Source organism: Eublepharis macularius, chromosome 5, assembly GCF_028583425.1.
Source record: "Eublepharis macularius isolate TG4126 chromosome 5, MPM_Emac_v1.0, whole genome shotgun sequence".
In the NCBI taxonomy this organism is placed as follows: Eukaryota; Metazoa; Chordata; class Lepidosauria; order Squamata; family Eublepharidae; genus Eublepharis; species Eublepharis macularius.
Genome location: NC_072794.1, coordinates 101,754,639 through 101,889,384, shown reverse-complemented (window position 1 = coordinate 101,889,384; position 134,746 = coordinate 101,754,639). Strand labels below are relative to the sequence as shown.

Here is a 134,746-nt window from a genome sequence, read left to right as displayed (position 1 = left end):
TTAACAATTCTGTTCCACCTTTTTATAGTATTCAGGGATAAAACGATTAGTCAATTAATTCAGTGGTTTGCTTTATTAATTGTAGATTTGAAATGTGGAATTTGTAATTGGATTTTAATCAGTGCTGCTTCATAAAAGTATTCAGTGCTGTTAATGCTGTAAAATATGGGTACTGATAATTGGATTGCCAGTGTTATTTAGATAGAATGTTGAATGTTGAATACAGCATCCCGAAAATATTACATGTAATGAGAAAGTATATTTATTTTAAACTGTTAACAAACCAGATGAAAGTGACTGAATTCAGTTAGAAGCAGCAACATGATCCTGTAGTTCTGCTTCATTGTCTGAGGGCCAACATCGGCATAACAAAGACACAGTTCTGTGTTTAACCAAGACAACACCACAATCAGAGCTGTGGAAACAAAAAGGCAACCAAGAAGAACTACCAGACATGCCCAGAGCATGTACCTTGATGCCACCCACCAGTTATGAGGTTGCTCACTGATGATACAGCCACATATTCCATGTGCAGAAGGTTCCAATTAGTTACTGATCCTGATGATGTCATTAAGTGTTGAACATACATGTCTCCCCCCACCACAACTGTGGCTGGAGCAAATATATGTATGCATGAAGTTCCCCAGCACATACAGAGAGAGAGAGGGCGTGCAAACAGTTCCTTTTCCATTTCCCCTTCCCAGATGCATCAGAGATCACCTGGGACAATCTGGGCTCAGGAATCCTGGTTCCTGGAGATCACCAGAATATAGTAGCCAATGATTTTATGCGTTTAAATTACTCACATTGGAAAGATTCATTATTTTAATCCCAGGATGTAAAAACATGTTGATCTGCAACCAATGAGATCCTCCCAGTCTAGCTGTCTCCATCACGCCAGTTTATTTCCATAAACGTCAGTCCTTCCTAAGATGAAAGTTTTCTCTGCTCCCATCCACTACAAGGACTGACTACAATACCTTTCTAACAAAACCATCTGACTGACAAAGTGATGGGGGGAGACTAAAATGCTTGTTTTACTTAGGCCAAAAAGCAGTGTACTCAGATGTCAACCAAAAAGATTGACTCTAGAACATATCCAGCCCCTTGCAATTTCCAAGACTTGTACAACCAATTCAGAAAGGATGAGGCTGGAAAAAAACTTAGAACTTCTGCAATTTATTTGGAATAATGTTATCAGTCATTTTTTTTTGGAAGCTAAAGCCAGACAATGAGGGTCATGCAAGAAACTCTGACCCCAGATTATTGTACTTTCACCAGACCTTGTTGCCTAATTATTAGCATCTTGCATGAGGCTTGCTGTGCTGCTTCCCACTATCATTTCTTCAGTGTGTAACAGTTAAGAGTCAGTTCTATCCTTAACTGAACTCTGTAGATTGGACTGGAACACACAAGGTTGCTTATTTATTGCATGTAAGTCTGCTTTCTTCATAAGGTGAGATAAGGTGAAAGAAGAATTCCTTATGAAAGACAGGCACAGCCCTCATTTTATTAGTTTCTCCTCCTGCAAATCCTATTCATCCTGTCTGCAAATATCTGATTTTATCTGACGGTATGTGAGGAAAATAATTAACCAAACACATTTATTTTCACTCTAACTTTGAAAGGCTGCCTTGTTTCAAATATTCACATATATTGTGAATTCATTACATGCAATGTAAATTGAGATATGAAGCAATTGATTTATTCATAAGGACTGGCAACCTGAGCCTTTATTTAGCATTATTTTAGCATTATCCTTTATCTAGCATTATTTAGTTTTATTTTATTTTATTTTAATGATGCAAAGTTCTGTGTGATTGTCTAGAGAAGAGAAGCCAATTCCTGTTAAATCCATCCAATCTTAGTTAGGTCTGAATCTTTGTAGGCTTCTCCACTCTAACCAGGTTTCTGTCTGTGAAGGTGCCCTTAAAATGGCACAAAGCATGAAGGCAAAAAGAACCTTTGGCAGATGCTTTACCCCTGCCAAAGGCCAACGTGTTGTAATCGTTCATCTGCTCTTTCTCCCTATTATGTCCTTAATTTGGCATCAGCTTGGTGCTATAACAATAACCTGTGGTAGACGTATTACTTTTTAACATAGAGAAAGGACAATTTAGATTAAGAAATAATAGCATGATTCAAGATCAGATATAATATGTACTTGCCTATCATTAGAGAACAAAAGAGTGAATTCACACAACTCTTCTTATGACAAGCTTGCTTAGAGTTGCAGAATCACTCAATGAATCGTTCCAGTCTCCCAGGCCCAAAGCGGAACGTCCTACAAGCATCTACAACAGGCACCTTTCCAGCCTTTTCTTAGTGATCCAAGGCTTTTACAGACTGTACAGAACAGCTTTTTGGTTAGGAAGTTCTTAAATGTTTATATCTACCTCCCTGTTGCTCAATATTTCTCAACCTTTTGAGACTTTGGCCTTTGCTTCTAAATTTACAGTTATGATGCACTTCCACCTTGGGACCAATCTTCTTTTTGGCTGGTATGCTGTCAGTATCAGGGACTGAAGTGATACTAAAGTTCTTCTTAGCGGGGTGGGTGGGTGGGTAATGCGGTTCCCCATACTTTCCCCTCATCATTTCTGGCCCCATACTGCTTCAACTTATACTGATTTCCACTCACTTTTTGCCTTTAATTTTTACTTTGGGTTTTTTAGTTTTTTCCCTGTTTTTTTTTTCCTGGTTCTTTTGAGGCCATGTTTACACTAATCTTTTTCTGGAAGCCATTTTTAGTCTATTTTTTCCTCATGTGTAATGTTTCTTTCAGTTTGTCCCACTCACTCCCACCCACCTCAAACCCACTTTTCAATGATTTAATGTTCATCATAATTGAGCCACCATCTTCCCCCCACCCCGGTTTTGGTTTCTTTTTTTTTTCCCCAATCATCATTTCATAGTGTTATATTGATCTACTTGTAGTAACAATACATGCAACAGATTCTCTGAATTCCCAGTAAGTCTCTGCAAGGGAAGGAGCTAGAGACACTTACCTTTTTAAAATGAAACTTGGGAATTCAGAGGATCTGCTGCATGTGTTGTTACTATGGTAGGTCAATATAATGCTATGAAAATGACTTTTTAAAAAAAATTGCAAAAGCCCTAGCGGCCCCAAGGGAGGGGAGGTGGCCACTTCTGGTGCCAGAAAAAGCAGCATGAAAAGCACATAGCTACTGGTAATGGGAACTCAAGCGTGTGGGGCCCCAGTTTAGAACCACAATAAGCAGGGAGGAGGGGCTCTCTCCCTTGGCTTTCTGCCTCCAAAGGGCTACAGGTTGTTCTATTTGCCCACTAAGTGTCTACACATGTAGCCCATCAGTATTTGGGCAGCTCCCCAGTGGGGCAAAAAGAACACTCTGGGGCCATTTTGGGTTTGAAAAATTGCATGGAGGGAAGCGGAAGCCCCTTCTCCCTGCACACTGTGTTTTCAAATCGGGCCCCATGTGCTGGGGAATTGAATTCCCAGTAGGAAACTCATAGCTGACATGTGACTAAAAGTCAGGTCAGGGAGCCGAGACAACCCATGGAAAACTATAATGTATAGTTTGGTCCTTAGAATACAGCTTTAGAAGGAGCAAGAGAATGATGCTGGCTAGACCCTGCACTAATGCTAAAGGAACAATTGGCATTGTGCTTTTGTCTGAAGGGCCAGGTAAGTGGGAGGAGAAGCCTCCCTGAGCAGAGTAGATTATTTTATTAAGATGGAAAAGATAAGAAGGAGGTTATGGGTATAGCTCCTATGAGTATTAACTAAAACTGAGCATCTCCCTTCTCCATCAGCCTCTTGCTCAGATCCCACTACAGCGCCTCTTGGGGGATAAAGGTGGATAGAGAAATATAGAAACCAAAAATTCCTAGAGTGGAGCAAACCAAGCTGATGGATCTCTTCTAGCAGTGGTGCCTTTGGAGTTCTCCCAGGGACCCAGCATTCTCATCCTTCCAAGCAGCTGTCCCAATCTAGGCTGTGGCCTAAAACAACTGTGTTCTTTTTGTCCTTCTCTTTGATTTTCTCAAAGCTTTAGCCTTCTCCTTTGCCTGTGTCCACATTTGTCATATTCAGTTCTTTATTTTAACAGAACACACATGCATGTCGGTGCCATATTTTGAGAATGATAACCAAAACCATTTATCTTCAGCCAACCTGTCCATCAGATCTTATTCTTCAATTGCTTCATCATCAGAAGTATCCATCTTTTGTTGTCTCTTTTTTCTACTGACCCTGATTTTCCTGGCTTGAAGGCTGGAAGAGAGGTTGGTTTTGTTTTTGGGTTTTTTGCACAGCTATCAATGGAGAGACATCATGAATAAATGAGTATAGAAATGTTAAGATCTATTTGCAAATGAATGTACCATAAGGAGAAGATCAGTAACTCTCAAGCTTTTAAATTGAGGATAACACCTCCTTGGAGTACTTGTGTCCTACATATTTCTAAAACAGCAGGAGGGTGTCATGTGACAACCTATAAACCTGTTCTTGTTCTGTATGCCTTGCAGCAAATCAGGAAATGTCAAAGGAGTTACTTGCAGAGAACTGCTGTTCAAAACAAAGAGGGCCACATCCCAAGCTGATATCTATTTGTGTCACGTCAGTGAAATCAGCTGACTGATGCTGATTCACACCAGCTGAAGAAATAATTCAGAAGATTCCCCTCCATGTTAGGGAAGAGAAAAGAATTCCACTCATACCCAGATGAAACGACTGTGCTGGGAACTCCTTTATCTTTTTGGCACAATCTCCTTTTCTTGTTGTCACTTCACAATCTTCAGATGAGACAGAGAGTATGACTCCAGATGGGCACCAAACCCGACTGCTGTGTCTGAAAAGATTCATATCACTTTTTGCATTTAACTGGTTCAGAATTTCTATCACTTGTCTTTAGCATTACCTTCTAGTTCTATAAGACAATTCAAAATGAAAAAAGATATAGTGCTGGAAGACAGGACCCCCAGGTCGGATGGCACTCAATTGGCTACTGGGGAAGAGCCGAGGACAAGTATGAATAGCACTATTCTTAATGATGAGACTGGATTAAAGCTGAAAGGACATCCAGTTGTGGACATGAATAGATGCAAAAGGAACGCCCAAAGCAGTGCAACACACACAATAGGAACATGGAACGTGAGAAGTATGAAGCCAGGTAAGCTAGAAATCGTAAAACAAGAAATGGAATGTTTAAACATTGCAGTCCTGGGTGTGAGTGAACTAATGTGGAGGGACTCAGGGCTTTTTCCAGTCAGAAAACTACACAGTGTTTTGCTGTGGAAATTAACTCAAAAGAAACGGTGTTGCTCTAATAGTGAGGCAACTGCGAGATGTAGCACAGTCAAGAGGTACAACACAAAATCTGACCAAGTAATCTCAATCAGACTTCAGGGAGAGCCTGTTAACATAACCATCATGCAAGTTTATGCTCCAACTACAGATATTGAGGCGGAAGAAATCGGAAAGTTGTACACAAATGTCCAAGAAGAAATTGATCATACACCTAAACAATATATGCTGATAATCATAGGTAATTGGAATACAAAAGTAGGAGATAAAGCAGAATCAAACACAGTTGGAAAATTTGGACTTGGATCACAAAATGAAGCAGGAGAGCAGCTCATAGAATTTTCTGAAGCCAACAACCAGTTCATTGCCACCCCATTCAGAAAAGAGACGGACACCAGGTTGGATCTAAGGGCCACTTTATTAATTTAATACAAACAACACAGGCAAAACAGCGGCAAGGACCTAAAGCGGTACAGGTCAAGCCACGGCGTCCCATCCTGGACCACCGCCTTGACCTGTCTGGGCGAGCTCCCGAAGCCCCAGGTGGGACCCATCCAATGGATGGGGCGGACCCAGCCGGCCAGGCAACTTTGGTCACCCCCCTTTAAGCTCCTGACACCTCAGCCGTATAGCAGTGAGGGAAAGGACTCTGAGGCAGGGTTTCCCGAAGGCAGCCGGCCTGTGGGCCTGGCAGCCGTCACAGCAGTACCAGCCCTTTAGGCAGGCCCCTCTTCCCACATAGGGAAGCGCCAAGGGAGCTCACCGTCCCGCACCCTACTCCTACAAACCAGCCAACGCCCGGGCCAAGCCTCTGCTTAGGGCCTGGCGCCCCACTGGTGGCCTAAGGCCAACTGAAGTCCTTGCCGCAGATCCTCTATAAAAATCATGTTACCTGTCTGAGACAAGTGCACCCCATCACCCCTGTAGAGGTCGGGGAATTCGGCCCTGATCCTGGGGTGAGGCAAATAAACGCCTAACCCCTCCCCCAAACCCTTCTGGATGGCCCTATTGGCCTTCATCCTGGCCCGCTCAATGGCCTGGCGATCCTCAGCCTCCCTCTAAACCCGCCGAGGGATCATAGCTGACCACATGATCAGCACCCCCGGCCAACGCGCCGCAATAAGGCGCATATCCAAGAGCGCCTGATAAGATAATGCCTTACCCTGCAGCAGTCCCAAATCGTTTCCCCCTAGATGTATAACCAGGATGTTGGGTGGCGTGTCGCACCCAACTCCAAACAACAATGGCAACAGGCCCGGCCACCGAAGGCCCCGACGGCCCCGCCATTCCACCGTAGCCCGGTCGCTAAGCCCCAGCTGAGACCCGACCGGCGTCCTGCGTGCTTGATGGGCAGCCCAGAATACAAAACTGTGCCCGCATATCAAGATGCGCTGACGTCCAACCCGCGACGCAGGACCTAAGAAAAAACAACAATTAGTAACGTTTAAACATGCTGTAAAGGACGCACATAGGAGCGGTAAGCCGCAGACCGCCACCTACCAACCTTTTGGATAACCTGACCCGAATACCCCATGGCAGCGGCCGTCGAAGCCGCTCCAATCCGAAAGGAATGAGTCCCAAAACTCACGCCTTGCAGACCCAGCGCCGCCAGAGCTCGCTTAGTCACCGCCCAAAACTGGTAGCGAGTTAAGGGGAAGCCATCCTGGTGCCGGAAAAGGCATCCTTGCCCCCGACCCCGCACTTGCCAATACCTTCTCAATGCACGGACTGGGCACAGCTCCACCTCAGAGCAAGAGCCCAGCCGAACACAAGTCCCCTTGCGCATCTGGTCCGTCTTGGACCAGCGGATTGTCAGAGCAACTGTATCCCCTTCAAAAACCAGGTCACTGGCGGGGGACTTCCTGTTTGGGATCCATGGAGGTCTAACGCAGCTCCACTTGCGGAGCTGACCGGACTGCCGTTTTAACCGGCCGGCGGGGTGAAAATAGCCCGCGGCCGACTGCTCTCAGGCGGGGAGCAGGCAAAGAACGCTCAAGACCCTAGGGTGAGCTAGATCTCGGACGAGGGGGGGCTCTACACAGCGAGTCTCCCCCCGATCCTTGAGGTCCCACCTTGCGACGGGTCGGCTATAATCTCTGCGGCAGTTTTGGGGCCAATTCGGCTGGCATAAGACCTACATACCCAAGCATCGATTGGGGGAAGAAGCTGAGAGGAGAACTTAAAATCGAAACAGCGATTACAACCCGAGAAAAGTGAAGAGAAGGTAAAGATCATTATCTTCTGAGACGGGACAGATTGATAAAAACAGAGAGGAAAAAAAGTAGATTTTTAAACTGCAACAGACTAGTGAAAAGGAGGGGAAGACTCGGCAGGAATCGAATTTAAAAAGAGACTAAGTTTAAAGAAGTTATTAAAGAAATGGGACTATTGTTTTGAATACCTGTGGCTTTGGAGCTGTGAGAAAAAGACACCATCGCGAGATCTGCTGTGGGAAGACGGGAGACAGGAAGTGCGTAATAACAATAGAGTGGCTGGAGAGAAGCGGCCCTTGCTGGAGGGCAGGAAGTAGGGAATCGCCATTTTTGAAAGGGGAAGGGTCGCGGCTTCAGCAGAAGAGGAAGTAGGCCATCTTGGATTACAAAATCATAGAGAAACCATAGAGAAAAGACGCCCGACATTTTGGACTCTTTAAAACTTAATTTCTATAAGAAGACCGGGACATTTAAAATAGAAAAACGTTAAATTTTACGCCACGGAGTTAAGGAAGAGAGCGGATTCGTGGGAGCGAGCTAAAGCAAGCCCCACGATGTCAAAAAAAGAGTGGCAATCGGCAATAGAAAACCTGGATAAAAACCTGGACAAAAAACTTTTAGATATGATTAAAGAACTTAAGGACACGAAATTGGAGCTGATAAAAGAGGTTAAAGAGGTTACACAGACAGTAAAATCGGAGCTGTCAGAAGTGAAAAAAGGTATGGAAACAATACGAAGTGAATTACAAGGAACGCAGCAGAGAGTTAAAACAGTAGAAGACGCGATGGAGAATTTAGCAGACACGCAACAAACAGAGATGAGATTGGTGAAGGGGAGAATGTCAGTTGCAGAAACTAAACATGGAGAAGCAGCTACGTTTTCGTGGCTTGCCAGAAGTGGAAGGAAAGTCAGCGCAAGAACAGATGACTGAGGTGTTGGCTGAGTACCTGGGGAAGGAGGAGGAGGAAGTTGTGGCTATCCTAGATGTGGCATACCGTGTGAATTCGAGAATAGCAACCCAGAGGAAACTACCAAGAGATGTGATTGTGCAGTTTACAACACGAAATATGAAAGAGAGGATTGTGACAAAACAGTTTCAAGATCCATTGGAGATTGATGGCAAGACGATTATTATAATGAAGGAACTGCCCAGATCAGTGTTACTGGACCGGAAAAAATATAAAGTGCTAATTCAGATTTTGAAGGACATGAAAATCAGGTACAGATGGGAGTTACCGGAAGGAGTGTCCTTTGAGTTTGGAGGGGCCAAAAAACGCATCAGATCTGAGCGAGAGATGGAGCGATTTATTAAGGACAATGAAAAAGACTTACCAACAAGATCATGAGTATGGAGTGTAAAGTATTATCTTGGAATGTAAATGGACTAAACTCACCGAATAAGAGGAAAAATACTTTTCACTGGCTACTAAAACAAAAATGTGACATTGTTTGTTTGCAAGAGACCCATATCAGAAAGCAGGATGTAAAATATTTAAAATCTGGAAAATTGGGCAAAGAATATGTAGCGGCCTCCAACAAGAAAAAAAGAGGAGTGGTGTTGTACATAAAAGAGGAGCTACAGCCAAAATTTGTTATGAGAGATGTGGAAGCTAGATTTGTAGCAGTGGAATGTATTTGGAATTTAAAGAGAGTGTTGGTAGTCGGACTTTATGCACCTAACGGTGCAAAAGAAAGCTTCTTTGAGGACTTAAGGAAGCATTTAGACGATCTTGCATACGACCAGATAATTCTTGCTGGAGACTTCAATGGAGTGACAGACTTGGAACTAGACAAAAAGACTACAACGGCACAAAAGAAAAGAGGACTATTACCAAAGCTTTTTTTTGAGTTGATTCAACAAGAGACTCTTGAAGATGTATGGAGGAGAGAATATCCTAAAAGCAGACAGTTTACTTTTTATTCTGCAAGGCATTCTACATTATCAAGAATTGATATGATCTGGGCCTCAAAAGACTTAGCATTATGGACTAAGGAGGTAGAAATAATGCCTATGGTAGGCTCAGATCACAACCCAATTATGTGGAAATTTGGAAAAAAGAGAAAAAGGAAAGCATGGAGAATAAATGAGGACTTGTTACAGGAAAGAGAGAATATGGAAATACTGAGAAGAGAGACAAAGTTTTTTATACAATACAACGTGAATAAAGAAGTACCAACCAATAAAGTTTGGGATGCTTACAAGGCGGTTGTAAGGGGCATACTAATGGACTTAAATGGTAGAGCAAGAAAGAAGAAAGAGGAGAAAAGACAAGAGATTGAGGAGAAAATAAAAGCCAAAGAAACACAGCTAAAAAAGAGACCAGGGAAAAAGAAGGTATACCAGGAAATTAAAATACTTCAAGAACAGCTAACAGCAATGAGCAATAAAGAATTGGAGTGGAATCTCAAAAGACTGAATCAAAAAGCGTTTGAGGGTGCTAATAAACCTGGGAAGTACCTGGCATGGCAATTGAAGAAGAAAAGGGAAAAGAAGATAATAAATAAAATTTGCGAAGATAACAAAACGTATTTGGAGCAGGCTACCATTAGTAGAGCCTTTTATAAATTTTACGCTAAGCTGTATAATAAAAAAGAAGTAAACAAAGAATCAATAGCGTCATATTTGGAGAAAACCAAACTTCCAGAAATCTCGGAAGCTTGGAGAAATAAGTTGAATAGTGAAGTAACTGACGAGGAAATAAGTAAGGCAATACAATCTGCAAATCTAGGAAAGGCGCCAGGGCCAGATGGACTTACGGCTAAATTCTATAAGACAATGGCTAATGAACTGGCACCATTCCTAAAAGAGGTGATGAATGGGGTTTTAAGGGATCAAAGGATTCCAGAAACTTGGAGTGAAGCGAATATATCATTGATCCCAAAAGAGGGCCAAGACCTGACTAATGTGAAAAATTATAGACCTATATCGCTACTCAACAATGACTACAAAATTTTTGCGAAGATATTGGCGGAGAGATTGAAGGGGTGGCTCTCGGAAGTCATAGAGGAGGAACAAGCAGGCTTTTTGCCAGACAGACAAATAAGAGACAACTTAAGGACAGTGATCAATGCTATTGAATATTATGACAAGCGTTGTGACAAAGAGGTTGGTTTCTTCTTTGTTGACGCTGAAAAAGCGTTTGACAATTTAAACTGGGACTTTATGTTTGCCACTATGGAAAAGCTACAATTGGGAGAAAGATTCATCAGAGCAATTAAGGAAATTTATAGAGACCAGACTGCAGCAATTGTGGTGAATGATGAATTGACCAAGAAATTGACGATAAGTAAAGGAACAAGACAAGGTTGCCCGTTATCTCCATTGTTGTTCATTTTAGTATTGGAGATTCTGATGATACAAATACGTCAAGATGATGAAATTCGTGGAATAAAAATAAAGGACTATTCATACAAGGTCAGAGCATTTGCGGATGACATAATGTTAATTGTAGAGGACCCATTGGAGAACATGCCAAGAGTGATAGATAAGATCAAGGAGTTTGGAGACTTGGCAGGTTTCTTCATTAACAAAAAGAAGTCAAAGATATTATGCAAAAATATGACTAAGCAGAAACAACAATTGTTAATGGAAACAACGGATTGTGAAGTAACAAGTAAAGTGAAATATTTGGGAGTCGAATTAACTGCAAAGAACATAGATCTATTCAAAAACAATTATGAAAAACTATGGACTCAGATAGAGAGAGACTTGATTAAATGGAATAGATTGAATTTGTCGTGGTTGGGTAGGATTGCAGCAGTTGAGATGAATGTGTTACCAAGAGTAATGTTTTTGCTACAGACAATACCAATCATCAGAGACTCCAAACAATTTGAAAAATGGCAGAGGAAAATATCAGATTTTGTTTGGGCAGGCAAGAAGCCTCGAGTGAAAGTGAAAGTTTTACAAGATGCAAAGGAAAGAGGCGGAATGCAACTGCCCAATCTGAGACTTTATCATGATGCAATCTGCCTAGTTTGGTTGAAAGAATGGATGACATTAAAGAACAAGAAACTATTAGCCCTAGAGGGATATAAAAAAATATTTGGATGGCACGCATATTTATGGCATGACAAAGTAAAGGTCAACTCGATGTTCCTGCATCACTTTGTTCGGAGAAGTCTATACATAATCTGGAAGAAGTACAGAATTTATCTACAAGAAGGAACCCCTTTGTGGGTGGTTCCATATGAGGTGATAGACCCGAGAGCTGTTGATAATGAACAACAATGTTTAACGTATAAAGAAATAACTAAAACTGAAGCATCCAAACTTAGAATAAAGACACAAGAGGAACTATCACCTAACTACGATTGGTTCCAGTATAGACAGATCAGAGACTTATTTAATTCGGACTCTGTAAAGGGAGGTATACGAATAGAGAATTCGGAACTAGAGCAGACCCTTCTTAAAGAAGATAAGAAAAGAATATCCAAGGTATACCAAGTACTGTTGAAGTGGTATACCGAGGATGAGATAGTTAAAACACAAATGGTGAAATGGGCTATAAACTTTAATAAAGAAATAACAATGGAGGCATGGGAATACTTGTGGAAAACTACAATGAAGACAACGACATGTATTAATATCAAAGAGAACATTCATAAAATGATCTATCGTTGGTACATGACACCAAAGAAGATTGCGCTAGGGAATTTGAATACTTCTAATAAATGCTGGAAATGTAAGAAGCATGAGGGCTCCCTCTATCATATGTGGTGGTCGTGTGAGGTAGCCAGGCAGTACTGGGGGGAAATAATAAGAGAAATGAGTGAAATTTTACAATTTCAAATTAATAAGAACCCAGAACTCCTGCTACTGAACTTGGGAATGGAGGGAATTCCAGCCCAACACAGGACGTTGATATTTTATATGACAGCAGCAGCTAGACTTTTGTATGCGCAAAAATGGAAAGTACAAGAAGTGCCAACTATGGAAGATTGGACTTACAAATTGCTGTATATGGCTGAAATGGACAAGATGACAAGAAAATTGAGAGATCTGGACTCAGGGCAGTTCAACACAGACTGGGAGAAGCTGAAACAATACCTGGAGAAGAAATGGGAGGTGGGAGGAAAACTGTGGCAGTTTGAGAACTACTGAAGTATTGAAGTAGAGGGGGGAGACTTTACCAGGGGGAGAAGAGATAAATGTGAATTAATAAGCAGTCAGATTAATAGATTGACATATATATAGATATATGTAGGTTAACAAACAGAACATAGAGAAAATAATTAATTATAAGGACTAAATATAAGGAGCGATTAACTAACAATATTTTCTTTTTTTTCTGACAAGTTTTGTACCAAACTGAATGTCTGAAGATATAGATGGGTCAAATTGATTGACTACGTGAGGAGAGATATATAGAACTATTATAAAAAGATAGAATGAGTAATATATATAGAGAATAAGTCAAATTGTTTGATATAAACGAATGTATGATCTATATGGTTTATGATATATAGAAATATCTGAAATTGAAAAATTGGGATAAATTGTTTATCTAAGATAGAAACAAAGGCTTACAGTTTGGGCATATAATGTTAAAAATAGTTAAGGATGTACTGCTTAGAATAATGGAGAATATATATTTGTTTTAGATAGAGGAAGCTAATAAAAGTAAGGGAAAGGGGACAAAGGGTTGGAAAGCTGTTGGAAGTCAACAAAAAGGGGGGGAAAGGGAGGGGGTTAGAGATGAAAAAATTGGGGAAAATTGAATGTAAATGTGGAAATAATGGATTCTAACCCAATAAAAATTTTTCAAAAAAAAAAAAAAAACCAGGTCACTGGCCATAAGAGCACGGCCCGAGGCATCCTTGCCGGACGAGACCACCAGCTCACCAACCCGGAGGGCCCCAAAAAAGGCCGTCAATGCGGCCGCATGAAAGAGCCTCGCCTCGTATCCCGACGCACAAACCGTTTTCCATACCGCACCCAGGCCCTTAAGTACAGACGGGGAAATGGGTTGTCGCGGATCCCTGTGGACCGCGCATTCCCTGGCCCAACCCTCTAGCACTTTCCTCACCCGGAAATCCCCCGTGGCCTCAGGAAATCCCCGGGCTTTGCTAACAAAGGCGAGGGCGGCCAGCTGCCCCTTAATGGACTTCACTGCCAGCCCCCGCCCCTTCTGGTGTACACAGAACTGAAGGATGTGTTCTACCGGAATGGGCCAGGCGCTCCCAATGCCAGCTTCCCGTCTGAACCCTTCTAACTGGCCTACCGCTCTCCAATACGCCCTCCTCGTACTGGGTGCGATGGCTAGCTGGATGGCGCGGCACGCCTCGACCTCCCAAGCAGCCAAAGCTCTGGAGGCATCACTGCCGGACGAGGATCCGCCTCCGGGGCAAGCTGCCAGAAACGCTCCATCTGTTGGCGAGACAAAGCGTCCGCCACACCGTTGCATACGCCTGGAACGTGCCTAGCCTTGAACAGTATATTGCGCTGCAGGCACAATAATGTAAACGCCCTTACTAATCGCATAACCCGCGTGGACTTAGAGGTCAAGGAGTTGACGACATGCACCACAGCCAAATTGTCACACCAAAAGTGGACAGTGTGGTTCGCCAGCTCCGCCCCCCATAATTGAACTGCCACCAGAATGGGAAAAAACTCTAAAAAAGTTAAGTCCTTAACCACGTCTGAAGCCAGCCAATCAGCCGGCCACTGCTCAGCGCACCAGTGCCTCCGGAAATAAACTCCAAAGCCAGTGGAGCCAGAAGCGTCAGACGTAACCTGCAACTCCGCCTCAAGTAGCAAGTCGTCCCGCCAAAAGGTAATGCCATTAAAATCCCTCAAAAATTCCATCCACACCTCTAAGTCGGCGCGCATACCTCCTGAAAGTCGCAACCTGTGATGGGGTGCACGCAGGTGGGCCATAGCGTCGCAAAAGCGACGCAAAAATGGCCTCCCAGGGGCTACAGCTTTGCACGCAAAATTAAGGTGCCCCACAAGCTGTTGCAGCTCTACTAAGGAAGCCTTGCGCTTGCCCCTAAACTCCTGCAGACGGGCCCTGAGCTCTTTGACTTTATCAAAAGGCAATCGCAAGGATTGCTGTACCGTGTCCAACTCAATACCCAAGAAAGTGAGTACCGTAGATGGACCCTCCGTCTTCTCGTGAGCCAATGGAACCCCCAGCTCACCTGCCAGCTCCATAAAAGTGGCCAAGAGCCTGGCACATTGAGACGACTGTGCCCGCCCAACGAATAAAAAATCATCTAAATAGTGGGCGGAGTCACAGCAAGCGGCACGCCTCCTGAATTCCCACTCCAGGAATGAGCTGAATCGCTCAAAGGCTGCACAAGAAACAGAGCAGCCCATTGGTAAGGCCCGGTCCATGTAAAACTTGCCCTCAAAGGCAAACCCCAGAAGCTCAAAATCTAGCGGGTGAACTGGGAGAAGGCGAAATGCAGACTTAATATCGCATTTCGCCAGCTCCGCGCCCACCCCGCATCTGCGCACTACTTGCACAGCCTGGTCGAAAGAGGTGTACCGAACCGAGCACAAATGGCCAGGGATGGCGTCATTAACAGACCCCCCTTTAGGATAGGAAAGGTGGTGAATGAGGCGATACTCGCCCGCCACCTTCTTTGGTACCACCCCCAAAGGAGATACCCGAAAATTAGGGGTTGGAGGGGTCACAAATGGTCCCAAAACTCTGCCCTCAGCACATTCTTTTTGTATCTTAAGCCTAACTATATCCTCCCTGCCCTGAACAGAACGCAAATTCTCGGCCATAAACGGGGCCCTGGAACCCTGAACAGGGATTCTAAAACCATCCCGAAAACCTTCAAACAAGTAAACCGCATCCTCCTTAAGAGGATAAGAACGCAACAAGCGCTCAAGGACCCTCAGCCTTACCGGGCTGGGGCCCTTTTCCAGGGGGCTGCTGGCCACCGGAACTGCCACCCCCCTGCTTTCTGCCACCCCACCCTTGTCGGGCTTTCCCACAGGCATTGTAGGGATGCTGGCCCGCACACGATGGGCATTCATGCCGGAATCGGCAAGGCTTTCTAGGGCAGGTTCCCTTATAAGCATACTCCCAGCAGAGCAGCCGGGGTTGAACCTGCTGCCCCGCTCCACCGCGGGTATTGGTCGCCTGGGCATTACGTGAAACCACATGTCCGCTGTCCGAACGATCCCCTAAGTTGGGCTTAGCCGGGGACATCACCGACAACCACAGCTGCTGGTGAATGCGGTCCCACGGTAAGCTGGGGTTCATAGCCGCCCGCATACGGAACTCCTCATCGTACTGCATCCATGCAGCACCTGTGAAGCCCGTATAACCTTTCAATATAATGTCAAGGTATTGAAACAGAGACGCGGCCCGACTGGGTTGCGCCCTGGCAATCACCCCGGCATAAATCAAGAAGCCCGGCAGCCAATTGTTCCAAGTCCTGTCGACTCGCCTCCTTTTTAACCGCTCCTTGTCCCTATCATCCATCTCATCTTTGTCCTTCTTCTCCAACTCACGGTAGAGAAGGGCAAAGACGTCAACGTACTCCCCTCGAAGGATTTTATCCCTCGTGGCCTGCGCCAAGTGGTCACCCAATGGCAGAGCCGTGTCACCAAACGGCAGAGCATGGAAAGGGACCTGGCCATAGTTCAATGGCTGATAGGGATAATAGCCCCAAGGGCCGGCTGACAAGCCTGGCCAGCCAAAGGGGGGACACCCCCAAGCCTGAAAGGGAACCGCATGCTGCTGCTGAGCGCCAACTGGGATGCCCTGGTTAAAGCCGGGCTGCACCGCACCTGCAAGAGTAGCCGCCGTGTTGGAGGGGGCATCCTGCATACCACTCACCGGCCCACTGGCTGAGCCCTGCACCCACGGGCCCCAAGGCCACGGACAAGTGTAATGTGGTGCATTGTCCTTACCAGCCGGCTCCACTGGATCCACAGCTACTGCAACAGGCGGCAACTCCTCAGGCAAGTCAACCACTTCAGCTGCCGGTTCCTGGGCATCCGCCACCATCACTGCACGACCGCTGCTGGTTCCAGCCGCCGAAGATCCAGAAGCGCCTTCCAAGACAGCTAAACGACGCAAAATGTCCCGATTAGTTGCGTCCCTAGTTGCGCGCCGCACAGGCCGTGTTGCTCGCGGCCCCTGTTGTGCAGAGCCCGTATCCCCTCTTGCCCGTTCAAGTGCCTCCAGGCGCTTTAAGATATCCTGCTGGTCCCCCAAGGAGTCATCCTCATCAGAGGACGAAATAGCCGGAGGAGGGGCCCTCTTAGGCGGCGCCCTCCGAGCAGGCTGCTTCCCCTTGGAAACTCCCGTACCTTTCTTGGGAGCCATGCCGTGCTCCGAGCCCGGCTCACAAACCCAACAGGCTAACCCTGCTTAGCTTCCAAGATCCGATGATGTGGGCAAGTCACCAAAAGCAACTGGGGATTATTTATTTCTCCCTCCTTGTTTTTTTTTTTTTTATTTTTATTTTTATAAAAACCAAATCGCACTAAGCACTAGGCAACACAGCCTTGGCTGCACTTTATTCTAAAAGGGGGGGAAGGGCCCCCGCAAAAAGGAGCCCAGACCCCTTCAAGCCTCACACGGCAGGCTCAACCAACGTGCAGCACAGGCCCTACCCACTAGGGCACAGTGCCCTCTGCCCAACAGAAGTGGCCAGAAAAGAAAAAGAAAAAAAGGGGGGGCGACTCCAAAGGGGCCTGCACAAAATGGCCGCCGGCCCCTTAAACAAAATGGCGGCCGGACCTAAAGCTGCGTGCTAACGACGCCACTCAGGCTCCTCACAGAAAAAAGGGGGGGCCGGGCCCGCTTCCAACCCACGCCCCAACACCCCCTCGGTTAGCCTGCCTCCCCGTGCCCTATTGCAGTTAGGGAAAAGGCGCCCAGCCGCGCCACGCCGCCGCCAGCCGGCTCGCCCACGGGCCTCTGGACAAGGCCCACCAAACCCAGCAAGTCCCCGCCGGCTTGATGCCGCCGACGGAGAATTCGGAGGCCGCGCAGCCGCGCCGCGCCTCAACCGCCTGTCGCACTCCCGGGCCTCGGGACGCCGACGGCGACGACGCCGACGCCTCCCGACGCTGCCCCAGCTCCTCCGCTGCCGACCCAGCCCAGAGCCAGGCAAGAACGCCTGCATTCTAGGCCCTCAGTCGCTCTCTGGAAACGTCTGTCCCCTCCGAGCGACTGAGCAGCACTGAGCTGGGAGGGCAAAGCTGCGTCGCAACGCTCGCTCCGCCCTCCCAGCCACTCCTTATAAGGAGCAGAGGGGTGGTGCCGTCCATCCCTCAGGAGTGGCAATGGACGGCCCCTGGCTGAGCAGCAAAGCTGCTTGCCAGGAAGGGGCCGAATTGCTAATACATGCTTCAGGCAACCAAAAAGACGATTGTATATGTGGAAATCACCGGGTGACCAATACAGGAACCAAATAGATTACATAATTGGAAGCAGAAGATGGAGAAGTTCTGTTCTCTCTGCTAAAACAAGATCAGGAGCTGATTGCAATACAAAGGAATCATAGTGCCAAAATACAATATAAATAATTTTCCTGAAGAATTTAAAGACCAGGTAAGGAACAGATTTGCAATACTAAATTTAATTGATCATGAGCCAGAAGACTATTCCTGCAAAGACTATTCCTGTAGCCAAAAGAAAGGTGAAGCCTAAATGGATGACTGAGGACACTCTTAAAACTGCTAGATAGATAGATGAGAAGCAAAAGGTGACAGAAATAGGGTCAAAATTCTAAATGTAGCTTTTCAGCAACTTGCCCACAGAGACAAAGAAATCTATTATAATAACCAGTGCAAAGAAATAGAAGACAACAATAAAAAAGGAAGAACAAGAGATCTGTTCCAAAAGATCCAAGAAATCAAAGGGAAATTCAAGCCACAGCTTGGGATGCTGAAAGATCAACACGGAAATATAGTATCTGATCAGGACAAAATAAAGGAAATATTGAAACAATGCATTGAGGAACTATACAAAAGGATGACATACTTTTGATGAAGAATCTTTTGATAAAGAACCAGAAATCCTAGAAAGTGAAGTAAAAGCTGCACTCAAAGCAATTGGGAGAAACAAAGAACCTGGAGTAGGTGGAACACCACTATAGCTCCTTCAAGCTGCAGAAATGGAGTCCATCAGAATCTTAACAAAAATCTGTCGACAGATATGGAAAACAAAACAATGGCCCCAGACTGGAAATGCTCAGTCTATATTCCAATTCCAAAAAAACGGGAAGCCAAAAAGCACAGCAACTATCAGACTATCGCATTAATTTCCCATGCAAGCATAGTGATGCTCAAAATTCTACAGCAAAGACTCTTACCAGATATGGAATGAGAAATGCCAGATGTTCAAGCTGGATTCAGAAAAGGAAGAGGCACTAGAGATCACATTGCAAATTTACGATGGCTAATGGAATGCACCAGGGAATTTCAGAAGAAAATCAGCCTATCTTTTATTGATTACAGCAAAGCTTTTGACTGTGTGGATCATGAAAAGCTATGGATAGTGTCTCGAATCTTCTGTTTCTGGGCAAGGTGATTGAGTGGGTGGTGGAGAAACAGCTGCAGAGCTTCCTGAAGGAGATCTCAGCCCTTGATCCCTTCCAGTCCAGCCTCCACTCAGGCCATGGGGCCGAGACATTGCTGGTCACCCTCACAGATGATCTTTGCAGACACTTGGATCAAGGTGGATCAGCGCTGCTGATTTTACTAGATCTCTCAGCAGTGTTTGATATGGTCAGTTATGACCTTTTGACCCACCATCTTGCCGACACAGGAATACAGGGGACGGCACTACAGTGGCTTGTCTCCTTTCTCCATGGTCGGGGACAGAGGGTGTCACTTGGGGAGGAGTTGACATCCCACCACCCACTAGTATGTGGTGTACCACAGGGGGCAATACTCTCCCCGCTATTGTTCAACATCTATATGCACCCTCTTGCCCAGCTGGTGCGAGGTTCAGGCTTGGGTGTCATCAGTACACCAGTACATCAGTACACTGATGACATCTATATGCGCCCCCTCGCCAAGCTGGTGCGAAGTTTCAGCTATATCTGCTGATGGACAGCCAGCCTGGATCAGCCCCAGATACCTTGGAGCATGCTTTTGAAGCCGTTGCTGGATGGCTGTGGCAGTTGGCTGAAGATAAACCCATCGAAGATGGAGATCCTGTACTTGAGTCATGGGGATGTGGATTCGGGACTCTGGCTCCCTGCACTCGATGGGGAGGTGCTTACACCGGCCCCAAGAGTTAGGAGCCTGGGGGTGATTCTGGATGCCTCCTTGAAAATGAAGGCCCAGATCATGGCGGTTGCCAAGTCGTTGTTTTCCCATCTTCAACAGACCAGGTAATTCACCCCCTATCTCTTGACTCGCGACTTAACTACAGTGGTACAAACAATGGTCACCTCTAGGTTGGACTACTGTAACGTGTTCTATGCAGGGCTTCCCCTGAACCTGATCCAGTGGTTACAACTGGTCCAAAATGCAGCGGCGCAGGTCATCACCGGAGTGCCTTGCACTGCACATATAACACCGGTATTGCACCAGCTGCATTGGTTACCAGTGGAGTACCGGATCAGATTCAAGGTTTTGGTACTAACCTATGCCAACTGGGACCGGCGTATCTATGGGACCGTCTTTCCCCATGTGAGCCCTGATGAAGGTTAAAGGAGAAAGCACCAAAGCAGGATTACAGCTGAACTTCAAGAAGACAAAAGTAATGACTACTGAGGAATTACACAATTTTAAAGTTGCCAATAAGGAAATTGAAATTGTTCAAGATTTCCTATTCCTTGGCTCAATCATCAGCCAAAAGGGAGATTGCAATGAAGAAATCAGAAGAAAATTGAGACTTGGAAGAGCAGCTATGAGGGAGCAAGATAAGATCCTTAAAGATAAAGAAGTCTCTCTAGGAACCAAGATCAAAATAATCCAAACTATGGTATTCCCCATTACTACGTATGGATGTGAAAGCTGGACAGTGAAGAAAGCTGGAAGGAAGAAAATTGATTAATTTTAAATATGGTTCTGGAAGACAGTTTTGAGGATACCATGGACAGCCAAAAAGACAAACAAGTGGGTGCTAGATCAAATCAAGCCTGAATTCTCCCTAAAAGCTAAAATGACAAACTAAGGCTATTGTACTTCAGTGACATCATGAGAAGACAAGATTCTCTGGAAAAGTCAAATAGAAAAGAGTCCAGTAGCACCTTTAAGACTAACCAACTTTACTGTAGCATAAGCTTTCGAGAATCACAGTTCTCTTCGTCAGATGCATGGAGGGTAAGAAGAAACTGGTCAGATATATAGGTGGAAATAATGCTAGGAAGGCAATTGAAAAAGAGGAAGACCTAAAATGAGATGGCTTGACTCAATAAAAGAAGCCACATCCTCCAGATTGTAGGATCTGAGCAAGTCTGTTAATGATAGGATGTTTTGGAGGTCTTTCATTCATAGGGTGGCCATAGGTCGGAGGCGACTTGATGGCGCATAACACACACAAGCTCTTTGAAAGGAGTGTGGGATGAAAATTAAGTAGATAAAATTATTTACAAACAATGTTGTTTACAGAAGAATCTTTGAGAGTAAGATAGTTCCTGGAGAGTAGTCTCATTATGAGAAATATCCATCAGAGCTGTGAAAATAGCATTTGAGGAAGTTTATAGCTAAAGGAAAGGGGCCAGAAGCTGCTTAATGACAATGCCATAAGGACAGGACTGAAAATGCCTGATGAATGGGTTAAACATTGGTTTAAATTCCTTCACAGTCTGGAACACTTATGCCTCACAAAACATATCTCCCGCTACACTCCCATGTTCCAGTTATGCTCCTCAGATAGCCTTTTTCTGGAGGTACCCTCACCTACAATAGTCCATGCACCAGCAGTTAGATTACAGGCATTCTCTGTGGTAGGTCCTTTCCTCTGGAATGGTCAACCAGAGTGGAGGTGGTGGACATTTTCACTTGCTGCGCCCAGGAAGGAAGTCAGTTCTATTCCAAAGGGCATATGATGGAGGTCTTCACCTATTTTAATTGTATCAGGTTTTAAATGTATTTAACTGTGTTTAATTGTTTATTGGTTTTATCATGTCAGACACTTACGATGACTATGTCCTTCAGCTTTTACTGTTTTGTTAGCTACCTTGAGTTTGCAGAGATAAGGCAGGGAATAAATAAATATATATTTAAATAAATGAATAGATGAGAAAAACTAGTAGGGCTTGTTGCAATATTAATAACAACAACAACATTTGATTTATATACCGCCCTTCAGGACAACTTAATGCCGACTCAGAGCAGTTTACAAAGTATGCTATTATTATCCCCACAGCAAAACACCCTGTGAGGTGGGTGGGGCTGAGAGAGCTCCAGAGAACTGTGACTAGCCCAAGGTCACCCAGCTGGCTTCAAGTGGAGGAGTGGGGAATCAAACCCGGCTCTCCAGATTAGAGTCCCACGCTCTTAACCACTACACCAAACTGGCTCTCAAGCAATAAGCCAAATGTAATTGGGGTTTTTTTAATTGGACAAGAAGTTTGTTCCTGTGTAACTCCCTCTGAAACAGCAGGATGGATATCAGATAGCAAAAAAGTTCATTTTGTTTCAGAAAGCTTGGGAAGGTTCCTAAGTAACCATTGCTGAGTCCCAAAAAGCACTGAACAAAACATCACTTCAGCAAATATTCAAAGGGAAAGTGTGCGTTTTGTTTTTAAGGAAAGAGAAATGATGTTGCTATTGTTCGCTTCAGGCTTTTTGTTTAATGTGCTTTTAAATATGGATGATGTGAAAGTTAACAATCTTGTTCTAAGGAACTATTTACATTGTCAGTGAAATGCCTTTTAAACTTCAGAGAAGATGGAGTCTAAGCAAAGCTTTTGTGGCCTCCAGTGGCACTCCACGTCTTGAACAGAATTTGAGGTTCTTAGTATGTGTACACTCTCAAGGTACGTATTGGGGAGAGTTGCCAACTGACCTCCCCATAGTCTGCAGCCTGTTCTTGGACCTTTAACAGCTGTTTGATGAGTAGGTAAAACCTTTCTTAGCATGAAGACATATTATCGCCTGCTAATGTCAGCTGATCACTCTGCTATGAAAGTCATAGGAGCGGGGAGGGGCAGTAAAAAGTTGCAAATGGGATAGGAGGACAATGGGTCAGAGTGGCTGTTTTTAGCTTAGCAGGGAACAGAAAATGACATTCACCCTTTCTCACTCTTTCACTGTGTGGCAGAGCCAGTGTTTCACATCGTGATGAAGACACTTGACATTTTTTCACCTTAGCTGTTTGTACCTATCAAATGCATCAAAACCTCAATAGTAGAACAGCAGTTTAGGATTCTATACATGGCCTTCACCAAGGAAAGACAATTGAGAGACCCCTAACAACACAAATGAAACTGGTGCCATAGCATCCTGCTCCTTCCAAATGGGTTTGCATTTGATCCAAACAGAGTGGAATCTGTAAGCATGGGAAGATACACAACTAACATCCAATCCACTGCAAAAGGGTTCCCAAGGACAGAGAGGTGCCTTTCTTTTGTTGCCTGCTGTCTTATATTCATGATCCGGCATAAGCTAAGAAAGTGTGGTGACAGGCTAGTTAAACATAGAAATGCTGAATCTATTCCACCTGAGAGTAGACCACCACCTGCTGGATAAATAATGTCATATCTAGATAATTATATATATATGCCTTCTATCTCATTTTATTCTCCGGCTGCGCTTTATACTACCTCCATTTAGAAATCGTTAATATCCTTTGATGGCGAACTGGCAGCAACAAAGCACTTGTGTTGCTGCCTTATTTCCTGGCAGAGGCCTTATGCTATCGACAGCTCTGCTCTGGCACTTGGCAGCAGCCTAGAGAATGTAGTGGCCAAATTTTTATGACAGGGCTCTGAGACCTTTATTACCCAGCATGACAATGCAGTACCAGGAGCTGTCCCCAAGATAGCACCTGTTATTTTAAATACACTGAGATATGGAGAGGCTACAGCCATCTTCACCTCCACTTCAGTCTTCTCACCTAATGTCCTTCCTTGCTGGATGCAAGGGATCTAACTTTCCATGTGGTGGAAACAGTGGGTAAGAGGAGTACTGGAAAACCTAAGAGTAGGAGTAACAGCTGAACTGTTACTTACTTACAATAATACTTACTGGTACATTTCAGGCATCTGGCAAATCCTAGAAAAACTTCATTTGCTGAATATTCCTTGCTATGGAGCTATTAAAGGCACAAAAGCCCTTCCAGAAAAAAAAGTTAGCAACCTCCCTTCCTAAACTTTTTAAAAAGAAAGACATTCACTTGGAATTTTAGAATGAAGCTAGATGTATTGGTGACAATTCAGTTGCATAGAAAGGGGAGGGCAAGGAACAAATGGGGGAATGCGGGTGCTGATCCCTTCGTATGTTTGCCATTTACCTCCCAGCACCCACTCTTACTTTATTCTTTTCTCTCTGCTAAGATCTCTTCCAAATCAGAGCTCCAGCTACAAGAAGAGTCTCTGGGAGAAAGCTGGCAGGAGTCGGGGGCAATTACAGGAAAGACTCTGCATTCGCTTCCTTTTCTTGTTAAAATCAGAACCCTCACCTTTCTACCCTTCTGCATGCTGGAGATGGTTTCATGAATCATGATTAAACATATGGAACTTCTACCATGACACACCAAGTTTGATCCAGAGTTGTCAACATTTCCTGGTTGATGAAACATTCCCAATTCTAGAAAAAAATCACAGCTGTCAAAAACTCTGGAGCACTTCCTGTAAAAGCATCAGCAACCCTGCTTAGAGAATGCCAAGTAGAAGGTACTTTGACCCAGATCTGAGCAGGCAATTATCCATCACAGTAGGAGCTGAACAGCTGCTGGTCAGGGTAGAATTCTGAACAAAGATCACGTTAAGAAAAAACAGGGATAATAGTTCTGTTAGCTCTAACAGAATGTCTCGAAGATTTGGGTCAAACTAGATGAGATGTTATAGATTTGTGATCAGAGCTATCATTTTGTTAAACTCTTAACAGTTAAACTCTTCTGTACCTTCATTGACATAGAAGGCTGTAATTACACCCCTGGCGCGAGGACCCAGATATGGTTTGAGACCAGAAAGCTGTGGTGGGTGGTGTAACCTTTCCTCCTGTGCCCTTTTTTGTCATGTAAATCAGCCCCCTGATGAGAATCCTTATCCTGAAAGGAAAAACATATGGTACCAAGAATTTCTAAAAGTGGTGTTTCAACAATGGTTTCAAATGCTGGATATTTATTCAGCTCCTTTCAGAGCTCTCCACACCTTTGGCTGAGACAGAAATATATTCTTGCACCACCTGAAACCTTGTGAAAAATAGCATCACTGTCATAGGCATATAAATGGCCTAGCTTGCTGGTTAATTTCATGCTGTAAAGTATTTGTTTTCACATCTGGCATCACTTCAAGCAGAGAAAATGATGCCATGGCTTTGCACTCATGCTGTTAGTCTCTTTGTTAAGCTTTTTCCTTTCTTGATTAACTCATAAACCTATTCTTTTCTAAACTCACTGAGCATGATCCAGCTCCAGTTAAGCACTTTTTAAATTCAGGTGATAGAGATTTAAGCTTATGCCTAACTCTCCCATCAAAATGAATGAGACTTTAAAATGCTTGACCTGGATCCTGGATCCTGACCATCATATCTTACAGCCTATATGGATAAATAGCTAAATACAAATCAGTAGATATTTACTATTTGACTGTTGCTTGAGAACATCTTGGGCTGACCTCAGGGTGCATAACTGGCATGCATAATCTGAACACTGAGCCTGCTGCTGAAATGTTCTCACTGTGTTTTGTTTAGATGTATAATCTTCTCTCCCAGACCATGTTAATGGTTGGATCATTCTGGGCATTTACAACAAAAGTCAGATGTGCAGAAATCCTTTATATTACTAACATACAAACTATGAAGCTGACTCATACTGACTTAAGCAAGAATTGTCTGCTCAGACTGGCAGCAGCTATCCAAGGTCTCAAGATCCTTCTAACACCAAAGCCGAACGTGCTCTGCAAATGAAAAATGACCCTTCCCCACTGATACTCCTCTGTTTCTCAAAGCAATTTTAAAATGTTTTTGAAACTGATTGTGCTTTGTAAAAAAGATCTGCTGTAACACTTAACTGAAAAATGTGTCCGTTGTGCTTTCATTTTTTTTTAAAGGCAGCCCATCTGAAACAAGGATAGGGGATAGACACCCTGCTGAAACATTCAGTTCACTGGCCAGAGGCTCATCTATAAACTGTGATGGGAAGGCATGAGTAGCAGGGGCAGAGGAGCTGTTACAATAAGTCTGATTTGTATGTTCATGCCTTTTAGGATCAAACTATAAAAAGGGTTGCCAACTAGCCAGATACCTTTAACAGAGGCTTCGACAACATCAATTGGAGGTTTATGGTAGAACAACTAAAGGAGATGAAATGTGGAGCCAAATTTATAAACATGATTCAAATGATATATACAGAACAAAAAGCAAAAATAAGTGTGAATGGGGACTTAACAGAAAGCATAAAAATAGGAAAAGGAACAAGACAGGGATGCCCTCTATCGCCACTCATATTCATCTTGACACTGGAAGTGCTAAATAATGAAATTAGAAAGACGGAAGCAATAAAAGGAACAAAAATAAAAGGAGAAAAATACAAACTACAAGCATTTGCAGACAACTTGATATGTATTCTAGAAGAACCTATAGAAGCAATTGATCCTTTGATGGAGAAAATAAGAGGATTTGGTGAAATGGCAGGAATGAAAGTTAATTATCAAAAAACAAAGATAATCACCAAGAATATGACAAAAGTACAAATCAAGATGTTAATGGAGAAATCCGGCTTTCAATGGGAAAAAAAAGTGAAGTACTTAGGAATCCACATAACCAACAAGAGTTACATCCTCAATGGAAGACAATTACCAGAAACCACTAAAAGAAGGAAGACCTGGATAGATGGAAAGATATGCATATATATCTCTTGGGCCAAATAGCTACAATTAAAATGAACAAATTACCAAAATATGTGTTTCTATTTCAGATCATTCCAATTATAATAAACCAATTCTATTTTCAAGAATTAAATAAAATAATTTCAAAATTCATATGGCAAAGTAAAAGACCAAGAATAAGATTCAAAGTCCTACAGAACTTTAAAGAGAAAGCAGGCTGCGATTTACCTGATTGGGAGCTATACTATAAGGCCTGTACGTTGGTATGGATAAAGGAATGGATCCTACTGTGCAACTCAAGACTCCCATCTTAAGCTGGGATGGCATGCCTTCCTCTCGTACCAAAAAACAGATACACATAAATATTTTAAAGATCATATAATAAGAAAATCCCTGATGAATGTTTGGGAGAAAATAAAATCCCAAATATACACAAAAGCGCCAAGATGGATATCACCTGTGGAAGCATTTACCCAATCAAATGTATTAAAATGGGAGAATGTGCACACTTTTGCACAGCTACTAAGAGAGGATGGAAAGCTAAAGTCAACAGAAGAGCTAAAAGAGCAGAACATAGAGACAGGATAGTGGCTAAGAGTGCAAATAGAATCCAGATTTACCAAAGATAAAACTCAAAGATTCTACATGGAACAATGCCCTTTCGACAAGCTGCTGCTAGAAACAAATGAAAAACTAATTAGAAAACTATATACCTTCATAAAACAATTGAAGATAGAAGAGGAGGCACTAAAAATTATATGGCAAAGTGGGAACAAAACCTGGGGTATGAAATAGATTTGGAGCAATGGATACAGATATGGAGAATAAATATCAAAATAACAAAATCAGCCACCTTCAAAGAAAACCTATATAAAATGTTTTATAGGTGGTATGCGACACCAGAAAAATTAGCAAAGATGTATCCCGAAGTACCCAATAAATGTTGGAAGTGTAAAGAGAAAACAGGTACCTTTTTCCATATATGGTGGCTATGCAAAAAAGCGAAGAAATTTTGGAAAGGGTTACATGAATTGTTGCAAGAGGCGCTAGAAATGAATATACTTTTCAAACCGGAAATGCTCCTACTAAATATAATGCCGGATGAGATAAACAGGGAAAATAGATATTTGATAACTCACATAATAACAGCAGCAAGAATAGTATATGCCAGATACTGGAAAAATACAGCTATACTCACAAAAGAAGAATCGATAGAGACAATTTTAGAGACAGCAGAACTGGACACACTGACAGAATTAATAAAAGAAAAAAATAGACATAATGGGAAACAAAAATGGACCCCGCTCTATAGATGGATTGAATGAAAATATAAAGTAGGAACTTAGCTGCACGTTAGCAAAACACAATTAAATGCATGGAAAAAGAAAAGAAGTATTAGAACTAAAAGAAGGTAGACTTACAGTGATAATAGCTTAGTGAAAGGTAATATAACTATGATGGAATTGTAGAGATGAAATGAAGTGCATGGTATATAACAGGGGTGGGCAAATTGCGGCCCGCGGGCCACATGCGGCCCGCTACAGAGTTTTTTGTGGCCCACCAAGACAGTCACCTACTGGGCGCCTGGCACCGAAAGAGCAACGCTCTACCGTGCAGCGGAGGAAGAACAACGCAACCGAAGCGCCAGCTGTCTATTTTCTTCCCTTCCTTGGCCCGGCCCTGCAGCACATGCCGAGCCACAGCTCCTGCTCTTCCGCTTGCTACGGAGCTCTGGCCGCACAAACTTCTCGCCGTCCCCGGCTTGCTCCCGCGACGTTATCATGTGTGTGGAAACGCGGGCGGGAGCGAGGCAGACGAGGGCGCACGCACAAGCAAAAGCTGCCCAGTGGAAGCAAATGCACCGCCGCCTTTCGCTCGTTCAAGCCTTGCGCGCTGTTGTGCGTGAAGCGGAGTCGCTGCAGGCGGCCAGCGTGGGGCTGTGCCTGGCGGGCTGGGAGCAGCTGGCAGGCTTGGCAGCAGTAGAACAAGAAGGCTGTTCTTCCTTTCCAGCTCTCCATGCTGTCCTTGGGTGTCTTGGTGGGCCGAAGCTTGGGCAGGTATTTGGTTCCTTCCTCACCTCACCTCTATAAATTTCCAACTTTAGTGAAACCATGAACCCTCCGAAAAAACGTAAAATCGGTGATGAACTACCACTATTTTATTTAATTTATATTTATTGATTTTTATGATACAATTTATACCTTTTCTGAAATGCAAAGTTAACTAATGAATGCAATCATTTTAAAAGGTGCGGCCCTCTGCGAACCTCTGCTCCCATAAAGTGGCCCCCGAGCCAAAACAATTGCCCACCCCTGGTATATAACATGTAACAAAAAAAATGTAAGATCTCGATTAATTCTGTTATCAGAGTGAACTGGAACTAAAACCAATAAAATATATATACAGATTTTAAAAAGATACCTTTAACAGAGGCTTACTGTAATGTTAATTACCAAGCATCAACTACCTATTTACATGTATTAAGCCACTATTAAAGGGACAGGACTTTTTTCCCCCTCCAGATCAGATAGCAACTTATCTACAAGTTATGCAGGAGATCTGTGATCTGATTTCTCAGCATATATTTTAAAGTTAAGTAAGAGCTTGATCTGCAGATAAGACCTTGATTGGCAGATAAAATATCTCCCAGCATGGAGATAAGTATTATTCCCTGCTAATATCTGCAGATCATCATCAATGTATCTAATTCTCAATATGGCCAGATTTATGGATAGTTAAATCCAGAACAGACAAGACAGATCTTTCTACAAACTTGGAAAAAAACTCCCAGGTTAACCCCTCTCAAAATAATAGAAACAGTGCCTGAAGCTTTAAGAAATGAATGTCCTCAGTGGCCATTGCTAGGCAACAAGCTCTACTTTCTGTCAGTAAGTCAGCCAAGGAGCGGGGCAGGGTTCTTTCCAGGGCTATTTTGGCCTTTGAAAAAAGATTGATTAGGGCCAGGCCCACCAGCAACCACAAGGTGACTTGCTGCCTTCCAACCTGCACGACTCACCCATGCCTGGCTATCTGCTAATATACAAAAGCAATCACCCCATGAAAGCCAGTGTGGTGTAGTGGTTACATTCTGCCATGAAAACTCAGTGATGACCTTTGGCCAGTTACATATTCACATTAATTTCCATCACAAGGTTGTTGTGAGCATAAAATGGAGGAGAGGAGAACACTGTAAACTGCTTTAGTTCCCCATTGGGCAGAAAGGTGGGGTATAAATGAAGTAAATAAATATAGTTGAAGATGGGAGCAGATAAAAGTTATGTTGGTTGGTAGGAGAGAAGGAAGCAGGAGAAGCTGAGGATATGAGGGTTGTCAGGAGGAAGGAAAGAAGAAATAGTGTGGGGAAGGAAATACAGAGGAAAAAGGAAGTACCATATGTAAGTTCTTACAGGTCCCCCCCACACACACACACACAACTGGGCCTAGCTTGAAGGCTGACACCATGCAACTGGGCACAGCAGCAGCTAACAACCCTGGGAGCATTTAGGGGGTGGGGACTGATGTGCTGGTATAGAACCGTAGAGTTTTTGCAGATCATCCAACAATGTCAGTTATGGTGACATCAGCATACCAGGGCAATGACAGTGCATGCCTCCATTCCCTCAGGATGTTTCCCACTATTCCCACTAGTGGGAAACCTTGTAAACCTACAGTCCCCCACTAGGGGGAAGCCTTGTAAACCTACAGTCCAATGGCTGGCACCACAGAACCAGGTAGAGGCTGCTGGGGGAAGGAAGGAAAGCTACAGATGGGGGGGGGGCAGATTAGTTTGGCTGATGAATGGAAGGTGAGAAGAAAGCAGGAAAAGGGGAGTTGCTATGGGGGCTTTCAGGGAACTGAAAGAGAAAACAGAGGGGGAGGGGGAAAATAAGATTCCCCCCACAAATCCTTGTGGGTCCCCCACTTACACTGCTATAAAAGGCATAAGAGTCCCGATCCGATCCAAGCCACACAGTCGCGTCCGACCCTCGGCCACTCCGTAGATCGTCCCCCTCCAGGCCTTTCTGTCCTATAGCGCGTCGAGAGAGATCCGCAGAGTCTCGCAGTGAAGTTTTTACAGGGTAGTTCACCATTGCTTTCCCCAACCCAACACACTTAGCCGTACGACAGCCACGAACGGTAAGTCATACGTTTCCACCCCCTTGGCACTTTGAGCCGGTGTGGGATAAGGGGGGCATAAGAGTAGGGTCCAGTTAAAAACAAACAAACAAACTGGCAACTCTAGGAACTGAGTCTTGGTGAGTTATATAACCTGAAAATCCAGCTGTGAAATTATTGTTGAGTAATGAATACCTATGCTGTTAATTAGGGGCTCATCATCATACTAATACCAATGTTTAAAGAATCTGGTTCCAGTATGGACCCAGGTCCTGGTCAGGCAAACGATGCAAAACACCACAGCCTGACTTTCTGCCAGCAATGCACTCAGCTAACCTGCCTCTCTTCTTATCCCTGCTGACAAGATTAATATCAAGCATTTTGTCTGAAATGGAACCTCAATTCAGGCCCATTTATCCTCTTTCCCATTAGCAAGTCATCCTGTGAGTTCTTTATCAAAAGCTGGCAGATGAGTGCCACATTTATCAGGCCTGCTCAAGTCTCTGCTTTGGAGAGATAGCAAGGCCTGTCAGAAAGAGACATAACTTCAGGTGTGCTTAGAGCTAGTTCCTGGGCCAGTAAACAAACAAAAACAAAGCATCATGTGTACCAATTATAATTTGAGTCAATGAAGCACACTCCAAGGAGGACCCAAGCAACATTTCAATGGGCCTACTCTAACATACCCATTCCCAATCATGAAATCACATCCCATACTTAAAATCTCATGAGTCATGAAACAACAATAAAAAAATGTTAATTTCCATAACCACATACATATGACTATATAGTGAAAATGGACTTACAGCCTGCTAGGCTCTGCGGGACCCAGTAAAATGTGTCCATTCCTCTCCCCTCTCATGCCTAGGCCCTGATCCAAGCATCTGTGATTGCTGAGGAAAGGAAGGAGTGTACTTCCCAACATACATGCAATCCTAAGCAGAGTTATGCAGTTCTAAGTTCATTGAAGTCAATTGGTACATATAAGTTATAACTCTGTTTAGGACTGTACTGACACACTGGGATAAGTAATCCTACTAGTTTGGAGGATTTATCACTGTTGCGTTATTGTTCTATTTGTCGAGACTAGGGAGTTTTTATGTGGTGAACATTCCAACATTCAATTTAAAATTTAGCTTGTTTGTATGTATTTTCTATGACTTAATTCTGAGCCTGTTTTCATGTTATTAATAAAATATTGGGAAACAATAGTTTTACCTGGGAATCTTAGCTTTAACGAGTATTCTCAGTTACAGCTATTTATTTCAGGACACTAGAAGCCAGTCACACTTGTGCAACCAGAGTCAATATATCTAATTCTCAATACACCCCAAACTGTGGCTACTTAAATCCAGAGACTGGAGCCATGAAAAGAGAGAGGTATTTTTCTACAAACCTGAGAAACTCAGCTTCGCAGAAAAATCTGAAACACACAAATAAATAATGGAACCAGAGCCTGTACTTTTAAGAAATTAATGCCTTCAGTGGCCATTGCTAGGCAACTACAAAGGTAGGTCAAATCTAGGTTTTTGTCAGTAAAAGGTAGGGGGGAAAGGTAGGGTCCTTTCCCAGACAGTTTTGGGCTCTGGAGGAGGACTCATTGGGGCCAGGACTCCCAGCAACCATCAGGTGACTTGATACCACGTGACTTGCATGACTTAAGAACTGGCTGCTTCCTACAGCTCAACAGCACCCCTCCTGCAAAAACCAGTGTGGTGTAATGGCTAGTTTGAGACTAAGGTCTTGTTCAAATCCTACTCTGCCATAGAAGCTCACTGAGTGACCTTGGACCAGTCACACATTCTCAGTTTAATCTACCTCACAGAGTTGTTGTGAAGATAAAATGCAGCAGAATGATAAAATGCAGAAGAATGATGTAAGCTGCATTGTGGAGAAAGATGGGGTATAAATGAAGTAAATAAATAATTAATATAACTGAAAATGAGGGGGCAGATAAAATGTTCATTAGTGAATTGTTAGGAGGAAAGGAAGAAAGGAATGGTAAGGATGTAGGGATTTCCAGAAGGAAAAAGGGAAATATTGGGATACAGGGGGAAAGTTAGATGTCCCTCACAAGTCCTTGAGGGTTCCTCACTATGCAACTAGGCCTAGCTCCATGGCCAGCATTACACACTACTTCTCCCTCCCACAGAGGCATTCTGAGGCCATTTGGGCTCCCTTTTATTTTTTAACAGCCATTCCTCAAAGCAGTTGTGTGGCTCCTGGAAACCTGACTCTTTAAAAACCTGCATGTATAGCTTGACCCTATGTGGATGTAGCTTTTATCTACCAACTGAGGACACCCTTTAGGCATATGACAAAGTAAACTTTAATTTATGAAACCTTATGCCACAATAAATCTGCTAGTCTCTTAAGGGCCGAATCCACACGTCTCAAGTCTTCCGCTTTTTTCCTGCCCATTATTCGCTTCTCAGAGGGCTGTTCACATACTCTTACCTCAATCCCACCATTCTCTTGCGTCTTTCGCATTGCGCCTCAGACGAATTTGTCATGCGTTCAAACGCTTCTCTTACACAGTTCTCACTGTGGATGTGGACAAATAGAAGCATTTCACAAGGAGACCACCCCCTTCAAACCACCCCACTTCCGTGTTTGCAGCCTTTCCGGAACACCATCCCTCTTTGCTGTGCAATTATCAAGCTTTTCCACTCTCTCCGCAGCATGCCTGCCTGCCCAACCTTTCCCCCCCTTTTTTTTTTTAAAAAAAGGGGACTTTCCCAGCATTGTTGCACAATCGCGGCCATAAATCTGAATTGGGGTGCTCCAAAATCCCCGCAGAGACATCAAGGAGTGGCGTCATTTCCATTTCCATGGCTGTTAAAATTAATTTTTTTTAAACTGTTGAAATTACCGTTATAGCAGAAATCCGTCATTCTAACATTACATTCAAGTGTCAAATAATTAGTCTGCCCGTTTGGAGAGTTTGGATCACCCCCACCTTAAATATCAGTTCAAATTAGCCCGCCAGAATAATGGTCCAACGGATTTCAAAGAAGAAGGCATAGAATAACATTAACCAATCACAGGCATCATAGGAGTGTGGCCTCACCATAGCAATTTAGCAAAAAACCGCTATAGCAGAAATCTGATGAAAAAATGAAAGAAAAATGAACATGATGTCACATCGGCGATGTCGGATCTAAACCCACCCTGTATTGCGCGATTCTACCAGGGACGTGGACGAAGCATAGTCCAAGGCAGCGACAGTAAGAGAAGGGATGTGAACACAGACATTGAGGGATAGAATCTAGCACGATTAATGCACATGAAAAGCGGAAGGTAGGGAAGTTTGGATTCGGCCAAGGTGCCATATGACTCCTTTTTGTTGCAACAGGCTAACACAGCTTCCTCTCTGGAATTTACCTTTAAGGTGATTTTTCTTTACTAGTGACTGCTCCTGAATGAATATTTATATAGTTGAGTAGCAGTTGCATTTTTAGGATTAGGATGATGATGAAGATGATGGACAAGTATCTGCATCTCAGAGTTTGACTCCCCCCTCCCCCAGCTTTCCTTTTTGATTTGCTAATATGTTGAACAGCATGTATTTGGAATGGATTCGATCAACTAATCCTATACATGTGGTGGTACTTGGCTGCTGGAACCTTTGTAATACACAAGATTTTGAACCTTTTTGATTCCCAAGATTACAAGTTTGTACAATAAACTGAGCAGGGAAGCATATGTTTATTTTATATAGAAAATGTATTTATTCAGATAATTTATATGCCACATAAGATTATGTGTCTCTGGACCTGCTTCTCTTGACTAGATTATTTTTACATGATGATTCTATCAATAGATTATCATATTCCAGTATCAAAACTATAAACATTTCATTCTTGGCCAACAGCTGAAGTTATTGCAGGCAGTATCTGAATAAAGTATTACTACAGTGACTTCCAGCTGTGTCACATTTATCTTTGTCTCCTAGATCCAAAGAGGTAGCTACAAATGGATCTATGGACTAAATGTGTTTTACAAAATTAACTGCTTTGAATAATTACATGCAAGTGCAGTCCCTGGTGGGCTCACGTTAGTAAAACTCCCATACAGAGCCACATTTTAGTTGAGCAGATTTTATTTATTTAGATAGCCTAGCACACTTTTCTCCCTGTTGGGGACCTAAGAGACCTTTGGTCTGCAACTCTGGCTACACCCAGGTTTTATATACCAGGAAAGGAAATAAAAAGCTCAGCTAAGATGATATTCACCCAGCAGAGACATTTCTCTCAATCTTACCTCCCTGCTATGAAAATGTAAGAATGGGTGTAAACAGCATATGCGGGGATGGTGAAATTTAAGAAAAGGGGTATTAGAAATAAGAGACAGTATGAATTAGAAATGATAGTGTTGGGGAGAAGATAGCAAGGGGCTGGATAACATCTGGGTGATCTGAGGTTCCTTGCAAACACTGGGGAAACCAGTCAAACTGTTCAGTCCTTTGCTTTACAAATGGATTTCCTGTGTGACCCAGGGTAAGACACTTAGGTTGACATCTGTTTGATCAGATTGTGTTAATTAAGTAAATATATTTACATTTAAGTCAATTTAGTCTCAGAAGTTCTTCTGAATGTTTTATAATCTTTAAAAGTTTGCTTCCTTCAGGAACTTTATGGGTGCAGTAAGATATTAAAAATAACAAGAGAGGGAAATCCAGAGGTTCAAGCATGCTTAGTAGGTAACCTGATAGCCTTGAAGCCCCTAATCCTAGTTTTATGGAGTTTAGCTATAGGGGCTCAATGGCTAAACTGAACAAAACCACCACCACTCTGCACATGAACTCAACTTTCCCATTCAACTCTCTCACTTCCAGGGATTGTACAAGTACACCATGATATGGAATTTCCATAATATACTATGCATACTGAAAGACTGAAAAAAATATTTCATAGCTGAACTTTCATAATCTCTAACTAAAAGTAGATGTTAAATCCAGGCACCTCTATCTGAGTGTTAAGACATAAAACAGCGCCCAGTCTTAAAGTACACAAGCCATTTGGCTATTCTGTCAATTACTGGGACAGGAACTACAGACTGGTTTAAAGGATTAAGAAGTATTCGTAAGAAAGTACATATAAACTGCTAACTATTAACAAAACCAAGGTTGCTGTGTTTAGCAAGAGACTCACTTGATGTACATGGTTAATCAAACCATTAATTCCACAAAAAACAATTATAGTAGCTGTCCTGATTTTAAAAAAAGATTTGGATTTCCTGGCTCTTCATTTGTGGGGAAGGACGAAGCCCCTAATCATATATGAGGCTCAGAAAAACTGGATGATCTGGAGGTCATCCAGAATTTCTTAGCTCTCCCTTGAGTCTTCCCTAAGGTAGCCCAGCTGCTCTTTCACAGTGGCACAAGCACATAAGGTTATGCGTATGTATTCAAGCTTCATGAGATGCCAGTACACAGATGTCCTTTCTAAAAGTATGCATCAATAAACAATGTCCAATAAGTATAATATGTAGGGTGAACATTTCTCTATATTTATAGATAATTGGACAACTTTAGAGACTATACTACTAAGGAGGACAATTAGAAAATTTCTTCTATGGTTTTTTACAGTGATCCGCTGATTATTGAGAATTATCTCTTTTATCCATAAACTGATCTGCTAATTAGTCACAATGAGGATTTCAGCAATTTCCCCTGGGGCCCAGCTTGTAAAATAGGCTATTAATGAGTTTTAGCCTGTGTTTGTTTGACTTCAGCACACAGGTCATCCTCCCTTATTACTCCAGCCATTGTCTCCAAGGCTTCATCTCACCCATGCATACTGTATATTGTACTAACACTGGTACAATTTGTCAGATCCAACCAGTTTTTCCACTTCTTAAAAATTTTTATTATAGATTTTTTTTAATGCAAAAACAAAAACCAATAGCAGTCCTACACATTAGCTTCTATGAAATGTTTCCAAACTTTTAAAAGTAAGTCCATATGCAATTGTTGTCTATATGTCATACATTCAAATACTGATAAATTAGTAAGGTCCTCAATCCACTGAATTACAGAAGATGAGCTTTTGTCTCACCAGTGTTGTAGGGCATGGAGGATTCATTTTCACTGTCCATCAGTTAGTCTTCAAGAGACAGGCAAATAGTTTAAAAGTATATAAACTCAAAAAATCAATGAATACCAACTGATACGACGATTGACTTCCTTCAAAAAAGACTAAATGTAGGCATGCCCACAGCATAAGCTTAAAAGATGCATCCTGTAAGTTGCAATACCGGCAATTTGTCACTTTACTTAAATCTTTACTATAAAGGTGCTAAGGTGTCCAGTAATTTTTTTGCTGAATAAGTTGCAGCTTAAGATTCACAGAAACAATGGGTATAAAATTTAAGGCCATATCCCACTGCATTGGCAAAACTGGGCAATCTAACTTCTTATTCCATTAATTCCTAAGACTCTGCATATCATATTATTAGGCACCGAATCATTACTGACCCATGGGGGGTACATCGCATCACAACGTTTTCTTGGCAGACTTTTAATGGGGTGGTTTGCCATTGCCTTCCCCAGATCATATTATTAATTGACATCAAATATTTATAAACAAATATTGTAGGTTTTCTTTTATTCAATGAGAATTTCCAGGGTAAGGGAGACTCTGGGTCTCTCTAGAACTGCAGGTTTCTAAAGAGTTGGGTCTGGGTTCTGTTATGTTTGTACCATCTCCTACACCAAGAAAGGACAGCTTCATTCTATTACTTTCTATCACACAGTGGTGGGTGAGTGCATTCCTGCTGTCCTGAAAAACAGAAGAAACATGGGCATCTTGTGGATAGGCTAGTTGGAAGATTAGTAAAACAAAGACGTGTACCACTCTAATCCATCTATCATCTGGCCAGAACCAAGAACAGACTGAGGAGTTGGTATATTTAAGGAAAAGTGTGTAACAAGCCAAAATTAAACTCTATGGTCAAAGCTCTCTTTTTATTCTCCTGAGAACACATTTCCTTTCTCAGGCTTTAGATTCTCCTAATATCTTTCCGTCCTCCAGATGCCTTCCTTCATAGTGTATGTGATGTTTACCTGCCTAATCTTTCTATTTTCCCATTTTTGTATGAGAAGCAACATTTTATATTTCCTTAACTCTATCCCTTCTCCCAGGCTATTACATCTATGAAGAGTTCATGGATGTCCATGAAGTCCTACTGGTTTATCAGAGCAGCTCCTGTGAGGAGGTGTTAATTCACAGGTTCCTAGCAATCCTGCATGAGCATCTGAGTCAAGTGATTTCCCACTTCCATTGTCAACTCCTGCCTGAGGCAACCATCTGCTTTCTCACCTTTGAAGGACCTTCAGATAAGTTTGGCCTCCAGGTAGAACTAAAAGGTCAGAGCCACAAAATGCAGGATCTTTATGGAAGACAGTACAGGATATCAAAAAAATTTAGAATGTTTGATCCAATCACAGTGCTGGAAAGGTGAAGTTTAGAGCAGAGGAGTTCATGCAGAAAAGCAGGGTTTACCATCTAAAGTTAACAAAAGAAAACAAAGTGCTATCTAGAAATGTGTCTTTGAGCATGCAAGAATGTATATATTCTAGACAAAAGTCCATATCCATGGGATGGTTAGGAGTTTCTTCATCAACAAGAACTACACTGAAAATATACAATGGATCTGTTCTTCAGTACTATTCTGGAATGGTGCCAGGAACTTATCTGGGTATTCTAGTGGAAGAGCAGGGTTTAGTGATCAAGACACAGTGGAAGGACTGTAATAAAATTGTATTTGTTTTCTTTTGGGAAAAGCTGGGATGAGGTATATTACTCCCAGGCTGAGGTGTTCACTTCTCATTAGAATGTTATTGCTCAATTGTCCAGAAAAATCTACAGCAGGTGCGTCGCCAAAGGATGGTCTATGCTCAACCAGGAAATGGCTCACCAGGCTCTCGTTGCTACATATGTTCACACCAAATGCCTGCTGTGGTGCTACCTTTCAAAATACAAAGGGCAACTATGTCCTGTTTCCATTCAGTCCTACTGGAACAAGGATAACATATGCAGGTTGCTTCCTACAGAACGGCCATTTCTTCTGGCATAGAGGTTACATAACTTTTTCTGTTCTACCCCAGCATCTGCCTGTGCAAATGCATCTGGCATCTACAAACTGACACATGCAATGGTATCCTCATGGCTGCCATGGGGATGTTGGTGCCATTTTAAAGTGATTTAAAAATGCATGTGGGTCTGAGGCACTCTTGACCTCTCCCCACCCCCCTGCGCCCCAGCTTATCAAGTGCCTTTGTGGCCATTTTGGCACATGAAACGGTGCAAAAGTGGAGGACAAGAGCACTGTGGCTTGGGCCCTTGCAGCATTTTTAAATACCTTTTTCATGGTACACCTTGAAAATACCTTTTTCCTTTGAGGAGACCACAAGGATGCTATTGTGTCTAGTTTGGCCTTAGGATGGTAACACTACTGACTCTGGGATGGGAAACAAGAGCTCTGTGGCTCTGAAACAACTGTTATATATGGCCTCTCAGTCTTTTCCTTTTTTCTTCCCTGACCCTCTAACCCTATTTTCCCACAGGCCAAAGAAGCAATGATCCAATTAATAGTGAAAAACAAGACATTTCACTCTGACAGAGCCAGTTGCCTCCAGCACCACCTTTGCAGGCTTCCTGGAGGGTGGAATATGCCAGGAGGTTTATGGACAGACGCAGGAGCTACAGACACTCTGCCCCAACTGTTGTAGTGAATGGGTGGCTGGTGATCCATGTGCTGCTGTCCTGTCCCTCCTTGTACACTGTCTTTGGCCCCAGAGACTGCAGTGCCTGCTAACATCCCTAGGAAACCTCATGCCTGATCTATCCCAGGCTGTTATTCCCCTCCCTTTTCTTTCCTGCAGAGCTTTTCCTGGAACTTTTTAAGGCTTTTCTTGGAGATCTTCTGCAGATTCCTCTTAATCACACCCAGATCTCCTCTTGTGGATCTGCTGTTTAGCACCTCACACGATGCATGACTTCCCCAAATCAAGGACAGTCCTGCTACACCACTTAGAAGCCCAGTTCTTCATAAAAGATATGTTTTTGATATGGCCCACATTCTGTGTGGTCAAATTGGTATTTTCTCCCTGTGACAACCTAATGGAAGAAAGAGACTGTACCTTGTCTGAACCCCTGGTTCGGCTCCTCCATTTTCTTCCTCTCACCATCTTCTATTTTGCCTGACTGCCTCTGGATTGTATAGTGTGACTGTAAGTGGCAACTGTGTCCTCTGTCAGATTGGAGGCTACGGTTTACAATACAGGGCAATAATCTGCATTCTGTGCCAGCACAACTGACTGACCTCACATCTTGGTGCTAGCAGAACTGGAGACTGCAAGATGGATGGTGTGTGCTTAAATGGAGAGGGAGTGCAAGGCACTGTGAGAGGGAAGTCTGAGTCCCTTCAAGGCCTCTCTAAATTTCCTGGCTGGAATGTTTGAATTGGCAGATTCTGAGCCGATAATCTGGTTCTTTTAACGATGCAAACTGGAGGAAGGGGTGAGAAGTAGCATTTTGAGGTTTTCTGTGATATTTTATAGTAGATTAATCAGTAGTACTAAAAGACCAGGACTTCTGGATTTCAGTCTTGCATATGAACATATGGTGGATAATCATATGTGGACTTCATGCTTGCTCCCAGCAGTGTTGGTTATAGTTAAATCCTTGTCTTTGACTGGTCTTCCTTCTGTGATTCTTAAGCCACCCACCCATTTAGCTACATGTCCCTGAAATTAATAGCAGATGCTATTTCTGGATGGGTTGGCTTGACTCTGGATCCTGTGGCTTGTAACATGGAGAGTGGAAGGCTCCTGAATGACCCATGTTTCTTTTCATGCAGGTTCTCCAGCAAGCGAGTTTTCTGTTCTGTTTGTCACCTTTGCATTCCCTCTGCTTGGTTGCCTCTGTCTTGTCATGCTGAGAGTTTGCAGGAGGGAGATTTTTCCTTCTGTAAATGGTAGAAGTCCAAAGGGATGGGCAGTTAGGGAAGGCCATTAATTCAGTGAGTAGCCATGAAGGACCTTAAAAGTGACAGCAGCTATAGCTAGGGGAAATGTAATCCCAGGGAGAAGCTTCAGTATTGAATCTTGTATCTGCAACAATAATTTTCTTTTTCATCTCTTTTACATCCCAAACAAAAAATGTCTCCTTTTCTCATACTTTTACCACACTGACCTGTGTCCTTCCTAAACACTCCCCCCCCCTCAGGGTTTTTTCACTGTTTGACCTCCACTTTTTCGGTGATTTGGGGCACTGTGTAGGATGCTCAAGTTACACTGGCTAGCACAATCCTACAATGTTTCTTCACTCCATTTTAAAGAGCACATGCAATGGATACTCACACTGCTCAGTACCAGAATTCACTGGCAAGAGAATTCCCAGGTTTTGTGTTATTAGGATGAGCCCTTGCCTGTGTTTTGCTCAGGGAGTTCTAGGAATTCAGAACAGGGTGGGTGGCATAGCAACTGTGCTCCATGTGCCCGATTCAATAATTCTCTGTCATCCTTGTACAGCTTCTGGTATCGCTCCCACCATCAGTGGCAGAAACATACTCCTTCTACTACTATAAAGGCTGAACAGAAAAGGCAAGAAAATGACAACCTCTGATGGTGATCCTGTCCTTCTGGCCTTTCTTTTCTTAGAAATCTTACACAGTTCGTGCAGCCAAAAGTAGATGGTCTCTTCTGCTGACACCCTTCATTTGGGTGGGGAAACATCCATTGAGTCACTGATGCCTCCTTCCAATCTTGAAGATCACCCTGTTAACAGAGAGGTTACATTTCCACCCCTTGCCAACTTGGAGGAGCAGCCTAATGAACTTATGATCTCACCTCCTCTCAGGCCAGAAGAACAGCCGTATACTGAAGGTTCTGTGTTCCCATCTGGCTCAGATCCAAAAGGCTGGTGACTCAATAAATTATTTCAGTCTTAAGATTGTGAATTTGTTTTCATCTAGCATGGGTGCACTGCCAGGAAAAAAGGTAAATAACCTTAGACAAACACTATATTTATTAGGGCTTCAATGCTTAATAATCAGTCAAAATCTTTTGATTCATCAGTGCATTCTCAATTAATTGGGCAGCTAAATGAAATGCTAATTTCTAACCATTCAGGTGTTAAATTACTTTCAGTGTAATGTAATTCACAACTGGCAGGCAGCATCATAGAAGAGGCATTCCTCCTCTGTCATAGACAAGGGAATTGATCTTGTCTGATGAAAACATGCATCATGTACAAAAGATGCTCTCCCCAGTTTTCTTATGCACATGCAAATTCATTTGGATTACAAAGCAAATTCACCCTCCCCGTCACCCCAGTAAAGTAAGGAGAAAATTAGTAAGGAGGAACACACTGGAACGCTGTTCTGGTAGTTCCCCCAAGCCAGGTGGCCCCGCCCACCTGACTTGAAAACATTTTGGGCTGTTTAGGCCTCAATTGGGGCCAAAAAGGCCACAATCGGGGCCAAAACAGCCCAGATCGGGACGGTGCAGGGTGGAGGAAGAGTCCCCCACCCAGCACCAACCTGGTCATGGCCATTTCGGCTCTAATCCTGGCTGAAACGGGTCAAAAATGGCCATTTTTGGCCATTTTGCACCCTATTCGGCCCGTTTGGGGGCTGAAACAGCCAGGATCGGATCAGTGCCAGGCAAGGGGAGCCTCCCCCACCCGGCACTGATGTGGTCCCAGCCATTTCTGCCCCGATTTTGGCCAAAACAGGTCATAAATGGCCGTTTTGGGCCATTTTGGCATGGATTGGGCCCGTTTGGGCCTGGATTGGGGCCGAAATGGCCTGGATCAGGTTTGTGCCAGGTGAGGGAAGCTTCCCCTGCCCAGCATGGACACAGACCTGGCCATTTTGGCCCCAATCCTGGCCAAAATGGCTGTCCTGGTCCTGGCCTTTTAGGACCCATTTTGGGCTTAAATGTGCCCCAAATGGCCGGGTTTTGGCACTTTGAGGCCCTTTTGGGCCCGGATTTGGGCCAAAACAGCCTTCACTGGGTTGGTCCTGGGCAGGGGAGGCGTCCCCCGCTGGGCTCTGACCAGATTTGGTCCTTTTTGACCCCGATCCTGGCCCAAAAGGCCCAAAATGGCCACTTTCGGCCATTTGGGCCATTTTCTGCCTGGATCGGGGCCAGAATTGCCGAGATCTGATCAGTACCAGGTGGGGGAAACCTCCCCTGCCCAGCACTGATCTGGTCCAGGTTGTTTCGGTCTTGATCTGGGCCCAAACGGGGCACAAGTGGCCATTTTTGGCCATTTGGGGCCCTTTTCGGCCGGGACCAAAACCACCAGGACCAAAACCACCAGGATTGGATTGGTTCCTGGTGGGGGACCCCTGCCCTGCCCAGCACCAACCCAATCCGGGCCATTTTGGGCCTGATCCCATTAGCCCCACGCTGTTTTCCCAACCAGAAACAGCCCTGAGAAGCCACTATTTGCGCCCCTAGCAGAAAGTTATGCGTATTAATAAGCTACATGAGTCCTCATGGCCTGAGACTGCTGGATCATTTACCTTCCAGCTTTTGGTAGGCTCAGATTTACATGCACAAAACACCTCTTGCTGAATTGGAAGAACTGATTTTTCTGTTGGACAGTCATGCATATTTATAACCAAACTCATAACAAAATTGCCATATACAAAAATAAATGTGCCAGGTAAAAATCGAGGTAATCCCCAGGGGATAGCAACTGTGGGGCCACAGTAAACTTTATTGACTCTGGAGTTATATTAAATGATCTCTATGGTAGAGAACACCAAGTGAATGAACAAATTTATATCAAATCATATAGAAACATAAAACTGAACACACCAGTAACAATTCCACAGCTGTATACAACAAAAGAGGGAGGAGGGACAAATAGTTAAATAAAAATTCATATATTGTCGAAGGCTTTCACGCCCGGAGAACGGTGGTTGTTGTGGATTTTCTGGGCTGTATTGCCGTGGTCTTGGCATTGTAGTTCCTGACGTTTCGCCAGCAGCTGTGACTGGCATCTTCAGAGGTGTAGCACCAAAAGACAGAGATCTCTCAGTGTCACAGTGTGGAGAACATCTGCCAATAACTTCTCCACACTGTGACACTGAGAGATCTCTGTCTTTTGGTGCTACACCTCTGAAGATGCCAGTCACAGCTGCTGGCGAAATGTCAGGAACTACGCCAAGACCACGGCAATACAGCCCGGAAAATCCAGAACAACCATAAATAAAAATTGGTAACTTATCCAGAACACCATAGCATCTTACAAAAATACCCTCTCAAGAATAAGCCAGTTAGTACTAACTTTACTATGTCAGATGCTTAGACCAGCAATAAATCCTTAAATCTTTGGTGCTGAAGATTTTCATTTGAAGCCAAAAAATCCATTATTTGAGACTACGTTGAAATATATTTTACGTTTTATGTAATTCTATATTATATGTTTTATGTAATTTTTAAATTTTAATTAAAAAATCATATAGGAATATTTCACAGTGCAAAAATCCGAATTTCCCCTTTCAAAAAACTGTTTTTGGAAACATATGGGGTTGGATCCAGCCAGTTTTTTAAACTCCACTTAATTCCCCATTTGACTGCAGCCCGCATCACACACCTCTTTTGTCCATGCAAGTCCCTTAATCTTGCTATCCAGGTCCCCATGGGATGCAGTAAAAATCTTAGATCGCTACCTGACAGCCATAGTGAAATAGCTGAAAAATAACAAATTGAAATTGAACCCATACAAGACTGAAGTGATGCTTGTTGGGAAGACAGAGATCTTGAAAGACATTGTATTTCAATGGAGTTCATTTGACCCTTGCAGACTCGGTTAAGAACCTTGGGGTTATACTGGATCCAGAGCTACTACTAGAAAAAAAAAGTGAAGGTAGCCACAAAAAAATGTCTTCTACAATCTCACTCTAGCCTGGAAGATGGCTCGACATGGTCAACCTGACCACCTGAATCCATGCTATGGTAACATCAAAACTTGACTATTGTAATGCACTATACATTAGTCTCCCATCTAAGTTAACTAGGAGGCTCCAATTGGTGCAAAATGCTGCAGCTTGACTGTTAGCAGGAGTAAGCAGGAGCATGAACATCACTCCCAACCTACAGTCACTCCATTGGCTACCTATCAGTTACCATGCTCAATTCAAGGTATTGGTTATTACATACAAAGCTCTTCACAGCCTTGGCCTAGCATACCTATGGGATTGCCTCCCTCCCTATGTCCCTCCATGGCAGCTTTACTCATCTGAACAGGGTCTCCTGCAGGTGCCAGCCTGCACATGGGTAAAATCAACAGAAGCCCGTACATGGGCTTTCTCTGTAGTGGCCCCTACCCTGTGGAACAGCCTGCCTGAGGAGGTCAAGAGAGACCCCAGTCTCCTGACTTTCCACAAACAATGCAAAACCAAATTATTCAAAAAGGCCTTTTACTCAGATAGAAGGGCGGTATTGTAGGGAGGGGGTCTCAGATGTTTCGCTAATGAGTTAGGGACCACAGACTTCACCACTATGTTGCCTTACATATTATCTGTTGCTTTAAATATGTACTCCTATATACTACCTATGCTCCATATTGTCTAATGTCAGTCCTAGGATTATGCTTTGTTTCAGCAATTCTTCAACTCCGTATTGGATCCTTGCTAATGCTATGTCTTTGTAAACTTGTTTTTATTTATCCTATGACATTGTTTACAGAAATGTCCTTGATACTGATTGTACTAATCCCACACTATGTAATCTGTTTTGAGTCTCAGTGAGAAAGGTGGACTATAAATGACATAAATAGATAATTCCTAGTATAGACTAGGGGTATGCAGCTTGGTTTGGTATTCAGAATTAAAAACCAAATTTTAGCTGATTTGGTAAAATCTGGATATTCCAAATCAAAATAATGAATACTGGATCAGATTTGGCCTACCAAATTAGTTTTACCAAATTAATTCAGTAAAATTTGGTAATATAGGCTGGGCTGTTCTTTGATGCTTCCCTGCAAAGAAACAGCAGTTCCTGTCTTTTTTGCATGGGGGGGGGGCATTTTTCAACCAAAGTCCACCAAATTTGCTGAGAACCTACTTCTGATTGTTCTCTAAAGATCCCCCCTCCAAGTTTCATAAAGACTGGACCCCGGGGGCAATTCTATGGGCCCCCTAAAATGGTGCTCTCAGCAACTCTCTATTCCCTAAGGGGGAAAGTATCTGAAGATTGTCCAGGGGGCTGGGGTGGCATTTTTCAAGAAAACTCCACCAAATTTGTAAGGGACCTACTCCTCATTGTTCTCTAAAGACCCCCTCCCCAAAGGAAAGGATAGTGGACATTATGCTTGTACCATTCCATTAGTGGAAGATGGGGAAAATTCCCCCACTCCCATCGCAGACCCTCCCTTTGACACCCCAGAATAAAATTCCAGGGGGCTCCGAGGGCTGCAGCAGGAGGGAGAAGTGGAAAAGTTCTGCTCTGTAAAGTACGTGTATGGTTGGATATATGCCATGCAATCTAAGGGCAATTCTTCTAAAATCAGAATTACTTCAAGATAAATCTGTCTCTAACATCATTACAGCCCCATGTAGGAAATGGAACCTGTTGGCTTGCTGGTCTTAATCCCATCCTCTGCCCAGTATATGGACCCAGACAGTCTCATTCCCTGACTGTGGTGCCAATGCCTCTTGCTATAGTCTTGCCAGCACTTGATGGTTTGCTTTTGCAGATACCTCTAGTCAATTTCTTTAGTTTTATTGCCAATCTTTAAATGTAAGAAAATCTCTAATAGCTTGCTCCAGTCCTTACTTTTTAATATCAGGGATTCAAAAACCAGAGAAGACATGGGTCACTGACAGAATACGTTAATACGTATCAGTTTCACTCCCAAGACTGCCTGCCATTCAGAGCAGATTCTCAGCTCTCGTTCTTGATCTGCACTAGAAATACTCTCAATGAATATCAATGGATTGAACTCCCCTCAAAAAAGAAGAACTTTTACATATCTGAAAAAATTTAAAGCGGAGATTATATGCCTCCAAGAAACCCGTATTAGAGATAAAGAGGAAAGGCTCCTGAACTGTAAAAACCTGGGACACACATTCATTGCAGCAGACAAAGTTAGAAAGAGAGGTCTAGTAACTTACATACAGGGAAGACTGAACCCAAAATTGATCTATGCCTGTGACCAGGAAAGAATTCTAATGACTGAACTCCAGAAAGGTCAAAGGAAAATCTTGGTAGTGAATATTTATGCCCCAAGTGAGCAACAAGAAAAATTCTTTCAAAGACTTTCAGAGCAGATATCCAAATTGAAATACAATGATATATGCATTGTGGGAGACTACAATGCAGTAGTGGATAAAAAGTTGGATAGGAAACATGTGAAGAATGGGGGGGGGGGAAGGGGGGAAAGTGCTTCCTAAAAAAATATTTGAAATGGCTGAAGAAATGGCCCTTGTAGACTTATGGAGAACACGAAATCTGAACTCAACTAATTATACTTTCTACTCCGACAGACATAAATCTTGGTCACGAATAGATATGTGTAGGGCCTCAACATCGTTAGTGGTGGATATGGAAGAAATAGACATTTTGCCACAAGTGATTGGAGACCATAACCCTCTGTTAATAAAGATAAATGGGGGGGAAAGACAATTTTGGTGGAGACAAAATACAAGTTTATTAAAAAACAAAAAATTTAGAGAAATAATTGCCAAACAAATGGAATGGTATTTCAAACAAAATTTAAATAATGAAACTACTATAGATATAATATGGGATGCAAGTAAGGCTTTCTTCAGAGGACTGGCAATCAGATACGCGGCAAGTAAAAAGAAAGAGAGAAACAAAGAATATCAAAATTTGGAAATAAACCTAAAAAATCAGGAAGACAACTTAAAAAATGCTCCTGAAAATAGTACACCAAAAATGAAGATAAAGATACTTGAACATAAACTTAATTTAATGTTAACGGAGGAGATGGAGAAGAAAATTAAATATGCCAAATTAAATTATTTTGAAAATGCAAACAAGCCTACAAGATGGCTAGCTTACAAGCTAAGGAAAGAAAATACTAAAAGACAAATAATGTCACTGAATGATGAAAAAGGAGAGGAGAAAGTTCTCCAGGAAGAAATAAAGAAGGTGGTTGAATCCTACTACAAGAAGCTCTATAGGAAAATGACTGTCCAACCAGAACAACAAGATGACTATTTGAAAAAAATGAGATTAAAGAAATTCAGTGAGGAACAGAGGAAAATTTTAAATGACCCAATCACTATGAATGAAATAACACAGGCCTTTAAAAACCAAAACAAGGGGAAATCTCCAGGCCCAATCTCCCTGCTGAATGTAGATTATAAAATCTTTGCAACTATATTATCAAGGAGAATGAGGAAACTAATGGACCAGATGATCCACCAAGACCAGGCCGGCTTTCTAACAGGACGACAGACTAGCCACAATATAAGAAAAATATTAAATATTTTGGAGTACTACGAAGCCCATCCAGAAAAACAAATGGCTCTGATGTTTCTTGATGCAGAGAAGGCGTTTGACAATCTCAATTGGCAATTTATATTTAAACAACTAGATGAGATGCAGTGTGGGGAAAATTTTCTTAGAATAATTCAAGGAATTTATGACAAACAAAGGACTAGAATTTCAATTAATGGCCAACTAACAGAACAAATAGAAATTGAAAAGGAACAAGACAAGGCTGTCCATTATCTCCTATTTATACTGACACTGGAACCATTTATGGACAAGATCCGGAACTCAGATGAGATCAGAAGAGCCAAAATTAGGAAGCAAGACTACAAAGTACAAGCATTCGCAGATGACTTAGTTTTTATTTTAGAAGATCCTTTAACGTCAATACAGAAGCTCTTACAGGAAAGAATATGGAGCTATGGCAGGATTAAAAATAAATACTCAAAAGACAAAAGTTTACTAAAAACATCCAAAAACGACAGATGGAAGAATTAACTCAGAAATCGCAACTAATAATTGAAGATAAAATATCTAGGAATTTGGATAACCAACAGCTCCTTGTATGAAGACAATTATGGGATACTGATAAAAACAATCAAAAAAGACCTGGAAAGATGGAAAGATCTTCAGATATCATTGACGGGAAGAATACCAGCGATAAAAATGAATGTTCTCCCAAGAGTTCTGTTTCTGTTTCAAAATATTCCATTAGGATTACCTCAAGTATTCTTTAAAGACCTTAGCCAGGCTGTACAATCTTTTATTTGGCAGAACAAAAAACCACTGAAAGCCCTACAAGATATTAAAGAAAAAGCAGGCTTTGCCCTACCAGATTGGACCCTATACTATAGGGCTTGTGTGCTGACCTGGTTGAAAGAGTGGATTACTTTAGAAAATGAAAGGCTTTTAAACTTGGAAGGACATGACCTATTGATGGGCTGGCACGCGTTTCTCTGGTATAAAAAATGGGAAAACCATAAATATTTCAAAAATCACTGGATAAGGAAAGCACTAGTACTGGTCTGGGAAAGAATGAGATCTACTTTTTATGAGAAAATCCCTTTGTGGGTTTCCCCAGTTGAAGCCTTTACACATCCTTCGTTGAAAAAAAGAGGGAAAAACTCCCACCTAGAAGATCTTACTGAAACCAGCTGGGCTACTAAAAAATCCAAAAGAAATGGCAAAGTTAGATATTGAGTTGGGATGGTGGGGCCAGGCACAATTGGAATCTAGATACAAAAAAGATAAAATAATAGGCTTTTACGAAAAGGATGAAAACATTGATGTGATACTATGTGGTACCAATGTTAAAATGATATAGAAAATACATGCTATACTTATAGAGGCAAAATTACAGGGGGAGGAGGTCAAAGATACTATGATAAAATGGGCTGAGAATGTGGGACACATAATAGATTTAGAGCAATGGTCACAAATGTGGAAAAGTAATTTAAAGATGACAAAATCGGCCTCGTTGAAGGAAAATGTATATAAAATGTTTTATAGGTGGCACCTAACCCCAGTTAGGCTAGGTAAATCTCGCCTAATTATGTCAAATAATTGCTGGAAGTGTGTGAAGATACTGGGATCTTATTACCATACGTGGTGGACATGCAAAAGAGCAGTGGAGTTCTGGAAGACGGTGCATACAATGTTACAACAGATACTCATGACTCCACTACCCTTGAAACCAGAACTTTTTAAATTAAACCACATATCAGTCCCAGTCAATAAAGAGCAAAAGCTCCTATAGTGTCCTTTATGGACACTACAGAAGACAAATGGAAAAATTTGCAAATAGAGAGCTGATTAGCAGAATACTAAGACATGTATTAAAGTGAATGGTGCAATGTAATAGACATGTAACTTTTTGTTTTTGTTCTCTCTTTCCCTTCTACCCCCCCTCTACTTCTTATTCCCTATTTTCTGTCTAAAAAAAATAAAAATGTTATTTAAAAAATGTGGATTGTGAAGAATGAGGCATCACATAACCTACTGAACTCCTCAGATATGCTGTCAGACAACTGGTTTCTTGTCAGCTTCTCTAAGAAGTTCAACAGAGGTATTAGCATATTTACAAGTAATTATTTCACACATCATCAGGCCATATCATCAGGTCTGATGCTCCTTAAGATGAAAGGATCCAGGAAAATGATCTGAACACTGACTTGCATCTTAACAATCGTGACGGGGAGTTATAGCTGCATAAAGGGCACAAATAATATCTTGCTTGCAGTTGGCATGCTGCCACCCACAGAAGCACTGGAAAACAATTTCTGGAGCCCTAAAATTCAAAGCTCCACATGCAAAAACCTGCTAACTACACCTCTGCATCTAAAGGGACAGTGGCAGCTTCCCTCCCACCTTGCTTTACATATTTGCACCTTGTCATCCACAAAGAGAGCTACAGCCCTGAGCAGCAAGACCTGACCTCTATTCTCTAGGCTCCAGTTGTAGGTGAGAGTCATATCAAGCACAAAATCTATCCATAGAGGCTTGCAGAGTAATCTCCTTGATCCCAATATGAACAAAGATGGAGCCTGTAAGAATAGGCAATCTACATGAGCCGAGAATAGCATAAGTTATTTGCAATTGATCAGACATGAGAAGACAGGGCACAATACAAACATCCACAGAACAGGGGGTAGTCTTATTATTCTTGGTTACAATGCTTAGAGAGGCTGACAATGCCACCCTAAGCAAAGCTGCACCCCTCTAAGTCCTGTCTAGGACAGTACTCTGAGAGTCTCAAGCAATCCTGGTCAATTAGTGGAAGGTTTCGTGAAGTTTCCCTTTTGCTCCACATTACCAGGCTGCTGTATCCCCTCTCAAGTGAGCTGAACTCTGTGAGACTACCTGTTTCTTTTGGAATGCCCCCAAATCCAAAAGAGCAAGCAAGAGCTCTGTAGGATCTTAGAATCATCATGATAATATTCAGTAATCCTCATAAGGACTTTCTTTTTCCAAATCACAAGCAGTAAAAGTGTACTCCTCCACATTTTCTAGAGTTCTACAAGGAAAATAAAACAAGCATAACTACTATAAGATACAGACATCTCATAGAGCATATGGAATAGAATGAGACAAGGGAGCAGGGACCAAACTGTGGATCCAATATAAGATTTTTTCCCATCCATTGTTATGGATTTAACTCTCCCCACCACGCCCTCTACATGGGTGGCAGAAGTTTCGTCTGCTGATTTTTTGCCTGCTAGAAGGCAGGCACAGAAACACACTCATTGCTATTGTGGGAATATGCTTCACATCCCCGTCAAGTCTGATATGGTACCGAAGTTTGTAATGGTGGGTAAATCTCCTCTCCTTCCCAGAGCCACGGCCCCGAACTAAAGCGGAACCACCCGTCACGGCGTTTATTCGGTCCTCAAAGCAAGGGGAACAAAACAAGAACCTGACTCCTTGCTTGCTTGAGCCCCTCCTCATACCGAGCCCTTGACAAAGAGGACAAAGATCCCTGAAGCGGCTCTTTCCACCTATCCAGCCGTTCGAGCACAACGCCTCCCACTCGACAAAACTGGAGGCAGCACAGCTCTATCACTATAGCAACAGGGACCTTGGGATTCCCTACGGGGCAGCCCTCTCCCCCCACCTCGGTGTCTGCAGAACCCCTGGCAAGACGGCAGCTGCCGTCCTGTTGTCACGACAACAAGAGTTCTTGGGTGACGTCACCAACAACATGACCCTCCGTTCCCCGCCATTTGTCCGAAGGGCGGGGGTTCGGAAGCGCTCCTCCGCTGAGTTCTGGTCTTCTTCGGCCCCCGTTTTGCGTCATTAGTACGCGACACCTTTGTGGAAAACTATTGGGCGTGCAAAGGCGGTCGTCGTTCAAGGTGTGGCTGCGGGACGGGGAAGTAGGGACGGTCTGTCGCCATGGCAGCGAAGAGTGGGATGGCTGGAGCAGAGACGGGAGGCGACTAAACACCGCAGCACCGAATTAGGCATGGCCAGTGGGCGATAGAGAGCAGAGGCTTTCCGCGTTTTCTCGTTATGAAGCCGCCATCGAGGCAGCGTTCGGCCCCTGCTCGCTATGATCTGGGTCCCGTTGCCCACGTTTGGACAGATCAAGAAAAGAGGCGCCTTCTCAAGGCCTTAAGAGCTCACACGGAGGGTCCGCTGCGCCCAGAACTACTGAAGAAATATCTGCCTTGGAGGGATGAGGCTGAGGTGGGTGCGCTGTTCAGGGCCGCATTCGAGCACGGAAAGTCTGCATTCAGTTGCGCAGTCGATAACTGCAAAGCTAAGCAAAAACGGGCGGAGTGCTGAGTTAGGGCATAAGTGGAGGGCTCTGCAGGTGGCCCTGGCCTTAAATAGCAGGGTTTGCATTTGAAAGGATGACTTGCATTCTTTAATAATTGTTGGGTTAATGTGTGAACTGGGGCAGGGCAGTGGTTAAGACCCTTACATTGAGTTCTAAAACAGCTTTTTGAAATACTAGCAGAGGATTTGCACAATTAGTACAAGTTTGTGATCGGCTCATACTGAAAGTTTCTGGGATCATGGGAAATAATTGCAGTCCTTATCGTTGAGGGGAGGCCAGTGGCTGGTGATAAGCTTATGTTGGTTAAGCTTCTGCCTCTTGTTAACGTCTGCTTACCAACAAAGGAGGGTTATCTGCCCCAGAGAAGGGGCTGTTGTGGGGCTGGTTTTCTTACTTCCTCACAGCATCATGGTGAATTTCCCCCGTTGTTCTCTGACCTTTCTCAAATGTGTCTTGTTTCAAAGTTTTAAATGACTGCCATGTGGGTGAGAAAGTTACGATTTTGCTACCCACATAGCTGTTTTCCTTAACACTGATCTCATGGAGACTTTTCCTCAATACTTCTTGGAGCAATTTAAAACAATCTGCAGTTAAATATTGTTACATCAATTTACCATTATAACATGATGTTACAGATTCCCTGAATCCACAGCTTTCATTTTCCAAAAAAAGGAAGTCTCTAGTCCCTTCTGTTGCAGAGATACAAAGGAGAAGGTGTATCTCTGATTTTTTTAAAGTTTCAGCTGTTGAGGGAGGGCAGATGGACACTACTGGGAGACTGGGGCAACTAGCCATGTGAAAGCCCCATTGCTACTGCAGTGTATCAGCAGCTGCACCATCAGCAGGGGAACCACACAAGCCTGTCTCTGCGTGGAAATAATTATGAATAATCTGTTGAAGTTGATTCACAGTGAGGTTAGGATTACCAAAGTTTCGCCATGGCTGGGGATCCAGCATAGCAAAATGTACAAATATTGCTGAGCCTGTAACAGAAAAATCTGCTAGTATTTAGTGGAATGATAACCAGCTTTTCAGAACTGAACAAGAGGCCAGTAGCTGCTTAAGTTTTATTCAAGCATAAGCTTTCGTGAGTCAGGGTTCACATTATCATACACAAAGTGTGTATCTGTTAGGCAGGTAACTTCATAGTTAAAGTTAGAAGCAGCAGAAGGGTGGAAGGCTTCTTCTTTTCCAAACCACTCATTGGATCTAGTCTGTAAAATGTTCTGTCACAGATCTTGGCCTTTGTACAACTACTGAAAGAACGTGTGGCGAGGGAAGCAGTCAAAGCGCAATATCAGTCTCTGAAGCGTCAGCGTCAGGATGGCCCAACTCCAGCACCTATTGAGGTACAAGATGATTATGAGTGTGGGTTACGTTGAGCTGGAAGTTATTTAGATCTTTATGTGAGACTTCCTGTTTTTAGGTCTGGACAGAGCTGGCTGAGAAGCTGACAGGTGGTCTTGAGAATAGTGTGACAACTGCATTTTCCCAGGTAAGTGTGGTGTATGTTCTTACACATTATTAGGACCAGGTGATTACTATCATTAATGCAGTAGCATGGGAGATCCAGGTTGGCCATTCATCCTATCTTTTGGAGAAGACAAATGCTGGAAAATGCTTTCTGCACCATAGGGAATCTTTAGCTGTTGGGGCATGACTCATAATAAGGATGGACTCACTTCTATTTATTAACTTGATTTTTATATGGACTTTTCCTCAAACGAGGACCAAAGCAGTTTGCAACATTAAAAACAACAAGAAATCTTATATATTAAAACTAAAAACATCACTACAATTAAGGGGTTCTACAAATACAATCAATAGTGTAAAAAAAGTGGCAAAGATTCCATGATATATCATGGCTGGTTAAAAGCCTGCTAAAACAATTCTGCCTTGCATGTCCTGTGAAACCTAAATAAATCCTGCAGGGCAGGCATATTTTCAGACAAAACATTCCACCAAGATGGGGCCACCACAGAGAGAGGCCTTGACCTGGTGGAAGAAAGACAAGCCACTCAGGGGCCAGGCACCATGAGTAAGCTGCAAGATGAATAATGCAGACTTAATGGGGGACCGTATTAAGAGCTGGTCCTTCAAGTTTGATGGTCCCAGACCATGTAGGGCTTTAAATGATAAAACCAACTCCTTGAATTTGATCCAGAAACCAATTGGAAGCTAACACAGCTGCCATAAAATAGGATGCATATAGGCAGAGCCTGATAAATCGGTCAGGAGCCTAGCAGCTGCATTGGCTTCAAGGGCAGCCAACAGAGGGCAGCCATAGATGGAATTACAGTAGTTTAACCTGGAGGTGACTGTGATGTGAATCACTGTGACCAGATCTAACCGAGACAAACAGCTTGGAATGCCAACTTTGTCACTCTGGACACCTGCTTATCCAAGGAAAGCAAGGTATCCAACCAAACCCCCAAGCTCTTCACAGTATCCACCAAAGATAAGCAGACTCCATCAAGAGCTGGTAAGCTGCACTCACCCTCCAGAGGCCTGGTCCTCCCCATCCACATAACTTTCATCTTAGATGGATTCATTTTTAGCCAGCTCTGCCTCTTCATTGGAGGTCTTTTGACTGTCTATTCCTACCCTTCTAGGTTTTAACTATTGCATCTACTGAGCCTCTCAGTTTGCTTCATTCTGTGCCCCCAAAGCCTGTGGACACAAAGAACCCACAGTATCCATCCTCAGCTGCACATGATGAGCAAAGGGAAAAGTTGCAGACAGTAATCCTTCCATCAAATGCAGAACAGGCTCCTGCAGAACAGCAAGGATTCCATGTGGACTTTGAAAAGATCTACAAGTACCTTTCCATGCTGTCAAGTGGTTCCAAAGTACCAGAACTCTCACCTGGCGGTAAGTAGAGTTTGAGCGGGAACAGCATAAATGGCATTACAATGCTGAAGTATGTAGAGATATGTACTGCAGACTTCACAATCATCTCTCCCCAATATAATTAGGGGAAGTACAAGCACTCTAGACAAATCTATATGTATTTGTATACATTTTAGATTGTCTGTTCATTTCTGGATAAGGGACAAACATAGATATTATTTATTAATGGGGGGAAACAAAAAAAGTATACCATTTTCCTTGCCATCCTTCCTGGAGAGAGGATGCAGAACCAGGACAAAACAGGCAAGAGTTGTGAGAATCTGCAGTGGGAGCTCAGGCTAGAGAATTCTATGTATGGCATGTGGGTAGCCACTATCTCCCATGTTTTGATTTTTGCAGAGGCAGCTGTAGTCCTGGATCTGTTGCTATCTCTTCCAGAAGAGCTGGTCTTTCTAGATATTAAAAAGCTGAGGAGTCACATGCACAAATGCTGTATGGAGTTAAATGCTCACTATGCTGGTGAGAGAAGCCAAAAGCAAGCAGATTCGAGCCAGAATGCAAACAGTAGTGGAGATTTATACAATGCGTCTCTCCCGCTGTACCAGATCAGTAACAGCCATCCACAACATAAAGATGCTAATTCTACAGATTCTTCCAAGGCTGATGCTCCTGGGCCTTCTGCTGTGGACTGGAAGACTTTGGGTATCTGTCCTGTGAACTCATTTTTACTTCCTTTGAATATTTTGGCACAAAAGAAAGTGAGCTTGGACTGAAGAAATTATTTTATGTACAGAATTGTCTTTTCAAAATATTTGTGATAGCTATTTAAGGCTTCCTCTCAGAGCTGTCTTACCATAGATTTCATAGCAGCACTGTATATTTAAGTTGCCTGGCCAGCTCTTTACATCTTGTTCTGTGAATAGTGTTGTGTGTGAGTGTTCTGCAGAACACGTACATTGCTTTTGCTTGCCTAGTAGCAGTGTTTTTCATCCTGGATCATTTTAACAGTTCATTTTGTTAGATGGGTTGATTCTGGCCAAGGGGATTCATACTCCCATAACTTCAGCCACTGGTATGTAGAGATTAGAAATGGCTCCAATAGCTGTAACTGCCTTAAAGGTTATGCCTCAACCACAGCATTTTCTATAGCATATTTATGCTCTAGTATGGAAATATGAAAGGATGTTCACTTCTTATGTAGCTATAACTATTGCCCAGGCTAATAGTCATTAGCAATCAAATATCTGGTACAGTATTAGAATAAGCTGCTGCCGTCATGAAAGCTTAAACTGTGACATTCACAATCTTATAATATCATATGAAGAATTACTATATACTGTGGTATTAAAATGCGTACTTTACCCACTTCCCTGACCTCTGGTAATGATATGAAAAACAATGGATGACTATGCCATCACTGTATCATCTGTGAAATATACAGAGGTGATTGAGTTTTGGCAAACTATTACCACATTACCTGCGAAAGGCAGACAAAATGTAGGAGAAAGAACATAAGCTGTATAATATGGAGCTAGATTTGTATATGTTAAAAGTGAACACTAATCGACATGGCTCCCATTACTACTGCTGCCTGGTATTATTGTGTTAAGGGAGCATTACTTGATAGTTTAGCAGGGATATTTATTAATGCTGACAATCAAGGCAGACTTCTAAGAGCAATAGGGAAGAATAGCTAGCTTTTATTTGTAAGTTCTGTTTTTTATTCAGTGACAAGTTAACATTATACAGAGAGAATGTACAAATATACACTAAACAGAAGAAAAACTGATTCATGATGAGTATTTAATCATGACAAGTACAGAGCTTAAGTTTAATGCCTTTCCCCAGTTTACTTTAAAACAGAACCGATATATTCCACCTACCCCAGGTTCATCTTCTTTAATTGTGGAAAGGGATACCCCAAGATGAACACATGCCCATCCTTTAGCAGCAACAGAATGAACTTGTATGCTGTGGTTGAACACTAGAGCCAAGCTAACCAACAAAAATATTTTTCCAAATGGTATTTGTAGATTATCCAACAAAATAAGTAATAAAATGGATTAAAGAATGCTCAGCATTTGTCTTGCCTCAGTTTTCCTTTTCAGCTTGAATGTAGGAGTTCAGAGAAGCCTGAAGAACAAACACAGAAATTACATGAGTGACATCACCAGATAGGGAAGTGTTTCCTCTAGTGAGAATGAAGATACCAACATTGTGTGATCTGCTCCCATATTTAATGCAACACTGGCTTAACTGTCCTCAGTCTTTATGAAAAAAAAAGGAAAAATAATTTAGAGAGAGCTGAGTAAAGTAAAACAGACAAGCTAGCAATATAGTTACTTTGGGATTCCTGAACCATAAGGGTTTGTTACTACAGTGTAGCTGTGTATGTGTGGGGTGTTTGTGTGCCACTCTCCTCATTTTATTCCCCATATGTGATTTGCAGAATGCAAACTGCACTATATATGATTAGAGTAGCTTAATAACAGATTCACATTACCTGAGCTAAAAACTTCTTTCCTCAAGCGACTGTAGAACTTCAACACAGAGGAATTAGCTTTCACTACCTTGGGATCAAAATCCAGAACACGAAGGCCTGCAAGACTACGCACCCGAGAGAGTGCCACATAAGCCTGGCCACATTCAAAGACACGAGCTAGGGAGATTTCAACACAATCTAGAGACATACCCTAATTCAGGAGAAAAAGAAATAAGTTAGTTATGTAGCAAGTACCCACTGAAGCAATTAGTATATTAATGCCAACAATGCAATAAGAGACCAGTATGATTTATACTAATGGAAAGATGAAACTGAGGCGTCATACCAGGGAGAAAGCATCCCCAATAACTATTGATGGGGATATAAACAGGAGTTACGTGGCTGTTCCTGAAGCAAGAGTAGCACTCCTTTTCTAATTCATGCACGGGAGACAGAGATTGTCTCAAGGCACCTAACCACCTTTGCAAGATTTTTTTTCTGTGTGGTCATAGGTTCAGATGCAGAAAAATGTTTCTTGAGAGTCTTGGCTTATAGAAGCCAAAGCAATTTCATATGGACCGCAACAGTTGGGGGGGGGGAGAGGGGGGGAGAGAGAGACAGACAGACAGACACTCTAGATCCCTACAAAATAGTGTATAAAGACAAAAGAAATGTAAAAGAAAATAATAAAAGCCACTTCGATTGATTTCTCCTGTATGGGATATTATTTCAAACAAGCCTCTTTATAACATCTTCCCATACCTGCCTATCCGTTGCTTGTAGCTCCAACTATAAACAGCTGGTTTGAATGTAAACATTGAACCTGATGGTAAGTTTTGACTCACAAAAGCTTATATTGGAATAAACTATGTTGGTCCATAAGATAACAATGGAATTCTGTTTCATTTTTTATGCAACAGACTTAACATGGCTTCCCCTCTGAAACTGAGACAAACTACTGTGGGGACTTGAGTCCAGATATGCTGTTCTATCTTTAAGAGGTCTTGCTTTATGCTGATAGTTGACCACTATGCTACACCAGATACCATGAGAAGATTCACTAACCTGGCTCTTGTGGATGGAAATAGCCCAGGCAAGTTTTAGGGGCAACTGTTGGCGAGTCAGATGTGTCCCTGCTGGTCCCTTTAAGACCCATCGTTCCAACCCAATAACAGTAGTAACACCACACAGAAACCTCACCTTAGGCAGCCCTATAGGAATAACACAAGTCAGATCCTGATGCATTCTTTCTTATGCCTAACCTTGGAAGAAGTCAATTATGTTTTGAGTTGCTTCATACAGTGGCTCTCAAAGTGTCTATTTCAGCCATAGCAGCCTTCATCAAGCATTCCAAATGAATATGGTGAGTTCAATTAAAGTTAAGATATAGCAGAAAAGAATAAAAGCTAGGCAACAAAGTAGTTATTTTTCAAAAAGTTGTTGCAGACAGCAGAGATGCCAATGGTTCACAATGCCCTCTTTTTTCAGGAAAGAGACCCAAAAGCCACTATCAAGTATGCCTTTTAGAAACCAACCTTTTCCTTCAGTTTCAAAACCAATCACAACTCCACGAGCCCCATTCACCAAACCCTGAGACACATCCAGATTCTTGGTAAGCATCACCTAGTGGAAGAAGAAACAAGAACCACCACAAGGCTTTCCTTTGTCACAGAACATTCACAAAAAGGGTCACATACACTTAATCTTTGGGGGAAAGCTTGAGTATTTCAGATGCTGCTTTTTTAAAAAAATCAATGACTTCCTGCAGTATTTGACAATGTTGGAGTGCCAGAGTTTACAATTTGTAGAAGTGATGCAGAGCCCACACATTACATGGCCTAGCAGGAACTGGTTCAGGATATTTTGTAGCTGTTCTAATGACATACAGCTGTTCTAATGGCAGCAAAATTCACAGTCCCGAAGGCACACTTGTAGCCATATAAAGCTACTAGACAAGACTATGTCTTAATGGGACAGAAGTAATGGAAATTAACACGTACAAAGAATTCTCAGATTCACTCAAGCTTGTAAACCTAAAATTCCAAATTTTAGTCAGTAATTATCGGTAAGTGCAGCCATGACTCTCCAGATGACCAGTTACCAAATAATTGCTATAGAAAAGAAATCCCTTTGCAACTGCTCTGCTTTTTCGTTGATTCAACAGGTAAACTTCCGATGAGGTCATATTGTACACCAGGGGAACTCCAGCTAAAAACTAAACCGGATGAGACGAATTACATGAGGCCGCTCAAGTGAAGGGAGACGCAATGTTAGCCCGGAAGCGTAGTTTGAATTTATCCTCTCTAATTTCCTCTTTGCCTCCCTGGAGGCTCTGTCAATTATTAAATAACTCTCTGTGGAAAGATTCTTGCCGGCTCTGTAGAGAGGTGAAATTAACAAACTCTCTGAGGAATTATCTAGCCAGCTCTGTAGAGAGGGGTGAAATTCAAACTACGCTTCCTAAGCCAACATTGCATCTCACTTCACTTGAATGTCCTCGTGTAATTCATCTCGTGTGGTTTAGCTCTAAGAATGAAGGTTCCTTTTTACATGATCCCATGAAAACAAAGCCAATCCTGTGGCGCTAGTGAGTAAAATAACAAATAACAGCCTCCTTAGGTGGAGGTCATATCACATTGCTCACCCCTGAACTACTGCTAAGCCTAGGCAACACCACATGACATTTTCTTCTTACCTGGGCACCCAGTTTAAGTTCAATGATGCTGCTAACTGGACACTGTGCATCTAAAGTTTTTACCAACATAGGGTCGCTGTCCACAGCCTTGAAGGACCTTGGTTCTCCTACAAAAGGCAACCCACATGCAAGAACTTGTAATTGCTTCACTTCTCAATGTCTTTTCAAAGAGCTACTCTTCACATGTTTCCCTAAAAGCTAAGTTGTCTGTACAAGGTCCCAGTTGTAGACAATTCCATAGCTCTAGATAATGAAACTCAAGCATTTCACATTCTAAATGCCACTCCCAAAGCATTATCCTCCAAATCCCAGACATTAAGTCCTACCACATGTGGTTTCTGTGAAACGGTAACAAAACTAAACGAAACCTTCCCATTTTTGCCTCTGCTCAGACTAAGCAATCCTTGTCATTCTCAGCAGAAGAATCTCAGGATGGGAAAACTTAATTTCTGGTGAGACGCAAGGTGTCCGATTCCATAATGATCTCTTTCATTGCAGTTTTGTCCAGAAAGAAACTGCTATGGAAAGATCCCCATTGTTGTCCCCTGCCTTCTACAGATCTTGCCATAACTGGAAGTCTCTCTGTCCCTTGCAGTGGCTTCTACAGCCCTTGTCTTCAGCATTCTCACCAGATAGCTCCCGCAGTCGTTTCACATTTGTTAGTTCCACATCCTCCTTGTGGGTGCACAACCGAGTGGCCAGGATTCCATCTCTTTCTACCATGTGGGTTGCTGTTGCAGCCAGCTGTTTGGTGACCTCATCTGTACATCTGTCAAAGATTGATGAGAGCATTTAATGAATGATACCCTAACACAAGAACCTATCTATATTTGTACCTAGATAGGCTCAACGTAGTATCTTGCTGGCCACATCCAGCTTGCATTGTTTCCTTACACAAAAACACGGAACTTATAACCACACCAAAATAGCACTCTAACTCTGTATGTGTGCATGTATTCTTATGCCCACTCAGGTCTTTCCCACCAAGTTTTTTCTTCAGTAACCCTGGGGGATTAAAAAAGCTGATGCTAGTCATCATGAGACCTGCATGGACAAAAAACCAAACACTATCATAGCTACTGAGCCTACTATAGGAAGAGCTGACTTCACACCTGCCCCGGCGAACTGAATCCAGAAGAGAAATGAAGTCCTTCTCAGTCTGTCTCTGCACTTTGGTCAGTTCCATATTCAAGTGGATACACTTCTGCCAGCTCTTTGCCTGTGAAACAGCAATTTTGACTCCAGTTATAGGCCAGCTAGTGGCTGGATATGTAATGAGCAACATTGGCAGCAACATACCTGGAAGCAGAAGTTGGGTTGCTCCGTGCCTTTGCTGACTGGAGGTAGTTGCAGGAAGTCTCCACAGATGATGAGTTGGATTCCTCCAAATGGATTCTCACATTTTCTGACAGTTCTACCAATGCAACATACAAAAATAACCACTCTCCTTGAGCAGCTATCATCCTTTCCCAGGAGAATGGAATACAAACTCTGAAACCCGCTAAACTCCTGCCATGATAGCCAAACAATCCTTCCACCACAGGTCTGATACCAGTGTTCACTTGAGACTGTCACAGCAGCAGCTCAGTGACACTACAGTGACACTATATGTATGGTGCAATCCAGATTCTACCATAGTCCTTGGATTCTCTGTACCAAGCCGGTAACGTTCTGCGTGTACATAAGAACGTAAGAGAAGCCATGTTGGATCAGGCCAATGGCTCATCCAGTACAACACTCTGTGTTACACAGTGGCCAAAAACCAGGTGTCCTCAGGAGGTCAGCCAGTGGGGAAGGGACACTAGAAGCCCTCCCACTGATTGCCCCCCCCCCAAACACCAAGAATACAGAGAATCACTGCCCTAGTCAGAGAGTTCCATCTATACCTTGTGGCTAATAGCCACTGATGGACCTCTGCTCCATACGTTTATCCAATCCCCTCTTAAAGCTGTCTATGCTTGAAGCTGCCACCACCTCCTGAGGCAGTGAATTCCATGTGTTAATCACCCTTTGGGTGAAGAAGTACTTCCTTTTATCCGTTCTAACCTGACTGTTCAGCAATTTCATTGAGTGCCCATGAGTTCTTGTTTTGTGAGAAAGGGAGAAAAATACTTCTCTCTCTACCTTCTCTATCCCATGCATAATCTTGTAAACCTCTATCATGTCACCCCTCAGTCGTCATGTAAATAAGTTATATTTTATTTCTGGTGGTTAACATGGGTTTTTTATATTTGTTACTGTAGGTTTAAATGGAAGCCTCTGAGAAAAGGAGGAGGAGGGCTGGATGAGTGAGTGGAGTGTGATGTGGTTGGACGGTGTACTTGGGAGATAGAGTGAACAGCACTTTTTAGAGTGCAGAAGGAAAGTGTTCATTCTGGCTAAGTCAGGCAATCTGTGTGGAGTCTGAATTGTCTGTGTGTATCTCAGAGAAAGTATTCCCTCTGTCTAAAAGTCTGGCAAACTGTGTGCATCTGAGTCAGTCTTTATGGATTTCAGAGAAAGGTTATTCTGGCTAAGTCAGGCAAACTGTCTGGAATCTTGAAAGTGTCTCTATCTATGGCAGGTAAGCTATGTTGAAATGCCTGAGTGAATCTATGTCTGTGTGGATGAGAACGGAGTTTATTCTGTTAGTGAAGATCTCTGTGGAAAATTAGTCTTTATGATGGAGTCTGAGAATACATACTATTGATGGAACCACCAAGCTTGTGAACTATTCTGAAACCAATATGCATATCAAACCTCTGCAACCATCACCCATGTTCTTATAAATAAATTCTACTTCTGATTAAGCAAGAAAGGATCCCTCTCCCCCCCCTCACAGCCACTCCTGTGTACTGACCATTGTATCATAGTACCATCTATAACAAAGCCTTTCTATAATACTAGTTATACAGAAGAGACCAGTTATGCAGAAGAGACCTTTTGGGAATGAGCAATAAATAGGTCACACAAAACAGGGCAAAACAGCACAGGTGGTGCTAGCAGTGGGATTCAAATCTTGAAGAGAAGGTATAAGCCTGGGTAAAGAAGAGAACACCTGAAGCTCTGTAAGTGTGAACATAAAATGAGTATTGGTTGTGACCAGGGCCCTCCTGAGGTAAAAGTTTAAGGTAATGTAAGGAGAAGCTGCAAAAAAAGTTCCAAAGGCAGGTTTTTTAAAAAAAGTCAAAGTCCATCAGGATTCCAGAGTCTAAGGCAAAGTTCTCTGCTAAACCCTGTAAGAGCTTTAGAAGATTTCATGAATAGGTGGAAGCAGAGGAAAATATCTGTAACTGTTTAATGCATCACATTAATGTAGGGATAGAGAGTTAGCATAGCACTATGGTTAAGACTACAGACTGAATTCTCAGCTCATCCATGAGCAGACTGGATAAATACTCGTTACAACCACTGCTGCTACCACCACTACCAACCTAGCCTGTAATATGGGAGAACAGGGACCTGCCTTATAAGGCCACGTTTAGGATTGCTGAGAATGCACTTTGAGCAACTGCCAATAAGTTGAAGCTTTTCCTGTCTTGGAGACCACTGTAATGAAAAGCCTTCCTGCCTTGTTCAACCCACATATCACACTTCCCTTACAATGCCTGTGCACGTAATAGTAGTGCCTTATACTAGATGTGGAACTGAAGAGTATATGTAAGCAAAGGAATTTTGTAGAGCTGCTTGTTACAGAATCTAGGCTCAGAGCATTCGTCCTCCATCCCCCTCCAAAACCACTATGTCTCTGCACTCTTTTATCCGCTGAGGACAGAAATACAGCTTATATCAAGGCAGAACTTGGTAACAGCTGTGTCCTGCTTTGTTAATACCACTAAACTCCGCTACACATGACAAAAGTAGGTGCAGAAATATTCCCACTAAGTACACACCTGGCCACTTCCTCCAGTTTATCAAAGAATTCTCCATCCACCATAGAGATCTCATCAATGATTAGATGGTGGCAATTCAACCACTGCAGTCGCACCCCTGACCTCTTAGCCAGCTCAATGCACTGATGTAGGGGGGCCTTTCCAGAGCCAATACCTGCAAATATTTGGGAAAGAAAGAGAGCATCATCAGCATTCTAGTACTGGGCTTTTCTGCCCTGCTTCCTTCCCAGGGCCTTGGTTACCTGCAAAGGCATGGAGCGTGGTGCCACCAATCTGACATGCTGCCACCCCTGTGCTGGCTGTGGCGTAAGTGCTGTTCGGAGGCAGTGAGGCCACAATCTTTTTCAGCAAGTAGGATTTTCCAGTCCCTTTGGAAAGAACAGTTGTCTAAGACACAGTCAATGTCCGTTTAGTCTCCCTTTCAGTTCCATTTCCACCTTCTCTCTGCTCATTTTCAACTTCCCATTATGTGAGAACCATTTAAATGGCTAATGGCAGATAGAGAAGGTATAATTTAATAACTACAGATGTCACTCCCCACCTACACCTCAGAAAAAGAACAGAAACATCAGATTTCAGCATACAATGGAGGGGTGCTACATGTGCTGGAGCCGCATTAATGATAGTGATGAGTAGGGATGTGCATTTCGGCTTTCTGAAAGCCGAAAGAAAGCCGAAACAAAAGTGTTTTGGCTTCTTTCAGGTTAGCCGAAACGTTTCGGGCTAAGCCGAAACGTTTCGGCTAGCCGAAAGAAAAAAAGCCGAAACGTTTCGGCTTTAGGCTTTTTCAATGGGAAAATGCCTCCGGCGTCTTCCCGGACGTCTGGGGGAGGCATTTTCCCACCGAATCAGCCCAAAATTGGTGGGGACCTTCCTCTAACCCCTCTCTACAAACCCCCCAAGTTTCAGACCGATTGGACTTTGGGGGGCCATGTTATGGCCCCCCAAAGCAGGTCACCCTATCCTCCCATAAGAAAGCAAAGGAGCAGCATATTGTTAGCATGCTGCTGCTCATCTTCTTCATTATTTCCTATGGGGAAAAATGAAGAAGCAGGCTTCCTTTGCCAGGGGTGGCATTTTGCATGCAAAATGCCCCCTCACCCTCAGGGGCCTTCTCCCACCCCTCCTCCCACCCCCCACCAAGGCTCAGCCTGCTCCCACTTGGGGGGGGGGCATTTCATGGCCTCCCCAAGTAGGTGCTCTCATCTCTACCACTGACAGCTGGGGGAGGCTTGTCTTGCCAGGGGTGGCATTTTGCATACAAAATGCCCCCCAGCCCTCTGGGGCCCTTCTCCCACCCTTCCTCCCACCCCCCACCAAGGCTCAGACTGCTCCCACTGGGGGGGGCATTTCATGGCCTCCCCAAGTAGGTGCTCTCAGCCCCCAAAGTCCACCCCCTACAGCCCCACACAAACCCAATTCCCCCCCAGCTGCCACACACAGACCCAAGTCCCCACATTAGCCCCTCACAGACCCAAATCCACCCCCAGCAGCCCCACACCCATAACCCCAGGAACAGGCTGGAAAAGGCCAGCCCTCTCCCTTTGTTCCCTATGCTGGGAACTTCTAAACTCTCTTTCCCTGGGCAATTCTGCACAGCCCAGGGGTGCCACAATGGTGGGCACACTTCTGAGTGCCAGCTGGTCCCTGTGAAAGAGCACCTGAACCACAGACACCCTCCCTCAAATTCCCCCACCACCTACAGAGATGGCTGGCCAGCCAGCCCCATTGTTCCCTATGATGGGAACCAACTGCACAACAAAGAATAAAACAAGAACAACACAAAATAAAGTTTTTAAAAAATTATTTTCTCCCTTCCAAAGTACAAGTAGGCAAAGCATAATGACACATTACACCAGCAGTCCCCCACACAGAAAAATAACACAACTCACTTAACATCAGAGAATCACAAAGCACGATTCCTGTCAAAAACACTTTTATTTCTTGAACAGCTTTAGGTTACACAGCAGGGGGGGAACACCAAAGGGCATGGAAGCAGTATCGTACACAAAAATAACACAACTCACTTCACATTAAAGAATCACCCCAAAAAATTGCTGTCAAAAGCACTTTATTTCTGTAACTGCTTTAGGTTACACAGTAGGAAGGCACAACAGAGCAGGAAAGCAGTGTACTACACAAAAATAACACAACTCACTTCACATCAGAGAAATACACAAACACAATTGCTGTCAAAAACGGTGAAGTGGGTTGTATTATTTTTTGTAGTACATTGCTATCATGCCCTGTTGTGCCCTCCTACTGTGTAACCTAAAGCTGTTCAAGAAATAAAGTGTTTTTGCCAGGAATTGTGTTTTTGTGATTCTCTGATGTTAAGTGAGTTGTGTTATTTTTGTGTAAGATAGTGCTGCCATGCCCTTTGGTGTTCCCCCCTGCTGTGTAACCTAAAGCTGTTCAAGAAATAAAGTGTTTTTGACAGGAATCGTGCTTTGGGATTCTCTGATGTTAAGTGAGTTGTGTTATTTTTCTGTGTGGGGGACTGCTGGTGTAATGTGTCATAATGCTTTGCCTACTTGTACTTTGGAAGGGAGAAAATAATTTTTTAAAAACTTTATTTTGTGTTGTTCTTGTTTTATTCTTTGTTGTGCAGTTGGTTCCCATCATAGGGAACAATGGGGCTGGCTGGCCAGCCATCTCTGTAGGTGGTGGGGGAATTTGAGGGAGGGTGTCTGTGGTTCAGGTGCTCTTTCACAGGGACCAGCTGGCACTCAGAAGTGTGCCCACCATTGTGGCACCCCTGGGCTGTGCAGAATTGCCCAGGGAAAGAGAGTTTAGAAGTTCCCAGCATAGGGAACAAAGGGAGAGGGCTGGCCTTTGCCAGCCTGTTCCTGGGGTTATGGGTGTGGGGCAGGTGGGGGTGGATTTGGGTCTGTGAGGGGCTAATGTGGGGATTTGGGTCTGTGTGTGGCAGCTGGGGGGGGGAATTGGGTTTGTGTGGGGCTGTAAGGGGTGGACTTTAGGGGCTGAGAGGACCTACTTGGGGAGGCCATGAAATGGCCCCCCCAAGTGGGAGCAGTCTGAGCCTTGGTGGGGGGTGGGAAGAAGGGTGGAAGAAGGGTCCCAGAGGGCTGGGGGGCATTTTGCATGCAAAATGCCACCCCTGGCAAGACAAGCCTCCCCCAGCTGTCAGTGGTAGAGATTAGAGCACCTACTTGGGGAGGCCATGAAATGGCCCCCCCAAGTGGGAGCAGGCTGAGCCTTGGTGGGGGGTGGGAGAAGGGCCCCAGAGGGTTGGGGGGCATTTTGCATGCAAAATGCCACCCCTGGCAAGACAAGCCTCCCCCAGCTGTCAGTGGTAGAGAATGAGATTAGACCACCTACTTGGGGAGGCCATGAAATGGCCCCCCCAAGTGGGAGCAGGCTGAGCCTTGGTGGGGGGTGGGAGGAGGGGTGGGAGAAGGGCCCCTGATGGTGAGGGGGCATTTTGCATGCAAAATGCCACCCCTGGCAAAGGAAGCCTGCTTCTTCATTTTTCCCCATAGGAAATAATGAAGAAGATGAGCAGCAGCATGCTAACAATATGCTGCTCCTTCGCTTTCTTATGGGAGGATAGGGGGACCTGCTTTGGGGGGCCATAACATGGCCCCCCAAAGTCCAATCGGTCTGAAACTTGGGGGGTTTGTAGAGAGGGGTTAGAGGAAGGTCCCCACCAATTTTGGGCTGATTCGGTGGGAAAATGCCTCCCCCAGACGTCCGGGAAGACGCCGGAGGCATTTTCCCATTGAAAAAGCTGAAAGCCGAAAGCCGAAAGTAAGCCGAAAGCCGAAACGGCTGGCCGTTTCGGCTTTCGGCTTATATGAAAGAGAATCCTCTTTCGGCTTTCTGCTTTCGGCTTTAGCCGAAAATTTTTGGCTTGTACACCCCTAGTGATGAGAAATCTTGAATCAGAATCCCCAGGATCGTCCAGCCCTCAAAGAGATTTGGAACTTGCAGCATGGCTGATGGAGCCATTGCATCCCCTCCCAAATGAAGCATCCCTCCCGTACCCCCTCTTGCCTCACCAGCACTGCCGGTGAAGAAGATGTTCTTTCCACTCAGCACTGCGTTCAGCACCATTGCCTGTTCCTGTGTGAGTGCTGATCGGGAGCACAACCAAGGCAGCTTCTTCACTGGTTGTATTTCAGTCACCTGGAGGGAAGTCCCATTCTCTTAAGGCAAATCTTGCATTCAAAACTCATTAAATATGAAGCACTTATAACAATGCCACACCATCACTACCTTCTCACTTATACGTAGAACCACCAAAGGGGAGAAAATGCAATCTGAATGGCATTTTGTTCAAAGTTGCTAGTTCATTTAAGGAGCAGGAATTGTGCTTTGCAAGCACAATATGTTAGTCAAGACTCTGAAACGCCACATGTCAAATCACATCTTATGCAAGCCATTGCATCTCCAGTCTGGGGGAACTATATCTAGTCTACTTTATATAGCTGTTATTGTCAGACTGTGGCTTATTAAAAGTTGCAATCCAGACTATCTCTTGCAATTAGACATGAGTCCATTGGTTTCAAAAGATTTTTACTGAATATAAACAACCATTATAGTCTACGGACCAAGATGCAATATCTTGGCTGGTACACGGGTATTGTTACGAATGAAGGTAAAGGTTCAGGTACAGAATAGCATAGCCCAACAATTCCCATCCTCCCCCCATAGTTCTCAAAACAAACGGCTTGAAGCTGAGAGTGCAGCTTTCCCAGGGCTGGAAAGACTGTAGTCAAAACATTCCTCTTCTTCGAGATAACTGTTCTGGACTGCTTGTCACCTGCAAAAGAAGAGCTTAAAACACTGACAGGATTAAAATGGAGTCTCTCTGGTTAGAACAAACAAGGAACTTATGTCAGACCTGACAGTTATAAGGATTATGGGGATAATGCAGGCAAAATGCTTTGAAAATTTGAAAAATTACATGAATGCTTATAGTCACTATTGAAAGTAGGTCACATGTGCAACAACACTGGCAGTCCAGGGGCTGCAGTTTACCTATTCTTGCAGGAAAATGTGGGGGGAACAACTCCTAGTCTATTTTAGACTAGGCTAACACATCCTCTGCTGAAGAGGGTGGCATGCAGGTGCTAGCTTTCAGTAGCAACAGAGGCAGGCAGTGCCAAATATCTATCCCCTTAATACTCATCACAGTGGTGAAGGTAAGCCAAGTTCACCTGATGTTCTGATTCTCTAAACCACTGGCTGAATTTTTCCTCACACTTGCTTTCATTATTATTCAAATGCATGAAGAACTAAAAAGGGGGTACTGGATACACTTTGCCAGTTACACAGAGCCACTCTTAGGCAGTAGATCCAGAGGAGTTAGCCGTGTTAGTCTGTAGTAGCAAAATCAAAAAGAGTCCAGTAGCACCTTTAAGACTAACCAATTTTATTGTAGCATAAGCTTTCGAGAATCAAGTTCTCTTCGTCAGATGCATGATCCAAACTGGACCAGTTCGGATCATGCATCTGACGAAGAGAACTTGATTCTCGAAAGCTTATGCTACAATAAAATTGGTTAGTCTTAAAGGTGCTACTGGACTCTTTTTGATTTTACTCTTAGGCACGACTCCAAAGGGTGTGGGGTTCATAATTAGAGGGCTCACTAGGCTAATCAGTTCCCTGCTGGTGACGAGCAATCTCCCATGGGTTTCAGCAGGATGTGGCAAACCCCCAGTGATTGCCCACCACTGGTAGGCAATCTGGGAAAGCACACAAAGCTCACACTTCCTGAAGTGGGCAGCATGCTTCTGTGCTTCATTGGAGCTAGATTTGGCCCCATGCAAAGCGCGGGAGCATGCCTGTGGACAGCGTGATGATATCACTTGCCACCTCTCTGGGAGCGCACGCATGCGAGACTTCAAACGGTAAGTCCTGGGTCCCCCACCTCCCACTGGGAGGGTATAAGGGACCTAGGAACCCTAGGGGTCACGTCAGCTTGAGAGCCTGTGAAACCAGTCAAGCTATGTTGAACAAATGCATTTCAATTTATTTTACTTTTAATGCAGTTCCTCACTTCAGCCACTAGGAGTACAGAAAAGGCAGAACAAACAGCTGCAGCTCTGATTATCTGCTGGCCCTGCTTTTCCACATTATTGCAACGAGATGCTTTAAACCCATCAACTAAGCGTCTGCGCTGCCAGATTTTGCAAAGGGGTACACTCCTGTTAGTGTGCTGCAACAAAATAAAACATTTCTTTATCTTGCTCCTTAATTTTCCTACCACTTTTCCACACTTTCCTCCTCCTTCATTTTGCTTTCGTCCTTTCATAATCTGCCTTCATTTCTCTCCCCCCACTTTAGTGTGTTTGTGTGTGTGTCCCCTTATTTCCCAGTACTGGTCTTATCTCTTTCTCATTCCTATCTTAGTTGGCAACTGAGAATACACTTTATAGCAGCACAGCAGCAAACCTTTGGTAATGTTATGGAGGGTTGAGTTAATATTTCCTCATGATTCACCAAAGTAGAAAAAGGATGCTTTCCCCATCATTTACCTGAATAGTAATGGAATTACTATGCCATTAGTGGTTATAAATGTGGAACTGAAGCTAGAACTTATTTCACATCATTTAATTACATTTTAAACACTGTTCAAGCAGTGGGTTGTTATTGGTATTATTATTATTATATTAGTGGGACATCTAATATCCCTTTGAAAAACTATGTTGCTCCTGAAGGTATTAAGTCTCATGTTATATGACAAATTGCAGTCTTTTTTTAATGTTAGCAATATAATTTCCAGTATTTCTCATAAACCACCACTATGTTTTTACTCCTGCTCTTGTGCTAGGTTAAGGTACAAGGTAAACTGAAATAGATTTCTTACTGATTCACTCACTAAAGATTTATTGTGAGGTGATGTTTTTGTGAACTAGAGCTCCTTTCATCAGATTTAAGTGTTTCTAATACAGGAAGACTAAAACTACAAAATTAGACAGGTGACTATAGAGAAAAATATTGAGAGGCACAGACTGTGTAAACTGAATAGATGAAGAGGAAGGTACTTTTTTGGCAGGAACAGATGGGCTGGAAAGAAGTTAGGAAAGCTGTTGGTGCTTCTTTTTACACAGTTAAGAATGCTTATAGAGATACTAGCAGCCTCCTCACAACATTTACCAGTAGTATGAATACTTAATTAGCAGTTCTTCCTCCTGCTAAAAGAGTTGCAGCAATACCTGATGATGCAACAGCAAGAGCGATCATCCTTTTTGGTTGAACTGTAGGCAAAATTAGATTTGTAACAAATGTCATAGCCGGATCCTTATTGTTATAGATACATGGTTACAGCAAGTCAAATGATTTGTTTTATTATATGTGGTTTGGATCAGGGGCACGATGGGGAAAATGAAATCTTTGTCTGGGGAGGGGGGGCGGTCCATGGTGGCTCTCAGCTGTCCTGCTCATAAGCAGTTTAATTTAAACCATGACACAACATGTAAAGTGAAGCCCCTTTAACATTATTATTATTAATACTTTTGTTTTTAAAAAACAATACGGAAGCAGCTTTATAATGGAAATGACTTACCTGGAGAAAGAAACGCTACTTAAATAGCAGGCAAGAGTGCTTAAAGTTAAGGCCAAAGTCTCACCTGCTTGCCTTCCTCCAATTCCGCCCGGACGCGTTTTCGGGGTTCGCAGCGGAGGGTCTGGCCTTTGGTGGGGGTGGCTGCAACATCAGTTAGGGCTCGCCTGACGCCCCCGAGCTGTAAGTCGCGGGGCTGCACAGGGCTGACTGTGTCGAAGGTGCGCGGCAGGCCAGACAGGAGCCTCGTCCGTTCGGTCACGGGCCTGCTCCCTTCCAGCGTTGCCTTGAACTTGATGCGCAGCGTCTGAATGAAGCGCCGCAGCTGGTCAGGAGGGCAGTTCGAGAGCAGCAGCTGCGCCTGAATGGCGCCCGACCCCACGCGCACCGAGCTCTTCCCGTCCTTCACAAAACGCGTGAACAGCCGCACTCCGTCCCGACGTAAGGGGAAGTTGCGGGGCGCCTCCGAGCCGCTGCTATTTGTCACTTGCAAGACCAGCTCTCGGAACTCGTCGCGGCCCAAGGTAACCCAGGCATCCCGGAGCAGCACTCGACTCGGAACCGCTGCACCCAAATGCTCGACTGCTACGGTGCAGCGAATCTGCCCGTCCGGTTGGAAGCCTGGCTGCATTCTGCAGATCGTCACGGGCTAAGATCAATGGCTTGTGCGGAACGACAACGACCTCATCGAAATCGGCTTCTTAGACCTACCAATTTCTGCAGGGACAGCCTGGCTAACGCAGCCTTTTAACTGCATACGGATTCAAATCTGCAGCACTGAGCACATCAGCCAATCAACGTTCTGGGAGCTTTAATTTCTCAGCCAATGAGAGAGGAAGGGGCCGAGGCGACTTCCGGGGTAAAGACCGTCGTGCGCTGTTCGGTTGCTAGGAGACCGGAGAAAGCCGCTCCGAGGAGCTTCTGTCTGTAACTGGGAAGCCTTTTCCAGAGGGGCATGGCAGGGGCCGCGAGGACCACCAAGGAGCCCCTCGACCCCGTAAGCCAGAACAAGATCTTCTGCGAGACGGTCCAGAAAGAACTGCGATGCCAGCGGCTGCATACGGAGTACGGGGTGAACCCCCTCTTGAAGGGTACGGGAGCAGAGCGAACCGGGGACGGGGGCTAAAGGCCGTATGGGGCGATTTCCCCATCAACACGGCTGATCCTTTTCGGTGCAACAGAGCGCAAAGAAAGCAAGTGAAGCTGATTCTTGACAGTCAGAGCTACCGGCTTCAGCAGCATATCAGGAATAGGAGCAATAAATCGGGGCGGCGGGGGGGGGGGGGGCTTTGTTTTCTATTGTTCCAAATTTCTCCTTAACAGTTGTCCTCTACAGATACACGAAGTACATTAAAGAGAGACAGGCTTCATGATCCAGGAGAAATCAAGACTAATCCTGTAAAACAGTGCATGTCCAATAGGATCCGGTGTGGGAGGGTACTAATAGCCCAAGTTATGGGATCCACCCAGATCACCACTTGCTTATGCACTAGGTAACAACCATAACCTGCTGAAATCTGATTCTAGGTAGCTTTTTTCAAACTGTTTCTTTCTACTTTAAAAAACCACTCCTGGCAGTTTAGAGATAGTATGTCTACACAATTTGTTACAGAATTAAAGGAGCAGGCAGGAAGACAAGTAAAGTAGCTCAGATTCTACACAGAAGATTAAACAAAACAACCTCTCACTCCATTCATTGTATAATCTGTTAAAATCCAAACTCAAGGGAGAACAGGACTGTTTTTGCCAGGCACTGGAAAGACCCAGTCCTCCATCCAAAGTGAGTTCTACAGTAGAGGCATATGCTCTGATGGCCGCCCACCTAATTTCATAAAAGGCTTGCAATGATTATCTCAGCTGGTTCATATAGAGACAGAAGCATCTCTCTTTAAAGGTGGGCAGCAGGCAATAGCAAAATTATGCATCAAGTAACTAGAACACATTGTTTCTACTGTTCGAGCTAAACTAAAGTATCATCTTAAATACTTTAAAAGGCACACAATTCCTGATGAAAGGAAATTAATCACTTGCTTGTTCTTAGCTGTTTTTTGCCCCAACTTCTGCATGAGAGCTGTTAGTGGGAGTTGTCTGACCCACAGGCTAGCTATGTTCAGACAGCCTTCACCTTGTAGTGCCCTTTCTTAAGGCTGTACATATAGCAACAATTAATTCACAGCCTTTTGCTGTGGTAGGTCCAGTCTGCTGGAATGGCTTGCTGGAGTGGGGGCAAAGGCACCCTTCACACTAATTGCATTCAGGAAGGTGTGCAAGAGTTTTCTTTCAGAAGGCATTTGTGGGGAGCAGGGCTCATTTTGAGGGAACGCACAGGAACGCTGTTCCAGTAGTTCCCCAAAGAGGTCACGTCAGGTGGCCCCGCCCACCTGACTCTTGGCCATTTGGGGCCATTTTGGCCTGGATTAGGGCTGAAACAGCCCGGATTGGGCCTCTGGTGGGTGGTGGATCACTCTCCCACTCAGCAGTGGCCCGATCCTGACTATTTTGGGCCCCTTTTTGGCCATTTTCAGCCCCTTTTGCCATTTTGGGCCCAATTTCGACTCTAAATGGCCAGGATTGGGTCCAAAACAGCCAGGATAGGTGATATCAGGGGGTGTGGCATATGCAAATCAGTTATGCTAATGACACATTTCCAGTAATGGCAAGGGGTGTGGCATATGCTAATGAGTTCCTCCAGCTCTTTTTCTACAAAATGACCCCTGGTGGGGAGTAAACTGTTTTGGCAGATCTGGCTGAATTTTTAACTTGTATCTTGTCAATGGACTGTTAGGTTTTTGGATCCAACCCACAACAGCCATCGTTCTCTGGCCGTGAAAGCCTTCGACAATACATTTTTGTTGTTTGTTGAGACCAATGGGACAGAGCAGGATATGATAGTCAAAAGTGCCATCAAGTCCCAACCCCATAGGGCTTTCAAGGCAAAGAGACATTCAGAGGAGGTTTGCAGTTGCCTGTCTCTGCATAGAGATGCTGGACTTCCTGGTGGGGGGGAGGTCTCCCATCCAAGAACCAACCACGATGTAAGCTAAGCAGGGTTAAAGATCTGACTAGCCAAGGTCATCTAGATCAGGGCTGTACACATGCAGGCTATACATATTTTAAATAAATGTACTAATCTGCATTCTTTTTTGCTTTCAGTTCACACCATAACCACAAAGCCGATGTCTTGGCATGATAACTTAGAGGAGCCCGCTGATGGTAACTTAGAATGAGCCCTTTATTTAAGTCATGAATAAGTTGACTCTTGCTTTTCCACTGAGATACAGAGAAATATAGGTTACAGCCTTATGGCTTTTGCCATTACATTTCTGGCAGTTCAGCCTACATGAAAAGGAAGATACTCCCCCCCACCCTTCATCTAACAAGCAGGCTATCACAAAATTTGCAGCACAGTCCCACTTAAATTATGCATGCTAACATGCTATTTAATAAAAGGAAATTAAGCAGTTAACAGTGCACACAAGTGGGGAACTGCAAGGACTTGCAGGGATAATCTCATTTAATCTTCATCTACTATTTCTTCTTTCCCTTCCCTGGCAGCCCCCATAGCTTGTCACCATGCACTGCTGCTTTCCCTCCTTCCCACCCACCAAACTACCTCCATCTGCCCCTTTCTTTTCTTCAGTCTTCCCTCCCCCTTGTAGCCTCTACTGGGGAAAACAATGGCATGGTTATGCCAAATGTATTTGGATGGGGCATCTCTCTCTCCCCTGAATCCTCCCTCCACTCACTATCTCCTGCTGGCAGCCTCCATATTCTCAGCTTTCCCTGCATCTTTCTCTCCTTCTTACCCAGCAACAAACCAACCTTTTATCTGTCCCTCCATCTTTGGCTGCATTCGTATTTATTTACTTCATTTATATCCTGTTTTTCTCCACAATGGGGCCCCAAAGCAGCTTACAACAATCTCTTCTCCTTTTTATCTTAACAACTCTGAGAGGTAAGTTAGGCTGAGCGTTTATCACTGACCCAGTTACCCAAGTGAGTTTCCAAGACAGAGCAGGGATTCAAATCTGGGGTTTTCCCAGGTCCTATTATGAAACTCGGTCCACTACTGGTTTTGTGGAGTGGCTGCTGTTGAACAGCAAACAAGCAGTTGGGTAAACCATGTAGTGTAGCAAGTTACTCTCTGGCTGCTGCCAGACTTGGCCCTGATGAGTTCTCCTTCAAAGGCTAAAACAAGCCACGGAAAGGAAACCAAGGCTTGAAGGCTGGCAACAGCCACTGAGGACATTCATTTCTTAAAGCTACAGGTGCTATTTTTATCATTTGGAGAGTGTGTGCGTATACAGACACACACGACAGATCTTTATATAAATCTGAAATATATAATTTGGAGAGAAGCTTTATTGTATAAAGTTGTTTTAATGTTATTTGTATACTGTTTTATCTGTTTTTAACTGTATTTATGTAAACTGAAATGTTGTTCTCTGGCCTGAGCCTGCCTGGCAGGGAGGGCAGACTAAAAATCTAATATAATAATAATAAATGTGTATGTGTATAAAATTTAGATTTCATATTTTCTGCAAACCTGAGGGGTTTTTTTTCAGATCTGTAGGAAGATCTGTCTTGTCTGTCCATGGCTCCAATTTCTGGCTTTAAGTAGCCACAGATTTGGCTACTTTGAGAATTAGATACATTGACATATGTTAGCTCACAACTTCTGATGTATTGAATTCACACTCTAGACTAAGGAATTCTCTTTTAATACCAGTTATTTAACCCTATAGATAAATTCCTGAAACTCTTCCATCATGCTGCACTAGAACCAACCAAGAAATACAAAGAACCACAAACAGAAAGCCAGGAAATTGGCTGGTTTTCCACACCTTTGGTGAGTGGCTTTAATGAGGGTTGTGTGGTGTTAAGAATTCCCAGAACTGCGAGGCCAGATCAAGCTATTTCTAGTCACTATAGGGTCAGAGAAAGTCTTGAAATGCTTTAGGATTATCAGAAATCAGATTCTAGCTAGATGGGGATTGGCAGATTTTCAATTTGTTATTTCTTTGTGCCAAATGTTTTTAAATTATGATCAAGTTCTCCTTTGCAGATTAGTACTGACCGGAATGATAGCAGACTGAACTTTCCAAGCCGAAGCACTGAAATCACCAAATATATGGCTGCCATGTGGCGTCTCAAGGAGATGATGAAGGACAACAGATAAGGTGGACATATCATAGGAATTTGACAGACCCCAGCCATTACTTTAGGATTTCCAATCTGCACTCTCCCAACTGTCTCATTTAGCAAAGTAGATACTGTAGACAAGGAACAGCTCTGCTGAAACATTTAAGTGCTTGCAATAAACCTGCCACAAAATGTTGCCTCTGCCCTCCTATATCTATTTTATACAGAAATCAGTTTTTACTAAATGGAAGATCAAGTCCACATTGAGAAGCAATTGAAAGAAGAGGGAGTTTCATAGCAATTGACTGGTAAGAGACCACATTCAGCCCCTCAATGCAGGGGACCCAGTGGTCTTAGTGGTGGGTAGACTGAAATGACTGAAACCACAACAGCTACTATTTCAGATAAATAACATCAACAGCCTGTGCCAGATGGCACTGTCTACTCAGCCCTGGGTGCCTGTACAGAGTCAAAATAGGAGTCCAGGTGCCTCCCCGGCTTCGCCATAAAACTGATCACAGATCACATCCTCAGTACCCATTCAGCAACATTCATAGTGAAAGCTGATAGCGAATTGCTGAATGAGCTATAGCTATGTATGAACTGCCCAAGTAGCTTATGGGATCAGTGATGATTTCCCAGCATAAACATCTGTATGAAGTCAACAAACTTTTTCAAAACTATTTAATTCCTAAAGAAAAACCAGCATGGAAGACAGGCAACATGGAGCGACTGTTTGCATACAAACCCACATGTGACACTGAACTTCAGTCATTAGCATTTGCCATCTTCATAGCTGGGTAGGTCATGGCCTACATAAATTCATGGCTACATGCCTAGTTCCTAAGGAATGCCAGACTTTACAAGGAAAAAAAGTCCACCCATTTCATTCCTTATCGAGAACGGTTCTTCATTTTCTGTCTCATCTTTTTTCCAGGCCTCTTCTGCAAAAATAAATAAATAAAAATGTAGCACTGATGATTCTTTCATTATCTTTTTCCCACTTTGTTCCAGAATGTACCCTCTAAACAGTCTGGTTGTAGAAAGAAACCCCTGAGGAATCTAGATGAATACTGCTTATTAAAACTACAAAATTACCTTTTTTACCAAACTCGTCCAAAATGTAATCCTCCTTTTCCCCTTCTGAGGTAAAAGTCTAGCCCAAAACTCCTATTCACCACAGGTACTTACGTTAGCACCCTTTTTTCCTCCTTTCCCAGAGCCCTTATAGTGGGCCATACTAGGACGAAAACTGGACACATCATTGTGACTCTCTTGAGTGTTCCACTTCGAGCCTTTCTTTTTACCACCAAAACCAAATTTCTGATTCTTGTAGCGTCGTTTGGCATTTGGTCTGAAAGAAAAACAACATCTGGGATGATTGGGTATGAGACTACTGTTTACCTGCCACCATGCCTTCTTACCAAAGAAGAAAGTTCTCCTGCCTCAGCTCTCTAATTCCCACATATATAAACAAAGATAGCACATTGCTTCTCAACTGCCATACTCTAAAGGGGTTCCCAGTCTTGTTCAGCTTGTGAGCAGTACTAGATTTTTTAAAACAAGAGTGGGCACAACTACAGAATGGCTGTAGTTGACTCTTTGTTTTGTAAGAGATGCTTTGTCAAACAAGAGAGCCAGTTTGGTGTAGTGGTTAAGAGCGCGGGACTCTAATCTGGAGAACTGGGTTTGATTCCCCACTCCTCCATTTGAAGCCAGCTGGGCGACCTTGGGCTAGTCACAGTTCTCTGGAGCTCTCTCAGCTCCTGCGGGGATAATAGCATACTTTGTAAACCACTCTGAGTGGGCATTAAGTTGTCCTGAAGGGCGGTATATAAATCAAATATTATTATAAACAGAAAATGGGTGCCAGAAAACCAGCTAACAGGCACTACATTGGAGATCACGGCTCTAAAATAAAGGCTATTTTGTTCAGCATCAAGGGCACAATGGAAACACCAAGTCAGTAGATGACTTGCACACGTGGCTTTCAGTGCCAAGGCTTTAGGTCTCACCAACCCCATCTCAGTCCTCCAGCTAGCTGTGGTGACCAAGCAGTGCTAGTCCCAAATGTTCAAAGTCACAATGCAGCTTTCTCTGAAATGTGATGATTTTTAAACATGAAGCTCCCTCTCTGCCATCTGGTTATGTTCACTTTCATATATGCTGCTCTTATGTTTTCAAGTTTATGCAAGAACCAGAAATTTGTATTTTAATAAAAAACAATTCAAACTGGAAAACATGGTTCAAAAATATACTTTGAGAGCTTAATACTGTCTCCCATTTCTCAGCTGAGAAATGTTGTGCATGTCAGCTCAATATCAACAGAATATATAACAGTAAAATACCTTTCAGTGCATCAACTTTTGTTCTTGAAAAACCATGCAAACATTTAAGTTACACAACTTTTTAAAACAAAAAAGCGATTGAAAAAAGGTCTGTTAATAGAAATGTGAAAGAGTGATTTCTGGCTAAATCCCTCCACTTGCCAGGATCTTACCCTTTCTTTATCAATTGGCCTCCAGTCCCATCTTTCTTCTTGCCCTGAGAAGGTGGTGGCTGTTCTCCCTCTAGGAATTCCAGCTTGTCTGACAGACCTGCATAAAGAATTGCAATGATGCTAAACCACAGAAGAATTCCAAAATAAGCATTGTGCACAGGGGACCAGGTTTCTTTCACTAGACAAGATCTCTACACATTAGCACTTTTAAAATGTTCCATGATCTCAGGTGGTAGGTCATTACAACTCCCATTTTATAGACTCAAGGTTTTACAGTACAATAGCTGCAACTGGTCCACCTTTGGACATACTGAAGATAACAGTAACAGATGCCCCAAAGGACTCAAATATACCTAGTACAGCCATCAGAAAAGACAGAGGTACAAGCAACCTCTTCTTCCTGGCATTCCCAAATCAAAAATCTAACATGTATCAACAAATTCATATATAATATACTGATTCAGGGACACTGATAGTGCAATCCTAAGCAGAGTTACACACTTTTAAGTCCACAGAAGATAGTAATTGTGTGCCAGGGTCTCTTTAAGACTAGCCAACTGATTTCAGCTTAGAAAAAAATCCCTAATGTTTTCACCAAAAAATGCAACCAGACCAACAAGCTGTAGAATACGCAGGCAAGCTTAAGGAGAAAGCTTGATGAGTAATAATAAAACAATAGGCTCTAGCAAAAATACTAGGTATAAAGAGACCATTACAAAGCTTGAATGCAGGTGAGGCTTCTCTTCAGCAAATACTGATGTTTGTGGATCCCATAAGTGACAAGCCATCACAGACCAAGTTGCTGCCCTTATAATCTAAGATCAAAGTCCATACTATCTGCTGGAATAGTTTTTCACTACAAATATGGGCATATTAACTGGCTTCTGCTACGCAGCAGTGACAAGAGATTCTTACTTTCCCCCTCCTCAAACACTTCATATGCAGTTTCTCATGCCTCTGATAAGTCAGTGGGGGAAGAGGAGAGAGAGGAAGAAATGGAAACATGCCTCACCTTTCTGATATTTCTTGACTGCCTGCAACATTGTGGATTTCTCTTTTTGTCTCTTCTGCAGCACCTCAGTTTGTACCTATCAAGAAGCAGAGTATGAGCCTTGCTCTTCCTTGTATCTCAGCAGTTCCTCATCCTGTATCCCAGTCTTTCCCAATGTGCAAACATATGCATGTGCACTGAACTAAAAATTCCTGTTTGATTATTCCCAGTAACTGGATTCCTCTGTCAAAAGATTTCATTCCCTAGACTTCTAAGCAGTTTGGTGTGTCACAGCTCTCTCCCTACACTTCAAGTGAGTGGCTCTTGTCCCAGTCATCTCACCTTTTTGCCATATTTCCTCAAAGCACGGAGCTGTTTGGCCCTTTCAGACTTTTCCATAGCTTCTTGTTTGCTCTTCAGCTTTTGACGAATCTAATGAGGAAAGACCAAACAATATGCACGAGCTTGGGACTAGTTTACAACAGTGACTCTATTCTCGGGTACCGATGCATATTTTTAAGACTGCCGTGTTCCTAAATACGGCATTTCACAATTTCTGCAATATAGCTGCTACACAAGAAATCAGAACAACATACAGAACAGCCATCCCGTTAGTCTATAATGTCTACAAAGATACATCCCTTACTCACTAGCAAAGTCATTTGTACTGTCGCATCTTATATAATAATTCTGGCTATAATTATCCAATGCATTATCTCCATCCTTGAGAAAGGAAATTAGGATGCCCAAACACGTTAGGGATTTAATATCAAAACCATGCTGTGGTAGTTATTCTTAATTAAATAATACAAACTCTAAAGATATGATCCTGTGTGTAGTCCTTACACTAAAGAGAGCACAATAACTATGCTTGCCTATGTACCAGAAAGTTAAGTAAAAGGATATTTTCAATACGACAGAAACTATCAGTCAGGACCTCAGGCAAACTGAATGCATTAATGAAACACTGATAAACTGAGCACATGGCTGCAATGCATTAAAATGTGCTGATTTACTGATTCTTCCAATTAATTTATTTCTCTTTCTAACTGCACAGATCATATTCTGATTTACATCCTCAACAGTCAATGGGATATCTCATTTCTGCTTGTATGCCATTATGTTCTACCAAAAAACATTACAGTCATCTTCAAAATGTGAGCCAACTCACACTGGATAGGCAAAGCAGCAAGTTTGCTCTTGGCCAGTTTATAAATAATGAATTATCTGCAGTACAGTGCACAATGCACAGAACTTTGCAGAGGCTATTATTTTCTCCATTTCATTCTCCCATCTTTCTTGGAAGTATTTGTATGTGGAAACAACAGTGTATCGGACTGGAGATGCTACAGTTCTGGAAGATGAAACAGAACTCTTTAGAATGAGGGAGAGACACAAATGTAACAGATACCTTCTGCATCTGCTGGTCAGATTTTGCCATCTCTGCAAAATAATCATCAGGCCGCCTAGTAAGGACTTTGAGCTGATGTAGCCGAGGCAAGGCTTCCAGCACAGATGCTTGAGCCTGATGATAACTGGAAAAATAAGAAAAATGACATCAACACTTTTATATCCTGTTGGAACCATGTGTATTTCATGCCCTGATAAGGTAGGTAAGTAGAATACATGTTCTCTCTGTTAATGGGCCATGCTAACATACCTTTGGAGAAAATAAAAAGCACAAACAATCCCTCTTTCTCTCCTTTCTCATTGTCATTAGGACACCCAATGTCTTGTAGAGATCACATTTTTTGTTTTACATTGCACTGTTCTTTTTATAGGTATCAGGCAATTCATGGCAATTGCCTTCTGTGAGCCTGTGTACAATGATGTACTCATGGCATTGTGACTGTTGCCATGTGCTGATTAGCCATGCAGAAGAGACACCCATTTACACAGCACTCTGCACTGGTGATGTGATTAGTGACTGAGTTTCTAAGCCTTTGGTGGGAGTGACTAAGTTAACTTTTCCTTCTATTTCTACAGTTCTTGTACTGTTGACTTTCCCTCCTGTACGCATAGGATGGCATCTACATAATGCAATACACCAACAGCTATCAAGCATAGCCAGATCATAAGATCGACTTGGCAAGATCAATGCAATGTTTAATAAATATATAGTTTGCCCTTTTTAAAGCAAACATTGTACATAAAGTGTATGTAGCCAGCTCCCTGGAACCAGCTCATACATGCAGACTTACAAACTCATCTCTCTTTTGAAGTCATCCTCAGGGTCAACTACATCTTTGTCAGGTACGTTACTAGAAGGAACATTTGTTTCCAGACAAGAAGTCACATCAAGCCTTTCTACCCAGGCTAAATGTCTCTGGAATTCAGATAGACACTGTTTCAATCCATCCTAGAAAGAAATATATTAATAGCAATTAATTTCAACATGTAAACTCTTCTGTACATTGACTTGCATGTCATCTTACCCAGAACTAAGAATTTGAAAGGTTCCTGTCCAAACACACCCTGAAGATATCATGGTGACCCTCACATTGATACATCCATCCATTTCCCTAAAGTATTTGATAACTCCCAGGTACCCATCCAACATCATATGCAACATTCAAGCTGTTTCCTAACCACATGGATGCCTAAGTATTTTCTGAGCATTCGGTTCCTCCCATCCTACTTCAACTAGCAAAAGAAGTTCAATCTGAACAATAATAACAAAACCCAAAACATAAGTTTCCTACCAAATCTGAAGGGAACTAAATAGACTACTGTATTATAAAATTTCCAAAAATTTAGCAGTCATGCTAAATAAATGGCAACATTTTTACCTGCCCCCACCTCTATGATCCAAAGGGACAATGCAGCAATCACCCTGTATCTTGTGTATAACACTTTAAAAAACACCACCAAACTCAAGCCATTTCAAAAATGCAATTCCTGGCTGCCAAGTAGCAAGCTCACAGTATAATTGAACAGAGTGATGGATACCCCAGCTAAATGCTATCACTCAGAAGCTCAGCATATCCATAAAGGTTATAATCACCCAGTACTCACCACATTGTTGACAGCCTTTGGTTGTCCCTCAAGCACAACATTTAGACCTGGCTTTAATGAACCTTTAGAAAATGCTTTCTGTAGCTATATTGAAAGAAGGTGACACATAAATAGTATCCCAAGAAACAGCTGCACACAAATATCAACAAAATTAGCTCAGCAGTCATCCACAATTCTTAATAAAAGAATATGTAATATGAAAGTAGGGCCCAAACTGAGGTTCTCAGGCTGCTGTTTTAACCCTTACAGGAGTACTTTTGGCTTGAAATAATATATGCTGCGTCACTGAAAACTGGTGTTATACTAGAAACAAACCTCAGCACAGCCAAATTCACTAAATCACCTTAGCCAAATCAGTATTTTCTCCAGTCTCAGCCTCCCCATCCAATATGGAAACCAATAATATTGGCCTACCTTGCAAGACTGTTGTTATATGTATTTTTGAGATAATATATACAGGTATAATTATGACTATATAAAAACAATATACTTTATCCACAGCATTCTGTTACAAGCCATCTTACAAAATCTGTGAAAAGCCATTGCTGTTTTTAAGATGCAAAGTTAATCACACCACTGCCCTTGCTAAGTTGGAAGAGTGGCTTTTCACCATACTGTTAGAACTGTGTCTTTCTCCACAGCATGGCAACCTGAAACTTCCCCTTACCACTGAATACAGAATGCAACTCACCTCTCGGTCAGTGATAACAGATTCTTCAGAATCTGAGGACATTGAGATATCTTGTTCCATATCCACCTACAGCCTCACAGGCTGTGTTTTGGGATATCTGGACTTCGTAACCACCAAGCTGTAGTAGGAAAAAATAATAATGAAGCACACTTCTTCCCAAAGGCGATGAAAAAGATGGGGTTGGTTTGCCAGTCTGCTCTTGGCAGCGCTCCTTAATCTTTATGAGAAACTCAGCAGGTGAAAGTTGCCCACCACATCTGCATGCCGACAAAAGCTCCAGCCGTTGGGTTTCTGCTCATCGCAGAACATCTTTTGCAGGAAACAAAGCGACAGCCTTAGATGGAAACCACGAGCGCGACATTTTCAGGCGGCCACTCGGGACCAGCCTCCGACCATGGAAAGGGAAAAATACCCACCCCACTTACTCACCCAACCTCCACGACCGACTGCGCTCTCACAAACCACGAGGAAGAGCGCTCCACTACTTCCGGCCCTTGAGCGACGGTTGTTACGGGCTTCCGATTCCGTCGACGCTCTTTCGTCGCGCAATTGGGACGCCATCTCCATGGCAACTAGTATTTGTTTTTTGTCTTGGTTTAGAATCGGGAATCATTTTAGCGAGTGAGGCCGAGACTGCCAGCTGGAGCCTGGGGGAAGAAGCTCGGGTACCTCTAGGAGACCAGGACGTGGGAATGAAAACAGCATCGACGGGGAAAGATTGTGGGAGGGTCGAGGAATCTGGGAGGCTGCTGTGGGAGACGAGCGTGCAACGGGAACTTTTTAACGTTTGTCTCTCTCTTCCAGCACATGTTGCTGAATCTCAAGCGTCATGTCGGTGATTGTAGCACAAGCTCTCCACATCTTTGGGTTCCAGTCTCGTGTGGCAAATAATATTTGTTTCTTTGACGAACAGATAATAGTATACCCTTCGGGGAATAGCTGTGTGAAGTATCACATAGAGCAGAAATGGCAGAAGTTCATCCCAGGTAAATGAGCTTCCTCCTTCGCTGTCCCATTTCCTTTATTCCTCAGGGTTACTGTTAGGGTTGACAATTTATTTAGGAGGCGAAGACAGGAAATGCAGCTTCTCACGTATTTCCCCAGCCTCAAAATCTGAAAGGGTGCCTCTGGCTACATACAGTTGTCACCCTCATAAATATGCAACTTGGTCCTACATGTTTGGCTGCTGTCTTTTCAATTGTAGGATTTGTATATTAAATATTACTCAAAAGTTAGTCATGCAAATTATTTAGTACAAGGTTAAGGTGTGTGGAGGAGCTGGATTCAGGACACATACATAACACATCAAAAGTGGAAACTGGAGGGGGGGCAGCAAGTAGCAGTGCAATCCTAAACAGAGTTATTGAAATCAACACAGCTATCCACCTAAAACTATCTGGTTAGGATTGCACTGTAAGAAACCTAACGTTTACATTTCTTAATACTTTCCAAATACAATTTTAATTTTTGTGTATGCAACTCATTAGTGGCTGAAAAACATATTCCCTCTCCTCAAGTTTCTTTGTAAAAGGGAAATTAGTGGGATTTGGATTTTCTGAATTATTGCTCATGGCATAATTAGAATTTATTGCCACTCTGGTCCCTGCTCATTAAAAAAATGTTGCTTTAGGGTAACTAAAGCTTTTTCTTTGTACTTTATAGGTTCAGAAAAGAGCCAGGGAATGCTGGCACTGGCTATTAGCCCAAACCGACGATACCTGGCCATTTCAGAGACAGTACAGGATAGACCGGCTATCACAATCTATGAATTGTCATCTGTCCCATGCAAGAAACGAAAAGTCCTGAATACTTTTGATTTTTCTGTTCAGGAATTTGTTAGTCTGGGGTTTTCCCCTGATTCCAAGTATTTAGTGGCACAGACAGGACCTCCTGATTCAAACCTTGCATATTGGATGTGGGAAAAGCAAAGATTAATGGCAATTGTCAAAGCTGATATTCAGAACAATCCTCTATATCAGGTAAGATGGGAGAGAAGAATCACTTTCCCATGATAGACGTATCTCCTTGGGTACATTTACATACTTACATACAAGTACATAATGAAAATAATTATCTCTATCATTCATCATTTCATGTAGAAAAGTAGTACCCCCACCACTGAGGGTCCCCAGGGAAAGAACCTGCCACACCAGCATGTTTAGGGTGAAATCCCAGGTTCCTTATGATGGATGAGTGCAAATAATGCAGCGGAATTACGCTGTGCTGATTAAAGAGGCAAAAAGTTTTATTTGAGGAAATTACATACTTGAGAGCAGGGCTTTTTTTCAGGGGGAACACGGGGGAACGGAGTTCCAGAACCTCTTGAAAATGGTCACGTGGCTGGTGGCCCTGCCCCCTGATCTCCAGACAGAGGGGAGTTTAGATTGCCGTCTGCGCCGCTCGGCACCACCAGCCATGTGACCATTTTTTCTGAGGGCAACCCACTGAGTTCCACCACCTCTTTTCCCAGAAAAAAAGCCCTGCTTGAGAGTAAAGAGGAGAGAGACATTCCTTGCTATCTGACTACATCTTGCAGAGAGAGAGAAGAAGTGTGGCAGGAGAGAGAAGAAGCAGGATATTGCCCTGTTTAGCCCAATAGGAGAAAAGACAAGGAAATGACCCCCAGGAAACAAGAGAAGTGCTGCTCTCACTGTTCTAACTAAGTGATCCTTGCTGCCCCCTGCATGGAAGGCTCTTCTTCCTTCTTGCTGCTGTTGTACACCAGACATTGCTATTTCCAACACCTTATTCATACATAGTACATGATATTTTCACATAAGGCTTAGAAATTTCATGAATTGGTGGTGTACAAGTATTACAGATACAGGATTGCGGTTCCTCTGGTGGTTATCACTGGTGGTTATCACTCTGCCCATTGCTCTTTGCCGTTGTTTGCATACAGAAAATCCCAGGTTCAACCCTCAATGTGTCACGTTTAAAGAATGGGGGGCAAACTGTGCCTGAAAGAGCCACTGCCAGTCAGAGCAGGTGGTGTTGTACAAGATAAACCAACATTCTGTGTTGCTATAAGACAACTTCAGATGTGTTCACTTTGCCTCGTAAATACATAAGATACAATCTTATAGAGAATGGGCATTTATAATATTAATCTAGGTGAAAAACTGTATTACATCTATTATCGCATTATAGTCTTAGATATAGGCTGTAATCTTAAAAACACTTTCTTGGGATTAAGCATCACTGCAAAAATGGGACTTCTGAGTAGGCCTTCTTAATATTGTTCCCATAGGTTTCCCCCCCTCTTTTTGGCCTTGTTCAAACTATATAAACCCATTTGAGCAGGGGAACCATTGTGAACAGCACAGAATTAGGGGTTATTTTTTGTGTTTGACTAATTTTGGGCAGGAGGCACCTAACCAGGAAAAGATTTGTTTCTGCAGGCCAAAAAACAAATGGATACGTTCATATGGCTACTCAGAACATTTGGTGTATATATGTGCATGTATGTATAATTGATTGATGTATATTGTCATGGATAACACTTCTTAAATGCTTTTATTTTTATTCCATGCTATACATTTACATTTTTCTATTGTAACAGTGTGTGACAACCTATAGTTTTAATTTACTGATAGTTGCACATAATGCTTTTCAGGTGACCATTTGTTTGTTGTTTTCCAGGTGAGCTTCAATCCACAGGATAACACCCAAGTCTGTGTTACAGGAAATGGAATTTTTAAACTTTTCAGATACACAGAGGGAACCTTAAAACAGACCAACTTTCTGCGAGGGGAGCCCCAGAACTACCTCTCCCATGCTTGGCTCTCTGAAGAGAAGGTGATTGTGGGCACTGACACAGGCAAGCTTTACTTATTTGATTCTGGGGATCTACGTTGGGAGACCAGTATTGAGCGCAAAGAGGTACCCATTCACGTGGAGGTGGAGGAACCAGCACAAGAATCAGATAGGTGAGGCAGTCTTCAAACCACTTACTCTGGAACAATCAACATCATCCACAGATAAGACAGTATAGAGAAATATTTAACTTGTTGAACAAAGATCTAGAAGTCTTGGACACCATATCCCAAACATGTCTTTACTATGATCTTGGAAGTCCTTGGTTCTACTGTAAAGTGGAGACAGTAACAATACACTTTATCCACAAGGTTGTTAAAGGAGGAGTGGCTTAAAATTGTAAAAAAAATTAGAAATATGTATGCCGAGTGTTATTAGTGTATATTCTTCCAAATAGCATATTTACGATTGAGTTGTTGATGGCTTACAGGGGAACACTAGATTTAAGTCCAATATTTATATATGTTTACTCAAAAGCATGTTCCATTGAGTTCATCAGGATTCACCGCCCAGAGCCCCTGAGGATGGGCGGTTTATAAATCGAAATAATAAAAAATAAAATAAATACTTCCTAGTAAAAGTATACATAGAATTGCAACCTTCAGGCACAAATAATTGACAAGAACTTTGCATTAATACAAGGCCTACATGGCTCCACTGCAATTCATACTCAAATTTAAAATGAAAAATAATTCATTTTACACATTACATGATTGACATTTGGAATTGCTGTTTTCTGTAGTTGCTACTGATGGACTGATTTTCTTCTCTTTTTTAAAAGCCTCATTGAATTTCCTGCTACCAGTTCCCCTGAAGTCTCCAGTGATCTAATTTTTGAACCTGAAACACAGCAGCAGGCATCTCTACCCCGAATTTCTGCTGTTGCTACATATTCCAAAGGCTTTGCTTGCTCAGCTGGCCCAGGGATTGTTCTGTTGTTTGAGAAGTCAGAAGAAAAGGAAGGTTATAGAGAGAGCCGAGAAATACGGGTAGGTAGGGGGTGTCAGAGATAGGAATAGTATGTTTGACAACTAGTATGACACTCCCTGGCTAACAGACCAGAGTGGAGTAGATGCTTAAGCCTATTTGCAAGGAGAGGCTGAGACTGGAAGATGCCATGGTGTGTACGTATTCAAGTTCCTGCACAGTTCCAGAAGAGCTGAGCTATATCTCTAGCAATCTTCTTACATCAAGCTGTTTAGAAATCTTCTACTTAATTTCTGTTGAACAGAAAACTTTTACAAGGTTGAGGCTGTTTTACTGATTTGTAAAATATAAAGGTGGTCAAATGTATTAAAAAAGTGGGGTTTAGAGATTAAATGAACATCATTAAGGTTATCTTACTGCTATTGGCTATGGAGATATATTTATTGTTCTTCTGTACTTGAAAAGTATGTTTGCAGGACAGTAGTCTAACTAGTCTGATTTACTGCATAGATTCCACAGGACCAGTGCAGCAGTGACCCAAACCAATCAGACAAGCAGGAGGTTGTATGTATTGCCTTCAGCCCTACAGAGGAGACACTCCTCATCAGCACAAATAAGAATCAGATCTATATGCTTTCCATGACCTCAGCTGAAATGAGTAGGGTGAGTTTATTCTGCCCACAGATCTTCAAACAGTGATAGGAGTTCTTATGCATGTAGAAATTCAAATAACTGATACCAAACCCCTCCCCCCCAACCTGGCAGCAACAAGCCAGTGGCATCAAATTATCTACTCAGCTAGGCAACATTTAACAGTGTTGAAAGAAAAATAAGCAACAGCAGCAAGTATTCATATAATACTATTTTTAGCTGACATTTTTAATGATATTTCGCTAGGGGGAAACAGCTCACTTTGAATATCTGAATTGCCCATTACATTCTTCTTCTATTACTGGCTTGGACACCTGCATCCGCAAGCCCCTTGTTGCTACATGTTCATTGGATAAATCTGTCCGCATCTGGAACTATGAAAACAAGTAAGAAGCCATATTCTGCTGCACTTCTTTTGATTAGTACACATATGGCCCCAGTTCCCTATAGAGACAATGTTTCTGCTTGCTTAGAACATAGAATGCTACTAAGAGATAATGGTTATATTAGAAATAAGCCTGTCTGTCTATTGGCCAATAGTAAAGATTCAAATATATTTATAATGGGTCAACAGACAAGGTTCAGAGAGGAATCTGCAGTAGGTCACATGAATACTGCATATGTTGCATAACTGTTAGTAATGATTCTACTCCTGGGGAAATGCATGTATTTGAAATCGCAAGACTTAAATGCTATTGACCTTATTTTTATGATATCATCTTTAGAAAACATTGTTTCTTTAAATATGTTTCTATAGGAGCAAAGTACTTTAACTGGTTCTGCTTAGGAAAAAATAGTATTTATTGATGTATTTCATTTACACCTTGCCTTTCTCCCCAGTGGGAGCCCAAAGGTGCTTACTTCATTCTCCTCCCCTGCATTGTATCCTCACAGCTAACTGTGAGGTGAGTTAAGCTGAGAGTGTGTAACTGGCCCAAAGTCAACCAGCAAGCTTCTATGGCAGGGGATTTGAACCATGGTCTCCCAGATCCTAGTCCAAAATGCTAATCACTGCATCATGCTGGCTTTCAAATGAAACAATTATTTTAAGTTATGATTATATTTTATATAAATCAATGGGAAACAACAGTTTGCTCAATTGGAGTCCTTTCCAGCAATTCCTGCCACCAGTGCACCCTGCTGTTCCATATCTCGTATCATTACCAAGTGTCCCCTCAACCTTAAGAGTGATTTTTTCAGTGGGGAGACACATCTGCATCTGGAAGAGGGAAGGTATCAGCAAAGATCCCTCTCTTCTTTTTACAGGTGTTTAGCTCCAAACCATTTTTCCCACTGCATGGAAATCCACCATATAAGACAGCAGGGGAAACCTAAATGTGGAATTATATTCCATCATAGATCTCTCATGTGCTACAACAACCTAAGTAGACACTGAAGCAATAAGAGAAATCAACCAGCTGTTAATAATATCCCAGGACAACTGAGAAAATAGCTGTATAGGGAAAAACTATTGGTGGGATCCAAAGTGCCATCAATGAAGCTTTGCAAATGCCTTCCTGTTGAGCTCTTTGAAATGCTGCTCCTGAGAACAGGGAGTCCTCAGGATCAGCATGGAAGGTAATCATTAGAAATTGTTCCTCTCTGTTCTGCTCATAGAAGTGTTTTATATTAATGAAAAAAAGGGTTTGGATCCAACCTGATGACCTTTATTCCTTATGTGGTATCAGGATAATTCTCAAGGGATATAAACATATATTAAAACAGAGCAGCTGGAAACTGCTTAACTCTGTCTGACCCATTAGAAGTGATGATTGAAATGTTCTTACATAAACATCCTAGCCTAATCAGCATTTTGCAGAGAATACCACTAACTACAACTTTGCTAGGGAGAAGGCTGGGCTGTGCATTAACTGTCATCCCTGTTCTTGCTGCAGCTCACTGGATCTGTACAAGGAGTACCAAGAGGAGGCATATGCACTCTCCCTTCACCCTAGTGGCCTGTATGTTTTGGTTGGCTTTGCTGACAAACTCCGACTTATGAATCTGTTAATTGATGACATCCGGACTTTTAAGGACTTTACCATACGAGGGTGCAGAGAGGTGAGACTAATGGGGTAGCATGAATGGGGGACTCAAGAAGGAAAGGAGGAGCATGGATTGTGAACATGAAAATGCCAGCAGCAGGGAGGGAAAAGAGCATTTTGTGATTGGTAACATACATCTAGGTACAGGGAAGGTATATGAATGTGGACACTTGGAGGTTGCTTTCTAAATGATCTCCAAATTATTCTGTACTTTCACAAAGATACTGTCTTTACATGCATATTCCTTGTTTCTTATTGGTTCTTGCTTCTCTCTGCAGTGTGTTTTCAGTAATGGGGGTCACTTCTTTGCAGCAGTAAATGGAAACGTGATTCACATTTACTCATCCACAAGTTTTGAGAATATCATTAACTTGAAAGGACACAATGGGAAGGTTAGTGAATGTCACCTATAATAAAAATAATAATATATGTTAAATAGAATGCATCTGAAATTCCAAAAGAGCAAGATCTCACAAGATGCTGGTTTTTAAACTCTGGCATTCTTTTTTTATTAGAAATTAAAGAATGGGAGTGAACAGCCTGCCCTCATTACATCAGAAAGTATTCCAAGGTCCATAGATCTCTGTTAGTAAAAAAAATGCATATTGATTTACTTTTCACAAACAAGAACCAGTTAATCAGATTTCTCCATTTTATAATACCTTTCATTCCAAGAAACACAGAGCACACTACAATCATAACAAACTACTTCTAAGAGCTTTGGGTTTCAATTGGAGTGTTAAGCATAGGCTTAAATCTCTTCTGCTGAAATAAAGAGGCTTAAAAGGACTTAATTTTGACTGTATCATGTCTGTAATGACAAAGATTGCTACTCTTTATGTTTATTTAATGCTGATGTCCTGAATGACTCTGGTCAGACCTCACTTAGATATATAAGTGCACTTAAGAAGCCTTGAGCATCTAGTTAGCTTTTCTATATCAAATCATTTAAGTCCTGGCAAGAGGTACACCACAGATAATTTTCTAGGTTCATTACCAGGTATTGTACCCAAGTAATCCAATTATGGAATCTCTGCTTTTACTAGAAGCCTCTACTAGAAGAAGCTCTTGATCAGTTTAGCCTGCCATATTTATAGGGTTTCAATAGATGTCTGCTATATGTCTTACAATAGCTGTCTATCCCATTTCAAATACTTAAATTCTTGTCTAGCTTATTATCTTATGACTTCATACACCAAACAAGGTTATCCATATTTGAAACATCTTAAATCATATAACAATAGTTAATTCATTCTTACTACTTCTTACCTTGACAAACTCTTTGTAAAGTTAGTGATTACAAGTTTCTTGTACATCTGAATATCTTTTGGCCCTCTACCATCTTGAATAATATTGTTAGCATCTATGAAGTTAGACATTCCTGCCATTCTCAGACACTCTCTGCACCTGGGCCTTAATACATTGTATATAGTGATATAAGTTAGATGGCTCTTCTAATCTACACAAGGCTATTCAACTGTGAGCCAAAACAGACAAGATGCCTGATGCATGGAGGACACAAGTTGGTTTCCCACAAGGTTCCATGGGAAGTGTAGTGAGAAAAAACCTCTGCCAGGGAGAAGAGGGAGAGAATCCCTCTTCTCCCTCTCACTGCCACCAGCTCCCCTTGTTCCCCTAAAAGAACTCCACAGCCAGAGGGAGCTGAACGCGCTGGCAGCAGCGAAAGGGACAAGCAGCTGGTTGCCGCTGCCAGCTCCTTCTGACTGCTTCCCTCTCACTGCCACTAGCACACTTGGCTCCCTCTGGCTGCTGAGTGCTTTTAAGGGAACCAAGGGGAGCTGGTGAACAGAAGGAAGCCTAGAACAGAACAGCCTTGGAAAGGGACATGAAATAATAGAGTAACACATAGCCAAAATAGACAAGATGCCTGACGCATGGAGGACACAAGTAGAATAGTAATTTTAATTGCTCAAAAGAGCAAAACATCCAGGGGCAGAAGGAGTTGTATCCTATTTTGGAGTTACCCACTCCAATACTATACTATACTATTAAATCCATTATTTAAAAGGAACAAACTGAACCTCTTGTGATTAAAGGTTTAGTGCTTGGGCATCATGTATATCCTCATTATTTCCCTAGGTGCGCTCAGTCGTGTGGAGCACAGACGACTATAAGTTGATCTCCTGTGGCACAGATGGGGCAGTATATGAATGGAACCTCCAGAATGGCAAGAGGGAATCTGAGTGTGTGCTCAAGTCCTGTAGCTACAGTGGAGTGGCAATATCACCTGATGCAAAAATAATCTTTGCTGTTGGATCTGACCACTCTATCAAAGAGATTTGTGATTCCTCGGTGAGCTCCTACTCCCATGGAGCTGCCAAGATTATATGTTATTCCTCACATGAAGTCAGTGCTGGAGCTGTAACTGTCAGTGTTTGGGGTTGCTTGTCTGTTCTACATATTGTTGGTTACATTTACGTTTTTCTTTTCCTTCTCTGTGACAGTACGGTTATTTTCCAGTCTACAGCTAAATCTTTGCACTGTAGCTTGCTAATATGGAATCAAACAGCATTGTAGAACCTGGTGTGCCTCTTGTCTTTTCAGATCTTGCGGGAAGTTCCTACTTTTGATGTTGCCTACACTTGCATAGTGGTATCCCATTCTGGCCGCATGGTGTTCACCGGAACCGCCTCAGGGGCCATCCGATCCATGAAATATCCACTGCCTGTGCAGAAGGAATTCAATGAGTATCCAGCCCATCATGGTCCAGTCACAAAGGTAAAGACTAAATATACTTCCATCAGCCTCATGTGGACTGCCCTGGCCTTTGGGTATCTCTTCTTTTTCTCAGCCTACAGCATTTGCTTATGCAGAGATGCACAACTGATATTGCTAGTTGAGCCACAGTTGGGCATTCAGTCATACCAAAGGAGTACATACTTGTCATATATCAAAGGAACCTAATGGGAATTGGTAGACACCAGACACTATAGATTTCTGTAGCAGCAAATTCCATCCAGATGGTCTCTACCCCTTGCCCCTGCCCATCATTTAAGCTCATTTAACCTGAGTGCATCATTTGAGCTCATTTAACCTGAGCGCATTCATGCAAGCTCTCCATCAGTGGAGGACTGCATCCTGAGTAGGTGACTCTACCCACTTGCTCTGCAAGTAGGGCCTTGTCAGAAAAAGTTGAGAATTTTTGTCCATTCTGGTGGGAGGAGGCCCTATCAGTTCTAGTTCTGCTCAGATGTGCAGAGTTTTTTCCTGGATCTCCCAGTCCACAGCTTCTCCCAATAGCAGCAACCTAATTCTCCAACTATCTCCTCTGTTGATAGGGTGGGGGTGGATAAAAACATTTTTCTGTATTCTGGTACACTGTACCAGGCAACTGACTCAACTCTGTTATCACAGAGAAAGAAAGGTCCCTCAGAGGAGGAAGTGACCAGGACATGAACAACAGTTCCCTGACCACATCTCCTATGTGGGGGATTTTCTCCCTCTCCTCAACAAGGCAACAGCAGCCATGCAGTCAGGAGAGGGACAGACAGATAATGCCAAAGCTCAAGTATCATTCAGGCTGGTCCTCTCTAAGGATCCAATCACCCCTTCTTTTTATCAAGCTACTCAGAGTGAATGGGCAGTTCTGTTTTCCTGCAAAAACAGCATGGTCATATTGAAAACTATAATCAGCCATCAATGAAAGGTCTCGGCAGCATTCATTGCAAGTTCTGTAGTCCTATGGATACAACTCACTCAAAGATCCAGGGGACAGATAGCATTAGCTATCTGAGCAATACCAGGAAATCTGACCTTTTCCAGAGCTTCCATTTTGCTGGATGATAGACTTCAAGAACACTTCTTCATTTCTAAATTACATAAACACACTGAAACTTTCCAAGGCTGCTGCCTTCATGGCCAATTTTAAGGTAAGCTCTTGTTCCTGATGTGGCAGCCTAAAGCCAAATGTCACTGAAGCACTAGAATATATACCCCTCCTCCAAAGCCTGCCTGTTGGAGATGCATTTTCAGTCTTTTCAGACTTTTGGGGGAGGCAGCCTTCAAAGATACAGAATAAATATTAAAAAGGGCTGTGCTGTTTGCCTCAAATAAATATGACTGCAGATTTCCCTGACAGGGCTGTAGCTTTTACTCCTACAGTATAGCCTCAGTATAGAATCAGGCAAAACTTCCAAGCCCAGATTCCAGTATGGAGCCTCTGCTTCTAGCACTAGGCAGGCGACAGCAGTCACAGTGTTAAAATTTCTTTAGTGGAGGGAAGATTGGAAATCAGCATTCACAGACACATGGGTCACTTAGATAATTGGAAACATTTTTCAAGTTTGTTCTATCTCTGAGATCCAGGTTCCTAGAGAAACATGCACTGATTCTTCAAGCAGAGCAAATGTCCCAGTATATAAAACAGGCATGCAGTTTATATTTTTGTTATGGCCAAAGAATGATAAGTAAAAGCCACACTTTTGTTTGCCAGCACAGTGGCACAACAGTTTTTTCACAGGTAGACAGTGCAGCCAGGCAGCCAGGAAAAAAGGGTTACCTGTCCCTGGTCTAAAATTCTGTTTATATGGTGATATTCATAAATAATCCTGAAATAAGAGGTCTCAGAGTTCAATATAACTCTTTTTATTTTCTCCCAGATGTCTGTAACTTTTGATGACCAGTTCCTTCTTACATCTGCGGAGGATGGTTGTCTGATTATCTGGAAAATTTATGACAAAGAAGGAAGGGGGCTGAAAAGGGAGAGAGATGTGCCATACTCTGATGAGGTGCTGATCACTAGAACAGACATGGAAGAGAAGGTCAGTACAGAACGTGAGCACTGCTTTGGGTATCTCCCATATGCATTTGAAGCGGCACAATATTCTTCAAGTGGAAAATGGCTGAATGTCAATTAGTCTCAGTGTGGTTTAGATCATCATATAGATAGTACCATTACTCTAACAGAGAGTGCAGGATTCAGGCATGACAGAAATAAAGGACTGCCTTTTTCCACAGGAGCCTGGGCAGATCCTGTGATATTCTCACCAAGGCTGGCTTTCAGTTCTTTCTCTAAAACAGGGGAAGGCAGCTTCAGCCCAAGCCAAAATGTTTTCTCTGGTAGTTCTGTCCCTTTGGAACAGGCTGCCAAGCTAAATGAAGGCTGTTCCTCATTTTTAAGGAAAAAATGAAAAGTGATCTGTTTTAGAAGGCCCTTTGGCTGAATGTTGGTTTTATATTTGGTTATGTTAGCGGCAGATGATGTTTAAATAGTTTATTGAGTATGGAATTTTGTGTCTGGAAACCAATTTGAAGTTTTGGGGAAAGCAATATAAAATATATTAAATAAAGCTTAGCTCTTGAGCCATATTGCTTCAGGTCACTGAGAGAAGCTTCATGTGACACAGCAGCAAAGTATGTTTGCCTCCTTGTGTACCTGTTTGATACAGATGCTTAGAAACATGCACATGCTGGTTTGCCACATTAAAGTGTTTACATTATGTACCTGTCATAATGTAATGTGTGATGCAGTTCCACAAGATAGTCCTGACACAGCAGTATCCACAGAAGTCCATTTTTATTTCATATAGTAATGAATATTTATTCACTGACTTCTTTCACTATCTCTCGTTTAATTCCTTGCCCTGCAGACTCAGATCATGTTAGAATTGAAAACTCGTGTAGAGGAACTAAAGATGGAAAATGAGTACCAGCTACGCCTCAAAGACATGAACTATAATGAAAAGATTAAGGAATTAACTGAGAAATTCATCCAGGAAATGGAATCACTGAAAACCAAAAACCAGGCAAGGGATAATGGCAAATACCAAGGCTCAGTGCTGTTACGTCTCTTTTCAATTAGCCTGTCCAAGTCTGTCATTATCCAAGTCTCTGTATTTTTCAGGTTTTAAAAACAGAGAAAGAAAAACAGGAAGTACAGCACCAGGATCAGCTTGCAGAACTAATGGAGAAGCAGTCAAGAGAAGTGCAAGACTTAGGTTAGAAGACCCATAAATAACACTGCCTCTGATGTGAGAAAGGGCTTTGGTCCTCATTGTAAAAGAAGAGGAAAGAAAGCAAATTAAAAGGCCAGCCTTCCAGAGTAAAGAATATTTCATCTGTAGTGCCAAAGATATCACTGCATAATATGAATCTAAATAGCCATGTTGGGAACACTTTGCTGTAAACGGAATTAATTAATTTTATCTTGTAAATATGCCAGTGAAACTGAGAGGAATGGGAAGACCTAATAAAGAAAAATGTAAAGAAAGATGCGAAGAGCACTTGGTTAGTCAGACATGGTGTGGGGATTCTTCAAAGCATCCTATCCCTTCAAGCTAATCAGAACCAAGGGTTTAGTTTCCTTTTTTTCCAGTCTATCAGTCCTATTGGTTTGATTAACTGGAGGGACTTCACAAATGATTCAGTCTTCATAACCATAGCATCAGTGTCTATATAGGATTCTCTTACACTACATTATTCCTGCAGAGGGGGAGAGCAGCTTCTTCCACACTTATGGCTTAGCCCTAAAGAGCCAAAACTATTAGATGGGGAATTCTTGTATAAACATACATACATGGCTCACACAAATGCAGCTTCCAAGCTAGTAGTGATCTGTGAGAAATATGGGAGAGAGTGAAGTGATGTAGGTCTCACGGGGTGAATGCCACCAGATTGGAGGGGGGTGGGTGGTTAAGAATGCTCTTTTGTTGCTTCTTGGAGGCTAAATATGGTATCTGGAGAAGGCAATGTACCTTACCACTCTAATGCTTTCTCTTTTTCTCCTTGGGTCAGAATCTGGCAACAACCAGAAGCTGTTGCTAGAATATGAGAAGTACCAAGAGTTGCAAATGAAATCCCAGCGAATGCAAGAAGAGTATGAAAAGCAGCTACATGAAATGGAAGAGAACAAAAGCCAGGCACTGGAAGAGCTGACAGAATATTATGAAGCAAAGCTGCTTGAGAAAACAACCTTATTGGAGGAGGTATTTTGTTTTTAAATTGGGCTTAAATCATGACAGGAGTCCTCTTAGGGCCCAGGAGTCTGCAAAAGACCGAGTTTTAGCTGGAACATATAGTTTTCATGAGCTAATGGAGGTCTGTTTCAGTGCTTAGAAATTCCTATCTCTGATAATAAAGTAATGAGCAAACAGGAAAAATAGAATTCTCACTGCTGTTTGAAGTTAGTAATGACTTGGACCCCAGATCTTCGGCCTTCTTTCCTTAGTATCAAAATTCTTCATATTTCCTTACAAATCACTCTTTCAGGTTAGAAATCCTTCAGACAGGGCAGGCTGGCCTAGTTCTGATAGAGCTCTAAGTGTAGGGCCAAGCTTTTGGCTCCTTTTCTCTGGCCTTTTGTGACACAGGAGATGAAAGGTCCATCTTCCACCTCCCTTTCAGCTGGAGAAAGAGGGGTGGGAAGGAAACTGAAAGCTCCTTCTGTCCTCTGCAGCACTCCCTCGTAGCACTGAGTGAAGAAGCGCTTTTAAAGGTGAAATCCCCTAATGTACATCTGACTGGGAGTCCCGTCACACACCTGTGAAGCAGCATGTGTTGGATGTATCATGTAGTGACACCGTTAGCTGCTTTAAGATCAGTGTCATCCTTTGCCAGCAGTGACATGTGTGAAGTGCAACAGTTGAAGAAAGTATCACCCAGCAAATTTTACAGTTATAGAGATCTAAGTGTAAATAAAGCTTCTGAACAAAGTTGATCACTTCAATCACATTTTTTCACATACAACACTGCATATACAAGTATTGGTCCAATCTTGCTAATGAATCCTTTCTGCAGTAAGCAGCAGCTCCATATTCTCATTTTTCCATCCTCTTTGCCCAGGAGTGGTATAATAAGCTAGCTAGTTCTGTCACATTTTTATCCCACCTTTCCTCCAAGGAGCTTAGGACAGAGTATGAAGGTCCTTCCCTTTGTTTTATCCTCTCAATGGCCCTGTGAGTAGATTAGGCAGAGACTGGCCGAAGATCACCCACTAAGATTTATGAATGAGTGGGGATTTGAACACAATCCTTTTCTCACATACTAATCATTACACCATACTAGCTCTCAATGGCTCAGTACAGCTGTCAATCACCTTTCTATACACACATGCTTCTTTTACAGATTGGTACTGAGCATCCTCCAGTATCAATTTCCTGGTCTCCTGACTTGCAGATAGCAGTTAAAAGCCTTGGCACTGTGGTAACACATTCAGTTATTTGAACTGGATTCTTTTTCCGAAGACATCAGTCATTAAGTCAGTACTGTGACACCATATTGCTTCCTTTGATACCTATCACCTAGCTTGCTTTGTCTTGCCACCCCGGGACCATCCTGAGTACTTTACCATGATTTGCAGCAAGATTATTAAAGACCCTCTCTCTTATGCCCTTCTACCATTCAGGCTCAGGATGATGCAAGACAGCAGCTTCGGGAATTTGAGGAAACTAAAAAACAGATTGAAGAAGATGAAGATCGAGAAATTCAAGACATTAAAATTAAATATGAGAGGCGGCTTCGGGAGGAAAGAGAATCTAACCTACGGCTGAAGGGGGAGACAGGAATAATGAGAAAGAAGGTATGCTTGGTTTATCATATATTTAATATCATATATCTAATAGCCAAGTGGCCATGATGTGCGGATACTTAAACTGCCTATCTAGGCTACTTGTCTGCAAACCAGATGGTTCTGCCAACTTGTGGCACTCCCCAGGTTTGCGAAAAAAAATCTGAAACCTAAAGAGCAAGAGATTACCAAAAAAAAAACCCCAAAAGAAGAGCAAGTGCAAAGAACTGTTCTCATCACGGGAGGAGGAGGAGATGGGGGTTAAAACTTACTTCAGAGATAGATCCACAAGGAAGACATCACGGCACCCAGCATCCCCTGCTGCCAATTTGGCAAGCAATACAAGGCCTCATGGGATCCATTTCATGGTGGGCGTTCCCAACAGACTAGCCACAGGAATAAAATCAGCTGGGCCACTGCTGCTGGAGGATTAGGGCCCGTCCCAGATGCTGGCAGCTTCCAAAGTCAGCAGCAAAGCTGCATCAGGGGGCTGAGAGCAGGTTTTGCCAATACTGGGCCTGCCATGGCACAGCTCCCTGACTTGCCACCACTGAAAGGAAAAAGAGTGGAGATAAAACAGAGAGAGAGAGAGAGAGAGAGAGAGAGGTAACAGAGAAGGAGGGGGTGGAGGTGTGAAGAGAGACAGAAGGGGGATTTTATTTTATTTTATAGTAAATTTTATACTAAAAACACTGCTACAGAAATATCAGTAAAGTTACAACAGTAAAGAAGAGCCATCTCCAATTACTGTAGAATGCTAGCAAGGACCTAAATGCTCTTCCACTGATACTACTACGCTGTATGCAGCGCCTTCCCAGCATCTTTCGAGTGGGGAGATACACATGGGAGGAGACAATCCCTCAGGTATATTGGTCTCAGACCATGTAAGGCTTTAAAGGTAGATATCAGCACTTTGAATTGGATCTTGAAGCAAATAGAAGCGGCTGCAGTTAATCCAGTATTAGGGCAATGTGCTACCTGTAGCCCATATCTGGCAAGCGGTGAGCTGTAGCATTCTTCAATAGTTGACGCTTCCAAACCATCTTCAAAGACTGCCCTATGTAGAACACATTATAGCAGTTAGTATAAGAGGTTACCAGTACATGGATGACTGGAGTCACATCACTATTTTAAAGAATCAATCAGAGCTGGGTCACCAGTAAAGACACCTCTAGCCACTGCTGTCGCTTAAGAAGCCAGCAGAAATGTAGCATCCAAGAAAAAAACCAAAGTTATATTTTGTCTTAGTGTGAGCAGATTTCAGCCAAATGATCACTTCCCACAGTTGCCTATCGCTGTTTAAAAGTTTCAAGAGCAATTTAGAAGCATGTGATGCCTCTGTGAGTGTTGGATCCCATGCAAAATCTCCACTGACGGAAGGGATTTCTGTCAGCAGAGCAAAACTTGTCCACATCCTCTTCCCACTACAGGCCAAAATGTCCCCAAAATGCTGTTCCTGGGAAACGGAACTGCCCAAGAAAAGCACAAGTGGGGAGTCAAAGGTCTGTCACAGTGGGCAGTCATTGGATCAAATCCCCACCTTTCTGCTAGTGGAAATTTTCCACAAGATCCAAGCCAGAATTTACTTTCTTCCCTCCTATGCATTCAGTCTATGAACGTGTTGATTTTTACAGGATGCCAGTAATTTTTAATATACTTTTTTCCTTGCCTTTCATTATTTTTGAGAAAAATCATGTACAAGCTCTGAAAATTAGATCTACCCACCTCACTTTGAGAACAGAACAGAGAGTATCTCTCAGGTTTTCAACTTTCACGCTTGCATTCTCAGTCAGTCTGTGCTTTGAAGTATCTCCCAGTTTCCAACTTTGGGTTGTCTCCCAATTTTCAATTCTAGTTTGTGAATACTGAATGCATTGGTTGAGCATTTACCTTTTGGGTGTAATATGGCCATCTGTTAGAGCAGTAGCTCTCTTCAGTGGTATGAAGCAACCCAGCTTGTTGAAGTTCTAGTTCTTTTTGGCCATTGTTATTGGTGGATGAGATATTTGCTCACTGGTCCCAGCCTGGCAAATGCCCTATGTTTACCTCACTAGTTCAATAGTCTCCAGAAAGAGATTGAGGAGCGCAGCAGTGACATTGAGGCCTTGAAGGCCGAACAACAGAAGCTGCAAGGAGTCATTAAGGCCTTAGAAAAGGATATCCTGGGACTGAAGAGAGAGATTCAAGAAAGAGATGAGACAATTCAAGACAAGGTGAGAATTCTGGGAGATTTGTTCTGTATTTGCATTACTTGTTGGTTCCACCCCTTCATCCCCAACTGGATTTGGTGCCCACATCTCTTATTGGCAGAAAAGACTTTGGCTGTGAAAACAAGGCCTCTGTATTCTTGCGTTCCAGGCTAAGGGCTGGAGTTTGGCATTCCCTAGATATTAATCTCAGATTCTGTTCCTCCTTCCTCCAAATGCCATTGCTCCACACAAATCACTTCTCTCTACCTCCATTACCCCTATTGATAATAAGGAATGAGGATATGCGAGGTCTCTGTTTCTCTTTCGCCACTACTCATTCACATGCCTGTTTGTTTGTCCCAGGAAAAGCGAATTTATGATCTGAAGAAAAAAAACCAGGAGCTGGAAAAATTCAAATTTGTACTAGATTACAAAATAAAGGAGTTGAAGAAGCAAATAGAGCCACGAGAGAATGATATCAAAGCCATGAAGGAGCAAATTCAGGAGGTGAACAGCTCTGAGTCTCAATCTGTTTGAAGGCCATATCAGATTACGTGTCTTCTTTACAATTTTATCTTTTCTCATGCATCTATACAGATGGAGGGAGAACTGGAACGTTTCTATAAGCAGAACACACAGTTAGAGCTTAACATAGCAGAGTTGCGGCTGAAGTTGAGAGCCACAGACCAGGAGATGCACAAAGAGATGCAGAAGGTGTGTCTAGTTAGAGTGGTGAGAATGTAGAAGTGGGGATCATGTTACTAACCATGATACAAAATCAGTGGTGGTGTAAGCCAATATTAGTTGCTACAAGAGTTCTGAGTAATGTGAAACACTTGGACATTTTTTCACCAAAAAGATTGGTATGAAAAGGATACAATTTGTATACACCTACTGTCTAGACATTTGGCTAATATTGTTTGAATCCAGGTCTACTATTAACATTTATAACATCCCAGAACTATTAATAGTCAGTTTTGCATTTGTTTCAAATTTACTGTTTTCATAGAGTATATTTGGGGGTGGTTATGCTGTACTTTAGAAGTAACAAAGTGGTCTTACATTTTAAAAATGAATATACCTATTATCATTAGCAATAGAGAGGCTATTTTTGGTCCTTTGCAGGGTTAAGGTGTGTGTTTTATATATATAAAGGGATATAGATATAGACACATAGGTGTGCATGTGTGTATAAAAATCCCTTTCTTTTTCACAGTTCTGTAATTCAACTTGGATTTTTGTTCCACTGAGTCTAGTGTTTGCATTTCATGGTAGAATAAGACAATTCACACATATTGAGCTGTCATCCAGTGATAGGATATCAGTTGATGTATTCGCATATGTGAATTGGCCCAGTGTTAGTTCATTAAGAGTGAGAGAGCTGGGAATAGTACCCAGGACCAGATCTACTACTGTCTCTATGCGCTGGGTGCTTTTTGTATGGTACATATCTTACAGACAATATACAAGACTCTACCAGGAGAACAAGAATGTGTTCTTATTAATCAAGCTTTAACATCTTCCCGACTGTAGGAGAGAGACATGGAAGCACTTATCAAGCGATTTAAAACGGATCTTCACAACTGTGTGGGCCTCATCCAGGAGCCCAAGAAGCTAAAGGAGAGCATCAGGAATATTTATGAGAAGTATGTTCAGAAGGCAGATATGGTGAGTGAGAATTCTTCCCTCTGCAGAAATTCCCCCTCCAGTCTTCTTTGGGTTCACTAACCATTTTTTCTCCAGGTGGAAATTGTGGGTGTCGACACAGACCTGCATCAGGAATACACACGGCAGCGAGAACATCTTGAGCACAACCTGGCAACACTGAAGAAGAAGGTGATAAAGGAAAGTGAGATCCATCGCGCAGACTATGTGCGCATCATGCAGGTACGAGGACAGGAAGGAAGAGAGGACAGCCTCGTCTAATCCACTGTGGAGGGGAAAGTTCAATATGCTCCATACAGTTCCTTTCTGTACTTTCCCTGGAGATCCAGAAACCCCAACCTGAACATTTTATTTATTGTTGGAATAGATGTTATTGTAGGCATGGTAGGTGTGGAGATCAAACAGGCATGGTCAGTTCTTCCATTTCTTCAAACTCTACTTCATCCACTTTATTTAGCCTTTCCCCTTGTAAATACTGTTTATTACCATATTTTTGCTCATTGTGCCATCATCTGTAGAAATGCTGTGGAAAAAAATATTCAGGATGTGTTAATGTCTTCATCCTACAGGAAAATGTAAGCCTCATTAAGGAAATCAATGAATTGCGGAGAGAGCTGAAGGTTACTCGCACTCAAGTCCATGATCTTCAGTCAACACTAGGACTTCTTAATAAACGGAAGAAGTTACCAGGACTATCCACAGGTGGTTACTGTAGTTCTTTATCTCTTCTTTTCCTTTGCTTGCTTATTGAAAATATTTCTCTTTCTCCCTCTCCAATTATTTCCTTAGAGTTTCTGAGACATGAAATAGATGATGTCTCATATTTAGTCAACGTGTGCTAGGTTAAGCATATACAAGCATTTCAACCACAGAATCGAAATCCAGCTGATTCTAACTCACCAGAGTCAGATTATTTACTAATACAAATACTCAGCCGCTTTAGTAGCAAGACAGCTATATTATCCTAGTGGTAATATGCTTCTTGAATCACATATATGGAGTTCATTTACCATCAAGAGATTTGCAGTGATGGTGCAATATAGTGAATAAAACTGTGTCATTGATATACATGGTGGTAATTTACATAAAGCAGGAACCAATATGAAGTCCTGTTGTGACAGAAATTGCAATCAGGGGAAGACTGGTCATTTAAAGGAAATTTCCCAGTGGCCTTTTGCTGTGGTGGCCAGAAGAAAGCAGCGTTGATAGCTCTGCCAGCCCCACAGGAGTCATTTGGCTTAGATCCTTCAGCAGCAACACTGATGTAAATTCCCCAATTGCCTCTTCTTGCACTGCTGCCAGTTTACAGCAGTAAGTCAGTGGGTGAACCAGTGCCCATTACTGGTGCTGCAGTGGCTAATCAGCTTGGTTTGCTCCCAGGCTGTTTTAATTTTCCACTTTTCCCCTGCTTCCTACTATTCCTTAACCATATACCCCAGTTTTGTTTTATCTGCTGGTATAAGGCCCTTGGATGACTCTGCTGAGGAAGGCCTTATACCAGCACCTCTGCTTCTCATTTGCCTTGAAAGCCCCAGCAGGGGTTACCATAAGTACATTGGGGCTTGACAGCACTTTACATATATGGCCCTTGTGGGGGGGCACAAAATTGCTCTTTGTGTCTCTTCTGTCAGCAGAGCTCCATTGATAGAAGAGAAAGAAGGGAGCAATTTCTCCTGCTTTCCCCTCTTCACTGCTGCTCACTGACCTGGGTAGCTATAGGTACATGTGGGTCCTGTGACTCCAGGAATAAACTCTACAGAGGTTAGAAATAGCTGCGGAGAAGACAGGCAATTCTTGCACTGCATCCAATTCAGTAGCAGTTGTCTATTAAAACCATTGGTTGTGAGCAAAGCTGCACAATATGTATAAGCCTTAAGTTCTTCAACTGGCATTGGACATAAGAAGCTGTCTTATACCGAATCAGACCATTGGTCCATCCATGTCAGTGTTTTCTACTCAGACTGGCAGAAGCTCTCCAGGGTCTCAGGTAAGGTTTTCCACATCACCTGTTACCTGGTCCTTTTTTCTTTTGTAACGAGAGAGCAGGGATTGAATCTGGGACCTTGTGTATGCTAAGCAGATGCTCTGCCACTGAGCCATGGCCTGCCCTCACATTCTAAATATGAGACAATCCATATTCTCCTTTTTTCTGTTACAGTTCTGGACACCCTTCTCCTAGGTTGTTTCCCAGAAGCATTTCCTCCAATTATCACCAAACAATGTGACTTTCTGTTTCTTCCAGCTCCCTCTCCTGATAAGCAGCACAGCCCAGGTATCCTCCGGCTGAATCCAGAGGAAGAAACTGAGAGAATCATTGAAATGCAACGGCTAGAAATCAAGTTCCTTCGAGATCAAATACAAGGGCAGGAAAAATCCCTTGTACTCAGGGCTATCCCAGATGGGAAGCTTCCTGTGTTGGAGACTGAAAGACACAATGGTACACAATCAGAGTGACCTGTGTTTGGAAAGCCACTGACCACAGCTGTGCCAATTTTCTCTGTTCTGTAATGTTAAGACCTATTCCTGCCTTCCTACCCCCACCCTAAGATTTTGTTTTAATATCTGTATTTTTTAAAGAGGCAAAAATTAAAATGAAACAATTAAACAAGCCAGGCTGTGTTTCTCTGTGTTATGTCAATGTGTGCAAGTTGCCAGGCAGGAGTGGAAGAATAGACAAGGAAGGAAGCTAGCTGCTTACAGGTAAGGCTAAGGTTCCACTTAAGATAGGGAGCTTGTGCATAGCGTTGACATGAGCCGGTAGATTATGAAGGACTGACCTCCTTGCACATTCTCATTTTTGATCTGTCTAGAGCAGATCTGGGAAAAACAAAGAGGTACCTGTAGGTGGTACAGCCTTTTCCCATTGGCACCAGAGCCTTGGCTGGTCTATGGTTCCTATTATTAGAATGTATGATGAGCTCCTTTTCCAGCTCTTTGCTGAATACTAAGACTTCACACACAATAACTGCACACTACTCTCCACCTGTGCTTTGTTTATATCACATCCCAGATCCCTCCACAATTATCCACCCATTCTCTCAGATCCTGCTGTGTCTTCATGCAACCCTTCATTCACGTCTATATCCCACTTCTGTTCTTCCACCCAGACCCTACCTCCAGTATGATACTGTCTTGCTGTTGATGCTCTCACCCTCCCTGTGCTACTTTCCTTGAAGTGAGGGAAACAAAGATACAGATAAGTATTGATGAAATTTCCTGATATAAAGGCAAAGCTCTGTACTACTTTTTTCTTCTCTGTTTCAGTTCTTGTCCTTTACCATTCCATCACATGCACGTGGATTTTTTATTTTATATTTCTGAAATGTAATACATTTGAAAAATGATTGAAATATCAATAGGGAAAAAATAAAGAGGTTCTATACTGTAAGAAGACAGTACAAAAGAGAGGAAAAACAGCACAAGAAGCCCAAAAATATATGAGCATGAAAGTAGCGGTGTACACCACAAAAAAAAAATTGGATCAATCCAGATGCAGGTGTCAGGAGTATCATTAGTATCTGGTATCACTGATATTCGGGTCAGATGCTCTAATCTGGTTTGGTAAAATGAGAGAATCCTGGATTTAGCCTGCCATTATTCCCTTTGGGAAAAATTATCCGAAGGGCTGGGTGTGGGGGGGGGGGGGTGCATTTTTCAAGGCACCAAATTTGCAGGGTACCTAGTCCTTCCTGTCCACTAAAGACCTCCCCTTCATGTTTCAGAAAGATTGGACCCCAGGGTCCAGTTCTATGAGCCCCTGAACAAGATCCCTCAGCCACTCTCCATTGTTTCCTATGGGTGTTTCCTATTTCCAAGATTTTCCAGGCAAGGTATTTTCCACACTTTCAGTTTATGGTGATTCAGATTCCATTCTGCTTCTCTTGATCTCCAGAGTTCCACACAAGAAAAGGAGGCATGAGATGCAGAATCAAACTTTCCCTGGCTTTTCTCCAACTTTTATTCCCTGCACACATATAGCAAGTTTTTAAGTGGCTGTTAAGTCGCTGTTGATGCATCTTATGTGTGTGAAGAATTTTTAGTCCTATACTGCTTCTTCTTCCCCCTTTTTCCTTTCCTTGAGTGCTGATTGGTTGTCCACTTGGTGGAAACCACTCCTTCCCTAGCCAGCTCTCCACACCCTCTATTGATTTTTTTAAATGAGGGAAGGGTCATAACACTCTGACATCATTTCTCATATGGTTGTATTGTGAAGTCAAGACAGGAAAACCTTGCAAAATGTGCCCACAAATTACACAAACACACACGGCTTTTTTAAATTAGGGAAGAGTTACAATGTTGTGGTGTTCATAGTCTGTGATGTTCAAACATTCTGTTCATACATTCTGAGAATGCTGTTTTGTTTGGGCAGCAACATTTGAACATTTTGCTCTGGCGGAGAGGAGCTGTTTTGCATCAAGCAAATAATTCAAACCACAAAACAGCAATCACGAAGAACGGCAATGGCTGCCAGAAGAATCTGCATGTGGAACACTGGATTCCAACATTGCACTGTTACGTTGTATGTGCTGGTTTTTTTAAAAAAGTGATGTTGGCTGCAGCCCCCACAAAAAATGGCTTCAAACAGACATATCTCAACATGTCTAGAATAAAAAAAGCAGATGCCAAATCGCTATGGCATCATGCAGTGCAGAATGCAGGGACATGAAGCTGATTCAGCACTGATCGGCATGAATATATTCAGAAGCACCAACTCACAGTGTGTCACGCAGAATGGAAGAAAGAGAAACCTTAAGCAAAGGCAACCCCTGGCCAAAAGCCAGTCTCGGTGCAAGTCCCACTCTCAATACAAGCTGAATCAACAAAGCCCAACAGAACCAAACTACAGCAAGGGAACCAATATCAAACCAGAGAATCCCAAACTAAAGGAGGGGGCTCATCAGACAAGCCAGAGAGTTTAAAAGGTGGCTGGTGGTGACATGAAGGGCTCTTTTAGAGCCCAGGGGTGGAGGTACAATGGGAATCTACAGCTTTTGTAGAGAAAGGCAGCAGAGGCAGAGCAGCAGCAAGAGGGCAGTGGCACAAAGTGGCTTGAAGTGCCAAGGCAAACTGCAGCAGGAAAGCAGCACGAGGCCAGTGGGGAATAAGAAGCAGCAGGCAGGAAAGCTGGGAAAGGAACCAGCTGGGAGCATGGAGAGCTGTGAGGGCATGGGGCAAGAGAGATGGTCTTGCCTCCCCACCACCATTCATGGGAGGGGGAAAAAATCTTGGAGACACCAGCCTGCAGCATTTGCCAGATTAAACAAAATAAACTCAATTTAATATGGCCCAGCAGTATCCAGCTTCCTGGATCCGATCCAGGATTCTCTAATTTGAACTAGTATAGCTGGATTATGCCAGATCGGCATAAATATGACTATATATCAATGCCAGATCACACAGCCCTATATGAAAGAAGAGCTATTTATTTATTTATTTATTTATTTATTTATTTATTCCCTACTTTTCTCTCCATTGACTTACAACATTCTTTCCAGTTGCTGTAGCATAGTGGTTAAGTGGTTGGGTTGCCAATCAGCACTCTGGTGGTTTAATTCCCACTACTGCCATAAGTTTTGCAAGTGGCCTTGGGTAAACCACTCTTCTCAGCCCCAGCTCCCAAGCTGAATTGTGGGGATAATAATAATACTGACTTTGGTCACCACTCTGAGTGGATACTAATCTGTCCAGTAGGATAGAATATAAACACACTGTTGTTATCTTCTTCATTTTTTCTTCACAACAATCCTGTGAAGTAGGTTAGGCTGAGTATAATAATAACAACAACACTGTGCTTATATACCTCTCTTCTAGACAGATTAGTGCCCTACTCAGAGCAGTGAACAAAGTCCCTACAATACAGCTGAGGAGCTGGGGCTGAGAGGAGTGGCTTACTTAAGGCCATCTGCTGAGCTCAGTGCGGTAGTGGGAGTTGAACCAGTAGAGTGCTGATTGGGAACCCAACCATTTAACCACTATGCTACAGAGGCTGGGGAGAATGTATGCCTTGAATTTTCTTTTTCAATGTAAATATGTTACATGATTGGTCAAATGACTGTAAATAAAGAATTGAATTGAAACTGAATTGATTTGACCCAGCAAAGTGCTGCACCACAGCTCAGTTACTTAATCACTAAGCTACACAGCTCTGAGACTATGTGGATGATGATCAAACAGAGTAAATGGGAGATACTGAGGAAAACAGGGATTCACTGTCCCCTTGAAATAATGGAATTGAACAACTAATTCATGGGAGCTAAACTGAGTTTCCAAGTAATTGGTTGCCTATCCCTATACACTCTGAAGAAGCCAGACATCACATCTTCATCTCTATAGATCTGAAAAAGAAGAAAAAAAACATCCTTATTTAGAGACTTTGGAATTAATCACTTACCTGTAAAACCAACTTCTAGGAGTCTGTCTGTTTACAGAACTGACAATAGAGTGATTCATTGTATCAAACCAAATAGGGTTTTTATGTATCCAGTGGTGCGTGTATGTTATAGCAGGTATATTGTGACCAGTTACTTAATTATCTCTTTCCAAGAGTGACATTGTAGTTCATTGACTGGTTGTATATTATTTATTGTATGTATTGTATTAATAATTCTTGCACTTTTGGGGCACTTCTAGCACTTTAAAAGACTTCAAAAGGTATTTATTAATAAATTATTGACTTAGTACTTTAACGTCATTGTCTTCCACCCTCTGGCAGGTGTGTGCCTTCCATTTTCCTTACTCATTTCTGGAGGAGCCTCTTTGTTTCTTTTGGTGTCCCTATACAAAGGCAATAACATGTCCACCAGACCAAACACATCTTTCAGCTTTAAGTGCCATTCATTAAGTTGTGCCCTGTTGTTATATTGTCATGTATTCCTGTTCCTGGAATAGCACACACATTGGCGGATGGTTTGTGGGCAACAAGTACTAGGAGGTATAAGGAATGAAAGTGCAGCCCCTGGTATTCTAAGAAAAGCTAAGTAACAATTCAGATAGGGATACTGAATTGTAAAGGCATGCTTCCTAAATTATAAATATTGTAGGTAACTATAAACATGTAACTATTTAAAAATACCTTCAGTGAGGAGACATTAAGAAAGGTATCGTCCAGATCCCATTACATGCAACATCCTCTGTAAACTAAAGATTAGTATGCATGCCTGCAAATCCTAGGTCATTCATATCCCAAGTTCTTCTATATGTCCATCATCTAATTCTTCCTGTAATGAAACGGATGTGATTCAGTTCTTTTGCTGATAATTATTAGATGTCTGGGCATGATCTTCCTGTGACAGATATTTAAATGTTCCCTAATTGTTTAACTTAGTTTGCACCATCATGTAATGCTGCCCTCAGGCGAGACACTTTTCTTTTTGTTTATATGAAAAATATTGTAGATGTCGTTCCAGAAGCTCCTGAAAAGGACTTCATCCTCCTGAGCAGAGAAAAAAGCTGAGCAGCTTACTGCTGAAGCACCATCTCATCTAGAAACTACTGAAACCCAACATCAGATGGAAGATTACTCCTCAATCACAAAATGTTTATGGAACAGCTATAGAACAATATTGTGATAGTGTAGGTTCCATTAGATATTTTATCTCAGTCACAGCTGTGTCCTTGGTCTGAGGCAGAAGAACAATCCTTTGCAGTCAGGTCATGCCAGTGTCACAAGGTAGGTGTGAACATATGCTACTGCTATGCTTTGGGTCCATACAACTATGGAGTTTGCTTTCTGTGCCGGTGCACACTCAGTAAGACCTGTTTTCATCCTAGTAACACACATGTTTTCAGCAGGAATCTCTGCAGGCATAGTATCTGGACAGCACTGTCTCATGCTAAAGTGTACCTCTTTAAACCAGACAGGATTGCTTAAAGGGTATTTGGCTAGTTATTTTGTACAGTTGTGCAAACTGGAAACAATAAGAAGAAAATCTTTAAAAATTGATTGGGGTGAAAAATAATACTGGGATCTTTCATAAGGCTGCTCTGGATCATAGTGCAGTGTTTCACCCCATTAGGCACCATGCCAGATAAGAGGAGGCTTAGATTGCAGAGTGAGCATCCCACACAAAGTTAAAATCCTGTCCGTTACCATTCCTTTTAGCCAGGAAACCTGACCATTCTCAGTTCTAGGAAAGGAATATGCATTGTCATACACATAAGAAAAACAGAAATCAAGATATTCAGTGAGAGGTAAGAGCAATAGAGTACATCACTTCAGTGCAATTTAGAAATCCCTAGAGTGAATCTGTAATTTGTCAGGAATAGAAATGGGGGGAAATGTGGGGGAACCATTGATACAATGGATATGTTTGAAACCAGACCTTGTGATGAGAAAGTCATGTTAAAAGGGAGACTAGATATGAAGCTAAAGGGAAGGAAAGTCTCTCTTTAAACTGCTGCTGTAACCATCTGCACTCTTTATGTAACCAAAGCTAACTGTGTTGCCTCAAACCCCTGGTGGCACGTTGACTTGTATGCGTGTGGTTATTTTGACAGAATTGAGAGGCAGTGCAGTCTAGTGGGTAGCTTGTTGGAGTTGTTATTTATGGAGGGTCCATATAATTCACTGGTAAAGTACCTGCTTTCTAGCCAGATGGTCCTGGTGTCAATTTCTGACATCAGTATTTTTTTTTAAAAAATCAAGTAGTATGTGATGTGAAAAATCTAGCCAGACCCCAATGGTCTAACTCATTATAGGGCAGTGTTCATGAGAATGAATTTGATGTAAACTATGAAAATGGTTCTCTACCACAGGTATCTATTTATAGAATGGGAAACAGTAGTGCCATATATTATGAGAAGCTTCAAGGAAGGATGAAGTAAGGGTAAATATGTTGGCATGTACTCAGTTTTTGGGATAAAAAGATAGGTCTTAACCAAGCAAGATTTACTGGGAAATTACATGCTGATGTTGGCAAATGTCCCATTCAACCTATGAGAAAGAGATCTGGTTAGTTCAACTAGCCATTCAAGTGAGAAATGTCGTTCTAGCCATACAAAACTAATGGAACAGATGTCTTTATATCATAGTTGATATGATTTTGGTATTTCAAGTAATGGGAATGAGGGAGAAATGGTATTTGTAACAGTGCAAAATTTCAGGCTCTCTGTTTTGTTATCTCAAGAAGCAAGCCACTTCTTACTAATTTACCCAGATCTAATGCAATCAGAATAGATGGGCCTTGTGAGTCCAAGGGCTTTGCTGCATGCTAGTCAAACTCTGACCCAATTTTAGCCTTTATGCAGTAATCTCACAAGTTGCTTTCAAATGACAATAATGCACCATCCTTTGAGCAGATACCCAATATGTAAATCAGCCTCAAAAAGCAGCTGGGTAGAAGGGAGATGGATTGGGGCTATGGTGCTAGAGAAAAGAGGTTTTAACTATATCCTTTGCATGCACACACAAAACTAAAATTGATCCCCTCTGGGTTGATTTCAGCTCCAGAAAGTTGGGGGGGGGGAAATCACAATACGGGTTCCTTTCTCTACCCCCCCCCCTTACTGAGGTTAAAAGCAATCAGGGCAGGGAGTTTTAATCAGAAAAAAGTCCCAGAGGTAAGAATACCTCTTACCTGACCCCTGAGCCATATCTCCCTCTCCCACCCATGGCTGATTTTTAAAAACTAGATTACATGTGGGCAAATCCAGTTTCACATCCCCAGCATCATGTATCATTTGGCCCTTAGAGACCTAAAAGCAATTCTACTCAGATCTTTCTCTTGCATGGACCTATAAAATACTTTGTTTAAGCCCCAAGGAAAACTCATTTCCAAGAAGTTAACTGAAGGATCCTTTAGCAGGAAGTAGTGCAAATTGTCTGTGGCTCTGTTTTGAAACAGCTTCACTCTTTCAACATTGGAACCATGGTCTCTATTGTCTCCTTGGAAATGGTGTGCTGCTCCTTGAGAAAAAGGTAGCTGGAGAATGTCAGCATTCTTGAAATAAACTTGACCCATAAGAGTTTTTGTCTCAGTCACCCTGTAGTTGTTCACCTTGGTTGGTAATGTCTGTTGTCCTGCTTCATTTCTGCCACGTAGCCCTCTGATTTCCTCTTCCTGCAAGCACACAGTCACCAGGTTGGAATGTTTCCAGGGACAACTGCAAGTTGTCTCTATAGCCCCACCCTGCCCAGGAATGTACCTGCCCAGGCAAAGGTCAGCACATGACGCAGCCTATCAGGTGTCTCACCTGGTCGAAGGCAAACTGAGAACGGAGGCTAGAACTGGCACCTGTTGCTTGACAGGTAGACTCAGGCACAATGGAAGACAAGAGATTTTAATGTTATCCTCAGGCCAAATCCTGAGAATTGTCCTAGCTGGAAGACAAACTCTATGGCCTAAACAGCCTAGCAAGCCTGAGCAAAAGAAATTTCCTGTCCTCTACAGTGAATCAGCTACAGGTGAGTCAAGTCCATCCTCCTTTCAGTTAATGTCTGCTCAGCCACCCCACAAAATACTGTCCACATTCTCTTTGGTCAAGGTTTGCAGGGCCTGCCTTGGGAAGGTTCTCAATAAGACTGACCACATCTCTCTCCCTCCCTCTCTTCCATTCTCACTCATACATATACGTTCCCCTGAAATTTCTACCTCATGCATAGCTTGGATGAAACAGTGCTAGCCAGCAAATACCTTTGGGGCAGGAGGATAGTGGAGATTGTAAAGGAAGGTGCGTGGAGAGAGAATTGGGGAGAGGAAATTTTATTGCTCTATGGTCTTCCCTGTTCAAACACTCCACAGGCTAAAAATAAGAAGAGATAAGGACTGCTTATATGTCCTTTCCCATATGGGTTAATGCTAAATAGCTGACAAGTCAAGCTGGCTGCAATCACCTCTGGGCTGCAGGCAATTCCAGCAAGATACAGCAAGCAGTGTTCTAACCTATTGTCTGTCAACAGCAGCATGGTTCACAGGCAAGCACTGCCTAGAACACAAAGCTGTTCTTTTGCCCGTTTGCCTGGACTTCTTATGGCACTGCCCATGATCTACATGACTCAACTACTTGCTCATCCAAGAGTAATTATACGCATGTAAGGGAAGACGCCCCCCCCCGGGGGGGGATGTATACAGCTGCTCTTGGTCCTTCTATCAGTGACTGAGCTTTGATTTCTCCCATCATGTGACTTTAGCTGGCAAAGTGCCCTGAATTTGCCTGTTCTTTTGATGGTTTTAGCAGTGATCTCATGCTCTGTCCCTTCTGGAACGGGCGGGGGGGGGGGCCTTAGCCTGACACTGTCAGGCTGTGTCTGGATCAGACACCTCCTCTGTCCAAACACCTGGCTATACTGATCCAACCCAACCAGTGGTTACTGTCCAAGTTGTCAGGCATTTAGAGAGTCAGTGTAATATAGTCATTAGAATGTCAGATTAAGATCAGTGAACATTAGGACTACTCCTCTGCTTAGTACTCTTAGTGAACATTAGGAATACTTCTTATGGGATCTGGGGCCAGTCACTTTCTCAATCTAGCTTACATCCTCAGTTTTGTTATGAGAAAAATTCATGGTCTGTCTGCACCTCCCTAGGAAGAAGAGGGGGAATAAAATGTGAATAATATAATTCCAGAATAAAGGGAGTCTACTGGGAAATGAAAGAGGGCACTTGGCTGCCCCCTCTTAGCTTCCTCCAGATCCTATAATGGAATGCTAAATACCCTCCAGATCCTAGAAATGCTGAAGCAAGGATTATTTAATCTGGTTCTTCAGAGATTTACTGTCCAATTTTACATCTTTACTCACTGATTCCTAAGTGTGTATAATATTTTAGCCTTATATACAGAACATTTCCAGAAGTAATCCTTTCTCCTCTGTTGCACAACCCCACACTTGTTATCTTCCATGATACAAAATGTATAACTATTTTAATGCTAAAACAGAAATGGGGCAGTGCATTTCACCAATATTTGTGCCCCCTAAAAAAAAAAACTTTTCACACATCTTGGCAAAAGGTGCAAAACTGTTTATAGTAAGCGCTTTTGGGAAGAGAGAATACATCTCCATTGCTAGCACAACTAATATGATGTTCCATTACCCTGGGAAATATATCCAAAGGCAGATGGTATGCCTCTGCATTGCTTTTCTTTCAATGCAGGGCTGTCAGTTTCCAGGTGATTGCTGGACATCTCCCAGAGTTACAACTGATCTCCAGGACATAGAGAAAATGGCTGTTTGAAGAGTGGACTGTATGGCATTACGTCTCTTCCCCAGGTTCCACCCCCAGAATCTCCAGGAATTTCCCAATCTAGAACTGGCAACCCCAGGTGCATTATAAAGCAGCATTGCCAAGGGAGTGCGTTTCTTTTCCTCTCCCCCACCCCCTGCCGTATTCCATCAGTAGTAATTCAAGGAAACAATGACTCTGAGGGGGGGGGGGTGAAAGTGGAGGGGAGCATTTTTATGCCCCTTAAAATGGTCAATTTTGCAGCAAAAAACCAACCTTGCAAAAATTCTGCACAGCACTAAGACATTTCCATTCCCCCTTCAAGTCGGACTACAAGTATTTGAATTTAATTAAAACCAGTGGTTGTAGTAGCCCTCCTTTCCACAACTGCTTGGCAGGGATTCACTTGCTTCAGAAAGGGGCTTAGGATTTCTGGCTGTTCTTCCTACCAAAAAATAGCAGCTGCCTAAAAGAGAGGCAAATCACATCCCAGGATACCTAAGGGAAGGTAAAAAGGTATGGCCCCACATTGACACAACCTGCTATAGTATGGGATCTTGGACAAACATCTCAGCTGGGCTGAGGAAAGCCCACAATTTGGACATGAAGTTGCTAATAGCACTGGTCACACATTCAGCCCAGGTCCCAGTCTCTCCATGACAGAGATTGTGTCTCAAGGGTTAAGGCAGCCTTGACGCAAGCATCTATTGTCCTACAAGCCGGAGAGCCAGTTGGTGACAAGAGGCAGATGCTGATGAGGGACCATGTGAGGCTGGTGCAGTGAATGGAGCTTTATTACTGTGTGGGATCTCTGCCTCTAGCATTAGGAACAAGCACTACTCAGTCAAGGGATGTTACGCTGACTTGTTCCAGAAGCCCTAAAGCAGCTAAGCTTTGATGGGCAAGACAGACACCCTTGCACCACAGCATCAGGGACATACTTGCTGAGGGGATATCCAGGCTGCAGCACCAGTGAGTGGAACTTCTTAGAATTCCTAGAGGGGAGGTCTGGCATGTAAGGGTTCTCTGACTGATCTCTGTGGAAATGGGATTTCAGTATGAGGGCCCTATGTGGAAGAGGATGCAAACCAGAGTCCTTGGAAGTTAGAAATTCAGTTCAAATACCCACAGGAAAGAAGCTTTATTGCAAGAGAGAAAGAGCAGCTTTACTGAGTCAAATCATCCTTGTGGGCCAGTACTGTGAAAATGAATGGCAATAGAGGACACAAATAGTTGCCTGATCACTGCTAGCTTCAGATAATTTAACATTAAGACAAGAAGGTGAGTTCTGAGTCCACCTAAGGAAACAGCTATGGGTATAAATTTAGCACCTATGTGAAGTGCTTTGTAAGAGAACATGTCCTTTTATTCAAAATTGTACTTTAATTTTCATGTTTGGCCACAAGATCTATCTAATGTGTCTGCTTTGTAAAGCGAATCAACAGCACATTTCCTCCTATTTATGATTCTTAAATGGCATTCTAAGATCTTTGAAGAACGGTGTGATAAAAATGTGATAATGATGCAAATGGCAGTGATAATGACTTATTAAACCATTCTGGATTGCCTGCTTATATTCTTCTAGATGCCATCTCTGTATCCTTTTTAGGGCTTTTTCTGTGTCCTTACATGACAGGCTGTTTGTATTTCTGCTTTCTTTAGTTGCCTTTCTCTGACCCTTTTCCAGTTCTATGATAAGATCAGATTCAACGGTAACAGGAGGGTGTTTATTTTCAAAGAATCAGCGTGTTTTGTAGAATGTATTCAGACGATTTTTTCTTTCTAATAACCCTAGCATCCTGTTTGTCTTTTGAGAATATTAACCCACTGAGATTATATTTGCCAGAGAGATCTCTGTTGACTAGTAACAGGTAGTTCAGGACTCAACTGGGTGCATTAAGAGGTTGTTTTTTGCCTGTAATATGTATCACTTGGCACCTAGCAACAAGGAATTTGATACACCAATCAGGTGTCCACTTTGTCAGTGTAATAGTTACAGGTCTTAGGTATTTTGAATAATTTGCATCATCTCAAAATGCTGCTACTTTGCCCTGCATTTCTGAAAAGTGTACAGTGCATTATTCATTAACACTCTGAAGTGTTAATGAATAATACACTGTAGCCAAAGATCGAGATTGTTATTTTAATTCAGTATGTTAAATCCAGCTCTACCCCATTTCCCATTTCTGGCCTTGCTGCCTATATCTCTTTCCACTAGAGCTGCCAGGTCCCATGGTGGGGATGGGAGTTCCCCCACTCCAAGCCTCTGCCCACTGCCACCACTCACCCCCCGTCCCCTGGGGGGAGGCCCAGGGAAAGGGTATGGGAGGCAAAAAACCTCCCAGGCCAGCATGCAACGGGCATGCTCCCACCAGCCATGTTGATGTCTCTTTTGGAAGTGATGTCATTGCTTCCTACTGGGAGCGTGTGTACTCTTTGCGTTCATACTAGAAGATCCTCAAGGTGATAGCCCCACCCCTCCCGCCAGGAGGTAAGTGCAACCCTACCCCCCCCCCCACTCTGAATGCCCCAGAACTTTAAGCATTCTATATGACGTTGTCACGCTGGCTGTGGGAGTACTCCTACGCTTTGTTTGGGGCCAATTTTGGCCCCAAATGGTCCAAATTGGACCTGCACAGAGTGCAGGAGAGTTCCTGCGGCTGGCGCGATGACATCACTTCTGGGAGGGCCGTCATCACACAGGTGCTGAAGCGCGGAAACAGAAAACATGCAGCCGGCACGAGGTAAGTGCCGGGTCCCCTCCCCTCCCACCAGGAGGCTATAAACGTCAGCTCAGCCAGCAGCATGCAACTGGGCCATAGGGAAGAGACTGCTGGGGGGGAGGGTTGCCAGGTCCCTATACCCTCCCGCTGGAAGGGGAACCAGGCACTTACCTCATGCCGGCAGCAAGATCTTCTTTGTGCACATGCAAAGCATGCATGTACTCCAGCGCCTGCGCAATGTCACCCTCAGAAGTGATGTCATCACACTGGTCACAGGAGTGCTCCCGCGCTCCATGTGGGGCTGATTCAGCCTGTTTGGGGCCCAAATTGGCCCCAAACGAAGTGCAGGAATGCTCCCACGGCCAGCACAACAACATCACATCCAGAGGTGATGTTGCCATGCCCTTTGGGAGCGCGCGTATGGCACACGTTCCTGAGGTGCCTGCTAATGGTGGGCAACCTCTGGGAACTTGCCACCTCCCACCGACCACTGGTGGGTTGGCAGGCAAGGTGGCAAACCCCTGGGAGTTTGCCCGCCACTGGCGGGCACCTGGGAACCCTATGGGGAGGGGTGTAAAGATGGGAACAGACAACAGTGGGTGGGAAGGAGAGAAAGCAGGAATTGAGACTGAGGCTATGGAGGACAGGGAAGGGAAAGAGGGCATTGTGGAGGAGGGGGAAATCAGATGCCCCCTGCAAGTCCTTGTGAGTCCCCACTTCTATATTCTAATGGCCCAGTGCGCCCCTATCTGCAAATACTTAAATCCACGGATTGGAGCCACAGTGGCAGAAAACAGTTCTGCAAACTTGGAGTACCCTGAAGGTTTACAGAAATATCTGAAAACATTTTTTAAAGCATGTTGGGGATTAAATCTTCCCCCAAAATAAGACCATTGTCTATGCTTGTGTAACTTCTCTTTGTATGGGATCTATGGGGCCTAGGAAGCAAACTTTGACACAATTTTAAGAATTTTTTTAAAAACCTTTTAACAATTCAACACAACTATTTTTTTTTCTTTAACTAAACTCATAAAGTGCAACCATACAGAAACTTTAAACCAACAAAGTCTCTGAAAAGGTAAACAGTTCAATTTGTCTGATTCCCAGGGCTTTTTTTCAGGGAAAAGAAGTGGTGGAAGTCAGTGGGTTGCCAGCACAAGGGGCAACTCCAGATGAGAGGTGGTGCCCCTAGTACCACGTGCGCACGCGCAAAGTGCACGCATGCTTCCAGGACCGCGCAATGACATCACTTTGGATCAGCTGGAACAAGGGGAGGAGTTTTCTAAAATTTAAATCGCCCTCAGCAAAAATGGTCACATGGCTGGTGGCCCCGCCCCCTGATCTCCAGACAGAGGGGAGTTTGGATCACCCTCCAGATCTGTCTGGAGATCAGGGGACGGGCCACCAGCCATGTGACCATTTTCAAGAGGTGCCAGAACTCCGTTCCACCGTGTTCCGGGTGAAAAAAAGGCCTGCTGATTCCACCTGTCATGATGTCTCCTGTCATACTCCTCAAGGTTCTGTGTACTGCTTGTATCCTGCAAGGCCCTATGTACTGTTTGACTCTGATGATAGGGGCTGAAGCTTGGGTTGTGTTTAGAATCCTTTATATGTTATGTGATTGTAGAGAAACACCATTCCTGGAAAAGAATGCAGTAAGGAATGATTCTAGTAGCTTATCAATAAAGTGCTTTTAACTACTGCTGTTACTGGACAAATGCAGTGAAGTCTTTTGAGAGTTACTTGGCAGATCCTTACAGATTGCCAGGAATCCCTATCCTCTGATCTTTAGACCTGAGCAGCTGTTGAATCCTGACACCTGAGCCATGGCAGTGCAAGGGGGAGAGGATACAAGTGCTACAGGTCCGACAGAGGGAAACTTTGAAGACCCTGCAGATAAGCATGGGCCCAATGCAAGTGCATTGGTTGAAGGAGGGGCACAGCCCTGCTTCTGTCTCCTCAGGAGTGATCTCAGCTACCAGGGGTTGTTTGAGTGCACCCCACGAGGATGGACCCCTTGAGTGGCATCGGCCAGGAGGAGAATGGAAAAGCTGGATTGTTGATGGAGTCACCTGTTTAAACAGAGTCTAGGCCTAGGAGAGGACCTCCTCAAGGGAGAGGAGGATCTGGATGAGGAACCAGAGTTGGAGGAGTTGCTAGGAGCAACCTCTGGTGAAGTAATTAAAGAGCTTCAGGCTGAAGTAGGGGAGATGAAGTGTGGCATGTATGAATTCATGTGGAACATCCAAGACTTCCTGCAAGTGACCCTCCAGCTGGATCAGCCAGTGGACCAAGGTGGTAAGCCTGATCAAGCAGCCACACAATCAGGGAATCAGCAACCTCCCCCACCCCCAGATGGGCAAGGAGCCCAAGTGCCCGTGCAGCCACAGATTCTACCTGTACCCCTAGGCAGAGGGCTGCCTGGAGGTGCCCCATTACCACCACAGGGAGGAGTACCGGGACCTCAACCCTGACAGCCGTTGGGCTACACAAGCTGGAAGCTCACTTTGAGGGGGACCCAGAAGCATTGGGGTACTTCCTAGTACAAGTGGCTGAATTGCTTCCCCAATGAAGCCAGCCAGGTGAGTTACCTGATTTGGGGGGAGCAGCAGCAAAGTGATATGTTACTGTCTACACAGCCAGAGTGCCAGAACTTTGGAGTGTGAGAACCTTCCTGTGTGCACTCAAGGCACAGTATGAAGACTCCCTCAAGGAAGAGAGGGCTAGGACCAAGCTGAAGTGCATGAGACAAGGGAATCGGTCGATGTGAGAGTTTGCAGCGGATTTCCGGCACATGCAGCCAAGGTGTGAAACTGGAATGAGTCAATGAAGGTATAGTTTTTCTGGTCTGGCTTGAACCCAGACTTGGTGGCCAATGCCATGATCCAAGATGACCCACGCACCCTGCTAGGGTGGATTCAACTGGCATGTGAGATCGAAAATAGAGAACAAGTAGTGAAACTGCTTTGTCTCCAGAATCAGGCAGGCCAACGGTGAGGGACAGCAGAGTACCAAAAGAGAGAGGAGCCGCGTACAAGAGAGCTGACAGCCCCAGCTGAAAAGGAGAGGAGGATAAAGCAAGGACTCTGCCTGAGATGTGGGGCCACCAGCCACTTTGCAGCAGAATGCCCTGGAGTGAAGAAGTCCACCCCCCACCCCCCAGGAGAGGAAAAGGGATCTAAGTGAGTCTTTCTACAATGTAGAAATTTCTACAAATTTCTACAATGCCAAGATCACGGCGATACAGCCCGGAAAATCCACAACAACCATCGTTCTCTGGCCGTGAAAGCCTTCGACAATATATAAGTGAGTCTTGTCCAGCTGCTTTAAGCCAAGAGGGGTGACTGCATGACCCAATGAGGAAGCTGCAGTGGCTGGAGCAGACGGATGGACCGATGGCTCCAGAACCGGCACCCCAACCAGGAGCAAAGGAAAAGAGGCTCCACCGGTGGAAAATGACGGAGACCTGCTGTGAAAGGCGCCGGCCAGCAGGTCCCAGAGGAGCCGGTGCCACAAATGGTGAAGCCAATGGGAGCTTTGTTTTTCATCCCTATTACCTTAGTGAACCCAAAGAGGGGGACTCATATAAGGATACGGGCCTTGATTGACTCTGAGTGTAGCCTGGATCTAATAGTCCCTGCTTTAGTAACACAAAAATCTAGAAGCCCTCCGATTGCCCCGAAGATTGAGCATGAAACAGCTCCGGTGGGTGCAGTTTTTTTCAAAGTTTCAATTCACCCTCAAGCACCTCCCCAGGTCCTCAAACTTCTTAGCGGATGCCTTGTCCCGCCTCCTACAACATGAAAGCCAGAGGAAGGAGATTATTGACACTATGTTCACACTGGCTTAGCTGGGAGGGGCGGTGGTGAGATGTCAGCAAGCACACGAGCTCCTGTTGACCCTGCCCCACTCTTGGCTACAGAAAATCAAGGTGGAAGTGGAAAAGGAGGGGGAGGAGGGATTGCAAGATCCTCTGGTGAAGGAGGAGGATGGATGCTGGTATAGAAATGGCAAACTGTATGTGCCAGAAACCCTTCAGGGGGAGGTGCTAAAGAAATATCATGACAACAAATTAGCTGGGCATTTCAGGTTTGCATTTAGCTCAGAGACAATTTTGATGGCCTGGGATGAGAAAAGTTATCTCTCAATGCATGACCACTTGTAAGATATGTTTGATGGGAAAGAAGCAGGGAGGAAAGCCCCCAGGACTGTTGCAACTGCTAGATTCCATCCAGACCCTGGGCTATGATTTCTATGGATTTTATCACAGATCTCCCCCGCCCCGCCCCGCCCCGCCCCAGCAAAGGGAAAACTCTGACTTTGGTAGTAGTCGATTTGTTTTCAAAGCAAGCTCACTTTCAACCATGTTCTAAGTTGCCTGCAGCAAAAAAGCTGGCTACCCTTTTTATGCAGAATGTGGTGCATTTACATTCTTTCCCCGAGAAGGTAATTTCAGATTGTGAGAGCCAGTTCATTGCCAAATTCTGGCAGGAGTTTATGAAAGTGACAGGAATTGAACAAGGACTTAGTTCAACACATCATCCGGGAACATCAGGGATTTGAAAGGAAACCAATGCCCCTGTTAGGCAATAACACCTGGGTAGAAAGGGGTGATTTAACAGAATGGTGGAAGAAGATAACAACCCAATGGGACTTGGTGAAACAAACTTTGGAAAAGGCTAAACTGGACTACAAGAATCAGGCAGACAAGAAACGCTCCCTTCCCTAGGACCTGAAACCTGGAGATGGGGTCTATTTCTCGACTAAGAACCTCAGGGGGGAGCAGCTGAGTAAAAAACTGGGCTGGAAATACCTGGGACCTTTCAAAGTAACTCGTTTGATTAATGATGTCACAGTTGAGCTTGACTTGCCTAAAAATCTAAAACGTGTACACCTTGTTTTTCATTTGAGCCTGCTCAAGAGAGACCCTGGACCAGATAAGTGACACCCAGAGCCGGTGGCCCTGCCTCCTATCATGGTCAGGGGCCAACCAAACCATGAAGTTGAACAAATACTGTACTCTAAATGGAAAAGGGGCATGTTGTTTTATCTGATTCAGTGGAAGCATATTGCAAAAAGGTAAGCTGAGTGGGTTAGGTCCACTGATGTTAATGCTGATAAATTAGTTAAAGCCTTTCACAGGAAATACCTGGACATGCCGGGGGGAAATTGAGCTGGGGGGGAGCAGGATGTCAGGATCTCTCCTGTCATACTCTGCAAGGTTCTGTGTACTGCTTGTGTCCTTCAATGCCCTGTGTACTGTTTGACTCTGATGGTAGGGGCTGAAGCTGTTCTCTGACTGGAATGTGAAAGGCTGCAAGGGAGGGGGCTACTCTGTTATCTGTGTGTTTTCTCTTTAGCCTGGGAAACAGTGCCTCACAGCCTTGAAGTTTCCAACACATCATCTCTGCTTAGTCCTGCTGATTATCTCTTGAACTTAGCTAGTTGTTTCCTGAAGGGGGTGGGAACTCTGGGGGATTAGGCTGTGCTTAGAATCCTTTATATGTTAGGAGCATGTAGAGAAATGCCATTCCTGGAAAGGAATGCAGTTGGGAATGATTCTAGTAGCTTATCAATGAAGTGCTTTAACTCATGCAGTTACTGGACTCATGCAGTAAAGTCTTTTGAGAGTTACTTGGCAGATCCTTACACCACCAAGTGATAAGCATCCTTTTTCACAATCCTTCCACTTTGAAGCGACTGGAGCCCAAGCTTCTGCCCTCTTCTTGTGGAATTACAGCCCTGCAAAAATAATACAATCCCAGTAACACCAACCAAACACAATACACAAACATCACTTTTAGTCATATTCTTCACATACAACATTTCTGATTACCTTAGTCAAGGTGATAAGAGCATATTAATTATTATTAAGCTCCCCAGCAACCAGCTTCTTCCTCAGCTGTCTGGCTCTAGCTACTGACTCCACCCTACTGGGCTAAATCAATTACCTCATAGGGGTTACACTTTTAGACAACTTCCTTCTCTGTCAGCAGCAAAGACCAGAAAACTTAGGGTCTGGTTCATACTTGGTCCCAGAATGTAGGTTTGTATATGCTGCAGGCATAGGAAAGAACTTCTGACTCCACCAACATTTGTAGCACTTTCAGGCTTAAATCAGACAAGGTAGTCACATGAATCTTTCTGCCAACCTTGGGTTTTTTAACCCAAGACTGGAGTTTGAGCATCGGAATAGCAGAGGACAAGGGGTTACTTAGCCCTTTCTCCTCTGAGCATTTTTTTGCTCAAAATTGTATGCACACACCACCGGCTTTTCCACTGACAGAAAAGATATGGAAGAGTTTCTTTTATTCTGCAAATAGAAAAGCAGCTTGGATTTAGCAAGACGGATTAGTGACTGGCCCTCTTTGGCCTGATTCAAATATAGTAATGCACAACAAGCTACTTTGTGCACCTATTAAAACAAGGGTAATGGCCTCAGGCACTGGATCCAGGTAAGAATATGCTTTCCCATCCCCAGTCCAAGGTATTTCATCAACTATATGATAATTCTCTTCCTCATCCTCCCCTAATTGCTGGAAAGATTGTGGAGAAGAAGGAGATTTTGCCCACTGCTGGTGGAGGTGCAAGCATATAGAAACATTTTGGAAAGAAGTGCTAAAGGAAATCCGGAAAATAACAGGATATGAACTTCCTCTGGCACCAGAAATTATCCTGTTAGATCAATGGGATAATTGGCAGACCCATATTCCCACATTAAGGAGAAACCTAATAACCACCTTACTGGTAGCTGCAAAGAGTACAATAGCTACACTTTGGAAATCTAAGGCTACCCCCTCAATTGACAACTGGCAAAAAAAAAATTGGGACCATTATATATCGGAAAAGTTGTATGATAAAATCTACCAAGTAGAACACTTCCCAAGAACAACTAATTTTATGGAGAAATGGTTTCCATTTTTTGAATATCTGGAATATAACAGCTCCATGCCCAGCCTAAAATTTTTTCACACATATGCAAATATATAAAATACCTCTTAGTTTCATAGAATATCTGGTGTACTTTGTAAGAATTCCCTCTCTTTACTAGATCAACTATAATTCCTTATATTGTAATAAGCATTACTTAGTATAATTACTACTAATTATTAACATAGACTTCTTGTGAGTTATAAATCTTTGTATATTTAATTGTTACTTATTACTTGCTTTGACTTTATGCATGTTTTTAAATTTTGTGTGCTTATTGTTTAACAGTTTATAGTTGTGTTTTACAGTTTTAATAAAACTTTATTTAAAAAACAAAACTATATGATAATTACAGAGATCAGTTCATTAGGGTTCCATGTGAATCCACATCATAGTGCACATGTATATTTAATACCTGATGATTTTCACCTTTCTCCATGCATGTTAGTCAGCACATCCATGCTCAACAGCATCCAGAGCTGACTAATCCAGATTGATCTATGGATCCATCGCTTCTCTGCATTCACAGGGCGGGCAGTTTCTGCACATGAAAAACAATTGTTCCATATCTAGAAACCTTCCACATAATACCACATAATTGTATGAAACTTGTATTACGTTGTTCAGTTTGGATTTCTTTTAGGTTTTATGTCATTTAAAATAGGACGACACATCACATGATGACTAATGGAGGCTACAATTGTAGCAAAATATATATTAATACATTGGAAAAGCAAAGATATCCCTAAAGTAGTTAGGTGTGTAAGAGTTCCATGTTTACCTAGAGGAGTTTCATCAGTATATTGGATGTTTAAGACTGAATGGGAAGTTATCAACATCCTAGGATGGGAACACCTTGGAGGGGGCCCAGGGTATAATTTGAATGCATATGATATGTTACTGAAGCTGAGAAGGTATGGGTCTCATTGGTGCCTACACAGGAGACTTCCTGATAACTACATGTATGCAATCTTAAGCTCCTGGAGGAAGAAGGGTGATGTATAAATGTAAAATGTATAATGCATACGTGACGTATAAATGTAATAAATAAACTGTGTATATTCATTTTTAATAGTTACAGTAATTATTATGGTTGGAAGATATCTTTAATTATAAGTATGTTAATGTACATTATAAATAAGCAAAAATAAAAATATATTACAGAAGAAGCCTGAGAACAGAAACTTCAATCACTCTTAACCCTGTTACCTTATACCATTGTATCAGCAATACCATGTAGATCAATATTGTCTAATTGACAACAGAAATACAATGTAACTGTTAGAGCAGCATTTTCCAACCAGGGTTCTACAGAACTCTGAGATTCCATAGGACATCGTCGGGGGTTCTGTGAGAATTCATGGAATAAATAAACGAAAATTTTGAAATAATCTGAAAAATTCCAAATATATAAGCCCAAATATGACACTGAAAGTAAATCTTATATTGACTTTGGATATCAACTTCATTTTGATGTTTAAGTAAACTTTATTTTGATTTGATATTTAGCAATTTGAAAAAAAGATTATACAATACAAAAAAGACAGGAAAAGGCTGCATTTTTTCTCTTTATGATATAAGCTTACACACATATATCAGCTTTTTACAAATAAAATTTCTTGACAATAATTTAGCAATAATTGAATTGCACTTCCCACTATCAACTTTTTCTGGCCTATAAATGTTTTCAAATGTAGAGAGGTTCCTTGGGATTTGAAAAATTAATTTAGGGGTTCCCCATAGGAAAAAGGTTAGAAAACAATGGGTTAGAATATCAAACTATGATTCGAAGGACTCAGGCTCAAATTCCCACTCTGCCATGGAAGTTTGGCTAAGTCATACTCTCTCAGCCTAACCTACCGCACAGGAGAAAAGAGCAAGAGTCCAGTAGCACCTATAAGACTAACAATATTTGTGATTGGTTATGCACTTTCATGAGTCAAAGCTCACTTCTTCAGATACTTCTCCAGGTATCTGACTTCTTCAGGTATCTGAAGAAATGAGCTGTGACTCATGAAAGTGCTGTGCTGCGCCTTGGCACATTCTACCACCATCTTCTACAGCCTCATGTAAATAAGGCCTTGGACAATTTTAATGTGATGCTAGTTAAGACAAAAGCACTCCTATTGCCTCTTATTTAAACTGGTCTGCCAGTCACTCATGCAAAGCAGCTACACCCCATCGGTAAGTGCTTTTGCCTCAGCCAGCATTGTGTTTAAATGAGGCCTCATTCTGTTGCTATGGTGAGATCATTCTACCTTATACTTCCATGCATGATTGCATCATTTTGTTGTGACAATGTCCTGGTTGTTTGTTTATAGGTTAGATGGGAGGTTAAAACAAACCCTTATTAAAAGTTAAAGTCAGTGCTCCTTTCTGAACATTCATAACTCGAATGGATTTCACTTTTCTTTAAATGGTTCCTCTGTTGTATGCAAAATGACAAAAAAATGAAGAAAAATCCTTAAAAAGGTTCACTTTATATACTGTACATAAATCCCATTCAATCTTCTCATCACATGATGCAGATTTCAATACAGGGGGAAAATCACTTTAAATAAAGATTTAAAGAATACCTCATGAAAACTGCCAGTGTTTAAACATTTCAAAGTATATAAATAGTACTTGAAACTGTGAAAACAGAAAACAACGGGAAATTAGGGGTTAGTTTAGTGCAGACTACTCTTAAAAAAAGGAAAAGAAACCAAGAAAACACAGAATCTAAACAATCCTGCCTATTAAAGCAGGTTTTTCTTCTCAGAATTTTACTTGACCTCACAGGAACTGGAGTTTCACTTCAAGGGCTTGTCCTCATGGCAAAGGAGCCAAGCTTGTTTGGGGAAGAGCCCCTCTTCAAGCAGCATTCTTCATTTCATAACATGTTGTCTTTTTATTTTCAGATAAATGTCAAGAACTTGGCAAGATTAGCAGCAAATGAGCTACAGAACACTCCCAACTTTCACTTACTGTCCCTAGGCCCCAAAATTCCACATCCTTGGTGCGCTGCATCCAAACCACACCACTGGAACCTGCTAATACTCAGGCTGTTCCCATCCGACTGAGAAATGACACCTCCACCTGCCTTGCTGTGGTCCTAACAGCCACTTGAAGTAGTGGCTCCCCTGCATTACCTACTGTATGCATGAGCTGATCTGGTGTCTGCCATGCCCGAACTACAGCAACTGGGTGCATCTAGACCTCCTGCTAATGCTGGGCAGATCCAGAGGAACATCCTGGAAGAGCATGTGGAGCTGTGGTGGTCCCAGCAGCCCAAAAAATCTTTTCTTTGCTACGGGGTGGCTGTAGCACTCATCCTGGCCTGTGGGGCGGGTGGCATTGCCCTGCTGTACAGTACTAGCAGCCGTTCTGGGGAATGGAGACTAGGAGTGGGCACCACACTCTGCTTGCTGGCACTCTTGGTATTATTGAAGCAGCTGCTGAGCTCAGCCATCCAGGACATGAACTGCATTCGCAGCCGGGAACAGGTTGAGCTGCTGAAAAGCGGCGGTGCCTCAGACTGTGCTGTGCTGCTCTTGACAGCTCTGGTGCTACTGGTGTGTGGGACTGTCCTCACTGCACTTTCCTCTACTGCTACCACTAGCAGCAGCACTGGCACCCACACCACACGCCCCCTTGCCAGCATGTTCATCAGCGGCATTGTGCTCACAGCCTCTGGAGCTATCCTGTTGCTCAGCCTACTTCTTTATTTGATGTGGACCTCCTGTCACTCCACCACAACTCATACCCGTGATGCTGGCAATGACAGAGCCCTCTTCACAATATCAGGACGCATTGCAGCCAATCAACAGCTCGCCACTACCTCCAGCACAGCCAACCTTATTTAAGCAGTAGCGCCTGCCTCTGATTGTGAATAAGGTGGCTTTAACAGACACAGAACTGGTATTTGCACTTTACTTCAAACAAACTACCCTGAAACAAAGGCAGTTTCCTGAAATGTGATGGAACTACAAACTTGCAGTGCCAAGACTGCCACCTTGGCTTGTTGAGCAGGCAATGCAACCCACAAAAAGTCTTGCTGTTGAATGCGAAGTCAGTATTGTATGAGCAGAGGAATGGTTCCAAAGGAATAGTTTCTGGCATTAAAAAAGTCTCCCAAGTGGCTAGAGGATGGCTGAGTTCTGAGGGATGCATCACTTTCACCAGTTTCTCTGAAAATTCAATATAGCTGCAACTTAGCTTCTGAGCTATTACCAGGCATTGGTCCCTTGTGTTCATGTGTAGCAGTCAAAAGCCTAAAAACATGCTTGAAAAATGAAAGCTGCATTTCTCAGGATAATGAATTCTGTGCCCAATTCCCATTTTTGCACGTGTGTAGCATGATTGTCTGAATCACAGAATGCACACAGCTCTGTTTTGACCATCATATGCAGACAAAGGGGTAATTACAAGTAGGTTAATTTTGCATTGAAAATCTGCTTCATGAGGGGTTTTTTTGGAACCACAACACTGATAGTGGCAAAGCTCACAGTCTACCACCCTCATCTGGCACTTGCCAATGGGGAGGGATGACTAAGGATGACTTGTCCTGGTCTGGGACTGGTATATGAATTGGGGTTTAGAAACAAGGCTACAGAAATGTTTATCAAGACTGTAACATATAGTGAGTGCATGCACAGATATGCAGAAGCGTAGGTATATATGTGATGGTACTTTGACTAAGATGTACAAGTGCCAAGACCAGCTGCTATAAATGAGCCTAATATACAGGATGTGAAGAATTTAATTCTACTTGGCTTACTGAATTACTCAGGAAATCTCTGTTCACTGGAAGCTATTAGGAATGACTGAGCTTGTCATGAATATCTTGCCCTTGACCCAGACAGTGATAAGTTTAAGTTCTCTAGCCTGACAGTTACCATCTCTATCCATTCCCAGTTATGACACTTTTTCAAATGGCTGTGAAGTAGATTCACAACTGTAATAAAAATAAATAAATCTGATTATAACTACACCTATTCTGTTTCCTACAACTTTTCGCAGACTACATGACATAAACATGTATCTAATAGTGATGACTTGATCTTCCATGCAGAGGGAGACACCTAAGGCTATGGTATATGTTTCTAAAAGATAGGGGGATAACTCCTCATCCAATAACTGGTGACATCTACACATAAGCAGACATTTAAAAAAAACTGTTGTTGTTTATGTACAGATTGGCCAAGAGGAAGGGATAGGAAAAGACATGACCTTGAGAACTGAGTAGGAAAGGAAAACATGCAATTAGGAAGAGCAAGCAGGGAGCAGTAAGGAAGGATGGATCTCCCCTCTCTTGCAGTTCCCCTTCTTGGTCTAATCTAAAATTCGGTGGGCCCTAAGTTCTGCTTCATGAAGGAAACCGAATCAGCTACCTTTTGGGGCTGGATACTGCAAGAAGCAATGGTTGCTGAAGAGAACATGGCTTTTAAAAAGTTACAATGGAAAGAGACAAAGAAATGTCACCCAGGTTCAAGCAACTACACAAAGACAAGATTGAGTTTGCACCCTGGCCATTCATCCTTCTACCAACATAAACACTCCCTGTGTGCACCTGAGTTGCTTTTTGTACTAAGAAATGCCTAAATAAGCATCAAATAATATAATTTTGACAAATATTAATGTATTTATGTATCTGTTCATACTTGGACAGGCAGGGAAAAGAGGCATAAGGAATAAATAGTTTATTGGTATAGGAGCAGTGTGGTATATTTCCTGCAAGGGAGGAGATATGCAGGCCTGTTCATTCCTCACTACAAGACTCAAGTTCCCAATTAGGTTTTTGTTTTGTATTTCTGACTTCTTCACCATCAATTAGTCTTTATTTGTCTTATTCATTAATTAATCTGACAGTCCTCTTAATGCTGGTTTTAAGGCATTACTGTTTGGGCTAGCTTCCTCACCTTTTAAAAGGTCATTCTCTTCATCTAATTATACTGAAAAACAATGAAAAATGAACTATTGACGTTACGCATGTAACAGACTGTTTCTGAGTAGCCAGTAGAGATGGGCACGAACCTAAATATGACCCCAAAAAAACTACGAACCAGGCCAGTTCGGGGTTTGCGAAGCAGGGTTCGTGGAAGCTCCTTTTCACGGAACTTCCACGAACTGTATACTGGTTTGTTGGGTCATATTTACAGGGGCAGTTTAAATGGCCATTTCCCCAGGGAAACTGCCCCTTTAAGAAACTTGCAAGGGCAGGTCCTTTAAACTATCAGCTGGCAAGCAGCAGGAGGGATTCCCCCCGCCGCAGCAGGTCCCTTTAAACTGCCCAAACCCCAGCTCCCCTACCTCCCCACCTCCCAGCCCCACACTTACCTTCCCCTGCGGCTCGGCATCCTTCCTCTCCTCCCAGGAGGGGCAGGAAGGACATTTTCAGCTTCTTCCATCACCCTGGGGGCCCGCAGGGCAGCAGAAGAGGCCAAAAACGGCCTCCTCCGTCGCCCTGTGGGCCTGTAGGGCAGTGGAGGAGGCCGAAAACAGCCTCACTGCCCCTCAAATGGTCTGCCCTTCAAATGGCCGAAAACAGCTTCCTGCAGCAGCCATTTGAGGGGCAGGGAGGCCGTTTTCTGCCTCTTCCACCGCCCTAGGGGCCCTTCAGGGTGGCAGAAGAGGCTGAAAATGGCCTTCCCGCCCCTCCTGGGAGGAGAGGAAGGACACCACGCCGCAGGGGATAGTAGGTGTGGGGCTGGGGCTGGGGGGTAGGGGGGCTGGGATTTGGGTAGTTTAAAAGGCCTTGCCACCAGCAGGTCCTTTTAAACTATCAGCTGGTAGGCGGTGAGGAGGGGATCCTCCCCTGCCACCTGCCAGCTGATAGTTTAAAGGGACTTGCTGCTTGCAAGGCTGCTTGCAAGGCAGGAAAGGGCCCTTTAAACTGTTAAAGGCTCCTTTCCCTATGGCTGTTAAGGCCAGAAAGGGGCATTTAAGCCTCACAAACCACAAACTGGTTCGTAACTGGTCTAGTTCTGTGGTTTGTGGTTCATAAAACCCACGAACCATGAAACTCCTGGTTCTTTTGTTGTTGTTGTTGTTGTTGTTGTTGTGTGCCCATCTCTAGTAGCCAGTTATCTGCCAAGCTGGTTCAAAGCCCAAGTGTATGAGCTCCAATTTAGCCACGCTCAGGTCACAACAAAAAGGTCTGGCTAGGTTGCCTTAGTAAAGAACATGTTAGGAGGCTTACCTCCACTCAGTGGTGGCTGAATTTTTCATGAGCCCCACTTATTATTACCCCAGTGAAAGTACCATCCGAGTTCTGCTCACAAGATTTCAGATAAACTATTTAGCAGTGGTAGATTAGTAAATAGGGGTGGAAAGTGGGGAACAATGTAACAGGAGGCAGGAAAAAAGCCGAGGTGTTTTACATGCAAGAGAAACCCAGTCCCTCTCATTGTTCTTCTCCCAGAGGGAAACCACAGCACTTATTCTCTCTCTCTCGGCTTTTTTCCTGCCTCCTGTTACATTCCCCCCCACCCAAGCTCCTGAAGGAAAACCAGGCCAAATGGATTTTCTTATGAAGAACAACTGCTCGACTAGAGAGATTCTCTCTTCCAAAAATTCACTTAGCTCAATTTTCCTTCAGGAGCTCAGAGACAGGGCGGGGGTGGTGGATATAACAAGAGGCAGAAAAAAAGTCAAGAGCGAGAGAAAATCAGTGCTGCAATTCCCCTCTGGAAGAAGAACAATGGGAAGGACTAGGTTTCTCTCTCGCATGCAATGCAGCCATGCACGGCAACCACGTAGTGGCTTGAGCCGAGGGGCTGAAGTTTGCCTCCTCGGAAGGAGGAGGAGACAGATGGCTGTCCCGGGCATCGGAGTCTTTGCCTTGGGAGCAGAGACAGAGCCATTAAAGGCGTCTCCACCCCTGATTCCGCAGTTGTTCCATGCAATCAGACGGTGCAAGATGTGTATTTCAGCTCCTGCTCTTAGTCCGTTGCTCGGAGGAATGAACAGGCGCGAGTTGGGCAGCAGCACTAGTGCCCTCCTTGCAAGGAGCGGAGGTCTTGCTAGCTAGCTCCTAGCCCATTTCGGAGCTGATAGCAGCAGCGTGGAAGCGACAGGCAGATTGCGCCTGCAGTGGGGCCTGACGGCGGCAGCAGTTTTCCACCGGGGCGACTGGAGGAGTGCTCCCGACTTCAGGCCTCTGTTGGGGGGCGGTTTTCTGGCTGAGGTAACACTAAGCAGGTTTCTGCAGCGGTGTAGTTTGGGTCATCTGTGAGGAGCCATTTTTCTTCTTCGGTCCCTCCCCCCCCATTGGCCTTTGTGAGTGTTAAGCCTGCCCACCACTGCAGCAGCCCGGAGGCCAGATTTGGGTGGCAAGGCCCTCTTGGTAGTTCGAGGCCTTGCAGGATGACAAGGGTGCTTGGGGCCCTGTTAGTTCTGGTGGGGCCTAGTGGCTTTACAGGCCCTACACGCACACTGTAATTGTAGCAGCCACCATTTTGGAGTGGTGGCCATATTAATGTGCAGCTAGTGGGTCTGAGTGGCCTTGCATGACTGGGTGGCATATGGCCCACAGTAGGGTTTTGTGTTGTCTTGGATGCTAAGCAAGGCAGGGAGGCACAGAGTCCACGTTCTGGGCTATTCCTTTCCACACCCAGTAATTTAGGCTGTGGGCTGTGGGCCTTAACAGCATATATTGCTGCTCTAGCTGTGTTCATTGCCTGCTTGCTGAGCTATCGATAGTTACGGATTGACGTAGTTTGTACACTGGAGGGATGGCATCCAGAAAGGCAAGGGTCACTCCAAGCATAAGCAGCCCACTAGGAAACAGCCTCCCAAGACAGCCCCTCCTGCACTCTCCTCTTCTGAGGATGAGGGGGACACTAGTTTCAGTGTTGAAATTCTGAAGCGCTTGAAGGCTTTGGAGAAGGCCAAGGGGACCACAGCTCTGGAAAGGGGTGTGGGTAAGCATGTTAGGCTGGTTATGGCAGCATCCAAAGTGGCCCTTCACACAGAGATTCTGAAACGTCTTTCTGCCCGTGTCTGCAGCAGCTTCAGCAGAGGCGGTACCTAGTACCAGTTGTGAGGCATGCAATGCTGAGGAG

The 134,746-nt window shown here is 43.1% G+C and overlaps 6 protein-coding genes across 9 annotated transcripts; 4 read left to right on the top strand and 2 right to left on the bottom strand.

The window, feature by feature from the left end:
• The first annotated feature begins 51,872 nt into the window (after positions 1-51,872).
• Positions 51,873-57,232, top strand: SNAPC2 (small nuclear RNA activating complex polypeptide 2). Of its 2 annotated transcripts, XM_054981313.1 has the most exons (5): positions 51,873-52,211; positions 53,541-53,654; positions 53,732-53,800; positions 54,918-55,176; positions 55,555-57,232. In XM_054981313.1, exons 1-5 carry the CDS (start codon positions 52,035-52,037, stop codon positions 55,926-55,928), a joined length of 993 nt encoding a protein of 330 aa, XP_054837288.1. In that variant the 5' UTR covers positions 51,873-52,034; the 3' UTR covers positions 55,929-57,232. The 2 variants fall into 2 exon arrangements, with proteins under 2 accessions (XP_054837288.1, XP_054837289.1); XM_054981314.1 differs by lacking the exon at positions 53,541-53,654.
• PIF1 (PIF1 5'-to-3' DNA helicase) lies at positions 57,205-72,436 on the bottom strand. 3 transcript variants are annotated; one of them, XM_054981311.1, is made up of 12 exons: positions 71,803-72,436; positions 68,227-68,353; positions 64,447-64,572; positions 64,205-64,358; positions 61,632-61,746; positions 61,445-61,551; positions 60,962-61,101; positions 60,333-60,439; positions 59,173-59,260; positions 58,703-58,848; positions 57,659-57,848; positions 57,205-57,288 (listed from the first exon to the last, which is right to left on the bottom strand). In XM_054981311.1, exons 1-12 carry the CDS (start codon positions 72,364-72,366, stop codon positions 57,260-57,262), a joined length of 1,893 nt encoding a protein of 630 aa, XP_054837286.1. In that variant the 5' UTR covers positions 72,367-72,436; the 3' UTR covers positions 57,205-57,259. The 3 variants fall into 3 exon arrangements, with proteins under 3 accessions (XP_054837286.1, XP_054837285.1, XP_054837287.1); XM_054981310.1 differs by lacking the exon at positions 57,205-57,288 and having other exon boundaries at positions 57,308-57,848; XM_054981312.1 differs by lacking the exons at positions 57,205-57,288; positions 58,703-58,848 and having other exon boundaries at positions 57,725-57,848.
• Positions 72,437-72,634: 198 nt separating this feature from the next.
• On the top strand, positions 72,635-77,445 carry CFAP144 (cilia and flagella associated protein 144). Its single transcript, XM_054981943.1, has 4 exons — positions 72,635-72,826; positions 74,889-74,948; positions 76,481-76,584; positions 76,801-77,445. The coding sequence occupies exons 1-4, from the start codon at positions 72,691-72,693 to the stop codon at positions 76,912-76,914; spliced, it is 414 nt and encodes a 137-aa protein (XP_054837918.1). The 5' UTR covers positions 72,635-72,690; the 3' UTR covers positions 76,915-77,445.
• A 101-nt stretch (positions 77,446-77,546) lies between these two features.
• Positions 77,547-84,573, bottom strand: EBNA1BP2 (EBNA1 binding protein 2). The gene is made up of 10 exons (XM_054981941.1): positions 84,504-84,573; positions 84,075-84,192; positions 83,384-83,467; positions 82,570-82,727; positions 81,780-81,903; positions 80,711-80,800; positions 80,390-80,465; positions 79,378-79,474; positions 78,069-78,231; positions 77,547-77,821 (listed from the first exon to the last, which is right to left on the bottom strand). The coding sequence occupies exons 2-10, from the start codon at positions 84,132-84,134 to the stop codon at positions 77,771-77,773; spliced, it is 903 nt and encodes a 300-aa protein (XP_054837916.1). The 5' UTR covers positions 84,135-84,192; positions 84,504-84,573; the 3' UTR covers positions 77,547-77,770.
• Positions 84,574-84,677: 104 nt separating this feature from the next.
• On the top strand, positions 84,678-106,499 carry CFAP57 (cilia and flagella associated protein 57). The gene is made up of 23 exons (XM_054980581.1): positions 84,678-84,739; positions 84,879-85,060; positions 85,737-86,053; positions 87,717-88,003; positions 88,672-88,879; positions 89,328-89,480; positions 89,715-89,854; positions 91,364-91,529; positions 91,792-91,905; positions 93,614-93,826; positions 94,079-94,252; positions 96,133-96,294; positions 97,123-97,278; positions 97,377-97,470; positions 98,267-98,457; positions 99,876-100,049; positions 102,092-102,250; positions 102,590-102,733; positions 102,824-102,940; positions 103,760-103,894; positions 103,970-104,113; positions 104,461-104,593; positions 106,134-106,499. The coding sequence occupies exons 2-23, from the start codon at positions 84,904-84,906 to the stop codon at positions 106,343-106,345; spliced, it is 3,750 nt and encodes a 1,249-aa protein (XP_054836556.1). The 5' UTR covers positions 84,678-84,739; positions 84,879-84,903; the 3' UTR covers positions 106,346-106,499.
• A 7,614-nt stretch (positions 106,500-114,113) lies between these two features.
• Positions 114,114-130,674, top strand: TMEM125 (transmembrane protein 125). The gene is made up of 2 exons (XM_054981526.1): positions 114,114-114,293; positions 128,603-130,674. Exon 2 carries the CDS (start codon positions 128,867-128,869, stop codon positions 129,545-129,547), a length of 681 nt encoding a protein of 226 aa, XP_054837501.1. The 5' UTR covers positions 114,114-114,293; positions 128,603-128,866; the 3' UTR covers positions 129,548-130,674.
• The last annotated feature ends 4,072 nt before the right edge of the window (positions 130,675-134,746 follow it).

Coding starts and splice junctions, on each gene's coding strand:
- SNAPC2 (XM_054981313.1), top strand. CDS start 52,035: ATGAAGCCGCCATCGAGGCAGCGTTCGGCCCCTGCTCGCTATGATCTG. Junction 52,212..53,540: donor CTTGGAGGGATGAGGCTGAG/GTGGGTGCGCTG, acceptor GTTCTGTCACAG/ATCTTGGCCTTTGTACAACT. Junction 53,655..53,731: donor CAACTCCAGCACCTATTGAG/GTACAAGATGAT, acceptor TCCTGTTTTTAG/GTCTGGACAGAGCTGGCTGA.
- PIF1 (XM_054981310.1), bottom strand. CDS start 72,366: ATGCAGCCAGGCTTCCAACCGGACGGGCAGATTCGCTGCACCGTAGCA. Junction 61,747..64,204: donor AAACTGGAGGAAGTGGCCAG/GTGTGTACTTAG, acceptor TTGCATTGGTAG/AACTGTCAGAAAATGTGAGA. Junction 61,552..61,631: donor AACCCAACTTCTGCTTCCAG/GTATGTTGCTGC, acceptor GCTGTTTCACAG/GCAAAGAGCTGGCAGAAGTG.
- CFAP144 (XM_054981943.1), top strand. CDS start 72,691: ATGGCAGGGGCCGCGAGGACCACCAAGGAGCCCCTCGACCCCGTAAGC. Junction 72,827..74,888: donor GGTGAACCCCCTCTTGAAGG/GTACGGGAGCAG, acceptor TTTTGCTTTCAG/TTCACACCATAACCACAAAG. Junction 76,585..76,800: donor GCTGGTTTTCCACACCTTTG/GTGAGTGGCTTT, acceptor TCTCCTTTGCAG/ATTAGTACTGACCGGAATGA.
- EBNA1BP2 (XM_054981941.1), bottom strand. CDS start 84,134: ATGGAACAAGATATCTCAATGTCCTCAGATTCTGAAGAATCTGTTATC. Junction 83,468..84,074: donor CTGTTATCACTGACCGAGAG/GTGAGTTGCATT, acceptor CTTTCAATATAG/CTACAGAAAGCATTTTCTAA. Junction 82,728..83,383: donor CAAAGGCTGTCAACAATGTG/GTGAGTACTGGG, acceptor ATTTCTTTCTAG/GATGGATTGAAACAGTGTCT.
- CFAP57 (XM_054980581.1), top strand. CDS start 84,904: ATGTCGGTGATTGTAGCACAAGCTCTCCACATCTTTGGGTTCCAGTCT. Junction 86,054..87,716: donor AGAACAATCCTCTATATCAG/GTAAGATGGGAG, acceptor GTTGTTTTCCAG/GTGAGCTTCAATCCACAGGA. Junction 104,114..104,460: donor ACTATGTGCGCATCATGCAG/GTACGAGGACAG, acceptor TTCATCCTACAG/GAAAATGTAAGCCTCATTAA.
- TMEM125 (XM_054981526.1), top strand. CDS start 128,867: ATGCCCGAACTACAGCAACTGGGTGCATCTAGACCTCCTGCTAATGCT.